Source organism: Enhydra lutris, unplaced genomic scaffold (assembly GCF_002288905.1).
Source record: "Enhydra lutris kenyoni isolate GAN:26980312 unplaced genomic scaffold, ASM228890v2 scaffoldscaffold1, whole genome shotgun sequence".
Lineage (NCBI taxonomy): Eukaryota > Metazoa > Chordata > Mammalia > Carnivora > Mustelidae > Enhydra > Enhydra lutris.
In genome coordinates, this window is record NW_019154085.1 from 72,336,145 (window position 1) to 72,480,323 (window position 144,179).

Here is a 144,179-nt window from a genome sequence, read left to right on the forward strand (position 1 = left end):
AGCCCAGGACCCTGAACTCGAGCCCAGGACTCTAAGATCATGGCCTGAGCCGAAGGCAGAGGCTTAACCCACTGAGCCATCCAGTCACCCTATATCACATCTTCTTTATCCATTCATGCACTGGTGGACACTTAGGTTGTTTCTATACCTTGGTTATTGCAAATAATGCTGCAGTGAACATATGGATGCATATATCTTTCTGAATTAGTGTTTTGTTTTCTTTGGATGAATACCCAAAAGTGGAATTGCTGGATAATATGGCAGTTCTGTTTTTACTTTTTCGAGGAAACTCCATACTCTTTTGCATGGTGGCTGCACCAATTTACATTCCCACTAGCAGTGCATGAGGGTTCCCTTTTCTCCACATCTTAACTGCTAACTCTCGTTATTTCTTCTCTTTAGCCATTCTGACTGGTGTGAGGTAATATCTCATTGTGGTTTTGATGTGTATTTCCCTGTTGATTGGTGATGCTGAGCATTTTACCATGTGTCTGTTGGCCATCTGTATGTCTTCCTTGAAAAAATGTCTATTCAGATCCTTTGCCCATTTTTTAATCAGATCACTTTTCTAATTGTTACAGAGTTGTGTAAGGTCTTTATATATTTATTTCAAATTTTAACCACTTATCAGATTTATGCTTTGCAACTATCTTCTTCCAGTTGGTAGGTTGCCTTTTTAATTTCTGTTGATTGTTTCCTTTGCTGGGCAGAAGGCTTTTAGTTTGATGTAGTTCCAATTTTTATTTTTGCTTTTGTTGCCTTTGCCTTTGGAGTCAATTTAAAAAAAAATCATCTCTAAGACCCATGTCAAGGAGTTTACTGCTTATGTTTTCTCCTAGGAGTTTTATAGTTTCAGGTCTTAAATTCAAGTGTTTAATTCATTTTGAATTAATTTTTGTGTATGATGTAAGATAGTGGTCCAGTTTTATTCCTTTGCATGTGACTGTCAAGTTTTCTGAACTGGACATTCATTTATGGAAGAGATAGTCTTTACCCCATTGTATATTTTTGGCTCTTTTGTCATAAATTAATTGACCATACATTTGTGGGTTTATTTCTGGGCTGTCTTTTCTGTTCCATTGATCCATGTGTCTGTTTTTATGTCAATACCATTCCAATACCACTCCGTTTTGATTACTATATTCAACTTTGTATATCGTTTGAAATCAGGGAGTGTGATGCCTCCAGCTTTGTTCTTGTTTTCCAGATTGCTTTGGCTAAGCAGTATCTTTTATGGTTTATATAAATTTTAGGATTCTTGGTTCTATTTCTGTGAGAAATATGTTTAGAATTTTGATAAGGATTGCATTGAATCTGTAGATTACTTTGGGTAACAATATTAATTCTTCCAATCCATGAGCATGGAATACCTTCCCATTTGTTTGTGTCTTCTTCAATTTCTTTAATCAATGTCTTACATTTTTCAGTGGGCAAATCTTTTACCTTCTTGGTTAAATTTATTTCTAGTTATTTTATTCTTTCTTTGTTTCTTTTTTTGCTATTTGTTCTTTCTGATGCAGTTATAAATGGGATTGTTTTCTTAATTTCTCTTTCTAATTGTGTGTTGTTATTGTCTAGAAACACAACAGATTTTTTTTTTTAAAGATTTTATTTATTTATTTGACAGACAGAGATTCACAAGTAGGCAGAGAGAGAGGGGGAAGCAGGTTCCCTGCTGAGCAGAGAAACTGATGTGGGGCTCAATCCCAGAACCCTGAGATCATGCCCTGAGCCGAAGGCAGAGGCTTACCTCACTGAGCCACCCAGGTGCCCCTAAACACAACAGATTTTCTGTCTTGATTTTGTACTCTACAACTTTACTGAATTTGTTGGTTCTAATAGTTCTTGGTAGAGCCTTTAAGGTCTTCGATATGTAAAATCATGTTGTCTGCAAACAGTGTGAGTTTTACTTCTTCCTTTCCAATTTGGATGGCTTTATTTCTTTTTTCCTGCCTAATTATTCTGTCTGGGACTTCCAACACGATGTTGAATAAAAGTGGCAAGACTGCACATCCTTACTTTGTTCCTGATCTTAGAGGAAAACCTGTTTTTTCACTTTTGAGTATGATATTAGCCATGGGCTTGTCCTACACAGCTTCTATTTTGTTGAAATACATTCTCTCTATTCCCACTTTGTGGAGTGCTTTTGTCATAAATGGATGTTGATGGATGTTGTGTTTTGTCAAATGTTTTTTCTTCATCTGTTGAGATGATCACATGATTTTTACTCTTCATGATCTTTTTGATGTACTGTTGAATTCAGTTTGCTAATACTTTGTTGAGGGTTTTTGCATATGTTCAATGGGGAGACCCCAAATTTTTTATAAGCATAGATATGAAATGAATAGGGTTTTTTTTTTTTTTTTTTAAATTTCAGCATTGATTACTCCCATTGCAGACTTTGGAGTGGATGCAATGGAAGCTAAATGTGCTTATTTACTTAGTAAATCTCTTTTTGAGGTATTGACCATGTTACAGCATACTCCCTTTTTAGAATTTCCTGTATTTTAAGGCTATTGGTTGAATTCTGTCGAGGATGTCCAAAACAAAATGAAGCATAGTAGGGGTGCCTGGGTGGCTCCGTTGGTTAAGCATCCAACTCTTGACCTCAGCTCAGGCTTCATCTCATGGTCAATAGTTCAGGCTCTGAGTTGGGCTTCATGCTGGGCATGGATCCTACCTTTAAAAAAAAAAAAAGATGAAACATGTAATTTCACAACACCAAAGAAGCCATATTTACATTATAGAAGTATTTTGGAAGATTTAGTAATTCACAGCGTCTTTGTCCTGTGTTAATAGCAAGGATAAAATAGTGGAAGCAGTTTCATTCTGGAAGCTTTCTCCTACTTTACTCCATTTGGAGTTGAGCTTTAGTGGTAATAACCATAGGGAACATTTTTAAGTCCAAAGTTATTTTGGTTAATTCAAAAGACTATTTTTATCCAATCACTGTCTAATTGAATTATTCAATAGATTTTGAACTCAAAATGTCATTACCAAAAGCAGAAAGGATAAGTTGTTAGGTATGTATGCCCCTTCTACAGGTACTATAGCTAAGGTACCAGTCTCCAAATACTTTGACGTTATGCAGAAACCTTGAAGGGCCAGTAAACTAGGTCTCTAGATTCTATCAATAGCCAGTTGTGCAACCTCAGAAAAATAATTCCAGCTTTTTGGAACTATGTTTTTTTCATTTCCAAAATAGGAATGTTGGGTTAGACTGTTGTTTTTGTTTCTGTTTTGTTTTTCACCATCAGAGGACTTCATTGATAGCAGTTGTCTGGGGAATCCTCGTTGGAAACCTCCAATTAGCTTATGGGGTTAATTTGAGGACAAGTACGTAACGTCTATTAGGTGTTAGGTGGGCATCACAGAATTCCCAAAGTTTCTTTCAGATTCTAATATTCTATGATCCTATGATTTATTGGGTGCCTATCTTCCCTCAATCGTCATCAACAGAAATGAGTTATGGGGTATCTATTATTTTGCCATATTGGACTAGGCAAGAGGACACCAAAAAGTTAAAAAGACTCCTCTTCAGTCTGGCTGGGAATATAGCTGGGATAAAATTAAGGAAACAGGGTGATGTGTACCGGGTGGTAATGAAGACCCAGGGCCAGAGAATTTAGGAAGGCCTTTATAGACAGGACTTGAGAAAGGTTAACAAGGTAGAAGAGGGTGGACCTGCGGGAAAAAGTGATAAGGTTTTTCCAGGTGGGATAACTGGAGTCATCAGAAACATGGGAGCAGGAATATTCAACGCTTGTCTTTGAAGAGTGAGCAGGCCAGTTTGGCTGGAAAGAATTATATTATTATTTAATGAGTCTTTAATCCCAAATTGTGTATAGCAGCTTAGCTGTTATTTTAGCAAATGTGGTAGCTATTATTGCTATATTTAGCCAGCCTGTGGTACATCAGACTATCCAACTGTTTACAATTACTTTTATTAACTCTAGGGAAATTATTGATGTGTCTCAGAATCTCACACTGACACAGTGGAACAATCGGCAAATATTTATTGAATCCATACAGTATGTGAGTCTTCATGAGGCATAAACCTAGACTGGAAAGGTTCTAACCCTAAGGGAGCAGACTGTTGTTGCTGTTATAAAACCCCCTCAAGGGAAAAACAAAATAAAATGCAAGATCATACAGCCAATTTAGCACTTTAAAAAGTAAACCTTCAAGCAACCTATACTTACAAAAATGATCTTACTCATAATTAGGATGAGAAAAATCACTGATGAATCTAAACCTCTAGCTTGGGTCCAAGTCTTTTCTTATCCCCATATGAAGACAAGTATTTGGGGTGCCTGGATGGCTCAGTGGGTTAAAGCCTCTGCCTTCGGCTCAGGTCATGATTCCAGGGTCCTGGGATGGGGCCCCACATCGGGCTCTCTGCTCAGCGGGGAGCCTGCTTCCTCCTCTCTCTCTCTGCCTGCCTCTCTGCCTACTTGTGATCTGTATTTGTCAAATAAATAAGTCAGATCTTAAAAAAAAAAGAAGACAAGTATTTCCTTTCTCTTTTTAACCTACAGATCTTTTTTAAATTTTTTATTTATTTGACAGAGAGAGAGATCATAGGTAGGCAGAGAGGCAGGCAGAGAGAGAGGAGGAAGCAGGCTCCCTGCTCAGCAGAGATCCCAACGCGGGGCTCCATCTTAGGACCCTGAGATCATGACCTGAGCCGAAGGCAGAGGCTTAACCCACTGAGCCACCCAGACCCCCCTCTACAGATCTCTTCATGGTGTCCCATAGCATACCAAACTCTAAGTTCTGCAAGAACACATCTTCTCCTCTCCCTAACACACCATTTCTCTTCAAACAAAACATAACAATAGTAGAAACCATTTTCATTGTCACTTTTATCATAGAAGGCCAGCCACCAAAAAAACTTCAAAGCAAGCACAGCCAAGCCTGTCCTTTCTCTAGTAATTTCCACACTGGTAAATGGCACTATTTCCAGATTGACCTTCTGACCCAGTCACCAGGTCAGAAACTTGGGGCCCTAGAAGAAGACCATGTTGAGATGGGGGAAAATGGCGTACGTGAAGGTGGTAGAGATGAGACTGTCATGAGGCCAAGGGGTGTGTCTGTCTTGATCACTATATTTCTACAGTACTTGGCACTTAATAATTGTCCTATAAATATTTGTTAAATTAAGTAGAAATTTGTCTAAGAGTGGACATTATTGCTTTATCAAAAGGGAGAAATAAATTAATATTCATCTTTTGCTTTTTCTAGATAGCATGAAGTTTGGCCTACAGATTCTTGAATTGTTACTATTGGTACTTTGGTTCAGTTTCCTCAGGGGCTGAATAGAATTCTGAGAGCTACCTTCAAAATCTAACCAGTATTTACAATCTGACTTCTAAGGGAAATTGAACTCAGTGTGTTGAGTAGCCAATTTACAAAAATACCTTTGGAACACACTTGTTTGAAAATCGAGGATTTGCTCTTCTATGTGATAAATGCTAAATGACTACTTCAGGTGCTAGACACTAACAGTGAATGAAGGAGGGCAAGATTGCTTACAGAGGGGTAAATGAGAGAACTTTTCAAGATGGAACTTTTAAACAGAACCTTTAAGAGTGGGCAGGAGTTGGGAAGACAGAGAAAAGGAAGAAGGGCCTTCTAGATGAGAGAAAAATCGTGAACAAAAGCAGGAATTAGAAGAGGTCAGGAGGGATAGTGAGTAACTGTCTTAAGTTGTGAAGAGAAGTATCAGAGATATGTAGAAAGAATGTTACTGCAAGAGTAGCATTTTTAGGAAGATTAATTGGTGGTTGTCTGTGGCATGATTTGGAGCTGAAAGAGACTGGAAATGTGAAAATTAATTAAGAGTCTATTTCATAAATCCTGGCATGAGATAATGGCCTAACCCAGAGTGGTAGTGGATATACCAAGAACATGGAAAAAGAAAACAGGAAATGAATGATATTTTGTTATTTCGCACAGCAGAAATTATTCTCTAGGCTTTCTGATTTATAACAAAAACATAAACTTCAGGGACTAGTCTCTCAAATACATCATTGCAAAACCTTGTATTATTTTTCTTGAAGTAGTTTTTGTTTATATAAAAATCACATTAATGTTATATAATTATACTGATACAGTAACCAGTAGAACTTTTCAATTTAGAAAAGGCACACTGATACTTGTATGTTCGGCGAAATTGTGGGTTAGACAATCTGCAAAAGTCTCTTATTATAAAACACTTGGAAATCAGGGTAAAATAAAGCATCCCCATACACCAAAAGTGAAGACTGAGTTGAGAATGAAAACAGTGTGGTGAAGGACGAAGTTATGACTGCCATGGAGCATTTACTGGTCTTGTTAACTCAGAATCTGAGGTTTATTATCCTATGCAAGAGCATGAGAGGCTTTGGGCCAGTATCAAGTTGGACACCCCCACAAATGCTAAAGTTCCCAAGTATTGTGTCCTCAGAGGAAGGGAAAGCAAGGAAAAATCTGTCTACCAACACAAGGAGGCAACCAGGAATTTTTCACCTGTATTCTAGGTGAACTGAAATCATATTCACGTTAAATTCGTAATCACAGGTCCGCACAAGGTTTTGTTGTTTGAACTTATACTATCTCTAGGGGTCCAGGAACTCTCCCACACTGAGAAATCAACACCCCCTCCCAAAAATGAGGTTTAGGCAAGGTTGGTATTACTCATGGAGTGCTTGGTAGAAGAAAATGAAAACCTTTCTGGAAGGGTATGCATTCAGTCATACTGGCACATAGTTTCCACAGAGGAAGCCTGGCAGACTAAAATTATAAAATACACAGGAAATAATTTACTATGAGTGAAGTTTTGCAAATACATCATATGGCATGATTAGGCCCCAAGAACTTCAATTCATGGAAGTATCGGTTAGATATTATAAAATATCTGGTTTATACAACTGTGGACTCCAAAGAGGACATTAAGAACATAATAAAAGAACAAACTATTTAAAATTTTAAAAAAGTATTTTGGGGTGTCATTCTGGGCAGATTGTTAGGAAAAGGGAGCTATTTGGGCATCAGCATGGTTAAGACTGATGGTTGGGAGTTGTCAGCATTCCAATCATGGTGTCCAGGGAACTGCTATGAACTTTCATCCTATTCAATTAGTGCCTGTGCTAAATAGTCAGATATCAGGGGTGAGGCCTTGTGGCAGGGATCTCCAATGAGGTGGTGATAATTTAAGTCAAATTAAGTAAAAGAACAGTGGTTGTGAGATTTCTCTCCGGTTGGAAATAAGACCCCAGCAGTCCAGTAGAGTGTAGGGCTGGTGATGGTGTTGGGGAGGTGTCAAGGTTAGCTACTGACAAGGACTAGGGTGATTGTCAAGACTCCAGTCAAAAGGGCTTATATATCAAAAGATATATATCTAGGAGATGGGTTACCAAATAAACTGGAGAAGAAGTCCCATAATGCAGATTAGGTATGCACAAAGAAGACGGGGGCAGGGAAGATGGAAGGCAGGTAGGTACGGGTACCTTTGATCCCAGAGTTAGAACAACAAGACTCATTCCAGACCCTACATACTGATGGAAATGGGGTTTCCGATATGCTACCAGGCTTGGTTCGGATTTGTTCACAGCTGGAGCAAATTGAGGACCTGACGTTGGTCCTGAAATTTCACGAGGCAGGCACCCATCCAGCTGACTGTATTTAGATATCTCCTTATCTCTAGACTGTGCAAGGCCTTGAGGCCTTAAAAAAATTAAGAATATTGCATTAGTATTGGATAATCAAGCAATTGTCATGCCTTCTAATTTACTACAAAATATCACGCAGAAGATGTCTTTTTCATGTGACCTCTATTTAAGTGAATGCTACATCTCAGTGAACAGATTTATGATAAATTCATCCAACTTTTTGTTGTCTTCCACTGTCCGTATTAATTTCTTTTAATGTGTTTTTTGAGAGAAGCACTTTCTCCTATTCTGACGAAGCATTTCTCGAGGAGTGACTTTTCCTTTAAAGTTCTTAATTTAAAATGTCATTTAGAATGTTGGAATATTTAGGATGGTTTTTATTTGAGAGATAGAATCCCAGTCAGCCCTGTCCCCACTCTGCTGCCATGTTGTTGCCCACTTAGTCGGGAAGGACCCTGGCAGGAGCTGCTCACTTCTGGAAAGAGCCTACAGCTTCTGGATTCCCAGGGTTGGGGATTTGCTTCTGAGAACCAGAAGAGGTCTCCTGGGTCAGACCTCTTGGGAACTGTGCTGCCGGATTGCTTGTGAGTTTCCAGAAACTCCTGGGCCTTTTGACTCAAATGGCTCCTTGCTGCCCTCTGCTCTCAAGAGAGCCCCCTCTCCCAACCCCACCCCTGGCCCCAACGCACCCTCCTTTTGTCTCCAATTCTGGGAGCCTGCCTTAGAGTGTCTTCCAGTGTGCTGTTCGGCTGTGCACTTAGAGTGTCTTCCAGTGTGCTGTTCTGTGTGCTGTTCGGGTGTGACAACACTGGCAGTACTTTGTGGCAATCTTCCAGAGTTAAAAAGTTGTTTCCTGTAAAACAGAAATAAAATTCCTAGATTCTGTTGTTTGACTTTGAGGGCAGAGAGGAGGCTAAAGAAAATTGGTTTAGAGTGTGCTCTAAAATGTCCAGAGTATGTTCCAAGATGCATCTCATTTTGAGAAATTCATTTGGAAGAAAAAAGATTGGTTAAGGAAACTCTAGGTTAGTTGGAAAACAGAAGTGTAGAAATCTGCATGCCACTCTCCATTATGGAAACTCAGAATTCCTAGGAGCATGTTAATAGTTCTTAGAAGTCCTCTGGTAGAGAAACCTCTTTAATTTAGATCAATCAGTGCTTTCCAAACTTTTTGATCTCCATAACATTTTTTGAAGAATACATATTATTATCTTGAAGGAACTAGGATGGCGGGGACCAAGCTTTGGAAAACACTAATTACCTGTATCTGATGGCATTTGCTCAGGCTTCATTTTCTTTGTAGCTTCTGCCACAGAGGCCCACTTTTACTCCCTGGATCTTTCTTTGTTGGCCTTTGTGACCTCCCTTATTCTGATGTTCCTTCTACCCCCTCTCTGTGTCCTAAACCTGGATGCTCTCCAACACTCAGGCCTCAGTTTGCAGTTCTATTTTAAATTTTTTAAATAACTCTCTTCCTTTGGGATCACATTCTATCTTCTGGTTTCAATCAATACCCATATAGATTAAAAAAAAAAAAATCAAACCCTAGTATCTCTCCTAGCTCTAGTCCTGCATTTCAAAATGCCTCCAGAATATTTTCACTTGTATATTCTGCTGTTACCTCAAATTCAACATGTCTAAGCTTGTCTTCCCACAATATGTATCCTTTTCAGTGCACATACACAAACAATAACCTGTTACAGTTCATAAAGGTAGAGAAAGCCCCATATTAGTAGCAATAAAAAGATTAAATACTCAGAAGTATACATAATAATAAGTGTGTAAAACTGGATGTGAAAAATTTAGAACACTTCTGAAAGTAAAAAATGTAGACTTGAACAGATGGAAAAGCATCATCTATTCTTGGATAGGATGAGTCAAGATTATAAAAATGTCTTTAAGTCAATTTATAGATTGAATGCAATTCCCCCCAAAATATCAACAAGGTGTTGTTTTTTTTTTAATGGAGCTGTATAAATTGATACTAAAGTTCTTATGGGAAAATAAGCAGGCAAGAATATTCAGAATAACAGGGCACCTGGGTGGCTCAGTTGGTTTAGCATCTGCCTTCCGCTCAGGTCATGATCCTAGGGTCCTGGGATCCAGCCCCACATTGGGCTCCCTGCTTGGTGGGAAACCGGCTTCTCCCTCTCCCTCTCCCACTCCCCTGCTTGTGTTCCCTCTCTTGCTGTGTCTCTCTCTGTCAAATAAATAAATAAAATCTTAAAAAAAAGAATATCCGGAAAAACATTAAAAAATTATGAGAAAAGAAAGATGCCAAAGAAGGTAAACTACTTCATGTGAAAAGGAAGGAAATTTTAAGAAAATCAACATTTATTTGTTTATTTGTGCAAACGAAATACAGAAAGGGTAAACCAGAAATGAGATCGGTTACCTCCAGGGAGTAAGTGGGAATGGGTAGAAATAATGTGTAGTAAGAATGAGGAAGAGTGACACTTATCTGTGTCTGTCTTTTTCTATTGCTTTGACTCAGAACCATGGCAATGTTTCACACGCTCCCTCCACCGTCCTCAGCAAAATAAATAAGTAAAGTCAGCCAGGACTTGGGAGGAACCTTAAGTGGAACATGAAAAGTAACAAATAAACTTAAGTGCATTAAATGAATAACATAATTGCACTGAAGCAGTTGGGGAAGGAAAGAACTAACCTAATCAACCTTGGAAAAACAGTTTTTGATCATAAACTGCAAGGTAAAACTCAAAATCCTGCACAGAAATACTGTACTCTTCTTAGTAAATTTTTTTTTCTTATGGGGATATGAGCTTACAATTCTGAAACTACTTTATGTGTATACTGTAATTGAACAAATAAGAAAATATATTGTGGATAATGAGAACCACGTTTCTCCCTGTCAGAGAAAGAAGTTACAAATAATAAAAGGGGGGAAACCTAGAATGAATTTAGTGGTATTGGATTAAAATTGAAGGTATTAGTATGAACTTATGATTTTATGTATATATGTGTGTGTGTGTGTGTAAAACATAAAACATATACATACACACAGAGAGATGAATAGTTTGGAAATAAATATAGATGCGTGTGTGCATGTGTTATTATACGCACATATATTTCCTATCTTTGTTCACTGAGTGGGCCTGGGAGCAATGAAAACCCAATAGGACTGGGCTTATCTAACAACCAGGTCTTTGTTTCTAAATATCACTCTCTACTAAAAGAAACCAGAGTTTTTTTGGAAAATGGCTGATTCCAGGGCTAGGGCGGGGAAAATACAAAATGCACCTGGACCATCTTCTAGTGTCAGAAAATAAGGAAATGCTCAAAAAATGATAGAGGTATTTTGAAAAGACAGAGCAATCAACTTGTACAATTTACCAATAACTGAGTCTGGGGAAATTTGAGCAAGAAAATAAAAAATGACACTTTGGGATTATAACCAATAGAATAAAATAAATATCCATGAATCCACACTGAAATAAATAAATATTTGAAAAAATAAATAAATACAAGGGGAGAAAGCACAGCCCTTTCTTGCAGTAATATTCTAATCCATAAGTGTAGAAGGAATGATAAAAATAGAAAATCACCATTAGTCAAATACCAAAGCAATAACAGTTGCAGGCAAGACCTATCAACACATAGTACAACTAGTGGACAAAATATCAGAAACAAGATTGTAGAGTCTCAAAGTATCTCTTACAATGTACTTCTTACTTACGAGAAAAATGTAACTGTACATTGAAGAAAAGTCACAGACACTAACTTAACTAAGGGGATCAAATTTAACATGACCAGTAATAGGATATATTGACTTGTATCCTGATGTGATAGACTGAAAAAGGCACAACATTGCTTTGGAGGTACTTTTACCAAAAATAATAACATCAATTTATCATGAACATATCAGAGAAACCCAGATTGAGAAACATTCTACAAAATAACTGAACAGAATTTTTCAAAAGTGTCAAAGTCATGGAAGACAGAGGAAAAATAAAAACAGAGAAATTCTCATGTCTTGGAGGAGACTAGAAATAAGACAACTAAATGCAATGCGGGATTCTGGATTAGAAAAAGGCAGTTAGAGGGAAAACTGGATAAATTAGTATATGGTATGTAGACTAGTTAATTGTGTCACATCAGTGTTAATTTCTTGGCTTCAGTAACTTTACTATGTTATAGTTTACCTTTACAAATACACATACAAATATAGCCTTATGCCTTGGGGCACCTGGGTGGCTCAGTCAGTTAAGAGGCTGCCCTTGGCTCAGGTCGTAATTTCAGGGTCCTGGGATCGAGCCCCACATCAGGCTGCCTGCTCAGCGGAGAGTCTGCTTCTCCCTCTCCCGGCTGCTCTGTCTACTTGTGCTCTCCATCTCTCTGTCAAATAAATTTTTTAAAAAATCTTAAAAAAAAAAAAAATAAAAAGACTTATGTCTTGCTGTAATCATACATTTCAACAAAATAATGAGCATTAAAGGAAAGTGGAAAGACACATTGATAGTTTATCATGAGAAAAACATATAGGCTATTTATATGACCTTTAAGTTGTTATTAGATATCAAAGTAAATTTTTTATTATCTTTAAAATTCTTTAAAATTTGTTCTTTTTTTTTTTTTTTTTTTAAAGTAAGCTCTATGCCCAGTGTGGAGCCCAACATGGGGCCCAAACCCACGACCCTGAGATCAAGACTCAAGCTGAGATCAAGAGTCAGTCAATCAACCAACTGAGCCCCCCACATCCCTTAAAATTTATTCTTTTAGGTATCATCTTCCCTCACTGTATTTTGATATCATTTTAACATACTGAGATTTTTTTGTTTTTCCTATTTGTGTGTAAGTATGTGTGTAACTACACTTCTATAGATATCTTATATAGGCAGGTTCTATTCACTCAGATAGGGATGTTCCCTTCTCTCTATCTAGCTATAAGTCCTCTGGAGAAAACTGGATGAGGATCCTGTGTGGAGACATTGAATTCCCCTAACCTTTCTTAAGCTAGTGAAAGGTCTTCTTTTTGGAGTTTCTGATACTTTAGTTGCAGTCAACATACAACTAATGTGCTTTGAGTAGCCCGCATGCGTATCTTTTTTCTGAAATTGGAAGAGTAGCCTGATGACACTACTAGTGGGGGGCACATGAGTGGTTCAGTTGGTTAAGCATCTGACTTCAGCTCAGGTCATGATCTTTGGGTCCTGGGATCAAACCCCAAGTGGGGCACCTGGGTGGCTCAGTGAGTTAAGCCTCTGCCTTCGGCTCAGGTCATGATCTCAGGGTCCTGGGACTGAGCCCCACATCGGGATCTCTGCTCAGCAGGGAGTCTGCTTCATCTCCCCCCACCACCCTGCCTACCTCTCTGCCTACTTGTGATCTCTTTCAAATGAATAAATAAAATCTTAAAAAAAAAAAAAAGACAAAAAACAAAAACCCAGGTGGAGCCCCAGGACCAGCTCCAAGCTCACAGTGAGTCTGCTCATTCCTCTGCCCCTCTCCTCTGCTTTTGCACTCACTCTCAATAAATGAATAAAATCTTAAAAAGAAAAATTAATACAATTTTGAACAAAGCAGAGGCGTCTGTTCCTTGTAATTTTTATACTTGGAATTAGGTTCTTTACTGACAGTAAAATACAGACAAAACTCAATAGAAGATCTCACCAAGATACTAGCCAATAGGATCCAGCAGTACATTGAAAGGATTATTCACCGCGACCAAGTGGGATTTATTCCCAGGCTGCAAGGTTGGTTCAACATCTTCAAATCAATCAATGTGATACACTAAATTAGTAAAAGAAAGGACAAGAACCATATGACCCTCTCAATAAATACAGAAAAAGTATTTGACAAAGTACAACATCCTTTCCTGATTAAAACTCCTCACAGTGTAGGGATAGAGGAAATATACCTCAACATCATAAAAGCCATCTACTAAAAGCCTACAGTGAATGTCATTCTCAATGGGAAAAAATGGAGAGCTTTCCCCCTAAGGTCAGGAACACAGCAGGGGATGTCAACTATCACCACCATTGTTCGACATAGTACTAGAAATCCTAACCTCAGCAATCAGACAACAAAAAGAAATAAAAGGCATCTGAATCAGCAAAGAATTCAAACTTTCACTCTTCATAGATGACATGATACTCTATGTGGAAAACCCAAAAGATTCTACCCCAAAATTGCTAGAACTCATACAGCAATTCAGCAACATGGCAGGATACAAAATCCGTGCACAGAAATCAGTTACATTTCTATACACTAACAATGAGACAGATGAAAGAGAAATCACGGGGTTGATCCCATTTACAATTGCCTCAAAAATCATAAGATACCTAGGATTAAAACTAATCAAAGAGACAAAGGATCTGTACTCAGAAAACTACAGAACATTAATGAAAGAAATTGAGGAAGACACAAAGAAATGGAAAAATGTTCCATGCTCATGGATTGGAAGAATAAATATTGTTAAAATGTCTATGCCACCCAAAGCAATCTACACATTCAATGCAATCCCTATCAAAATACCATCAACTTTTTTCACAAAGCTGGAACAAATAATCCTAAAATTTTTATGGAACCAGAAAAGACCCCGAATAGCCAAAGGAATGTTGAAAAGGAAAACCGAAGCTGGTTGCATCACAATTGTGGACTTCAAGCTCTATTATAAAGCTGTAATTCTCAAGACAGTATGATACTGGCACAAAAACAGACATATAGATCAATGGAACAGAACAGAGAAATGATCCTCAACTCCAGGTCAACTAATCTTCGACAAAGCGGGAAAGAATATCCAGTAGGAAAAAAGACAGTCCCTTCAACAAATGGTGTTGGGAAAATTGGACAGCCACATGCGGAAGAATGACACTGGACCATTTCCTTACACCGCACACAAAAATAGACTAAAAATAGATGAAAGACCTAAATGTGAGATAGGAATCCATCAAAATCCTAGAGAAAAACACAGGCAGCAACCTCTGTGACCTCGGCCACAGCAACTTCTTGCTTGACACATCTCAAAGGTAAGGGAAACAGAGGCAAAAACAAACTATTGGGAGTTCAAGTTAAAACACTTTTGCACAGCAAGTGAAATAGTCAACAAAAACAAAAGATAACCTACAGAATGGGAGAAGATATTTGCAAATGACATATCAAATAAAGGGCTAGAATCCAAAATCTATAGAGGACTTATCAAACTCAATACCCAAAGAACAAATAATCCAATCAAGAAATGGGCAGAAGACATGAACAGACACTTCTCCAAAGAAGACATACAAAGCCAATAGAACACAGGAAAAAATACTCAACATCACTTGGCATCAGGGAAATACATATCAAAACCATGATGAGATACCACATCACAACAGTCAGAATGGCTAAAATTAACAAGTCAGGAAAAAACAGGTGTTGGCGAGGATGTGGAGAAAGGGGAACCCTTTTACACTGGGTGGGAATGCAAGCTGGTGCAGCCACGCTGGAAAAGAGTTTGGAGGTTCCTCACAAAGTTGAAAATAGAGCTACCCCTTGACCTAGCAATTGCACTATTGGGTATTTACCCCAAAGATACAAATGTAGTGATCCAAAGGGTCACCTGCACCCCAATGTTTCTAGCAGCAATGTCCACAATAGCAAACTATGCAAGGAGCCCAGATGTCTACTGAGAGATGAATGGATAAAGAAGAAGAAGAAAAAAGAAATATTGCCTTTTACAATGACATGGATGGAACTAGAGGGTATTATGCTAAGCAAAATCATTCAATCAGAGAAAGAATTACCATATGATCTCACTAATATGTGGAATTTAAGAAACAAAACAGAGGATCATAGGGGAAGAGAGGAAAAAATAAGGCAAGATGAAATCAGAGAGGAAAACAAACCATAAGAGACTCTTAATCATAGGAAGTGAGGGTTGCTGGAGGGGAGGGGCAAGGGGATGGGGTAACTGGGGGACAGACATTAAGGAGGACATGCGATGTGATGAGCACTGGGTGTTATATAAGACTGATGAATCACTGACCTCTACTTCTGAAACTAATAATACCTTATATGTTAATTAATTGAATTTAAATAAAAAAATCTAATTGAAGATCTAGATAAAATTCATGTGGGTTCATATGGATGACTGGGTTCAAGAGTGAAGAGAGAAATATTCAGTCACTTATAAAAAATTTTCCAGAGACAAAATAGAAACCATTGCTGGGATTGTTAAGAGTTGCTGGTACCCATATTAATTGTTTCTATTTCATTTGAGTTCTGGGATACCGTTTAATAAAAAGAAGCTGGTAAATTACCAAATATTTCACACTGAAATTTGAACTGAGAAACTGCCATAAAAGATTCCTTTTAATTTTGAAGAATTATAGAGTAAGATGTTTTCATTTTATTTGGAAAGGAAAAAGTTAAGAATTGCCAAGAAAAAGGATGTTGTGCCCCTTAAAGACTGTAAGATTTAAACATGTGCCAAAATAAAGTTTTGTGTAAGATAGTTGGCAAGCTTTTGGATTACTGGAGGTGTACTACACACCAGCCCAAGAAGTTATTTTTCATGTATTTAAATTTGGTATACTGACAAGGGCATTTTGCTTATACTGAAGAGTTGTGGTAGCTATGGCAACACGACTTGAAACATTTCTTAGGTAACATTGCCTATGACTTTAAATGGGTACAGACACCCTCCCTCCTTCCCTCCCTCCTTCTCTTTGTTCCTTCCCTCCTTCATCCCTTTCTAAGACTTTATTTATTTGAGAGAGAGCGAGCACGCAAGCAGCAGGGGTGGAGCAAAGGGAGAGGGAGAAGCAGGCTCCTCACTGATCGTTGACAAAACATGGGGCTCAATCCCAGGACCCTGAGATCATGACCTGAGCTAAAGGCAGACAATTAACAGACTGAGCCACCCAGGCGCCCCTATACAGATCCTTTTTCATAGCACTTGTTACGCCATGTCTAAATGGCTTGTTCGCCTAACCATCCTTTCAACTGGATTGTAATTCAGAGCAGACACTGAATTTTGTTCACTATAGTGTCTCCAAGATTTGGGTGAGGGCCCAGCATTGCAAAATGGGGTCCAATAATTACCTGAGGAATGAATGAATGAGTGAAATGAATCTCATTCTCTAAGATAGATTCTAATTTGAAAAGAAGGCAAAGGAAAATATTGGTGATCATGTCATTGGGCATAATCTTCAAGATGCTGACGTTCTATCAGAGGTGACCTAGTTCTCCATCATGGGAACCTTTTTCTCAAAGTGACTTCAAGAGCTCAAGAGTGCTTTCAAATTTCTGTTGTCTTAGGCCCATCTCTTTACCTTGTTTTCGACACTCATGTTGTAGACGCTCTTTCTTCAGGCTTCTTAGTCACCATCACTGACTCTTAAGCTTTGTGTACCGGTTATAAGATTAAAATGACAACTCTGAAAAGTTTAAAACCAATGCCACACTATCAGCAAAAACAAGGGTATCTACAACCAATCTACAAAATTTGCCAGTTTCTGTCACATACCATTCAGTATTAAACAAGAGTAGTTACACAACGAGATGTGCTTGCCCAGCTGTACAAAGTCTTTCATAAGGACGTACAAACAATAAGGTATTAAGGATGTGGTTCTATCTGCACGTGTTCTTCTCTCAGTATTACTATGGAAGTGAATCTCTGCTATGGAACATGGAGCTAGTCCAAGATAAAATCTCGGCAGTATAATTAAGGTCTAATAAGGTCTATATTATGCAAGGCCTAGATGTAGACAGGTCAGTCACCTTTATCCAGAGTGATGAAAACACTTTTTTCCCCCAATGGTAAAACTAGCATAAAACTAGTACAGAGAATTTAAAAAACAGCAAAAAGAAAAAAAATCAAGATCCCACCCTACTGGATCAAGGCTTTATTACATTTGAGAATTTTTTTTTTCATATACACGTTTTTACGTAGATATATTCAGAATAAAGTACATTTCTAATTCTGCTTTTTTTAAATTAACATAACATCATTCATGTTTCCATGTTGTTTTATTCACACATATTATTTATAGCTTCAGAAAGTACATATCCTTGTTATCCAGCTGTGGAAGGGCGTTATATACACCATGGGATGAGACAATTGTGTGTGGGTTTTTTGTTTTGTTTTGAAAAACTGTAAGTTCATTGCTATAGTGATTTAAGGTTGAGTTAGCTCATTACATTTATGTGAAAGTATCTACTTTTGCATAAATATAGTAATATAATAAATAGCTATATAATAAATATAATAATTCTGTTGAAGGCCTCCTCAGCTTTTCCTCTTAGTTAACACGATCATCTGAGTTTCTCTCCTCCTCCCCAACCCCAGGGGCTGTAGTTAAGGCATCATTACACTTTATTAGCCCCTTTGTGGAAATAAAAAAATTTTTAAAGATTTTATTTATTTATTTGACAGAGAGAGAGAGATCACAAGGAGGCAGAGAGGCAGGCAGAGAGAGAGGAGAAAGCAGGCTCCCTGCTGAGCAGAGAGGCCGATGCGGGGTTCGACCCCAGGACCCTGAGACCATGACCTGAGCTGAAGGCAGAAGTTTAACCCCTGAGCCACCCAGGTTCCCCAGAAATAAAAAAAATAATAAAGAGATTAAGTGACTTTTGTAGTTTTAACACTAGCGGTAGCCCCATTATAGCACTCTCGATTCTTCTTGTGGACGGGGTACTATGATATTGGCTGCCTTGTGTCTTTTCTCTCATTTTCTTTCATAACAGATCCTGTACCTCCCTTGCCGGCTTGGTCGGTGAACGCATTCACTTGGACAAAGTGTTTCATTCAAAGGTGATAACATCCAAACAATTATAATTCTTCCCTGAGATTGGAAATTTCAATCTGGAAATTTCCATATGGAAATTGAGGCTTCCAAGCTAAGAAGATGTCAAGTTGGTGCTCTAGGCAACTATTTTTCCTGCCTACTGGGAGAAGACGTGTCTTTAGGGAGAAAGAATAAAGCTGAGCAGAAATGAGAGGTAGAAGGAGAACGAGAGAGCTGACACTCTGGTTCCTAGAGGTTTTCATTCAGTTTTGTGAACTACTCTGGTATATTTTCTACCACTACAAGGCAATAAACTTAAACTTGCTTAACTGGGTTTGTTCCTTTATAACTTGCAGCCAGGAAAGTCCTAACTAACTCAGTTCCTGGAACAGTAGATAAGACAATTTTCAACCACCCAAGAAAAGCACCCTCACTAGATAGAGTTAAAATACTCAGCTCCTAATAACAACATAAAACTATGAGAATACCTGACCTGGCAGAGTATTTTGGAAATTAAGCCTTTTAATTACTGTTGAAAATCAGTTAATATTCAAAGAATCCAGGCCCACTATAATCAATAGTGTAGATATTTCCTGAAGTGTAGTGTTGTAGTCCATATGCCTGTAGTTCATTCGAGGGTGTGCTAGCCTAAGATACAAGAGGGTGGGATCAGAAAGTGAGAAACCGGTAAGAACTTAGTTCTGGGTTGATCATAATTTCTCAGGAATTAAACAAAATGGATGAAAGAGGAGTTGAGAGGTATAAGGACAAATGGCTGCTACATTTCTGTACCCTTTAAAAAGTATCTTTGCCAACCCCATATATTAGACTGCCTGTAGTTGCCTACAGCTCCATTATTTTTAAAGAAGTAAAAACTGTTAGTAGATGAACAAAAAAGCTCTGGGGCATAATATGGTTACCTTAGTGTTTCTAATTGTATTAACACTTTATTGGGATGGATTGAATTATCCATAATTAATTCTGTTGATGGAGATAGGAAGGGGGGGACTAATTTCATAATAAGGCCTGAATTTATTTTATCATTGTCAAGTAAATAGTACAATTTTGAAGGAATCTCAGCCTAAATTTTATCTTGCAGGCATTTTTCAAAAAAGAAAGTATTTACATTTAAAATATGAACATTCTGTCAGAGAAAAATGAAATGCAGATAAAATGCCTTGATACTTTAATGTTAATAAAGTATATATTCATGATGACAGCTCTGTGTTTCCTACTTAATATCGTAATGTAAAATCTAGACTAGAGACATGAAGCTGTTTTCATGGTAGTACAGTTTTGCAAGAAAAGTGATTTTGTTAGGGCAAACAATATTCATATCATGCATTAATATTTTATTTTAAATAATTGTGTGATTATTCTTTTAGTAACATACGGATTCCCTAACACTTCTGTTTTATAACCTCATCCTTAAAACCTTCAGTGGCTTGTTTTCTTGTAATTTCCTTAATTGTGATCTTAAACAGATCTTCAGTTCTAAATCTGCCAGTTGTTCTAATACAGATGCATAAATACATTTACTCCAGTTGGTTATTTATTCAAAGACAGCTTGTTTGTGGATACTGTCAGGACATCTGCATTTTATTGGATCTAATTTTTAGTAATAAAGACCTCCCACATTATAGATTCTTTCCAGTCTAAATTAGCCTGTGTGGGAAGCAAAGGAACCATCAGTCAGGGAGAAAAAATGAATCCATATGGTGCTGATGAGTCTTGTTTCCCCAGCTACAATGATGAAAGGGTTGAGTATAGACAGTGCCCCCAGCAGATCCCAGTTTCTTTCTCAAAAGCTTTCTAGAACAGGGTTGGTGTCAATCACCAGCCCAGTACCTTTGGACCAGTCCAGATCATCAATGTGCTAGGCATCAAGGCATAGACACCTAACTGAAATTTTGAGGGCACACTCTCCTTTGCCTCTCATCTTGCTCTGTTTTTCTTGCATGTATGCCAAGTCCCTGGATCTTGCCATTCTCCTTCCACTTTGGGGCTCACCTTTGCCTTTTGGACTTGTTGGATTTTGGATTCCCTGGTCCAATTTTAAGGCCTTTGGTTCAGGTTCCCATATAATCTCTGTGGTATGGATGGAGAAATCTTAAAAAAAATTCTGCAAGTGTCAAAAAGTAGTCAAAAATTTTATTCCAGCTTTTAAAAAGTGACAAACCAAACTTGGTAACAGAACTTCAATAGGTGACAGATCTTCACTTTTACAAGTTATACTAGTTCACTGTGCAGAGAAACAGACAGGAATTGAAAGCTTTTCTTTCAATTGCCTCCCCATATCCTGGAACAGTTCATTTCTCTTGGTCAATATCATTCATGGGATAAGGAGGAGGAAACTGGGCATATTCTTTACTATCAGTGTTATCTCCCTTAGCACAAACAAGAAAAACCTATTATTTCAACCCATTGTCAACTCTGAATCTCAGCCAGTGAGAAGATATGGTTTCTTAATACATTGCTTTATTTATGTTCAGGTACTTTTTTGGGTAAATTTAAATTAGTTTAACAAATTTCCTAGTTGCAAAGGGTGATGCAAATATTGACGATTTATTCTTAAAAAATTTATTATTTAGTGTAGTGGGTGGAATTGTATTCCCCCACCCCCCAAAAAAGGTATGTTCAAGTTTCTAATCTCTGGTACCTGTGAATGTAAGCTTATTTGGAAATAGCCTTTGCAGATGAAATCAAGTTAAGATGAGGTCATACTGGATAAGGGTAGACTTTAATCCAGTGACTGGTGTCCTTATAAGAAGAGGGAAATTTGGATACAAACATACTCTATCACGTGATGATGAAGCGAGAGATTTGAGTTGATGTGTCTATAAGCAAAGGAAGGCCAAAGATTGCTGGCAACCTGCAGAAGCTACAAAGAATCAGGGGAAAGCTAGAGTCCTTAGGACTTCCAACCTCTAAAACTGGGAGAGAATAAATTTGTTGTTTTTAAGCCATTTAGTTTGTGGTAATCTGTTACAAATTTCTCAGCACTGAAAGGGGGCCTTGGCTCACCAGATGATCTCTGAAGTCAGTTTCACTTGTAATATTTTATGCCTCTAAATCTGTAACATATCCTTATGTTTCCTCAATTGTATGCTTGTATAAACTGTATAAAAAGTCACTTATGGATTTAATGTCTCCTCCTTTTCCTGCCCCTCTCACCTCCCCCACTCCAAAGGGAGAAGTGTGTGAAACTTACTCTGCAAGATGAGCTTCTTTTCGGGTGTCCAGAATTGAAGGGCAAATTATTTCTCAGCTTAGGAGCTTCTCATGCCTCCTCTCTGCCAAACACCTTTGAAAAAGGAATAAACACTAATGTCTGTCCATGGACTAATCAACCTAGCAGTATAGAGAAACAGAGGAAATTCAACGCACATTTGAATCTGGGCCTCATCATACTCCCTGAGGAGGCAGTTTAAACTTTCTAAGCCTGTTTCCTTACCCATAAAATGGCCATAACAATATCGACTTCTTGGTTGTTGAGAAGACACGAAATAGAATGCTGTATGCACTTTTTAAAGGGCTTGGTATGGTGCCGCTTAAAAATATTACTTGCTGGGGCCCAGGGGTGGCTCAGGCGGTTAAGCACCCCACTGAGGTCATGATCTCAGTATTGTGAGACCCAGCTGGGCGCCCTTCCATGGCTCTGCAGTAGGGAGTCTGCCCCTCCCCCAGCTCGGGTTCTCGTTCTCAAATAAATAAAGAATTCTTTAAAAAGAAAAAAAAAAAAACAACACTAACTTGCTTAGAAAATTCTCGCTTACAGAAAGAATACTGAAAACCTCCAGGATCCCTCTTTCCACCCCCAGGTTGGAGCCTAAAGCGATCGGGAACCAGGGACCCCACCCCAAGGCCGCTGAGATGCCGCGATGAGATTAGGACTCGGGAACCCCCGCGCCAGGGGAGGAGCGCGCGGGTGACGCGGGCGGAAGTGCTCTCTCTCCACTGTCAGCTGCACCGGAAGTTCCTGGCCCGGCCTGGCGGTAACCTTGGGGTCCTCACCGCTTCCACCCGCACCTAGGTGGGCTGTGCCAGTCGGATCTTCAGCCGGGATCACGCCTGGTAGCCGCAGGAGACGCACGGATTTCAGAAGAGGACGCCGAGGGACTGGGGGTGTAGGAACCGCGGGCGCAGAGCCGCCCAGCAGACATGTCTCTAGTGGCGGAAGCCTTCGTCTCGCAGATCGCAGGTAGCTCGCGTGGCCTCGGACTGCGAGCGGAGGCGGGGGCGGCGTGGGGCAGTCGCGGGGAACAGCGTGGAGCTTAGGGCTGCAGCTTTGCCTTTTGTGGCATTAGGTGCTGAACCCAGGCCTGGGGATAGAGGCGGGCGCGGAGTACCACCCTCATCTCACGGATGAGTAAACTGACGGGGAGACACTTAGCCAAGGTCACACCGTAGGGGCAGTAATACCGCCTTCCCTCTCGTGGGCGTACTTTGTGCTGTTGGGTCCGGAGGAGCTAGGGTGCATGGAGGAGGCCCTGAGTTCGTATGGGGGGCGTGGCCACAAGGGCCAGGTATTACAAGGCTGAGAGTGGCGGTGGCCTCGGTCGTGGGATCTGACGTTTAAGGTGATTGTCATTAATGAGTTGCCCTTGTTACCTGATGCCGTGTAAGGACCACCGAAGTTCTTGCTTCCTCTCCAAGCAACATAGTATTGCTATTTGCTAGATCTGTAGGAATCGCCGAGAAGTCTCTCGGTCTCGGTATACATTTTAGAAAAAACTTTGATTTGATGGACTGAACGTGGCTGATGTAACTAGATTTCTCTTTTTGAGTTATTTACCATAGTGAAAGAAATTAAATATTGTTGAGGAAGTGAGGAGAGTAGACATAGGTATTGTAGGTGTAGGTTGATGGGTAATAGCTAATCTTTAAATGGAGTTAATCTTAATTTCTTGCAGGATTTTCAACACGAGTAAAGAGACAGTTACCAGGATAAATAGGTACATTTGAAATAAAGTAGTATTTTGGAAATGAAAAGTACTGAATGTGTAATAAAATTTGCCAAAATGTTTTTCGTAGCACTGCATTTGTGTGAACATACATTTCTTTCTTTCTTTCTTTCTTTTTTTTTTTTTCTTTTTCACTTAAATACATTGTTTCTGGAAGAGAGAGAAGCTCTCACTAGATTATAAGCTTCATGAAAGTAGGGATCTACTTGTTTTGGCCCACATTAAATCCGGAACACCTGTTAGTTGGTGCTCAATAAATATTTGTGACCTGAATCAATGAATAATCTTGAGATTTCAAACAGTGATTATTTCTGTTTATGTTAAAAGTTAGATTGTTGACTTAGGGGTGCCTGGGTGACTCAGTGGGTTGAGCCTCTGCCTTTGGCTCAGGTCATGATCTCAGGGTTCTGGGATCAAGTCCCACATTGGGCTCCCTGCTGAGGGAGCTTCACCCCCCTCTTCACCCGCCTCTGCCTGCCTCTTCGCCTACTTGTGATCTCTCTCTCTCTGTTAAATAAATAAAATTTTAAAAAAAAGTTAGATCATTGATTTAATTTCCATTTCTGCTATGTTTAAAAAAAACAACTATTTCACCATTGTATGCTGATTTTGGTATACTGTATGCGTATGTCCCAATGTGTGATTTTTTTTTAAAGCAAAAATGATAAATGTCTTTTAAAAAACTTTTGATAAGTTTGGAATTTTATTTCAGTTAGTGAAATTTAAGAATTCCTAGGAATTTTATTTGTGTGCCATTTTGGCTATTTGTAATTTATTACTCTAGAAGGAAGCATTTAAAGATGAATAATTCAATAGGTGGTGTTGGGACATCTCCTAAGTTATAACACCATAAGAATAAATTCCAAATGAGTTGAAGATCTAGATGTAAAATAAGGACAAAACCAAATTGTAATAAAATAATTATGAGAAAATACAGGTGCTAGTTTAATCTTGTGTAGCAGAGGAGGCCTAAGCAAGACACAGAATCTAAAGTCCCTGGGAGAAAAAATTAGCAGATTTGATTGCAGAAAAATTTAAAAAGCTTTACATGATAAAACATAAGTTTCCACAAAAATTAATGAAAAAGACAACAGGATCAAGAGTAAAGGATAGGAACAAGCAATTCACAAATAGGGAAATGCAGATGGACAATGAACACATGAAAAGATGCTGTCACTAAAAGTAGACAAAGTTTTCCATTTAGTCAAATGGGCAAAAGTGAATATGAAATTTTCTAGAACTGACAAGGGTATGGGGGAAAACATCTATCCTCAAACTGCTGGTGAGTCTAAATTATTACTGCTTTTTGAGAACTTAATATTAATTAAAATACTGTCCTTTAACCAAGAAACTTTTCAGGGAATTTATCTGATAGAAATGCCATTAAAGTACCTTTATTTCTTATGCTCCACAAATAAGTGAAACCATATGATAATTGACTCTGTTTGACTTATTTCACTCAGCATAATCTCTTCCAGTCCCGTCCATGTTGATACAAAAGTTGGGTATTCATCCTTTCTGATGGAGGCGTAATACTCCATAGTATGTATGGACCACATCTTCCTTATCCATTCATCGGTTGAAGGGCATCTTGGTTCTTCCCACAGTTTGGCGACTGTGGAGCATAAGAAATAATATGGAGGACATGGGGAGATGGAGAAGAGAAGGGACTTGGGGGGAATTGGAGGGGGAGACGAACCATGAGAGACTGTGGACCCTGAAAAACAATCTGAGGGTTTTGGAGGGGCGGGGGGTGGGAGGTTGGGGGAGCCTGGTGGTGGGTATTGTGGAGGGCATGTATTTCATGGAGCAATGGTTGTGGTGCATAAACAATGAATTCTGGAACACTGAAAAGAAATTTAAAAAATAAATAAAAATTTTAAAAAATCCCAAATGGGGAAAAAAAAAAAAGAAATGTTAAAGGGAGTTCTTTAAATGAAATAGAAGGGTACTAATTAGTAACAATAAAACATTTGGAAGTATAACTTTACAGGTAAAAATAAACTTACAAGAAAGTTCAGAATAATCTAATGTAAAGGTGGTGAGTTAATCATTTGTAAGCTAGTATGAAGTCTAAAAGACAAAAATAGTAAAAAAATATAATTTGTTAAGGAATACAAAGATAAATAAGATGTATATTGTGACATCAAAAACAAAAGTTTGAGAGGATAAAAGTGTAGTTTTAGAATATGTTAAAACAGAAGTTTTAATGAATTAAAATAGACTGTTTTTATAAAAAAAACAAACAAAAAAAGAACCATTATTTAAAGCAATATATAGCAGTATTCATTATATCATTAATTTTAGTATTAAACACAGATGTTCTAAATATATGTCAAATTATAGAATGCCCACATTATTACAAATAATAGAAATGTTAAATATTTTGGCTTGAAATTTATGATTACCTTAAGTAAAAACAAGTTAAAGGATAATATATATACTGTATGAACCCATTGTTATTAAATAAACCCTATATAAACTTGTATATGTTTAAGCAAAGAAAAATAGAATATTCAACTCATTTTAACTAGTAATTTCAGAGTAATAAGGGTAGGGAGTTGGTGGAGGGTAGAGTAACTACATTTCTGAATTCAAATTGTTATAGTGAGAATATTTTACTTGTGTATTTTAAACGATTATAATTAAAAAAAAATTAAAAGATTGTATTTGGCCAAGCAGTGAAATAAGGGTTGACTAAAATAACAATTTATATGAAACATGTTTGACTTATAAGTGACTATGAGTGTGACTCAGATCAAGCAACTATGCAGAGTGTTTTATTTCTGACAGTAATTTGATTTTCTTGGAAGAGATCAACCTCAAGAGATTAGAGATTCATATTTATATAGTGCTATTATAAATACAACAAATAATTGTGAATTGGTTTTTGTAGTTGAGTGCTCTCATTTTTAGTGTATTGCTTATTATTTTTCCTTTGAGTGGTTGGAGCCAACACACTCACATTTCTTTAGAAATGTGATATTTCTTTAGAAACATTTAAAGGAGTCTTGCATCTCTCTGTGATATTCTTGAGAGCCCATCTTTTAGGAAGATTTCTCTGAACTCCCAGCTTAAGGGAACTATTTTTGTCTCGTTACTACCAGTGTATTCGCCTCCAAAATCCTGCAGTTTTTACTCCTTACTGTACCTTAGTGGCTTACTCTCTTTATCTCCACTGCTATTTCCTTAGTTCAGGACTTCATCATTTCTCACTTGGATTACTGTAGTAGTGTCTGAATTGGTTTCCACGTGTCTAGTCTGCCCTCTTTCTAATACAGTCTCCATACTGCAGGCCTCAGTGGGCTTTTGTTTATGTTATTTTATTATTATTTTTCTAAAATGCAAATGTGACTCCTCGTTTCAACGTCTTCATTAGTTCAGAACTGTCACATGGCGTATAAGATCTGTCATAAGTTAGTCCATCTCTTCAGCCTTATCTCTTGTCATTGTTAAATTCTCACTTTCCTAAACTGTAGAGTTCATCTTTGGCACATAGTGTCCTCTTTTTTTTTTTTTTTTTAATGATTTTTTTTAAAAAAAGATTTTATTTATTTATTTGACAGAGAGATCACAAGTAGGCAGAGAGGCAGGCAGAGAGAGAGGAGGAAGCAGGCTCCCTGCTGAGCAGAGAGCCCGATGTGGGGCTCAATCCCAGGACCCTGGGATCATGACCGGGCTCAATCCCAGGACCCTGGGATCATGACCTGAGCCGAAGGCAGAGGCTTTAACCCACTGAGCCACCCAGGTTCCCCACATAGTGTCCTCTTAAGGGACAAACAAGAGTTTGCACATTTTTTTTTTAAATGGTCTTTTTTTTTTTTTTTAAAGATTTTATTTATTTGTCAGAGAGAGTGAGCACAGGCAGACAGAGTGGCAGGCAGAGGCAGAGGGTGAAGCAGGCTCCCTGCTGAGCAGGGAGCCCGATGTGGGACTCGATCCCAGGACACCGGGACCATGACCTGAGCCGAAGGCAGCCGCTCAACCAACTGAGCCACCCAGGCGTCCCAAGAGTTTGCACATTTTATTTTATTTTTTATTTTTTTAAAAATATTTTATTTATTTATTTGACAGACAGAGAGCACAAGTAGGCAGAGAGGCGGGGGGAGGCAGGCTTCCTGCTGAGCAGAGAGCCCGATGCGGGGCTCGATCCCAGGACCCTGAGACCGTGACCTGAGCCGAAGGCAGAGGCTTTAACCCACTGAGCCACCCAGGCGCCCCATGTTTGCACATTTTAACCTGTAAGTCTCTCTTACATTTTTTCCTGTCAAATGAGAACTGGTTCTTTTTCTCTTTTTTTTTTCTGGTAGTAATTATGATACATGGCCATTGTAGACAATGAAGTAATCCAAAAGAATCTGAAGAATAAAACAGCAGTAACCTAAAATCTAACACCCAGATTAAGACTTTAAAGTTTCATCATCATCATTAAAACTTCGGTGAGCAGAGCCAACTTGTTCTCTGCCCCTAAATTAAAAAAAAAAAAAACACATGAATAATACAAGATGTACATACTTTTTTGTAACCTGTTTTGTGTATAACATTGAGATGTGTGTCCTTGTCTGATGGAGGTACACATCATCATTTGCAGTGGTTACATAGTATTTCATTGTAATGAAGAAAGCATAATTTATTTATCTAATCCCATTTTGGTGGGTATTTAGTGTGTTACATTAGTTCAACCAGAGGAGCAGAAATTGGAGGATCTTGAGCTCTAGCTCTAGCTTTGTATCTATGTCTCTGCACACACATGCACACACACACACACGGAATTGGCTTGTGCTGTTGCGGGGGTTGGCCAACCAAGGACCACGTCCACAGAGTAGGCAGCCAGGAAGGGGAGATCGAGGAGGAAAAGGAAGAGGAAGAGGCACATGTAGCAGGTGCTGCTTGCAGTGTATGAACTCATAGGCCCTCTGTTAAAAAAAACTTCCAACAGATTAAATCTGGCACAACCAGGATAATCTCCCTTTAGATGAATGTAAAGTCAACTCATTAGGGACTTCATTTATATCAGCAAAATCCTTCACAGCAGCATCTAAATTAGTGTTTGGATAACTGGGAGAAGGTATTTATGAGCTACAAAATGGCTGTTGCTTCTTTTGTCCTCCCAGAGCCTGCTAGAGAATGTCCCTGTAGCTCATTATAACCAGAAACAGGAGAAAGGGAATTCTGGCAGCTGTAGTTCAGTCTAGCCAAGTTGATGGATCCTAAAGCCATCCCTGGTATATATTATTTTTCTCTAATGTGAGCAGTGCTTTCATAGACATATTTGTGGATCTACTGCATAGGTTCTTTGATAAATTTCTTAAAGTGGAAGAGGATTTTGAGTTGTTTTTGTTATTTAATAATATGGAAAGGAAGGGTAAATTGTGATTTTGAATTTTCTTTTTAATTTTTGAATTAATAGCTTGGATCTTTAGATGATGATATGCTTGATTTAGAACTTTGAAGAGGGATAAAAATAATCCTGGGTATTGGATCATTAAAAAAAATTTTTTTTATGATTTTATTTATTTATTTGACAGAGAGGGACAGAGAGAGGGAACACAAGCAGGGGGAGTGGGAGAGGGAGAAGCAGGGTTCCTGCTGAGCAGGGAGCCCGATGCAGGCTCGATCCCAGAACCCTGGGATCACAACCCAAGCCGAAGGCAGACGCTTAATGACTGAGCCACCCAGGTGCTCCCAAAAAACTCATTTTATTTATTTTAATAGTAACCTATTTTTAATATTTTAATAATAACCCATTATTTATTGTCAGGGAGAGAGAGCACAAGCATGGGGAGTGGCAGAGGCAGAGAGAGAAGCAGACTCCCTGTTGAGCAAGGAGCCGGATGTGGGATCCCAAGATGCTGAGATCATGACCTGAGCCAAAGGCAGCTGCTTAACTGACTGAGCCACCCAGGCGCCCTCAAAATTTTTTATAACAGCCTGTGTATTTTAAATTTTCATTTGCTTGTGTATGTGTTTTTTTTTTAATGGCAAGGTTTTCCAGTACATTACATGAGATTTTTATTTATCTTTTTAATTTTTTACTGTCACTGGGGTATGTATCCTAGGGGAGGGTGGAATATTCCCATTTGGGTTGTGTGAGCACATGTGGAGCAGTCACTGTAGCCAAAAAGGATGGGGTACTGTGGTGGACAAGCCTGACCCCCTTGCTTATCCCTGTGCTAGGAGTGGCTCCAGGCTCTAGGGCTCCACAGGGCCTCCAGACACACACAAAAGGAGAGAGAGGTGTTGAGCATCAAACAGCAGAAATCTCCCACAGTGTCAATCACTTTTTTTTTTGTTTTGTTTTGCTTTTATTTTTAAGTATTCTCTATACCCATCATGGGGCCCAAACATCCAATCCCTGAGATCAAGAGTCACCTGGTCCTCTGACTGAGCCAGCCAGGTGCCCATCAGTCATTTCTTTCACCTTGCTTTTACACTTCTGGTGGACTGTGGAGTAAGTCAGACCTGGCTACTTACTACATATGTGATCTTTATTTTATTTGTAAAATGGCGAAGATAACTTTATATATTTTAAAGATGATGAGAAAAGATACTAGTGCTTAGCCTTGTGTCTGACACACTGTAAGCATTCCATAAGTGTTCATTAATGTCACTTTTAGCTGTTTACCTTGTTAGTTTTTCTCTTTTACCACTCCCTGATGGAGTGAGTGGTGGTCTGTTTATTAGACATTGCCAAAACGTTTTAGCCTTAAAAACTTAGCTGATAATTATCTAGTTACTGATAATAGGAGTAAGCACCCCTTTTCGAGCCACTATTCTAAATGATTTAGGTATATAATCACTAATATTAACAATTTGATCCTGTTTGATAGATATTATTCTTATTTTATGGGTGAGGAAATTGAAGCTTAGGTAATAGAACATAAAGGTTAGGAACCGGGCCATAGCAGTAAGACAAAACTGAGTTCTAAGTTCAACTCTGCCTCTTGTTCTGTGATTTTGGGCAGACTGTCTGGGCCACAGTTTCCTTATTTGTAAAAGGGGTAAGATGTTTTATAACATGTTTCATGCATCTAGTTTACTGGTACGTGGTAGTTTCTGTTACCACTTTCATTGGCTGAGAGCCTTTGAGGATGTTATATTTGTAATGTTATTCTTTTGCTATTTTGGACAACAAAAGTCCAAAAGTGTCTTTATTTCTAGTAACTCTGTACCATTTTTCTGAATGACCTTATAACTTCCCCAGTACCTTGCTATACTTGAAGCATATCAGTTAATTTCATCATACTGTAGTTGTTAATCTTTTGAAATCAGTACAATATCTGTTCTTTATTTAGAAGCTCAGTAAACTATATAAAGCATAAAAAAGAGACTTGGTATATTTCATTTATCTCATTGTGGGCATGTGGGCGCTTAATTATTTAAATTTATTAATAACATCATTCTAGGAGTAGCATTATTTTATATTATGATCTGGAAAAAATAGTTTAATGGGTTCCATGGAACCCGTTTGTAAGCATCTTGAAAGTATTATCAAAACAGGCATGTTTGGGGCACCTGGGTGGCTCAGTGGGTTAAAGCCTCTGCCTTCAGCTCAGGTCATGATCTCAGGGTCCTGGGATCGAGCCCCAAGTAGGGCTCTCTGCTCGGCAGGGGCCTGCTTCCCTTCCTCTCTCTCTGCCAGCCTCTCTACCTACTTGTGATCTCTGTCTGTCAAATGAATAAATAAAATCTTAAAAAAAAAAAAAGGCATGTTTATAACATTTTGTTTTTATATCCTCAATAAAGTATTTTTTATTTCATCTCTCTTCCATGTTAAGTACTAGGAAATGTAGACTTTATTTATTTATTAGAGAGAGAGAGAGAGAGAGATTTACTTATTTAAGAAAGAGAGAGAGCATGGGGTGGGCAAGGGTGGGGCAGAGAGAAAGGGAGAGAGAGAGAGAGAATCTTAATCATCCTTGCATTTAGCACAGAGCCCAGGTCAGGGCTCAGTCTCACAGTCCCGAGATCATGACCTGAGCCAAAATCAAGAGTCAGACATTTAACTGATGGAGCCAGCCGGGCGCTCCGGAAATGTGGACTTTAAAAGCAGTTCAGGAGGGTACCAGAAGCTCAAAGAAGTGGAAAACATAGTTTAAAAGTCCTTTGTAAAATAGAAGTGATGCTATTGCTCACATGTTTATTGAGAACGCAGAGAGTGATAGAGCTATTATATCTGATAGAGCTCTTATATCTGCATGCCTGACTATCTAATGATGATGATTGTAGCAGATAATTGAAAAAATACAATTCAGGGGGCGCCTGGGTGGCTCAGTGGGTTAAACCTCTACCTTCGGCTCAGGTCATGATCTCAGGTTGCTGGTATCGAGTCCCGCTTCTGGCTCTCTGCTCAGCGGGGAGCCTGCTTCCCTCTCTCTCTCTTGCCTGCCTCTCTGCCAACTTGTGAGCTGTCTCTGTCAAATAAATAAATAAAATCTTAAAAAAAAAAAAGAAAAAAGAAAAAATACAACGCATTCAATTCTTGTTCTTGAAAATAAAGACATATTGTTAGTTTTACTTAGTATTCTGAGGATTCTCCAGGATTGAGGAAGGCACTGAGGAATTATTGAGAAGTTACTGAACTGGCCATCACATTCAGAGAATCTTCTTTCATTTATATTTGTCATGTGGATGGTCTCATACTGTTGTGCTTAAGACTTGGCACATGTAAAGGGGATATTGAAGGGGCAGATGGAAAAGCAAAGCCAAAGATAAAATAGGTTCTACTTCAGAGTAAAGGCAAAGTACAATTTATTGAGAGCAGTGTGGCTTATTTTATTTTATCATACTTAAATTCGTGAATAGGTTGGAAACTGAATTCTCAGAGGCAGCGTTTTGTTGCCTTTTAAAAAACTGATATGGATGCCTTTTAAAAAACTTTCAAATCAGAAAAATTTGAAAGTTTCTGATCTTGAAGTAGTCCATAGTTAATCATAATGTGAGTTTTAATTTTCTTATATGCTTTATTAACACTCCATACTCTGAAATGACATGATTTTTAGCTTTTAATGTAAAAGATTTGGTGATGGGTATCCCATAAAGATTTGCTAGTCTTATTTCTGTGAAGACTTTTGAGTTACTAACATTAGCTCAAGCCTTCCATATTTGAGTGAAAATTGAAAGAAAATATCATCAAACTTATTTAACATTTTTCAAACGTTTTTGAAATTTCTTGATAAGCAGTTATCAGATGGACTGAAGATACCAAATGGAGATGAGCTATTAAATTCAGTCTTCTCATTTTTTGTTCAAAGACAGAAATTATAATATTCAGCAAATGCAGTTACAGACATTTATGTGTAGAAGTATTTGCCTTGCCAGTAAGAGAAATGCACGTTTTAATTTTTTATTGCTTTGTAAATGATCCCTCTATTCTTGAACACTCTTCTTATTTTTGTACGCTCTATAAATGAATCATGGTTTTGAACTTTTCTACATCAGTAATAAAAATGAAATTTGATTGGTTAGTGATAAAGAGGTTTCTTTTCATAAAAACAATCATTTTGTCATGGCAATTCCCATTAACTGTAACTGCGTTAGCAAAATAGAAACCGTAAAAAGCATTTCATTGTACTTATACACTTAGCTGTGTTTTTGTGCTGATTATATATTTTTGTCTTTAAGATTTAAAAGCCAAAGAAATTTCTTCATGACTTAATCCACATTTGGATTTTCAAAAAAGTTTGTTGGTTATATGTATTCCAGGGGATAAGTATCCTTAGATATTGTCTTGGACTTGGCCCCATGTCATATTCTATTACCTGGACAAACTAGAACACTGACTAGAACTTCATACAAATAAATTATATCACTTGTTAGACAGGAAGAGGGGCTTAATTATTCCAGCATTTATTTCTGTAAGCTAATATTGGCAGCTGATGCTTTAATGATTTGACCTCTTGTTGACCTCCTTTTCTTTTGATCATTAGTCTTTACATTATAGGGGAATGTTTTGGCATCATGAATGATAAGCTTCTGATTTTTTTATTTAATAAATTTGAAAAAGATATGTGTTAGTGAGAATGTAAAAATAAAAGCTACTTACTTTTTTTCATTAGACATTTTTATAATTGTAAATTTTTTTTTAAGATTTTATTTATTTACTTGACAGACAGAGATCACAAGTAGGCAGAGAGGCAGGCAGAGAGAGAAAGGGGGAAGCAGGCTCCCTGCTGAGCAGAGAGCTGAAAACGGGGCTCGGACCCAGGACCCTGAGACCATGACCTGAACTGAAGGCAGAGGCTTAACCCTCTGAGCCACTGAGGCACCCCATAATTGTAATTTTTACTGTCCATCAGTTTAACATCCTAGTTTGGCTAGTGGATGAGAACTGGTGATATAATGTTAACTATTTATGTGGTAATTTATATTTATTTCTTAGTTGAAACTGTAAATTCTTTTTTTTTTTTTTTTGAGATTGTGAATTATTCTTTTTTCTTGCTTGAGAGAGAGAGAGAAAGCAAGCACAAGCAGGTGGGGGGAAGGATAGAGGGAAAGGGAGAAGTAGACTCCCCACTGAGCAGGAAGCCCGACCTACCGGGGCTGGATGCCAGGACCCCAAGATCATGACCTGAGCTGAAAGCAGATGCTTAACTGACTGAGCCACTTGTGAATTAGTGTTGATGTATTTTCTTCTCAGACAGATTTCTTCTTGTCATATATACTTGTACTGATTTTCCATACTGTCATTTTGTGGCTATTTGGAGAAGGTAAAATAATTTTGATATTAAATATTTCAAAAGGGAGACAATGTTCTAGAAATGATAGAGTGCAATTTAAGGGCATGTGTAAATTATTTCATTATTTACTGTTTTGGATTATCTTTGTATCATAGGTAAATGGCTTTACTGGTCTGCTTTTTAGAAAAAGATTATAGAAAGCTTTGAGTTTAGCCAGCATAATTACATCATTTTTTTTCTTGGATTCTTTTTTCCCCTCATTTCCTGAATAATGTAGCAACTACCAACAGAACAGAGTTTCTGATGGAGGTAAGCCATTATAGTCACTGGGTTCCAAATTCTGGGGACTGGAGGTCAGGGAGCCATGATGTGGTCAGGAAGTTGGAGAGTGAGATTTCAGGAAGGTATATTTCCTTCTAGAGGGAGGGTGGAAATGTCAAAATCTATGCCTGAAGCAGTAAATGGAATTTATAAATATAACATGGTCAGGAGTCAGTTTGGTAGCTGATTTAGATGGAATTCTGAGGCTTTAGTCAAATGGTTTAATATTTAATTCTGTCTTTAATGAAAGATCTGTGACTAACAGTAACTGTCCAAACTCTAACTGTTCAGTTACTATTGTAGTATACAGATCACACCGTGACTTAGGGATGTATAACAGCCATTTTATTATGTTTATGGATCCTGTGGGTTAGTTCAGACAGATCACAGGAGAGATGGCTTGCTTCTACTTCACAATGTCTGGATCCTCACCTGAAAAGACTCTAAGGCTAGGGATCCAACAATTGAGGGCTGGAAACATCTGGAAGCATCTTCACTCGCACGTCTAAGAATTGCTGACAAAGAACTCAGCTATGGTTCTCTTCTAGAATATTTATATATGGCCTTTCCATGTGGCCTGGGCTTCTTGGAGCCTAGGAGCCTCAGCGTAGTCAGACATTTTACTTAGTGCTCCAAAGGCATGTGTTCAAGCTACCAAAGGAGAAGATACATCACCTTTTATGACCTTGCCTTGGAAGTCTTGAAGCATCACTTCTGCCGTATTCTGTTGGTCACAACAGAGTTACAAGTCTGCCCAGATTCAAGGGGAGGGGATTTAACTTCACCTCTTAATGGGCGGATGGGGTAGGTGGGGTGTTGGTGAGGTTCTAGAAGAACTTGTAGGACAGGTTATATTGTTGTGGCCATTTTTAAGAATGTAATATGCCACAGTGGACAAGGTAGTAATATACTGGTGCAGAGGGGTCACCTGAGTCTGTTTTAATTACATCTGGAAATGGAGTAGTCCCGTTTACATAGGTTCTAAACAAAATGGGGTGGATGAGAGGTGGGTGTAGGTAGAATGGTGTGTAAAGGTGGTAGGGTGTTACTGCACATTACAATATATTATCTGTGGAGCTCTCTAAAACAAACCATGCCTGGGGCTGCCTGGGTGGCTCAGTGGGTTAAGCCTCTGCCTTTAGCTCAGGTCATGATCTCAGGGTCATGGGATCGAGTCCCGCATCGGGCTCTCTGCTAGGCAGGGAGCCTGCTTCCTCCTCTCTCTCTACTTGTGATCTCTCTCTGTCAAATAAATAAAATCTTTAAAAAAAAAAAAAGCCTGTATTGTAAGGCATTTCTCAAACCTCATGCACGCACTTGCACACCTTTTTTCTCACCAAAAGCCTGTTACATGTGAAGGTTGAGGGCAGCTCTAGGACAAGCATATATATATATATATATATATATATATATATATATATATATATACTTGTATATATATATTATATACATATATTTTTGTATATATATATTTTAGATTTTAAAAAAAAATTTATTTGACAGAGAGAGAGATCACAAGTAGGCAGAGAGGAGGCAGGCAGATAGAGAGGGGGAAGCAGGCTCCCTCCTGAACAGAGAGCCTGATGTGGGGCTCGATCCCAGGACCCTGAGATCATGACCTGAACTGAAGGTAGAGGCTTAACCCACTGAGCCACCCAGGTGCCCTAGGACAAGTATATTTTTAAAACACTCCATAGATGATTGGGCTGTGCACCTCTTGTTAGGAACCATTAAACAATTTGGAGAGGAAGTGAGTTTATGAGTTTCCACTGTTGAATTTAGTACATATTATTGAGATATTATCATTCCTTAATTTGCTTTGATGGTTTTATTTCCAGAGTTACAGCAATTTTTTGTGGTCAGATATCTTTCAGGCTTTAGATAGCAAAAGACCTACTTGATTTCCTACAGAATATATTTATTTGTTGATTACCTAATATGTGCTAGGTCCTCTGCTAGGTGCTGTAGAAGAGTAAAACAATTCTTGCCTTTGATGAACTTACATTCTTTGGTAGGGCACATCCATTGAAATGGATAATTTCAATATAAAGTGGTGTATTTAATAGAAATGGTAATTTAGGAAGTCTTTACTGAGCATGTTTTGTCCCTTCTCAAACTGAATTGGTTGTTAGATTTTTAGTAAACATCTCAGCTCTTCTCCCTGCCCCTCACCTTCTCTCTGGCCCACTTCTGATTATATTTTGGACCAGTTCAGATTTTATCTCTTCTTGTGCATTCTTTCTTGTCTTCCTCAGGCAGGATGTGTACTTTTGGTTTGACACTAATGTTAATAGTAATTATTGATATATTCTGTAAGCTAGAAACTGTATAAGGCACTTACATGATTTATCAAATTTTATTCTTCCAACAGCCTTACAAGGTAGGTAATATTTCCCCTTTTCACAGGTGAAGTAATTGAGCAAGAGTAGGTTAAGCAACTTGGTTAAGATCACTCCAATAATAAGCTGTAGAGTTGGGAGGAGAACTCATATGTCTGACTTTAAGACCTGTGTTTTTCCCTACACTAACTATATTCGTTACTGCAATTTTTAAAAAAGATTTTATTTATTGTAGCAGTGGAGAGAGAGAGAGAGCATGTATCTGTGCACATGGGGAAGGGGAGTGGAGGGGTGAAGGGGGAGAGAGAGGGAGACAAGTGACTCTGAGCTGAGCGACTCTGAGCGTTGAGCCTGTCACGGGACTTGATCTCAGAACCCTGAGATCATGACCTGAGCTTAAACCAAGGGTTGAATGCTTAACGGACTGAGCCAATCAGGTGCCCTCACTTATCTATTCTAAGTGGTTATATGTATCTCAGTCACTTGTTCTTCTCTCCCCAACCCCTTCTCGATGCTCTGTTTCCCCTTACCCACTCAACAAAGTTAGATCCTAGACAGCAGTGATAGTTTTATGTTCATATTTGTCTTTTCATCATATTTTGGTAGTTTGGTAGTTTATAAAAACCTATGTTTGTTTAGTTAAATGCATTTAATATATATTTTCCCTGTCTGGGGATTTTCTATCTCTGCACTCTTATTCATGAAGAGATTCTGTGATGGTTGGGCTATGTTATCTTTTTTCTTGGGTTTTGTTTGTTTGTTTGTTTGCTTGTTTTTGTTTTGGGGGAATCTTGCAGTTTTGCCAAGATTTTAGAAGGTATAATGACACATTAAATCCTCTGTAAGATCATTTGTTTCATAGCTATCTGAAAGGAGTGAGGGAGGAGGAATGGAAAGGGGTTGGAAAGGAATGGTTACCTAGCTTGATGTGAGAGACTGAGTATATGGAGAGTACTGAGAGTAGTAAGCACATAGTAGATATTTAAAAACATAGGTGCTATTACTACAGTGATTGTGTTTGATTTAAAGTAGTGGGAGAATTGTTCTTTAGTTTGAGGGACATCTATTTTCCATTTTCTAGGATTAGATTTGGGGAACTATTATACCTTGAATATTAACATTGTTAACATTGTTGAGGTCTGATACCTGTGTGGGGTTGTTTGTCTTCTCTGATTTTTTTGGGGGGGGGCAGAAATTGCACTTTTCATCATAACCAGCTGTTTTTGTGTAGTTCTGCTATTGGTCTCATACTCATCTCCATTTCTGAGAAAAGTTCAGACATGGTGTCAGTGCTTCTTCTTTATGAATTTCAGATTACCATTTTTTAGAAGAGAATTCAAATTTTGAGTCCTGGCTACCAAGTTCATATCTATTCATAATCACACGTAGTTGGCCTGCTTTCTATTGGAAATTAATGAAAAATGGCTGATTATTTTTATAATGTGACAAAGTCTAAACATGACCATTTGAGAAGATGATGTGTACTTACTAAGAAAGGATGTAAGGTTTTAAATTTAACTTTAGCCTCAGTTATTGGCTTGTTGCTGTGAATTAGTTTTCTTGACCCTAGTTAACCTCCAGAAGTTTGTTAGTTTTATGAAATTGATCCTTGAATGCCATTTTGAAATTGATTTCCAGTTTCACATAGATAGGTTTAGGATGGCTCATGTCAAGCCTCATAATGACTAACTTAATTTTACTTTCCTTATTGATTACCTCTAATGGGAAAACTATCATTTAACCACTTTGATTCCAAAAAAAGTGAGGCCTTCATTCATTAATCTTAAAGGCTTACTCTGGAGCACTATAAAATTGCAACATGCCACTAAGTCATGCTTTAAAACATGGCTTTAAGCCATATGTGCAAATATTTAAGTAGAATAAGATGGACAAAAATCTTCTTGAATAAATTAAACCACACAGGCCCTCACTACCACATTCTCTGAGGCAAATGAATGAAAGCGGTGAAAAGAACTTAAATCTTCTATCAGGTATATTCTTTGTCCCAACGATAGTCTTTTTTTGCGGTACTTACAGACCATCTGCTTCAGATTTACGGGAGTGCTTGTGGTGTGTTTGGATTCTTGGTCCTCATCTCTACAGTATCAGAATCTCAGAGTTTAGAATTTGATGGAAATACATAACTTTATGAAGTTCCATAGATGATTCTTATTAAGGGTTGAGAACTACTGTTGTAGGATGATTATAATTAATTCTAATAATTAATTATTATTGATTTGTTTATTTCTGTAAGAGGTTTATTTTTTTAATTTTTAAAAAAAAATATTATTTGTTTATTTGACAGACAGAGATCACAAGTGGGGGGGCAGGCAGAGAGAGAGGAGGGAAGCAGGCTCCCCACTGAGCAGAGAGCCCCATGCAGGGCTCCATCCCAGGACCCTGGGATCATGACTTGAGCCGAAGGCAGAGGCTCAACCCATTGAGCCACCCAGGTGCCCCTGTGTAAGAGGTTTAAATGTGTAAGAGGTTAGCTGGTGACAGCTGTGTGTTCACTGACTGGAGCCAGCCTACCTTGGGTCAGATCCTGGCTCTTGTTACTTACTAATACTTACTAACACTGTGACTTATGCAAATTCCTTATGCTTGTGCCGCCGTTTTCTTACTGTAAAATAGGCATAATAATAATAGTGTCTACCTCATAAAGTTGTGAAATAGTTAACATGTCAAGCACTTAAGTGCACAATAAACACAGTAAGAGAGCTTAAATTTTCTATTTACCTCAACTTTATTGAGGTATAGTTAACATATGCTTTTAAAGTATATAATTCAGCGATTTTTTAGGATATTTACAGAGTTGTGATTATTACCACAAATTGTAGAACATTTCCATCACTCCAAAAAGAAGTTCCTTGCCCAGTCACTTACAGTCACTTCTATTCCCAGCCTGAAACAACTGTTACTCTACTTTCTATCTTTGTAGATTTGTGTATTCTGAATATGCCATATAAATGGAATAATTGTTTTCCTTAGTGACTGGCTTCTTTCACCGAGCCTAATGCTTTTGAAGTTCATCCCTGTTATAGCATGTATCAGTAGTTGGTTCTTTTTATTCTGTTGTATGGATATACCACATTTTGTTCATTCATTCATCAATAGTTGGTCATTTGGGTTGTTTCCACTTCTTGACTTTTGTTAAAAATGCTGGTATGAACATTCATGTACAAGTCTTCCCATGGATATATGTTTTTTTCATACTGTACTCCTGCGTGAATACCTAGTAGAATTGCTGAGTCATATGGTAATTCTGTGTTTAACATTTTGAGAAACTGCCAGACTTTTTATATTCCTCCCAGCAGTGTGTGAGTTCCAAATTCTCTACATCTTTTAAACACTTTTTATTTTCTGTCTTGTTGATGATAGCCATTCTGTGGGTATGAAGTAGTATCTCATTATTGTAATTTTGACTTACATTTGACTAATGATATTAGACTTACATTGACTAATGACTAGTGATATTGAGTATGTTTTCATGTGCTTGTTGGTTATTCATAGATCTCCTTTGGAGAAAAGTCTGTTCAAATCCTATGCTTATTAAAAATTGTGTTATTTGTCTTTAATTATTGAGTTGTAATAGTTTTTTCTGTATTCTGGGTATAAGATTTATGAGTCTTGGGGAATCTCAGCTGTTATCACTGTCGTCACCATTATCGTTGTCTACCTAGATAGAAGTTTAGGTAGTGTTTGACCAGAAGGAGATAGATTCTCATTATTTTCTAGTTTCATTCAGGGCCTAACGTTGTGAGGGGGAACGTCCTGCCCTCTGCTAGTTTTCTTGAATTTTCAATTTGTTAGCTTTCTATCTTCCGCTTTCTGAGTGGCAGGTTATTAGAACTCATTTGCCTTGCATAGTCATTCTACTCTATCATGCATTTATGTACTCTCACTTGGGGTCATTTTAATTGCCCCTATAAAAGGGATCCCAGAGTGTTCCTTAGCCCCTTCCACCAGGTGAGAACTGAAGTCAGAAGTCAGAGACTCACAAGAGGGCCTTCACCAGAGCCTGACCATGCTGGCATCCTGATCTCAGACTTCCAGCCTCCCAACTGTGAGAAAGAAATTTCTGTTGTTTGTAAGCCACCCAGTCTGTGTATTTTATTATTGCAGCCCAAACGAACTAAGACAGTAGTCTTATCACCACTTACAGAAAGCTTACCTGCCAGTGTTTTTAAGTTTATGGAAGTGGCACCATGACATTACACCTCAGTTCTCCAACGTGAGCCATTTTCTGACATGAACATTGATATCGGACTATTGAGGTGATGGGAGAATGGTTTTAAACTGTTTGTGGGAAGAGTCACTTCCTGCTTATACATTCTGTGTAATATCTTTAAACATCCCCTATGAAACAGTAGCTCAGGGGACATTGCTATTTAATACTTTCTTGGTCTGTATTTTCTTGGATACAGTGTTATCTTTGAATTGTACTATAGTCTGCAGATTGAATTGCTTTAAATCTAGCACATAGTTCTTAAAATTCTAGTTTTGATAAAGTCCCATGTCATCATACTGAAAGTCTAGACATCTTAGAAATCCATTTTATTTTTTTTTATTTTTTATTTTTTTAAAGATTTTTATATGTTTATTTGACAGAGAGAGATCACAAGTAGACAGAGAGGCAGGCAGAGAGAGAGAGAGAGAGGGAAGCAGGCTCCCTGCTCAGCAGAGAGCCCGATGCGGGACTCGATCCCAGGACCCTGAGATCATGACCTGAGCTGAAGGCAGTGGCTTAACCCACTGAGCCACCCAGGCGCCCTAGAAATCCATTTTAAACGAAAGCTTTATATCATAACTGCCTAAAACTTGATAGGTGTCTGTGTTGATGTCATGGAGATCATCAGCATAGTAATTATGTCAAACTAGTACACTTATTTCCTTCTTTTCTCTTTGTGTTTTGCAGTAACTTGCTCGTGTTTGTGAGCTGCCAAATGCTTTTGGAATATTTTGTTATCTCAGTAGTATTGCATTTATACCTTTGGCAGAAAGCCATCCAAATTTGGGGTTAGGTTATACATGTTTCTTACTCCATTTGTATAACACTGTCTAAATAGTCTTAGGAAACTGAAGAGATGACATCTATGAGCTTTTGGAATGTAGTTGCCTAAGGATACACTGGCTCTGACTTCATTAGTGCACAAATGATAGGGTTGTGTAGAGTTATTATAGCATTAATCAATTTGATGGATTGGAAATATGACAGTACTGAAGCAGCATGTAATATTAGTGCCTATTATTCTACAAATTATGTCTTCACCTACATTCATATGCCAGAAGAGTCATGTTGTGCATTAAGAATGCAGAACTTAAAAAACAACAACAGAGGGCACTTCTTTCCATGGCCCTTCTCTTGTCCTCTTAGATTAGATCATCAAGAAATAGACTTTGGAATTAGACTTGTTTATTAGGTCATAGCACTTTCATACTATAGAATACTCTGTATTGAATGGCATAGATAGGTTATCTGCCCCTCCAATGACCGAATTTGATACTTGAAAGAATATTGCAGGTAAAATGTAGCATGTTTAGCATGTGTAGAGACGTAGGCCTATATATATGTGAATTTATGGGCCACTAGTTATTTCTCTATAAGTTATAATGGACTAGTAGTTTTTTTGTTGTTGTTGTTATATTGTATTGGTTAGTAAAACTTAAAAATAGTGAGTACCTTAAAGATAATTAAATGAGAAGCAAATATGCATTTTGGGGGGCTGTGGGTAATATTTTACCCTGTGTGCATTTCCAACACTAATTTATTTATTTATGCTTTAATTTATTTTATCTTACAGCTTTCAAAAGTCAAATTTTTAATTTAAAAATTTTAATTTTAATATTTTTAATTTTATTTATTTTATTTTAAAAAAAGATTTACCCATTTATTTGAGAGAGAGAGAGAGAGTGTGTGTGTGTGTACACACTCAGTAGGGGGAAGGATGGGGGAGAGAACCTTCAGGCAGACTCCCTGTTGAATGCAGAGCCCCACATGGGGCTCCATCTCATGATCCATGAGATCATGATCTGAGCCCAAGCCAAGAGTCAGACACTTAACCGAATGAGCTACCCAGGCACCCCCCCCCCTTTTTTAGCTTTGTTCTTCTCCAGCTTAAAGATGAGTGGAGAAAAATGTCTTTGAAAATTTAAAAATACTCATTTGGATGAAAAAACTCCTGTTCCACTGAAGACTGAAAATTTAGGAGGCATCTCCTTTGCTTCTGGTAAAAAGACACTAAATGTAAAATAACCATGGCAATTTTGCCTTTGCAGAATTGGAAAATAGTTTTGTAAAAGGCTAAGTAGGTGGCTAAGTAGGTAAGACAACAGAGTTTGTCAGATAGAAACTTAGCTATGAGGTGCTCTGAGATTTATTTCTAGATGTTCTTTTATTTATATCTATAAAATAGGAATTTTTTTAAATAAAAATAATAAAAAGTTTCATGGGTCTTTTGCTAAGGAATGAGAAGCCATTCTAATTTGAGATAATGGATTAATGTGTGTCACTAAGTACCTTAGAGTAAGTTATGGTTGTGTTATGAATATGGTGTAGTAGTTTCTTATTATGAAAGAGTTTCTGAAAGGTGGGTTGTTTTACTTTGAAACTCTTGAAATAAAGATATTAGCTTTAAATGATACTTAAACAAAAAATTAAATCTAACTTAATTTGTATTTCATATTTTAGCATGTATTACTGTAAATGCCACATTCAGTTTGGAGCAGTTGGGAAGCCAAGTCTTTAATAAATAATCTCAGGACCATAGGATTTTTCACATTCTAAGGACTTATTGTTTAGAACGAGAGATAAGATATTGACATAATAATAGAATAGAGTAGAAAGTAATATATGATATAAGACAAGTACAAACTGCTATGGACAGTATAGATAAAAAAGAAATTAGATTTGTTCAGTTCAAAAGCCTTCTTGATGTAGGTGGCATTTAACCTTGGTGTTGAAAAAGGTATAGGATTTGGGTATGTGGTGGTGCCTGGAGTATTCTGGACAGACGGGAAGAAGTTCAGCAAAGTCACAAAGGTGAGAAAGCATGAAGTATGTAGGGGAAATTTTAGGTAGGATAGGAGGGTCTTGTTGTATCCTCCCCCTCCCTCCATTAATTTGTGTGTGTTCTTTCCAACCTTTTCTCATTGTCAAAAAAGATGATTTCACTAGAATAGAGGAGGACTCATCTTTGTTTAAGGGTGTGTGAACGGCTGGGTTCCCTGCTAAAATGTCAGATAAGTAGTTATTTAATTAGAGCAGTGTTTTTCAAAGTGGAGTGGGGTGTGTATCCCCTGTGTTATATAAGACAGTCCTTTGAAGTACAAGAAGAAAGTCCTAGACCTTGGACTTCAATTTATTTTTTAACTTTTTTAAAAAAAGATTTTATTTATTTATTTGACAGAGAGATATCACAGGTAGGCAGAGAGGCAGGCAGAGGGGGGGGGGGGGGGGAAAGCAGGCTCCCCGCCAAGCAGAGAGCCCAATGCAGGGCTCAATCCCAGGACCCTGAGATCATGACCTGAGCCGAAGGCAGAGGCTCAGCCTACTGAGCCACCCAGCCACCCCTAACCTGTTTTCTTTTTTAATGTATGCTTTATAATGTGCATGATTTGTTAGCTTAGAAGTACTGACCGTATGATATCTAAATCTATCTGGGCCTGAATGCCCAAATGTTTTACTGATGGGGATGTTAGATTTTAAAAAGTGATGGTGCCGGGGCACCTGGGTGGCTCAGTGGGTTAAAGCCTCTGCCTTCGGCTCAGGTCATGGTCCTAGTGTCCTCGGATTGAGCCCCGCATCGGGCTCTGTGCTCTGCAGGGAGCCTGCTTCCACCTCTCTCTATCTGTCTGCTTCTCTGCCTACTTGTGATCTCTGTCCGTCAAATAAATAAATAAAATCTTTAAAAAAAAAAAAGTGATGGTGCCTGGGTTAGAATTGTAGGCTGTGAAAAGGGGAGTACTGAGATGACATGTCAGATAAGTCAAGGCCTGGGGTTAGTCTTAGGAAGGCTGCAACAGTAATATCAAGTGGGAACTGTACATTTGGTAGGAAGCAAAGAAACACATTTCTAGGTTTAGGGTCAGTGAAGGTGTAAATTTATGGAATTAGATTCTGCCAACTATGTAGGCAGCTGTTTGATATTTTTATATTTGTGTTATTGGTTGTAGTGTTTAAGTTTTCCTGGTCAAGTTTCCCTTTTTTGGCCGTGCTGTATAATTTCCTTATCTTCTCTACTGCATTCTAAGCCTAAACAGTACAGAGTAATAACGGTACTAATAGTGGTAATAATAAAAACATTTATTCAGTCAACATTTACTGATTAGGTACTAATTCTGGGGAAGAAATGGTAAGCAAAGATCAGAACTGATCACTGGATTCATGGTGTTTATGTTCTTTAGGGGAGATAAACAATCAGCTAGTCCTCAAATTGGTGTAAAACTGTTGTCTGTGATAAGTGGTACAAAGGACAGTGCATGCTGTCAAGCTTGTGAAGAAAGTGAACTATTCAGGGAGGGTCAATAAGGCTTCCCTTAGGACAGGACCAGCTACAGAATGTGTAGGGTCCAGTGCAGAATGATGACACGAGGCCCCTTGTTCTAAAGAATTCCAAGACTAATGGCAGAACGTGAAACTGAGTGTGGAGCCCTTCTAAGCACTGGCCCTGTGCAGTTGCTCATGTAGCATGTCCAGGGATCTGGCCCAATATCTCAGCATGTTTGAGCTGAGACACTGCAGGGGTGGGAGATAGCTCTAGGTCAGAGGATACAGCACAAATGAATCTTTGGGGCAGGAAGGAACATGGTGCATCCAGAAACTGACTGAAGGCTAGTGTGACTGGAGTGTAGAAATAGGCGGAGTGGAGTTATGATGAGGCCAGAAGGCCAGAGAGGTAGAGAGGGAGAGGTATGAGGCCAAGTTGAGGAATCTGATCTTTTTTTTTTAAGATTTTATTTATTTATTTGACAGACAGAGATGACAAGTAGGCAGAGAGAGAAGGAAGCAGGCTCCCCGCTGAGCAGAGAACCTGACGTGGGTCTCGATCCCAGGACCGTGGGATCATGACCTGAGCCGAAGGCAGAGGATTTAACCCACTGAGCCACCCGGGCGCCCCAAGGAATCTGATCTTTACTACAAGAGCCACGCCAACTGTTGATGTGTGGGAAGCATAAAATTTACTTTTTCTTTTTTTTTTTTAAGATTTTTATTTATTTATTTGACAGACAGATCACAAGTAGGCAGAGAGGCAGGCAGAGAGAGAGAGGAGGAAGCAGGCTCCCCACTGAGCAGAGAGCCCGATGTGGGGCTCGATCCCAGGACCCTGGGATCATGACCTGAGCCAAAGGCAGAGGCTTTAACCCACTGAGCCACCCAGGTGCCCCTAAAATTTACTTTTGATGTGCTAATAATACCAGTATCTTGCACCTTGACAACATTGCACAGTGGTCTGTCTGGTCCCCAATCCTACCAAACTTTCTTTACAGAAAATTTGAGTTTCACCTTCTATATGTATTCCAAGGCCAGTCTTTCCCAAAGGCAAGTTTAAAAAGGCACTTCATACTGTGAGTGTTTTTGGTGGTAGAAATTGAGAATAGCATAGGTGAGTCCTGAAATTTTATTCACTATTGAATTAGTTTATGGTCTAAAACATTTTAGGTCAATGGAAGTAAAACTAGCAAGGGATAAAAAATGTTTTATTGTTGTTTAAGATGTTTCTTTTGAAATGCTACAGATTTTTAAGGTCTGTTGTTAACACTGTAAGTTCTTAGTCTCCCTCTCTTTTTCACATGGCAGGAGCAAGAGGTGGGTATTGACTAACCTTGGGAAAGAGGAATAGGGAAGCAGTTGCATTTTGGACTTTGTCTTTCCTGTAATAGTGTTCTCAGTAAAGAAAACTTCAGTTAATATTATCCAAACCAAGAAATAGAAATAGAAATGTTCTTTGTCATGTGTGGATAATAGTGTTCATGATTCATGGATTTACTTATGAAGGCAGTTAATAGAGTTCATTTCCTAGAAGGATACTTGCATGGTTGGTTTGTAGATCCACTGCCATGCCACACAACTTAGGATTTTCACTTTTGGCACTCTATTGAATAACACTCTAGCTATTTCTTCTCCCATGTCATATTTAAAATGTAATTATTTGAGCTGGTTCATGTAGGGGATGCACTCAAATCAGTGATGTTTGTATACTTTGAGTTGCTCATGGGTGAGATAGGTAGTTGATCATTCTTTGCATACTCTACCATTTCTTGCCTCCTGGTCCATGGATACACTGGCATGCCATGCTGCTAAACTGATATATATAGAGAGATATACATATCTCTCTATATATTTGTATATACATACATAGTTGTATCAACCCAGTTCCTTCTCTTTTTAAATGATAGGTTCTATTTGTGAAGATAACCTCAGATGTTTTGGCAGAGTTACTTCTCGAGAATTTATTTTTGACAGTAATTTCTGAGTTGAATATATTTTGTATTCTGGATCAAGGAAAACAGCCCCCTCCCACCTAGTTTCCATCTTTAGATTCTATTAATAACAGAAATTTTAGTATTTGTAGGCAACTTCTCTTTTTGTGATTAGATAGTAGGTCTCAAGGTTTCTTTGTTTTCACATATGTCGTTGTAAAGGGTCTGGAGAATCCATGGTGGTGATAATAAACTAACTTTTTCATGGAACACATAAATTGCTGCTCATATGAAACTGCGATATTGCTGAGTAGTAAAGTAGCTTCTGATTAATCAGAATACTTAAATTATATTGAGCAGATGCTTAATGCTAAGTGTATGTTATTCACTGTTTTGAAAACTTGTAATCCATGTCTATCACATACAAAACCTAGCTAACCGAAGTTAAAATTACTACAATATTTAATTAGAACATCTCATTGCTTTAACAAAGTTAATAATACTAGGTTCAGTAAAACTTAGATTAGCCAGAATATTTAAGGAACAGAATGGTAGGTTTAATCAATTACGCCCGTCTTTCTTTCTACACACAATTAACATATGCAAAACATGCTACAGGGTAGCATACATAGATGGGACACATCTGTGCCCTCAAGAAACTTAGTTTCAGTATCTTTGAAATTTTTGTTAATTTTATTCTTAAGCTTTATTGCTTTAATTAGATTTAGATGCATACAATTGAATCTTTTAAAAATTAATTGAATCTTCAATGATGTAGGATTTTACAACAAATGAAACTCATTGTATTGTTTCTCATATAGATGTAAACGTTATAGGTGTGCTGACCATACAGTTTAGCCCAAAAGGTTATTTTTTAGTAATTTGCTGATGGCAGCTTGTTTTTGTTTCCTTGACTTTTATCTTAAAAAACTATGTTACACAGGTTAACTGGGTTCTTAGTAAAATTCTGCTTTGTTAAAAGTTTACAGTATCATATAATAAATATTTAGTTTTATTGCCTTTTTGGTATATGAGTTGAAACTCGGTAGTTTTTGTTTATATGTATAATATTATGAGCAATAGCGTTCAAAACTATGTATGGTGCATTATTTGCTTGAGGTTTTCGTGGTATCCCTAAATACGAGTCTAATTTTGTGTAGCCCAAACCAAATGAAAAGTAGCATTTATAATTTACAATAATATGATTTTGTTCCTTTTCATTCTGAAGTACGAGTTAAAGCAAATTAAAGGGGTCCTCCCCCGCACTCCCTGGACTGTTCTGTGCATCTCAACGAGAGGTTAAGTGTTATGGTCAAGCCTGGCTTCAGGCCTAAAATTAATTTTACTAGCTTTATTTCACATTGTAGGTACTTACTGCTTCATCGTTCTCTTTGACTTTGTTTTTGTGGAGTGGTGGTGGTGGGTTCAAGGTAACGGAATGTTCTATAATACAACATGGTTCTCCTGTGTGTTTAAATACTACCAGCTTATAAAGAAAGATGCATAGCCTGAAAGAGATATATTTGATTCTTTCGTATAGTGTTACTTGTTTGAAAGTTTACTTTGTTAAAGTTTATAGTAAAATACTGTTTCACTTTTTTTTGATAGTGAATCAAATTCAGTATCTCATTTTTTTTAAAGATTGATTTATTTATTTAAGTAATCTCTGCACCAAAGTGGGGCTTGGACTCAAAACTCTGAGATCAGGAGTCACATGCTCTCCCGACTGAACCAGCCAGGCACCCCCAAATTAAGTATCTTATAAGTAACATTTTGGAGTGTCTTTGTTTGGACGATAAGGAATAGTAGCATATAGGCTGTTTTAGTTCTTAAATTTTCACTTTTGATTGGACAGGATGTCTTCCACCTCTTCTCTGTTGAAATTACAACAGGAGCACAACTCCCTACCAAATAATAAACCAAACATGCATTTAAAAGAAGTTATCTAACCTACTTATACCATATACTATACAACCTAAGGTAGTGTGATTGGTTGCTATATTTAAAGTAACCTTGGCAGTTGACTTTAATTAAATTCTCTAGGCAAATCTTTGTGCTTATTAATCGGGTTATTGATACGTTTTTGCTTTATGTACTAATTATCACTGCCTTGTTTCCACAGCTGCAGAGCCTTGGCCTGAAAATGCTACCTTGTATCAGCAACTGAAAGGTAGGTACTTGTTCACAATTAAAAACAGCTCATATTAAAAAAAAATGGCTCATATAAAAATATATCTAGGAGTGCTTGGGTGGCTCAGTCCATTAAGCATCTGCCTTCAGCTCAGGTCATGGATCTTAGGGTCCTGGGATGGAGCCCTGCATTAGGCTCCCTTGCTTAGTAGCGAGTTTGCTTGCTTCTCCCTCTCCCTCTGCACCCCCACCCCTGCCTTGTGCTCTCTGTTGCAAATATATAAATAAAATCTTTTTAAAAAACAAAAATATTGTTACCAGAAAATCCGCAACCCCTCAAAATCATTTACTTCTGAGAGAACATAAAGAAGGGATTCTCTTGTGCAATTTGTCTAGGAGATTTTGCCTAAACTTGAATCTGCCAGTGTAAACCAACTATTCATGGCCTATAAGGTCCTTAGTTTATTATTGACTCATTATACTGGCTGCTGTAGGCAGTGTAAAATGATGTGGCTGCAGTAGCAGTTGGCAGATTTACTGCACCAGTAGCTGACACAGCAGATTTTTGAAGTCCTGTGGTAAAGTGGGCTCTCAGTGAAAAGGAACTGTTAAAATGTATAGGCTAGGATGGTTCAGGCTCCCTCTAGCAGCTCTTCATATATCATCAGATCACATTATGGACCCCATTTGGGGCTCAGCAGCCTGCTGCAGTTGTCAGAAGACTGCAAAGTAATGAAGACTAATAGGCAGCAGCCCTAGTCTTCTAAGCATGGAATTTTTATTGCAGCAAACTTGTCATCTTTCTTTTGTGTGACAGACCTAGACACACTGTGCAATATTAACTGCAAGCTGGTTTTATATGATTTTGAATGCTTTTAACTAGAGGGGTTTGAGCACATACCATTTTACTTAATTTTAATGAAAAGAAGAGGAATAGTATTTCTTGAAAAGTTGAAAAATGAATTTGTTTTTAAGTGAGTGATTTTAATTAAATATTGTTGATAAAATACAAAAAAATGATCAAATAGTTTTAGAGGAAATAGTCTTTGTTATGTATGCATTGTGATAATTTAATCAAAAATTCTGATTACCCAATTGTATTGATATAGAACTTCATAGTTCCTGTGGTAAAAATCTGTACCTTTTATTTTTAAAAATAGGAATAGTGTTTTAAAATAAAAATATTTACAAGTATATTTTGCTTGTTTAGCAGTCTCACTTTTGACTCAGACTTTTCATTGTATTTCCACAGGGGAGCAAATTTTGCTTTCTGACAATGCAGGTTCTCTTGCTGTGCAGGTAAATATGCAAATAATGTAATAATTTTCACTTTGAGTTACAACTATTTTTTTCTCTCTGGGCAGTCTGCGATGTTATATATTTATGATCTTTCTGTGTGATTTACCATTATCAATATAACATCTTTTCTGTGAAGTGTGATTTTATTATGTAATATTTTCAGTTATTGTCAGTATATAAAATAAAAGTCTTCATTCTTTTTTAAAAATCACTTAATATGCTAGATTATTCTCTTAATAGTTTAGCTTTTGGCTAGATATGATGGTATTGATTATTTGTGGTGATACGTTCATTTATGGACACAGTTATTATTTGTAAAGATTTATTTACCACATATTTTTAAGCATCATTCTTTCACTGTGCTCATTCTAGTCTAATCCATTTGTTAATCTTAAAGCAGACATTCTCTTCTCTAGCTGTTTCTTATATATTTATTGATTACATTAGCGTCTCTTATTCCCAAACCACTTATTGAATGCAATAGCTCTTCATATTGTATATCACAGTTGTGTAATCCAAAGAACAGTTAGTGGTCCTGTAAACTTTAAACTGCACCACAGGAAGAATAGAATACTTGGGGATTATTTGCTTTAAAAACTAAAAAACACTGTATATTAACTAACTGGAATTGAATTAAAAACTTAAAAAAAAAAATAAACCAAGCCCTTACAGATACTGCTTACAGGGCTCTGTGTAACCTTCACTCATTCTATTTCCCTCTTTCTTCTCTTTCATTATCCTGAATTTGCTCATATGATGGGACTACAGATAACTTACACATACAAAAAAAAAAAGAACAAAAATAACTAGTATTATAGATTGCTTTTTTAATTCGTGTAAATTTAACAAATTGTATATGTTGTTTGAATGTTTTTTGGTACTTGACTTTGTTTTTTATATTTGTCCATATTGATAGATATACCTCTGATTTACTCATTTTTATTGATGAGTGTTATCCCACTATATGAATACACCACAATTTACTAAAGAAAAAGGTAGAGAAATGCCTATGGAGATTATAGAATTAAAGTTATTCAAACATTTGCATATGTAGCTGTTACTTATTTAGTTAGCTTACATAGTTTGAATCACAAAGAGGATTTTATTGTGCAGCACTAAAAGATAACTTAAAAGAGAAACTAAGACATGTGGCATTTTTGGAGATGGGATGATAAGCTTCTGGAGGACAGAAAGAAAGCCTGTGAGCTTTTGCTTTGTTCTAGGCATGATAGTAAGCACTTGGTCATCTCACATTTTTTATTCAACTTGATATTCTCTGCATTTGGTTACTATGTCTGATAGCATGTCACTTAGTATATTTTTGCTTTCATTAAGGCAGGGAAAGAAGGAAAAGATGGAAAGAAGAAATGTGTTTGGATAATAATTTATTCATATGAATATCTTTCTTTCTTTTGGATTTATTTTAAAGATTTTATTTACTTATTTATTTGTCAGAGAGAGAGCACAAGCAGGCAGAGGCAGAGAGAGAAGCAGGCTCCCCAGTGAGCAAAGAGCTGGATGTGGGACTTGATCCCAGGACCCTGGGATCATGACCTGAAAGCCAAAGATAGTGGCTTAACCGACTGAGCCACCCAGGCATCCCGTCTTTAGGATTTATTTTAAATCTTTTTACCAAAAATGTAAATTACATATATTTTATTTATTTACCCTTGTTTTATCTTCATTTTTAAAAAGATTTTATTTATTTATTTATAAGGGGGTGAGAGAGAGAGAGCACAGAGGGAGAGGGAGAAGCAGACTCTCACTGAGCAGAGAGCCTGACGGGATTTCATCTATCCTAGGACCCTAAGATCATGACCTGAGCTGAAGGCAGATGCTTAACCAGCTGAGCCACCCAGGCACCCCCCCCTTATTTTATCTTTAGATACTACTATTACAACTTGTATATTTTTTTTCTTAACATTAACTTTTGAGAAGCAGAAATTCTCAGTTGATTTTATGTAATAAATGTGGACTTTATACTGCTATTAATCTTTTTTCTTTTTTTGGTGAGGGTGAATTTAAATTTAGCTTTCAGATACTAATAACAAACTGCGTAGCATATCAGGTGTACTAGGTAAATGTTTGTTGAGTGAAAGATTCATAAGTGTGGTAAAAGCAATTTCGCCTGATAACTGAACGCACAAGCAAATTATTTGCTGTGTATAAAATAGTATTTTTCAATGTTTATCTTTGAAAAAAATAACTTCATAGCACAGTGAATATGTTCATTGAAGCACTAATTCTTAACCCTTTTTAAATTGCCATTTTTGGGATAACTTTTTCCTGAAAAAGTTATGAAAACTATAAACCATTTCTCCAGAAAACATTCCAGTGCGCACACATGAGATAGACACATACCTTAGCTTTTCTGCATATGGTTTCAGGGGGTTTATGGATCTCCTTGCTGAAGCTGTTTGGGGATTCCCTGTGAAAAATTATTGAAGTCATTTTCACCAATTAAAAGGTATTTTGAGAAGGAATAGAATGGTTCTTAACTGAAGGAGATTTCTACCCGACAGAAGACATTTGACAGTGTTTAGGCATTTCTGGTTGTTATAACTGTTGGGGAGGGTGCTGTTGGCATCTACGGGGTAAAGGCCAGGGATGCTGTTAAACAGCTTTCAGCACACAGGACGGTCCTTCCACAGCAAAGAATTACCCAGCCCCAAAGGTAAATAGTGTGAATGTTGAGAAGCCCTGGAATGAACTAGTTTTTAGTACAAACCAAGATATCAGTATGTTACCATTAAAATAATAATAATAATAATAATAATAATAACGTTTTAAGTAATCTGGGGAAGGGAAGAAAAAAGAAACCTTAGTATACACTTTATTTAGCAACTCTGTTTTTATGGTTTCTATTAATTTACTTTCTCTCCATGGCTTCTCAAAATATAGTTGTAATTAATAGTAAAACCAGAAAAAAAAGAGAACCTTTTAAAATGCAGAATTTGCTTAACCATTTCAATTTTTTGTTATCCTACATATGTCACTTAGATGATAAATTAACCAGCATATATTAAAAATTCTTAGTTTTCTTCAATATTCTTTGACTTGACAGCTGATAGTAGCCATGACTATAAATGTGACTTTTCTAGATATCTGATGTAAACTTTATGGAGTAATTTTCTTCTATATAGTGGACCAGTATCCGTTTAGAAGAATCAGTTAAATGTGTAAAATTGATCAAAACAATGTGACAGGTATCCATAAACTGGATATTTTCTAGAAGATACCAGATATCAGGCATCAGATATTTTAATAGTCTGCCAGTTAAGCCATCAGGAAATTTAAATTTTACCTAGAGCATAGACTTGGCATTTATTATAGTCCTGGAACTAAGTGGTTAGATCTTTTTTGATTAAAGGAACCCTTATGATTTCAGTTTAAAAGAAAATAAATTTTTTTCCCATGACTGTTATTTCCTCTTAGGTTTGCTTTTTCCTCCTCACCCACAAAGTACTGGTATTAACCAGCAGTGTTTGTCTGGTCATATAACAGTCCTGTATGTTGATTAGAGTGAAGTATTAGTGTAGCATGTTCCTCTGGTTCTCATGAGCAGTGTGTGTGTGCGCGTGTGTGTAGTGGTATATACATACATGTATAAGCAGCAGTCTTTGTGTATGTGTAATTGGGAAAAGAATTTTGATAATCTCTGTTACTGAACAGGCAAATCCACAGAGAGAGAAAGTGTGTTAGTGGTTGCCAGGAGCTGAGGAGAGGTAGAAATAGGAAGTGAGAGGTATTGGGAATAATGTAATGGGTACAGGGTTTCTTTTTGAGGTGATGAATATGAATATGTTCTAAAATTAGACAATGGTGATAGTTGCACAATTTTATAAATATACTAAAAATTGAATTGGACACTTAAATATAAGGATGAAATGTATGTTGTATAAGTTATATGTCTATAAATCAGTTATTCTTTTTTTTTTTTTAAAGATTTTATTTATTTATTTGACAGAGAGATCACAAGCAGGCAGAGAGGCAGGCAGAGAGAGAGAAGGAAGCAGGTTCCCTGCTGAGCAGAGAGCCCAATGTAGGGCTTGATCTTAGGACCCTGAGATCATGTCCTGAGCCGAAGGCAGAGATTTAACCCGCTGAGCCACCCAGGCGCCCCCAGTTATTCTTTTAAATTAAAAAAATAATCATTCTCTGTTACTACTCTCACCTCCTAAACCTGAACTATTGTCCAACAGATATATAATGTATATAATGTTGGCCACATACGTAGTTAAAATTTTGGGGGGTAGCTGGGTAGCTCAGTGGGTTAAGCTTCTGCCTTCAGCTCAGGTCATGATCTCAGGGTCCTGGGATCGAGCCCTGCATCAGGCTCTCTGCTCAGCCTGCTTCCCCCTCTCTACCTGCTGCTCTGTTTACTTGTGATCTCTCTCTCTGTCAAATAAATACATAAAATTTAAAAAATTTTTTATAGTAGTCCTATTAAAAAATGTAAGAAGAAACCGATGAAATGAATTTTAATCATGTTTTATTTAACCCATTGTATCCAAATGTTATTTTACCATGTGATCAGTACAAAATTGATTAATGGGATGTTTTACGTTTTTTATATTAAGTTCAAAATATGTGTATTTTACACTTAGAGCACATCTTCATTTGTACTAGCCACATTTCAGGCGCTCAGTAGCCACATGCAGCTACTTGTATTGAACAGCACATGTCTAGAAATATAGTATGAGCCAATACCTATGAACTCCTCTGCAATTTTTCTGAGTAAAATGTCTTATTTTCTTTAAGAAGTTTATGACTTTACTGATTTGGTATATGCTGTCTTTTATAGCAGCTTCCAGAAATGAAATGGGAGTTGGTCTCTTCCAAATATAGAATACCGTAAACATAACTCTTTGTTGTTCCTCTGTAAAATGGAGATATAAAGAAGCTATTTTATTGGATGTCATGAGGGTTGGATGTGTTAATATATATAAAGTACTTAGAAAAGTACTTGGCACAATGTAAATATGCAGTGAATGTTGGTTATTATTTCCTTCTCTCTTACTCATTGACAGAAGTGTGTATAATCAGTATCAGCAGGAGGAATGGAAGCTTGCAGGCTTTATAATGCTTAAACACCTGGGAGTAATTAAAATAAATGTTAGGTTTAAGAATTTTTTTGGAGGTGTGCCTGGGTGGCTCAGTCAGTTAAGCATCCAACTGTCGGTTTTGGCTCAGGTCATGATCTTGGGGTCCTGGCATGGAGCCCTGTGTCGGGCTCTGCACTCAGTGCCCGAGTCTGCTTGTCTCTCTCCCTTCCCCTCTCCCTTCCCCTCTGCTCCTCTGCTCCTCCCCCAACTCATGTCCTCTTTCAAATAAATAAATAAAATCTTAAAAAAAAATTTGGGGGGAGGGACATATTTGAATTTGTGTGAACATTATTAATTTTTGTAATCATTCACGCCATACCTAAAAAATGTCAATATTGAATGCTTTAATTCAAAGTATTTAAAAAAAATTCTGAATAGGATTTGTTTTAAAAGTGAGTTTCTATTGAAGACTATTATTTAAGGCATTCTACTGAGAGCTTTTATATGAAGTATCTCATTTAATCCTTACCATAACCCTGGTGTAAGGGACTATTATGAACCTCATTTTAGAGATGTGGGAACTGGGACTGAGCTTTGCCCAAGGTCATAGAGCCCACAGACTGTGGAGGTAAACAGACAATAATGATTGAGTACCTATCATGTGCTCATTACTATGCTAAGCACTTTATTCTTATTAACTCATTTAATCCTTAAAACAACTTGAAGTTTAGGTGCTATTATAATCCACATTCTGCAGGTAGTGTTAGTAAGAACAGCAATAATAACTGAAACTAAAATGTACACAGTACTTACTCCATGTGCCAGGTCTTGTTAAATGTACCTTACATATCATAGATAATTTTCACACACAGCAACTCTAGGAGGTGGGTAGTAGTAGTAGTCCCATTTTACAAAGTAGCAAGTTCAAGTGGAGAGGTTCTCAAACTTACATGGGTGTACTTGGCAGAGCTGGAATGCAAAACCAGGGAGTCTAGAGTCAAGAATCCATGCTTATAACACTTTGTTGCATATCAGTTCAGTCCAGGGACACAGATCTTTGAATTTTTATTCAAAAATAAGTGGACATTTAAATTCCAAAAATCATTTCTGACATTTCCTAGCAAGTTGTATCTTCAAATTTATAGATTACTTTAAGATGTGAAAGATAAATGTGTTTCAGCTTTTGGATCTCTGAAATGTGATAAAGGCAGTCTTACCTAAGTTTTCAGTTATTGTGAAGCTCAAGTTAGATAACAAATGAGAAATTCTTTTGAAAAAAGTGAAAGCAATAGAAATAGCATTAGAAATACAAGATGATGTTGAATGCTGAATTAGTGCCTATATTTTATGAATGCATATAATAAAATTGTTACTTACTAGTAAGTTTTAGAAAGGGTGTTGTTTATTATAGGAAGTCAACTTACAAAGAAACCTGTTTTCCTTTTTGGTATGGCTTAGTCTTTTGCAAAAGTTTGGATTTACTTTTAGAAAGTGTCTTGAACTGATGACAGTTATTAGAAGGCTGCATACAAGAGAATGCTACCTTTCATTTACTCAGTTTTTATACTCACTTCCAGTAAGAATAACATTTAAGCTCAGATTAAGGGAAATATCATTATTCTACTTAATATTCTCATTTCCCCCTTCTCGTGAATGAGTACTCTGTCTTTAAAAATGAAAGGGCAGACAACAAAAAAATTATTTTTTTCTGTTGAATATGTTGTATCATTTAAAAAAGTCAGCATTTTTATAGGCCCTATTAATTCTGGGCCATGAACACTTACATGTCACATCTGCTGATAAATTGTTAGCTGACCCTTGCTTTTTTCCTTTTAGCAAATGATGCTTTTTAGGTAGACGTATTAATTAGCAGTTAAATGATAATATCCTCCTGTAGTGATTGGGAAGAGCAGGAGAGAGGAGGAACTCTCTCCCCTTCGGATTGTGAGTCACTTGTGCCACTGGAGAAATAACAGTGCTTATGAAAATACATCCGCTGTAAACATGTCTTGTCATTGAGGTGGCTGCTGTGGACAGCTTACCTTGAGAATTGTGGAGGAAATTATTTTGAATTTTCAGTTTGGTTTGATACCTTTTTTTCTTTAAACAAGTTATTTATGGTTGTCTGCAGTTTTTTTTTTTTTTTAAGTGTTTGTTCAAACCTGATAAAAATCCAAGTAGGATGCCGCCAGTGTGTATGTCTTAATAGAGAATTAAGAGAATACTCTTTGATGAAAAATTTTTTTAAATTGACATAGCTTTAAGTTTCATAGACTGTAAAAGTTTTTTTGAGGTTTTTTTCATCCCTTCACTTTGATCATCCTCTGCAAAATGAGGCTTCTGTATTTACTTTCAGGAATAGAAGAAGGAAAGGAGCGTTTAGAGGTAGAGAAATTTAGGGAATATTTATTACATAGGAGACTTATAAAATCTTTTCAGTGTTTTAGTAAAATGAGAAAAATGGAAGCTGTAGGATGTTTTCTTTTATCACTGAATTTAAAGTCTTCAGATTGACTGTCTTCTATCACCTTTTATATGCCAGCAGTATTAAAGTATTTTGGTGATTTATGCTTATAAAACTTGGAAGGACTTAAATACTTAGAAGATGATCTTCAGAAAAGATAATTTAAATTGAGATAATTAAAATTGAACTTAAATTGCAAACAATTTAACAGATTAAAAACATTTTCAGTATCAATATTAATTCCTCAACATAAATGGTGTGGTATATACAAAACATTTAAATTTGTGTTACAGGATTTGTGAAAATGAAACATATTCAAAATAGAATTTGGTGGCTATTAGAGTTGTCATTTTTAGTGAATAGTGAAATAAAATGGTTTTGGAGGGTAATGGGTTGCTAATATAAGTAACTATTTAACATAGCAAAAATACACTTTGCTGCAGTCAGGAGAGATTTCAAGTTAGAATATCAACCATACACTTTTCTGCTTAAAAAGTAAATAGTGAGCAGGATTTTAAAATTTGTTGCTGTTAAACAGAACAATGAAGACATAGCAGGATGAAAAAATGACAGTCTATTTTTTATACAGAAAAGGGCTAGAATTCTTCATTATTAGATATACAGTATCAGCATAATCGATCTAGCAGCATTATATTTGAGCTGAAAATACACTTAAATTTGAGGCCCTACACTAGCCTGTGTGAACAAAACATCTTTCATATAGTTCTAAGATGAAATTACCCTTGAATGAATAGCATCTTCATTTATCTTCAAACCTCTTCTGTGCTCTTAGTGTATCTACTCTTTCAACATTCCACAACAAGAATTACATTACACCATTATACGAGAGTACTTCTGCAGTATGAAATAGATTGGTTTGGAAAATGAACCTGGCTTTGCTATAAATTACATTCTCAGGTACAAAGGAATTTGTTATTTTGTTTAAAATAGTCACAAATATAATTAAGGTCTTAATTTATGTTAAACTACAAATATAGCTATTACTTTAACTGGATTAGGAACTTAATCTGTCACTTCAGGAATGATACCTAACACTTTTCATTTGTAACCTTAGATACATTATTTCAATTACAGGGTCTGCAGCTGTTTGATATAAAAAAATGAATCATTTTATAGGTAGATTTGTTCGTGGTTTTTAATTTTAAAACATGCTTCTTCAGTAAGGTGAAAAATAATTCTTTGGTTGTCGTCACAGATTTTCTTTTGTGTCCTGGTAAAATGAGATATGAATTAAAATTCAGAACCATTTTCATTTTGTGCACTGAAAATGGTATTGCATGCTTTAGAATAGTCCTTAGTGAATTCTTACGTGAAATTTTCAAATTTAATTATGAGATGAATAGAAGCTTTGTTCTAAAGAAGAAAACCCAAGGTCTGCTGTCTAAGGATAGCTTTACATGGTTAGGCTGAAAATTGCTTGTTCCCTATTAGAATTTGGATAACTTTGTTAATGGGATCTGCATACTTTAGAGGCTATGTTTATAATCCCTTAAATTCCATAGTATTAATCTGTGTGAGGCACTTAACCTTTTAAACATTCAAGAACAATTCTTTAAAATTTTGTAGTATTTTTTTATATTTTCATTGGCAAGCAATGTTGATTTTATTGCTTAAATGCATAGGATTTCTTATGTATTTAACTTGTAAGACAAGTAAATGTTCATTTTGTTTTTGGAATAAAGAAGAGGAAAGAAGGTAGTTGGTGCTGTTTATTGGTAAATGATCCACTATTGAGTTACTATTAGTTTATCAAAATGAATATGTTTTATATCCCTGCCATCTGCTATTTAGCTTATCTTAAGAATTTAAAATTTGTTGGAGTTTTTTGTTGTTGTTGTTATTTTTCTCAGTTGGGAATATTTATCTGTAAATAATGAAACAATCATTTATAAGAGCTCAAAAAAAGTAGTTTCCTTTCTTTACTCCCAAACTCTTCATTATTGAGTGCCAAATATCTGACTGGTATTGCTTTAGGTTCTTGGGTTATATGAATTGGTCTCTGTGACTATTTCATAGTTCCTGATACTTAGTATCGACCTTACAGCTTACTTTTCTTTACATTTAATTCTAACAGGGAGAGCTTGTACCTTTTCCTATTCTGGTTATCTTCTTTTGTTGCTTTCCTTCTGAACTTGATTTTTTTTCTACAGCTGTCAGATGTTGATGTATCTAAAGTTGAGTCAGATATTCCAAAAGTAGTTATCAGGTGAGAGTTGTGTTAAGGGAGATCTGTTCTCTGATGTGATCTGTCTCATTTGTGCTTTTACTAGCATTTCATGTTTTTGATACCAAATTTGCTCTATTTGAAGCTATTTATGCTCATTGAATTGTGTTTCTGATAATTTTTTAAGTTAAATTCCTGTTACTATTTTTCTAAAACAATATCTGCTTATTGATGTATTTGTCATTTTATTGATTTTTAAAAATCTGAATTTAACAGGAATTACATCTAACTTTTTAATGCAGTGAGTTTTGGTTCTATAAAATAACAAAATACTAATCTTTCTTGTAGCTTACTAGTTTTCTACAAATTTAGGTATGTTTTCATATTATAGTGAATATCTGTGGCTTAGTCATTGAGCAAATGTTACATGAGAACCTATAGTATGCTGAGGATAAAGTAGTGAGCAAGATGGAGGTGGTTACTGTGTGCTAACAGAGCCTACAGTCTGGAGGCCTTTTATCAGTTCATTTATCAGTTTCATCAATATGTGTGACTTTGAAACATTATTCAGAAAGTAAAAATTTGTTAAAATCAAAACATCTTTATTCATTTGTTTTTGCCTTGTTTAAAATATTTTATATAAGGTACATACTGTGATCATAGAAATCATATTATTTATTCTTTACCTTATTATTCTTTAAAAAAGTACTTTTGGTTATGTTCCCTTATTTAATCCTTTTAATATCTATTTAGGGATTTTTTAAATCTTGTGCCCAATTTTACTGTTTTGATTATAAAGGAAAATTATTTACCTTTTTCTCTTAAGGAGGTGTTAAAGGGTAGTAAGTGAAGTCAGCTTTCTTTTGAAACCACCAAGGTTAGTCTTTCTTCTTTTGCAGATGGGTACATGAATATTTGTTTCTAATATTATTACTGTTAATCTTAATAATATATTTATTGAACTACTATGTGCCAGATAGTATATAAGATGTTTTACACATTAGTACTTCAGTTAATCTGCCTAATTAATTGTCTTCACTTTAGAAATGAGAAAGCTTATGAGGTAAAGGAACTTTCTCAAGCTAACAGTCAACAAGATTCTACCCAGAGATGTCTCACTGGGAGACTTAAGTCTTACTGTTCTATTCTGACTCTTAATATTGATAAAGAGGGGGGTGCCTGGGTGGCTCGGTCGGTTAAGCATCTGCCTTCGGCTCAGATCTTGATCCCAGGGCCTTGGGATGGAGCCCCACATCAGGCTCTCTGCTCAGCAGGGTGTCTCCTTCTCCTTCTCCCTCTCCGTTCATGTGCTTACTCTGTCTCTCTTTCTCTCTCTCAAACGAATAAATCTGTAAAAAAATAAAAAAAATTGATAAAGAGGATTTCTATTCTTGTTCTCCTCCTTCTCTTTCTTCTCCTCCTTCTCCTTCTCCTCCTTTCTTCTCCTTCTCCTCCTCCTCCTACTTCTCCTCCGAAGTTGTCGTCGTCGTCATCTTCTTCTTCTTGCCTTCTTCTTCTTCTTCTTTTTTTTTTTTTTACAGCATGGAGCCCAACACAGGGCTTGAACTCACAACCCTGAGATCAAGACCTGATTTAAAATCAAGTGTCGGATGCTTAGCCACCCAAGTGCCCCCAAGGATTTCCATTTTTCAAAAGACATTCTAGTGTTCTGCTTAAACAGCATGTTTCTTTCTTTCCTTCTTTCTTTTTTAAAGATTTTATTTATTTATTTGACAGACAGAGATCATAAATAAGTAGGCAGAGAGACAGGCGGGGGGGCGGTCGGTAAGCAGGCTCCCTTCTGAGCAGAAAGCCCGATGTGGGGCTTGATCCAGGACCCTGGGATCATGCCCTGAGCGAAGGCAGAGGCTTTAACCCACTAAGCCACCCAGGTGCCCCATCAGCATGTTTCTTAAGTCTGTATTCTGTTAGGATCTATTAGATTATGCTAGGGACTTAACCAGTGACATTTAAAGAGTGGGAATGTGCTGGGTCACCCAGTCTTAAGAGTAATGTATGGTGTGTTATGAGTCAGCAACAGAAACTTGCCCTACTTTAAATGATGGTAAAGACAGAGTCTCAGTGAGATGTGTAGCATTCTCCCTGTGCAAATGTAGTGACCAGGCCAGGCCTGTTGTTGGCTGGCTGTGTTTCTCTTCAACCAGGTTTGAGCCCTTCTCATCATTTTATGAACTGAATATTTTTATTTACTTCTTCATTTGTTCATTTTTGGTTAACATAATGCAATTCAAACAAGATGTGTGATATTTCAAGGTTTTTAATGTTATAGATTCTATTTTCTTTCTCCTGTTAACATGATATTTATTGTTTTTTATAAAAGAAATTGATGATTTTTGGCTTTAAATATTTTATTTATTTATTTGACATGAAGAGCACAGCAAGCAAGGGGAGTGTCAGGCAGAGGGAGAGGGAGAAGCAGGCTCCCAGCTGCAAGGAGCCCAATGTGAGACTCCATCCCAGAACTCTGGGAGCACAACCTGAGCCAAAGACAGATGCCTAATGAATGAGCCACCCAGGCGCCCCGAGTTTTTGGCTTTAAGTTTAATTTCAGGGGCACCTGGGTGGCTTATTCACTAGGCGTCTGCCTTTGGCTCAAGTCCATGATCCCAGGGTCCTGGGATTGAATCCTGTGTTGGGCTCCCTGCTCAGCAGGGAGCCTCCCTCTCCCACTCCCTCTGCTTGTGTTCCCTCTCTTTCTGTCAAAATAGATAAATAAAATCTTTAAAAAAATAAATTTAATTTCAGTTAAGTTTGCCCATCCAGAATCTTTCTGTAATATTTTTAGTATATTTCTTTGGAAATAAAGACTTGAAGAAACTAGATATGCATAATTTTTAAGATGTTTTGTTTTATTAGATTTCTTATTAATATTATTGTTTACCTTATCTTAATTATAAGATCTCCAAGCTTATTTAAAATATCCTGAATATTGGACCATATGCTCAGATTTTAAAGGACTCTTGGTGACAATGGCTTCTATTTGTGTTACTTCTCAGTATATTTTCAGAAGATAATACTACTGTTATTGGATAGCTTCTCATTGCTTCTTCTTTAAGTGTGTGTTAAATTGACATTTTAGTTTAGTTTTTTTGTTTATTTTTTTATTTTAAAAAAATGTAAATTTTTTTTTTTTTTTTTTAAAGAGCGAGAGGAGGGGCAGAGGGAAAGGGAGAGGGAGAATCTCAAGCAGGCTTCATACCCAGTGCAGAGCCTGATATGGGGCTTGATCTCAGAACCCTAAGATCATGACCAGACCTGATACCAAGAGTCAGATATTTAACTGATTGAGTGACCTAGATGCCCGTTTTATTGTTGTTGTTTAATTATTATTTGAGGGGGAGAGAGAGAAAGCATGAGAGAAGGGGATAGGGTCAGAGCGAGAGGCAGACTCACTGCTGAGCAGAGAGCCCTATGGACTCAATCTTGGCACTCCAGGATCATGACCTGAGCCGAAGGCAGATGTTTAATGGACTGAGCTACCGAGGCGCCTCCTTGTTTTTGTTTTTAATTGAAGTATCGCTGACAGATAATGCTACATTAATTTCAGGTATACATCGTAGTGATTCTACAACTCTATACATTATGTTATGCTCACCGTAAGTATAGGTATCATTTATCACCATACAACTCTATTACAATACCATTGACTATATATTCCCTGTGCTGTACCTTTTATCCCTGTGACTTATGCATTCCATAACTGGAAACCTGTATCTCCTGCTTTTCTTCACCCAACTCCCCCCACCTCTGGCAACCATCGGTTTGTTTTCTGTATATATGGGTCTTTTTGTTTGTTCATTTGTTTTGTTTTTTAGAGTCTGCATATAAGTGATCTCATTCTTTTTTATGGCTGAGTAATAGTCCATGGTATGTGTCTTTGTGTGTACACACTACATCTTCTTTATCCATTCATATATCGATGGATACTTGGGTTGCCTTCATATCATTGCTATTATAAATAATGTAGCAGTGAAATAGGTGTACAGATATCTTTCTGAATCATTGTTTTTGTTTTCTTCAGATAAAGGTCCAGTAATGGAATTACAGGATCATATGGTATTTTTATTTTTAGTTTTTTGAGGAACCTCCATGCTGTTGTCTGTAATGGTTGCACCAATTTTCATTCCTACCAGCAGTACATAAGGGTTCCCTTTTCTCCATATCCTCACCAACACTTTTTAATTTCTTGTCTTTTTGATACTAGCCATTCTGACAGGTGTAAGGTGATAAATCTCACTGTGGTTTTGATATACATTTCCCTGATGACTTCATGTGTCTGTTGGCCATTTTTATGATGTCTTTGGAAAAATATCTATTCCAAGTCTTGTGCTCACTTTTTTTTTAAGGTTTATTAATTTATTTATTTTAGAGAGAGCAGGTGTGTGCACGAGTGGGGGGAGAGGCAGAGGGAAAGGGAGATAGAGGGAATCCCAAGCAGACTCCCTGCAGCGTGCAGAGCCCAACATGGGTCTCCATCTCACATCCTTGAGATCATGACCTGAGCCAAAACTGAGTCAGACACTTCACTGAGTGAGCCACCCAAGTTCCCCTTCTGCTCACTTTTTAACCAGATTATTTGGGTGTTTTTTTGGTGTTAACTTATGTCAGTTCTTTTATGTTTTGGATATGGACTTTTCAGTTTTTAAACTTGGTGGGCTATAGATGGAGGGGACAGAAGAGATCAAAGATAACAATTCTTCTTGGTTGTGTTTTTATTCTGCACAATAATTATAGCTCTACCCCTTCTTCTTTTTTTTTTTTTTTAAGATTTTATTTATTTATTTGATAGAGATACAGTGAGACTGGGAACACAAGCAGGGGAAGTGGGAGAGGGAGAAGCAGGTTCCTCACCGAGCAGGGAGCCTGATAAAGGGCTGTATCCCAGGACTCCAGGATCATGACCTGAGCTGAAGGCAGACACGTAATGACAACCACTCAGGCTCCCCTACCTCTCTCCTTTTCTTAACATCTCAATATTGCCATACTTGCAGGAAAATATTGACAAAGATTATGCTAATTTGTAGGTACTTTTGTCACCTCTTCCACAAAAGAAATGGAGATGGCCTTTAAGGTTGGGCTTCTCAACATTTGAGTAGAGTTGCTTATATGGTTTCAAAACATACAACGGTGCCTTAGTGACCAGGTCTTCGAAAAGAGAGCAGAGTTGTCCGCTTAGTGATATTAGAGAAGTCCCTATTAAAGACTCCCAAGTCTTTTGGGAAGAGACCACCAAAACCTGCTCATCCCACAGTTTTTCCTATTTTGGTAAATGGCAGTTCCATCGTTCTAGTTGTTTATTTCAGAAACTTTGAGCCATCTTTGGAGTTCTCTCTTTTTTCTGTATTCACATCCAGTTGTCAGCAAAACCTTTTGGCCCTAGCTTAAAAATACAGCCAGAATTTGACTTCTTGTTCCCTTTAGCACTCTTGTCTTGATCCAGGCCACCATCATTTCTTGCCTGGATTGTTGTAGAATCCTTCTAACTAGTGCTCCTGCTTCTATTCGTCTACTCTCTACAGTCTAATCTCTGTATAGCTGCTTGTAATCCTTTAAAGTGTTAGATTCTTGCAGTCTTCAGCTCAGCACCTTCCTAAGATTGTTCGTCTCACTCAAAGTAAAGGTTGGAATCCTTAAAATTATCTGTAAGTCCTACATGATCTCCTGGTTATCTTTGATGTCATCACTTAACCACTCACTTCCTTAATCTGCATTGTCAGACTGGTCTCGTTCCTCAGACACACCAGTTGACGCATAAGACTGCCTCAGCTCTGTTGAACTTGGACTGCTCTTCTCTTAGATAAGATACGTGGCTTGCTCCCTAACTTTCTTCAGGTTTATGCTCAAATGTTTCCTTACTGGTAAGCCCTTATCTGACCACTCTTCATATAACAGCAAGACCTTTGTACAGCTTTGTACGAAGGGATCATAGCAGGGATCACTATACATATTTTCTAGTTTATTTGCTTGTCTTCTTTCTCCATTGGAATGTAAAATCCATGAAGGCCTAGACTTTATGTTCACTGCTCTGTTCTCAGTGCCTAGAACAGTTGTGATACATAGTAGCTGCTTACTCTATCAAGTATGCGGATGAATGCATAAATGCTTTCCATCCATTCTTCTACACAATCAGAATTGTGTCTTCCTGTCCAGTTAGTTCACAAGAAGCTATGCATTGGGCCAAATAAATTAGCCTTTTGCAGGACTTACTGAGTTTGTTTTAATGTTTTGCTCCAGGGCTTTGGAGGAAAAATAATACAAAAAGCAGTTCTGCATTTGGCCTGTGTTGTCTCATGTCATTCAGTAGCCCTTACAGAAGATTCCAGATGAGAAATGTCTTTTGGAGTTAGTATGAGAAGTTCAGTTGAGGAGTGACCGCGTTCTTTTTTGAAGACTACAAATATTCTGTTGATGGAGTCACCGCAGTTTATACAATCAGTCTCTCATTCATGGGTATTAGGCTACTGTTATTATTATAAGTATAAATATTATAACTATAATAGGGCTTAGGCATGAATATTGTTACATATATCTTATAAAATATTATGCGAAGATGTTCATCTGTTTCTAGCAGCACAATTGTAGGGTCAAAGGATATGTACATTTAGGATTTTTGTAGCTGCTGCCAAACTAACATTGGGTTAGAATGCATTGATTTATACTGCAAGCACTGGTTGAGTATCAGTTTTGTGTTTTGAAATTTGACTAAGCAGTTTTTAAAAAAAAGTTTTTATTATCAGAAGTTTTGTTGCTTCATTAAGAAAATTCACATAGGATTAGAACTAGAAAAATTATTGAGTTTTAGACATCTTTAATCTTCATTTTGTGATTTGATATATTTTCAGATTTTCATGTTTGTTCATTTATCGAGCTGATCATCATTATCTGGCACAAAATTGTGTATTAAAATAGTAAATGCTAGTTCTAGAAGACAGAGGTATCTGGAAGGAGAAGCAAGAAGCATCAGAAGCTTGCCACCATGTTACTGAAAGATTGTTATAATAGGATCCCTGTCTGTATTCCCGATATTCTATTAACTACAACATCTGAAAGGGTTTTCCCAACATTTAAACTGCTAGTTTTATAATCTAATCAAAGTAGTGGCATTATTTACAATAACTTTTGAATCTAGGATTTAAGGTATTTGTAAGGGTTGAATAGACTGGTAACAGATCGTTCTTGTTCTTTATACTTTTGGCTTTGGTTTTACTTATGTACAAATAAAATATATTTTATTTTTCAAAATCATTTTTTACAAAAAAATTCTGAGCCATGGTTCCCAGAAGATATGATTCAGAAGTAACTACTGAACAAATAGAATTTAGAATCTTCATGGAGTATCATAGGTGTCATCTTCTGGGATTGTTTCTAGAATTTCTCTGATTTAAAAGTTCTCAGTGAATGCTCTTTCTAAAGCATTCAGAGTCAAGAAAAATTTATAATCCTTTTGTAGTTACTTTTTTCCTTTCTCGTAATAACAGTTGGTGACATTATATATTCTTTTTATTTTTTATTTTTATTTTATTTTTTTAAAAGATTTTATTTATTTATTTGACAGAGATCACAAGTAGGCAGAGAGGCAGGCAGAGAGAGAGGGAAGCAGGCTCCTCGCTGAGGAGAGAGCCCAATGTGCGACTCAATCCCAGGACCCCAGGATCGTGACCTGAGCTGAAGGCAGAGGTTTTAACCCACTGAGCCACCCGGGTGCCCCTATATATCCTTTTTAGCTTGGGGTTAGGAATTTTAGAATCAAATTTGCTACCTTATTAATAGACATTTGAGTTGTTCCCAGTATTTGATTATTATGGATCAAACTCTATGAGCATTGTTGTACATGTATGTTAATGACTATATGCCTTTTTGGGGGGTATAGTTCTGGGCATGGAATTGTTGGCTGATAGGGTGGGCATATGCTTAGTAGTAATTACCAAACAGTGTCAAGATGGTTGGATTAATTTATACTCCCACCTGTAATGTAGGAGAGGCTTGTCATATATACACACACACACATGTCTACTGACCCACCCTTACCCCATTCCCAAATCTGGATACCCAGAGACAACCAATTTTTAATTCTTTTAGCTGTATTATTTTTCCAGGTACTTACCTCTGTATTTTTAAGATGCTTGTGTTACTATTACTTTTAAAAATTTTAAAGTATCTATTGAATTCCACTATGAAATTCTCCTCTTACAACTCACCTTTTTCTCCTTCCCCATCTTCCCTATTGTGTTCTCACTTTTTTTTGTCAGATTAATACTAATACTTAGTATTTCCATTAGAATGTAAATGTAAATATATTTCCATTAGAATGTAAATATTGATCTCAGTTGAGTAGCTCAGTGTACTATGCACATAATCTTTCTGTGTGCTTTTCTCCCCTCAGGTTAGTAATTGTTTTATTTAATTCATTTGGGTAGTTTCTTTCATAAACTTTGATTGAACTATAATGCTCTCCCTCACAATGGTCAAATGCATCAGATACTTTTTTTTCTTTTTTCTCAGAAATACTACCTTTGAAACGTCTGTTCCTTCTACTCTAATTGGAGCAGTTCCTTTCTCTGCTGGCTTCAGAGCTGCTTTCTTACGACTGCTATTCGCCATCATCCAGGGAATTCTTTTTGCTTTTTTTTTTTTACGTTGGATCCCTTATTCTCTGGATCCCTATTCTTTCCCACCCCCTTCCTCCCTTGGTTTGTTATTTTTATTTTGTGCACCATGTTCTTCATTAGCTTTCTGAGAAAGGGTACATGGGAAATAAAAATTTAAAGACCTTGCTTATATGATACTGTTTTTATTCTTTCTTCATATTTGATTAATAACCTTGGCCTCATGTAGAATTTTAGGTTGGCAAGATTTTTTTCTTAGCATTTTGAAGGCCTTATATTACCATTGAGCTTTCAGAGGTGCTTTTGAGACATGAATGTCATGTATTTGCTCAGTCCTGTGTATGCTTCACTTTTTATTTTTCTTTTTCATGTTTCTTTCCTTTCTCTCCCTTCTTTCCTCCCTCCGTTCATTTCTGCCTTCCTATATGCTGTGATCAGATTCCTTAAACTCTTCGTATATTAATGTGTTCCCGTATTAAAATAGGCATATCTGTTGTACCTAACTCTTGGGCAAAGCTCTTATGCAAGTACCTGGCACAGGGTCGTAAGTGCTCAGTAAATATTAACCATTATAATTTTTCTTCGAAGTTGTCTTTTCTCTGCAATTTTTCTTTCCTGTCAGTTCCTCTTTTTTGCCTTATTTTGGCTCTAAGTTTTATGTCCGAGGCTTTCCTCAACTATCTCTTGGTCTGTACTAACAATTTATATTTACGAGTGAGGTGCTAAAAAGCTGATGGGGAGATGAGGGTACTTTTTGACATGCAGGCTTTACTGTGGACTGATTGCACAGTGAGTTGCTCTTTTTGTTGGCTCCTACCCTACCCTCCCCCACCCCGACCTAAACTGTCAGCATTTGTAGGGCTTTTCCACAGTTACCTCTCGAATCTTGGAGGGACTTAATTTGGTTGCCAGTGTGTGGGAGCTAAGGGGGAGAAGGGTGCTGTGGGTCTCCTCAGTCAATGTGTGCACTCTCCCTTAACCTTTCTCTTTTTAGTGTGACAGCCCCACCGCACCCACCCAGTGCCCTCTGCTATGCTTGAGACTTGGTCGGGAGTCTCTCTGGTTCGGTTTCTTCAGAAAATGAACCTCTGTCTCCTGCCAGGTTGGGGGCAGGCTAGTTGTGTGATGCTTATACAGACTTTCAGTCACTCCTCTTATTTTTAGTCCTTTACCTCATCTCCACCTTCTGTGGTACTTGGTGCCTCCAGTTTTGGAATCTCCTATTTTCTGTGATGTGGACACATTGATTTTTTTTCTCTGCATACTCATAGGTTTCAGCTTCCTCTGCCCTGCTAAATCTGTTCTCCATCCGACAGAAATGGGCAGACATCTCTGGTCTGCTTTGGTCACCTCTCCCGCTTCTTTGTGTCATTCTGGATTTATTAGTTTTCTATTTCTTCACTGTTATTTTAGTAGAGTTTTGTTTTGTTTTTTTTTTTTTTTTAAGATTTATTTGTATATTTGAGAGAGAGGGAGCACGTGAGAGAAGTGTGTGTGTGGTGGGGGAAAGGGACAGAGGGAGAGAGAGAATCTCAAACAGACTCCCCAAGGAGTGCAGAGCCTGATGTGGGGCTGTATCTCATGACCCCAAGACCATGACTTAGGCCGAAATTAAGAGTCAGATGCTCAACTGACTGAGCCACCCAGGTGCCCTTATTTTAGTAGAATTTTTGAAAGATTGCAGAGGTAAATGTGTAACTTCAGTTCTTCGTGTTTACACGCTTATTAAATTTAAAGGTACTGGGTACTATGTTCTACGTGTGTGTATCTATGTTTAAAAATTCCTTACCTTTCAAAGAATGAATGTATTTATTGACTCTTGTTTTAATTTATTCATTCTTAAGTTCTTAGTTTTCACAGATTAATAAATTTACCTGACCATTTTAGCAGTTGGGAGTTGCCCAGCCAAGTAAACTCTATATTCGTTCTTTGTAAAATTGAAAATATTATGGTGCTTAATGTGTCACTGTCATCAAAAGTTGATGGAACTCTTATAGAGTTTGTGGACATTCTAATATTGTGCAGATTATTTTTATAAATATTTAGCCTGGTCACTTTCAGATGATGTCAGCCTGTCTTGCTAAGATGTCTTTTATGCACTGATTATAATGACTGTAGATCCATGTTGTCTAATAGAAATTCCTGCGATGATGTAAATGTTGTTACTTGTTTTGTCCAATAAACACAGTAGCCATTAGCCACATGTGGCTATAGAGCACTTGAAATATGGCTAGTGTGACTGGGAAACTGAATTAAAAATTTTATTCAATTTTAATTTATTTAAATTTAAGTTAAATAACCACAGGTGACTGGTAGCTACCATATTGGACAGCACAGTTCTAGATTCTGATAGTATGTGCTAAGTTTTTGGTGCAAATTATTTTATATTTTTAATCACTTGAATTAGTTTGGAGTAAAGTATCCAGCTGAAGAAAAGGAGTTAGCAGAATTATCCTAATTTGCTTATTATAATTAGAACTACATTTTTTCTTTGGATTTACATAAGAATAAAAATATGAAGACTGCAGTTTCAGAACTGAAAATAAAATGTGTTTTAGGTTGGTGTATCATGCTGTTTTATTTGGGGGCTGATAAGAGACGGAAAGTGAAAGTTGAAATTATTATTTTGGTACCTCTCAGGAATTTTCTTCCATCCTACAAAAGAAAGGAGAAGTACTGTTTGACTCAAAGCCTGGTTTGGATTTAACATTTTTTATATCCTCAAAGATAGTCATAGTAGTGTTCTGTTTTGCATTTTTAATGTTTGAATGAAAATATTGTGTTTGTGATATCAGACTTCTTTGTGAACTAACTGCAGGTTAATACATAAATTACTTTTAAATCTGGGATTGTGGTAAATGTAAAATCAATCTTTGGCTAACTAGAATTATGCCATTAGTTGAGGTCTGTGCTGAGTTTAGTGTTGCTAAATTGGTCAAATGCAATCAATTGTATTTTATTAAAGTGAAAAATTCACAGGACTGGAAACATGGCTTTGATTGCAGAACATTACCATTTTGCTTAATCTTTTTTAGTGAAATATAGCTTTTTGGAATAGTGGTTAGTACAGTTACCACTGTACATTTAGTTTAGCAAAATATACAATATTTACTATTCTTATAGTAGTATAATTGTTGACTAACAAGGGAATATTATTCAGACATTTTAGAAGATAATATTAAGTAGTTCTTTCAGATTCTTTTTGTTCTTCTCTGAAGGCCTCAGTCCACTTTTATTCCTTCATTCTCAGAAGGTGATTTCTTCTCCGATTTCATAGAATGTGAATATTCTCTCATTTTCTTGTCCTTCTTGCTTATCAACTTGCAGTCATTACTGGTCCAACCAACCCTTGCGTTAGAGTGGGAAAGGTGTCCTGTTTCCTGACAAAAGACCAGATACCTATAACTGTGCTCTCAAAATCCCTTTTTACCTTCTCATGGATCTTGTATGCCTGTTACCCTCCCTCTTTTTTGTCATTTCAGTGTTTCCGGTGTGTTTTTTTTCTTTTCTATTTATCTTTTAACAAGTTCAGCCTTTCTTCATCATCGGGTACAGATATATACATCGTAGAAGCAAGACCCTTCTAATCCCTTCTTCTTTTTTTTGAAAGAGCTGCTGATACTTCTTGTCTCTAATTCTTCCATTCCTAGCAATCTGTATTTTCATAAGCCTTCCACGTGATTTTGATCCTAGTCTATACTTGTGGATCAGTCAAGTAGTTCACTGTCATTGTTGTAATTTGGGAGCACAGGTTATAGTATTTAGAAGACAGCGTACACTTACACAGAGAAGAATCAACTCTTGGTTGAGGTGGTGTTTAAAGCTAGAAGCAGTAGTTTTTGGTGAATTAGTTAGAATTTGGTTTGGCTATGAGTTCTAGAAAACCCAAAATACCAGAGACTTAAAAAGATAGAAGTTTATTTCTTCTTATACGCACAGGTAATCAGGTTCAATGACTCCCATGATTCTCGAGGAACTAGGCTTCTTCACTCTTGTTGCTCTGCCATCTTCAACTCTCAGCTTCTATTTCATAGTTCAGTCTGACTGCTGTGGCTAAATTCATCCTTTTTCATATTCTGGTGAGCAGGAAGGGAAAAAGAGGAGAGGCCATATCTCTTCCTTTTAGAAACTTCTAGCAGTGGCCCAGAACTTTAAGTCCCTTTGGCCGGAATTTAGACATTGGTCACATCCAGTTGTAAGCTTATTTCAGATAGCCACGTGTGAAGATAGAATTCATGGTTTTTAAAAGGGATTGCATAACAATCCATGATTTGGATTCACCATAAATGACTTACTTCCTTATTGTTAGACATTTAAATTGCTTATGAGATTTTTTTACTATAACATAGTACAAATCAACAACTTAATGTCTTAAAAAAATGAATCAGTGGGCATAAAAACTACACGTTAGAATACTGAGTATTATAGGAGAGAACTTGGAAGTAGCAGAAATAACATTTTTTTTTAAAGATTTTATTTATTTATTTGACAGAAAGAGGTCACAAGTAGGCAGAGAGGCAGGCAGAGAGAAAGGAGGAAGCAGGCTCCCCGCTGAGCAGAGAGCCGATGCAGGGCTCCATCCCAGGACTCTGAGATCATGACCTGAGCCGAAGGCAGCGGCTTAACCCACTGAGCCACCCAGGCGCCCCCAGAAATAACATTTTGGGAGTTTTTCTCTAAGTCGAGGAAGTAAAGATCCCGTAAAGAATAGTGGAATTAGGGGCACCTGGGTGGCTCAGTCGTTAAGCGTCTGCCTTCGGCTCAGGTCATGATCCCAGGGTTCTGGGATCGAGCCCTGCATCAGGCTCCCGGCTTGGTGGGAAGCCTGCTTCTCCCTCTCTCACTCCCCCTGCTGTGTTCCCTCTCTCGCTGTGTCTCTCTGTCAAATAAATAAACACAATATAAAAAAAAAATTGTGGAATTAAGGAATACTTTATAAAATTTGGACTTTAGTCATCCTTAAAGAAAATTAAATCAATATTTAGTATTGCTGGCTTACACAAACTAATGTGGTAAAATAAGTGTAGATAATTTACTTTTTTTTTTCTTAAGAGTGTATAAATGCTTTAAGTGTCAAGAATTTACTGGTGTCTAGATTATATTGATTTTTTTTTTTTAGTACTGAGATGACATTTTGTTTTGTTTGGAATACAGATCTTTCACTTTAAATTTTTTCATTCTTTTCTAATAAAGTGTTACTATATGAGCTTTTATTTAAATTTAGGAACTAAATAAATAAAAAGTGTGTTCAATTTATATATACTTTCACTAGGCTAACTATACTTCTCTTGATTTGCAGGCCTTTTTGCAAATGTGTAATCTGCCTATCAAAGTGGTTTGTAGGGCAAATGCAGAATATATGTCTCCGTCTGGTAAGTTTTTAAAAATTCTGTTAATATTCTGCATTGATAAAATTGTAGTGCTGGTCCAGTTTGTACCTACTATTTTAGAAGTCCCATTTTTGTTGTTTACCCTTGGAATAATTTTCCCATGGTTTTGTAAAGTAACAGTTGTAAACTTGATAGTCTTTAGGTGGACATGGCTATTCGTTTCAACTCTGTGGTGTTAGTCGGTTACTAGAAAGTTAGAGAAACTGTTTTATGTAGTAAATAGTAAGAAAATACATAATCTCAGATATCCCCAGTCTTATTTACATAGGACCATTTCCACGTCAGAAAACCAATTTTGATAATAATGAATCCATTCATTATTATTATTATTATTATTATCCATTCATTATTATCCACACTTTTCTAAACTATGTTCTCCTATTATATAGAGGGAAGAAGAGAGATTATGGAATAATTAAATTTACTTGTCAAAGATCTTAAGTTCATCTCTGAATGCTTTTGGTTTGTAATGACTTCTTTTTGTTTAATTTTTATTTCAACAGGTTTTAAGATATCTGTTAAGCTTTTAGCCTTTTTCCTATTTTTTATAATCAGTATTGCCTTTTCTGTGTGTCATATATTGTAGATTAAGGTAAAGTTTTAAATAAATATGGTTCAGATAATTTTTAACATCAAAATACAGTGCCACAAAGCTGATAAATAAATGTTAACTAGAATTGGTATGGATTATAATTATGGTTCTGCTGGTCCAATAATAACAGAATCACACCCTTATGGGTAAATCCATTGAGTATAAATGATTGGGATAAATATGTTACATTGCTTTTTAGGGAGACATTTATCTCCTCACTCTGAAAATAACTTAGAAATGATTTGTATAAAACATTTTTTTTCTTTTCATCTTAGTTTCTTAAAGGTGGTAATAATTGTCAAAAGCTGTGAGGACAGCCTCCATACACACTGGAAAGTCTACATTCATACATCTACACTTACAGATTTATGAATATACTTTCTAAAACATCTCCATAAAAAAATTTCTAGACTTGTAAACATAGACATATTTTAGATTGTTGCAGGCCATTAATTGACTCATTTTCTGTTAATTTTGAATGTAGGTTTTATAAACTTTCTGAATTCTGGTGAGATGAATCATATTGGGTTCTGTCTATCTTTATCCTTTATGTAGTTATACAAAAAGAGTGTAGCTACATGTAAAAAAGTTGATAATCTAATACTAAAGTTGATATCTTTGGCAAATGAGGAGAAGCCCTAGAGTTCATCCACCTGTTTCCTAAAACGACTATACTAAGTACCACAGAGGTAGATATCTTTTTATAGACTCTATGAAAGACAAATAACTATTATAGAAGCTACAGAACATAAACACACACATACAGACATACATTCATAGGAGTCTCCTGTAGGTAGATGAAAGTGGCACTTTCTGTTAAGGCATTTATTTAAATTTCATCATAACTCTAGTATTATTCTCTTTCATCATATGATTGGTGGCTCAGGGGAATGTTTTATTTGTTTGCTTGATCTTATTGTAGGAGATTTTTAAAGCAGACAACATTGTGGAATAATCAGAAATCAAGTCACTCTTAGCTAAGAGTTAGGAAATTTTTACTCTAATCCTTTTGTGACCTTGTCACATATTGACAGTTTCCTTGGGAAATTTCACTTTTCTTTTTTGAGCTTCAGTGACTTCATCTGTAATATGTGGTGGTTGGATTAGATGGTATTTGGGCTCTTTTTATTTCAATATTTTCTGAATCACAGACTTCCTTGCTTTCTTCTTGCTTCCTTTGTTTAAGTCCTAACAAATGATTATTCTGCCTAAAATAAGAAATAGGGCCCTCGTTTGTTTTTTTAAATTATCTTCAATTGGTGCCAGAGAATAAATATCTCACAGTGCTTTTCTTGATACCTGCAATAATAAGGATATAACATGGGCTCCACTTTAAGTCAGGCGAGTGACAAAAACGTTATTCACTTCTAATTTGTTGCCTTGATGTATATATTTCTTTATATTTAGGGATACATGAGTACTCATGTATTTGTTGCCTTGATGTATATATCAAGGCATGTAATGATGTATATATCAAGGCATGTAATTTGTTGCCTTGATGTATATATTTCTTTTTATTTAAGGATACATGAGTACTCATTTGACTACCCACACTGCTTTCCTGCTTCAGAATCTACAGTACTGAAAGTATTTTTAAAAAGAGAAAATACAAACTCCCTCTTCCAAGAATGCCAGACTGGATATTGAAAATGAGAAATACAATTTCCTTTCAAAATATTATATATAACCTAGAAATAGCCTTCAATCTAGGCATTTATCCACGCATAGTTTTCATTCTCAGATCATTTTATCTCAGAGGACCTGTACTATTTCTAGCATTAGAGTACTTACAAAGATTTTATCTCAAGTTAAAAAACATTATGGCCTAATACCCAGATAAATTCTTTTCTTTTTTGCAAGATTTATAAAGCAGTAGAAGCAAGGAATGTGGAATTCAGTGTTTTTATATTGGTAACATGGAAATGTCTTCTAAATGTATTGTTGAGTTGTTGTTTCCCTGAAGGCCTGCTTGCCTTTGGTAATGCGTGGTATCCTAGGGATTTAGATGAAGCCTTGTTGGTACTCTAGGCCTCATCCATTACCCTTGGTCTGAGTGGGGCAGAGAGGAGTGAATCTGTTGAAAAGGACCACGAATCAGCCTACTGTTAGTGTGAACTGTATTTGACCTAGGTCTGATAGCAAGCTTCATCCTCTAGCTTTTGGGGTGAACTTTATTGCTATTTGGAGACTTATTTTGTTATCATCTCTGATAATTTCATCAACTATTGGTATTTCTAAAAATGAAATCCCACTTTTTTAATGTGATATTTATTTAGAGAAGCCAGTTTTTATAAGCATGCTTCTTATTTTTTTCCCCCCAAATGTGTCTGGGAACATACTTTGTGTTATAATTCATAAACTAGCATATCTTCAAAGATTGCTAATTCTTTTAAATTCCTAATTTTTTTTGAGTCAAAGACATTTATTATTGTACCATTGTGTGCTTAAAATATTGAACTTAGTGGTATCTGAGATTTAAAAGTGGATGTAAAAAGAAGTCATCCTCTTAAATGTAGTTTAAAATATAGATTGATTCATTGTACTCTGAAGAGAAAGTCCAATTACATTTCTTTCAAATCTGTCAATGGTCGTGAACCAGTGTTCTGCCTTGGTTCATCTAATTTCCATAATTAGTATTTACTGCTATATTATATAGCAGTTTGTTAGTGTTCTGAAAAGCTAATATTGTGATCAGTTCTTATATACAAATGAGAACTCTAGAAATGAATCTTTTTTCTTTTAAAATTAGTAATCATTTAAAAGTTTATAGAATTTAATGTACACATTTAATTATAATTTTCAAAAGTTATAGGGTTACAAAATCAGTATATTAATAAAACACAATCTGTTTTTGTATTAATTTACTGGAAGTGTCTTCATACATTTTTTTCCTCCTCAACAGGTAAAGTACCTTTTATTCATGTAGGAAATCAAGTAGTATCAGAACTTGGTCCAATAGTCCAATTCGTTAAAGCCAAGGTAATAAAAAAGATATTAAATATATTTGATCACAGTTAGTCTTTTTTTTTTTTAATTTTATTTTTTTATTTAATTTTTAGATCACAGTCTTAAATAAGTCATTCATCATTCTTTAATGTGTCTTAATATTTGTATTGATTTTAACCTAGTTTTTAAAAAATGCCAATATAAACTAGTAGAGAAATATTTCTAAAGTATAAGTTTTTTCCTCCATAATGTAAATCAATGACAAAAGATGTAATTTGGTCTTTACAAAATGGTAGATAATTTTCTAACTTGCAGTTAATGAGAGTTTTGGTCATAAATGAAAATTTAGGTTGTTATAAAATGTCAGGTTAACCTTTGAGAGAGAGATACAGAATATATTTAGAAGTTGAACATATTAATATATACATTTGAGTTCAGTATAAAGGACAACCCCCATTAACATTTTGGGGAACATCCTTCCAGACTTTTCTCTTTGCATATACAGAAAAATGTAGATCATGCTCTTATGTGCTATTTTGTAACCTGCCTTTTAAAATCATAAATATGTTTGGAAATTCTTCCCTGTTAATGACCATAGAAATATATTATCCTTTTAAGTTGTTGTATAGTATTTTATTGTGTGGATGTATTGTAATTTATTTACTTAAGCCTTTATCGATGGACACATAAATTGTCAGTGTTTGGCTCTTATTATGTGTTAAGATAAATATTCTTCTACAGACACCTTTGTTCACTTGTCAGATTATCTCCTTTGGATAAATTCCTAAGAGTGATGCTGAAATATTAAAAGATACTCATTTTTAACAGATGGCTGGATTGAACTAAAGGGTTATACCATTTTATGGATCTACTCATTATTATAGTATATTAGAATTTTAAAATTAGTGTCTGTTTCCCTATACATTTACTAACATTTTCTTTCCACCTTTGACCACTTTATAAGCAACACATGTCAATCTTTTGGCATTTGTTTTATTACTAATAAGGTTAGTCTCTTAAAAAAAATAAGATTTACTGACCATTCTGTTTTCTTCTTTTGTGAAATGATAATATAATTTTGTCCACTGAAAGATACATTTTTATAGTGGCATATAAATACTGCTTATTAATATTTTGTAGTGATAGATTAACTTTTTTCATGTATAATTTTAGAGATATTTCAGAAGTTTATTAGACATTTATAGTAAAAACATTGATGTAGTAAAAACATTTATATTCACTCAGTAGTAAGATAACTGAAAGTTTTTGTCTATTTAATATGATGCTCTTTTAAATTTTTTTAAATTCCCTTTAGGGCCATTCTCTTAGTGATGGACTGGATGAAGTCCAAAAAGCAGAAATGAAAGCCTACATGGAATTAGTCAACAATATGCTGTTGACTGCAGAGGTATACTAGAAGATAATAAGCCTTGAAAAGAAACTTTCCTCTTACAAACGATCATCTTTCTTATGGGTTATTGAGAAATAGGAATATAGTCAAGTAATTCTAGGGCTAGGATGGTTACTGAAATTATTTGGTTATTATGTTGAACAAGTTGTCTGACATTTACAGGTCTAGTTTTTCTATTGGTAAAAAGGAGTGATTCTTGTCCACTCATTATTTGACTTTGGCCTTGGGAGGTTTACTTAAATAATATCTCTAAAATAGTTTAATGGTATTTAGAGATGTACTACTTTATGAATAGGAAATGCTTTTATTAAGTATTATCATTAATTAAATTTAATAATTCTGTATAGCAATATTAGCCAGAGGAGGGAAAACTCTCATATATGTGACTTTTATAAAGTTGGTTTATAAAAAATCACTATGGCAAGAAATAATTTTCTTTATCCATTTTCTTTTTGGTATTCTAAAGTTTTAGTGACTGTTCTTTTGTTCCTAGTTGTATCTTCAGTGGTGTGATGAAGCTACAGTAGGGGAGGTGAGTGGTTCTGTAGCATTTATCTTAATTAAAATTTAATGAGAAAACACTTTTGCTCAGAATCGTAAGTCCCTGCTCATAAATGAAACATTGTGGTTTATACCATTAGTGATATAGTTTTTCACTTACTTTAATTTTGCTTGCACATACATTTTAGGGAAGCTATGTGTCATTGTTTGATGTAACTGGTTGCAAAGTACATAAAAGTTTATATATTTTTAAAGGGAATGGTTTGAAATTTTAATTTTTTAGATTGCAAGCTATGTATTTTTTTCAGATTGCTGTATTTGTGTTCTGAACATATATTTTCCTAAGAATTCTGTTTGTAAAAACAGGCTTTGTTTTTAGAATCATGTTTGTCACAAAATCTTTTTGCTCTAGATCACTCATGCCAGATACGGCTCTCCTTACCCTTGGCCTCTGAATCATATTTTGGCTTATCAGAAACAGTGGGAAGTCAAACGTAAGATGAAAGCTATTGGATGGGGTAACAAGACTCTGGACCAGGTGAATCCAGATAGTTCAGATTGAAGTAGGGGGTTGCCTCAACTTTAATGCATTAAGAAATTCATGTTTTATATTTATAGCTTATATATTTTTATATATAATTTTTAAAAATAATTTTATGTATAATTATATTTTATATATAATTTAATATACTTTATATTATATTATATAAAATTATATACTTTATATATAATTTTATATATATTTATAATTTATGTTATATTTCTATTAAATTCATGTTATATTTCGTCTTTAAAAATCTCAGCACAATAAAAAAAAATAGGAAAACATTTACTCTTATTTTTTTCTGACATGAAGTGGATTTTGTTTTATAAAAATCATACGTGCTTGGGGCGCCTGGGTGGCTCAGTGGGTTAAGCCGCTGCCTTCGGCTCAGGTCATGATCTCAGGGTCCTGGGATCGAGCCCCGCATCCGTCTCTCTGCTCAGCAGGGAGCCTACTTCCTCCTCTCTCTCTGCCTGCTTGTGATCTCTCTCTGTCAAATGAATGAATAAAATCTTTAAAAAAAAAAAATCATACGTGCTTATTATAAAACAAACTATCTAATACAGAAAAGTTCAAAAAGGAAATAGAAATTGCTTGAGATCCTATCATCTAGAAATTGCCACTGCTAACTTTTTGGAGAACATTCTTCTAGCTGTCTCTGAATAACGTTTTCCTTAAATGGGATCTTATACCTGCCACTCTGTAATCTTAATTTTTTTCTATTCACCAATATATTGTGGGCATCTATGTCAATAAATATAGATCTGCAGCATCAGGGCTTTAAAAAACCCTGTTATATACAGCTCTTAATATATCTTTTTGTTTGTTTTAAATTTATTGAAATAGCAAAATTAGAAAAATATATAGCTTTTCAAGGTCATGAGATTGAACTAATTCAATCATGAATAATGTTTCTTTTCCAAGGCTACTTGGAGTCCTAGCCAGCCAGTTTACTGCTCTGTGCCATTGACCACACTGGGGATTGGGGAAATGAATAGGGATCGAGTAAATAAAACCCATCTCCACTAGTGGGAAAACAACTCAAATGCTTTTACTCATGGTGGGTCAGCAGCAGTGTTATCATTATGAAGCATCTTTTTTAAAATATGTAAAGTCATTTGAAGCTATGGATTCAGGAAAACATTTTTTTGTAGGGGGTAGAGTTTTGAGGTAGAAACTTTCTTAATAGTAATCCTTATAAACAACTTAAATGTGCTTGTGTTTAAAGGAAGTTTTCTCTCAAATTTTCTTATTTCTTATATAGAAAGTATTACTTATGTTCTATATGTGTTCTATAGTCTGATTCTAAATATATGGTAAAAGGTTACCTAAATATACATTTTTGTTATAAGCTGTGATACAAATAAAATTTTAGACATTGTTTTGCTAATTTAAATATTTTCCTTTGGGTCTATTGCCTATGTTAGGTCTTAGAAGATGTAGACCAGTGCTGTCAGGCGCTTTCTCAAAGACTGGGAACACAACCATATTTCTTCAATAAGCAGTAAGAAACTTTTTCTTTTTTTATTTAGTTTCTTTTCTATATTGTTAGATTACAAACTTATTTTGCCATAGAGGAATTGTTTTATCAAGAAATATTTTTGATAAGATTTTGTTTTATTTTTCATTTTTGCCCTCATTAAACATTTACTTAGCACTTCTTGGTTATCAGGCACAGCTCTAGGTTCTGGGATACTAAAATTTCTGAAATGCAGTCCTTGCCATTAAAAATTCTTAAGGGCAGACATGTAAGCCAGTCATTATTTTATGATATGATAGAGGTACTGCTATCTATGTGTATGGTGCTGTGTATGGAACTACTTCATCTTAACAAAATTCCACACTTGAAAATGCTGTTAAAACATGAAGTCTAACCATACTTGTTTTTACAGGGTGATACCCTGGGGACCAGAAAAGTGAATAAAACTAAACAGTTATCAATTTTGTTGGATGGACAAGCACTGTTATGAACTTATCTTTTAAAAGTTAATGAAAACTTTTATAAAGCACAGAAATTAGTATAAAGGATATGGATTAAGTGTATATGTACATATATCTAAGTTGAATAATTCATTAAGACAATTATGTTGTAATCTGGAAAAGAATATCTAATATAGGCAAAGAATGAATTTCCTCTTTTTAAAAAAAAAGTTACAGTTTTAATATATTAGAATCATCCTGTGATTCAGTTTAAGATGGGTTTAAATTAACATTTTTTTTTAAAGATTTTTATTTATTTATTTGGCAGACAGAGATCACAAGTAGGCAGAGAGGCAGGCAGAGAGAGAGGGGGGGAAACAGGCTTCCTGCTGAGTAGAGAACCTAATATAGGACTTGATACCAGGACCCTGGGATCATGACCTGAGCTGAAGGCAGAGGCTTTTTAACCCACTGAGCCACCCAGGCACCCTAAATTAACATTTTAATCTTAATGTTTTACTTAGAAATTCTAGCCTTTTCTTGGCTATGTAGTAAAAATTTTCCTTTTTAGATTAATTTTTTAATAAACATATAATGTATTTTTATCCCCAGGGGTACAAGTCTGTGAATCGCCAGGTTTACACATTTCACAGCACTCACCATAGCACATACCCTCCCCAATGTCCATATCCCCACCCCCCTCTCCCGACCCCACTCCCCCCAGCAACCCTCAGTCTGTTTTTTGAGATTGAGTCTTTTATGGTTTGTCTCCCTCCCAATCCCATCTTCTTTCATTTTTTCTTTTCCTACCCCACCAAACCCCCCATGTTGCATCTCCACTTCCTCATATCAGGGAGATCATATGATAGTTGTCTTTCTCCGATTGACTTATTTCGCTAAGCATGATACCCTCTAGTTCCATCCACGTCGTCGCAAATGGCAGGATTTCATTTCTTTTGATGATTGCATAGTATTCCATTGTATATATATACCACATCTTCTTTATCCATTCATCTGTTGATGGACATCTAGGTTCTTTCCATAGTTTGGCTATTGTGGACATTGCTGCTGTAAACATTTGGGTGCCTGTGCCCCTTCGGAGCACCACGTTTGTATCTTTAGGGTATATACCCAGTAGTGCAATCGTTGGTCATAGGGTAGCTCTATTTTCAGTTTTTTGAGGAACCTTCACACTGTTTTCCAGAGTGGTTGCACCAGCTTGCAATAATTTTTTAAAAGGTTTATTTGCTATTATTTTATCTTTATAGGCATTCATCTTCTGTAACCATATCATACATCTTTTGATAGAGATATTAATATTAGTAGCAAAAATGACAATGATGATAGCTTGGAAACATTTGTTATATTAATGTATACTGTATATAACTGAAATTTGGGGTCCTGATTACTGAAGCACAAAGGTCATAGGATTCAAACCGTGAAATCCTGGTAGGTAAAGCTTCTCCAACTATGTTCCTAGTTCTAGTGATGTCTGCTATGCAGAGTCAATTTGTTTAGTCTCTAACACAAAAGAAATGTATCTACATATTAGTGCCAAGTCGTTCCTTTTTCTTGGTGGTACAGGAATTCTTAGGGCTTGAAAAGCCCAGAAGAGGTGTGTTTTATCCTATGAAGTGCATCATTGTGTGTTAGGAGTTAGTTTTGTTATGCATGCTGTCTTCATGGGAGGCCAGGAGAGTATATCTGACTTATTTTTCTCATTTCAACTCAGTGTCAAAGACTTCATTAATAACCAGGTATCATTCAGCATGTGATTTAGTGGAAATATCAAAACAGATTTTTTTCGTATAAGATTACAGTTATATTTAAGCTCATAATGAGAAACTGAACATTTAGAACAAGCATAAAACCAAAGATTTGCTATGGAAGAACCATATTAAGATGTAGGTTTTTTAAATAATTTTACCTTGTATGAGACTTACATAAATATTTTCCTCTAATGATTGAAAAATAGATTTCATTTTTTAATTTTAGTTTTATCCCATTGTCTAATTAGTAGTAAACTGTAATTAGGAAAAAGTCATTTGTATTTTTACTTTAATGTGACAGAATTTTTCTCATTTTTTTATCTGTCAGGAATCATTACTTTGTGAGATACTGTACTTTAGTGACTAGAGCGCTGGCTTAAGTCTAGATAATGTAGTATCGGATTCCAGGTCAGTGGCCCTGAATTGTATTCTTGGCTCTGATATATACCAGACTTTCGCAAGTTACTTTATTTCCCTATGTATCTTTCCCTTACCCTCTAAAAGTAGAATAAATTTTTCTCCTAGCTAGCCTTGTGGGGATGTTGAGAGGAGTCATAAAAGAAACCCAGTAGTTTTACTTGATGATTCAAGGGGAATGGGTAGATGAGGCAGATCCTGCAGCAAGAATAGGAATTGGGCAAAGAGGACAAAGAAGATAAATGGTGGAAAGAAAAAATTAGAAAAGTGAAAGAAATCCAAATAAGATAGATACTAACACTGGTGGCCTTTTTTTTTTTTTAATCTTTATAATATATAATGTGGTTGGTAGCTTTTAAATATTTCAATCATATTTCTGAAATGAAACTAAAACAAAATCTCTATTTTCTGTTGTATACAAGGTATCTTACTGATGTGATATCTGTTGAGATACCTATCCAAAAGCTACTAGATCCTTTGTTCTTTTTCATGTAGTGAGCATGAACTTGGAATGAAAAAGTAAAACTTTTCTTACAGTGTTATTTTTATGTTACCTTTTTTCCCCTATGTTTAATCAGGATAGAATGAATTATACCATTGTAAAGCATTTATGAGCTCCTTGCAGGTCTGTATAAACAAAACCTTGTTAGCAGAGGATCAGTGAGTGTTGGTTAAAAGTCGCTCAAATTGAGAAATTGGAAGAGGGTTTATTTTTGAAAAACAAAGTTCTGCATAAACTATTAAATGGTAAAACTTGAAAATATACCTTCATATACTGATGAGAAAGGGTATTGAGGAAATGCTGCAAAAATTGAACATGGGAATCTTAAGATGAAAAATTTCAGGGAAGAATTGGATTTTACTGAGGTTTGTTCAATAAAGAAATTACCAGTTGAAAAATTGAATCAGTAATCAACCAACAAAAGTCCCCAGACCAGATGGTTTCACAGGTGAATTCTACCAGACATTTAAAGAAGAGTTAATGCCTGTTCTTTTTTTTTTTTTTTTAAGGTTTTATTTATTTATCTGACAGAGAGAGATCACAAGCCAGCAGAGAGGCAGGCAGGGAGAGAGGGGGAAGCAGGCTCTCCCCGCTGAACGGAGAGCCTGATGTGGGGCTCGATCCCAGGACCCCGGGATCACGACCCAAGCCGAAGGCAGAGTCTTTAACCCACTGAGCCACCCAGGTGCCCCAATACCTGTTCTTTTTAACTTATTCCAAAATATAGAAGAGGAAGGAAAACTTCCAAATTCATTTGGTATTCTGATACCAAAACCAGGCAAAGATACTACAAAAAAAAAAAAAAAAAGAAAACTAGGTAGTATCTGTGATGAGCATCGATGCAGAAATCCTCAACAAAATATTAGCAAACTGAATTCAGTAGTATATTAAAAGGATCATTCACCATGATTAAGTGGGATTACTTTATTTATTTTTTTAAAAGATTTTATTTCTTTGACAGAGAGAGACGGCGAGAGAGGGAACATAATCAGGAGGAGTGGGAGAGGGAGAAGCAGGCTTCCCACTGAGCAGGGAGCCCAACGCATGAAGCTCGATCCCAGGACCCTGGGATCATGACCTGAGCCAAAGGCAGATGCTTAACAACTGAGCCACCCAGGCACCCCTATTTTATTTTTTTTTAAAGATTTGTTTGAGAGAGAGAGAGAGTGTGTGTGTGTGTGCACATGTGAGCAGGGTGAGGGGCAAAAGGAGAGGGAGAGAGAAATTCTGAAGCAGACTCCCTGCTGGGTGTGGAGCCCGACTCAACTCGGGCCTTGATCTCTCGACCCCAAGATCATGACCTGAGCTGAAATCAAGAGTGGACACTTGACTGACTGAACCACCACCCAGGTGCCCCAAGATTAAGTGGGATTTATTCCATGGATGCGAGGGTAGTTCACTATTCTCAAATCAGTCAGTATAATGTATCACGGTAATAAGAGGAAGGATAAAAACTGTATGATTATCTCAATAGATTCAGAAAAGGCATTTAACAAAAATACAGCATCTCTTTATGATAAAAACTCAACAAAGTGGGCACAGAGGGAACATACCTCGATATAATAAATTCCATATATGAAAAATCTAGCTAACATATTCAGTGGTGAAAAACACAGTTTTTCCTTTAAGATCAGGAACGAGGCAAGAATATCCATTCCCACCACTTATATTCAACATAGTACTGGAAGTCCTAGCTATGGCAGTCAGATAAGAAAAGGATTTAAAAGGCATCAGATTGTTAAGAAAGAAGTAAAACTGGCACTATTTGCAGATGACATGATAATATATATAGAAAATCGTAAAGACCCCATCAGAAAACTATTAGAACTCATAAATGAATTCAGTAAAGTTGTAGGATACAAAATTAATATATAGAAATCTGTTGCATTTCTGTACACTAACAGACTAACAGAGAAATTAAGAATTTACAGTTACAACAAAAAGAATGAAACTACCAAGGAATAAATTTAACCAGAGAGGTGAAAAACCTGTACTATGAAAATTAAAGGACATTGATGAAAGAAATTTAATATGATGCAAATGGAAAGATATAGCATGCTCATGGATTTGAAGAATTAATATTGTTAAAAATGTCCATACTTCCCAAAGTAATTTACGGATTGAACGCAGTCCCTATCAAAACACCAATAATACTTTTCACAGAACTAGAATAAATATATCCAAAGTATATGTGGAACCACAAAAAACCTCAAATAGCCGAAGCAATCTTGAGAAAGAAGAACACAGCTGAAAGTATCATAACCCCAGATTTCAAGATATACTACTAATCTATAGTAATCAAAACGCTATGGTACATGTCATGGAAAAAAGTAAAGCATAGGGAATATAGTCTATAATATTGTAGTAATGTTGTGTGGTGACTCTGGTTATTGTGGTGAGCATTGAGTAATGTATAGAGTGGTTGAATCAGTTTGTTGTACATCTGAAGCTAATCAAGCATTGTGTATCAATTATACTTTTTAAAAAAGATTTTATTTATTTATTTGACAGATCACAAATAGGGAGAGAGGCAGGGAGAGAGGCAGGCAGAGAGCGGGAAGCAGACTCCCCACTGAGCAGAGAGCCTGATGCCCGTTTCAGTCCCAGGACCCTGAGATCACGACCTGAGCCGAAGGCAGAGGCTTAACCCATTGAGCCAGGTTAACCCAGGTTCCCCTCAATTATACTTTAATAATTTTAAAATTTAAATTTTAAGATATTTTAATAATTTAAAAAATCACCACTTGAGGGGCACCTGGGTGGCTCAGTGGTTAAAGCCTCTGCCTTCGGCTCAGGTCATGATCCCAGAGTCCTGGGATCGAGCCCCTCATCGCATCGGGCTCTCTGCTCAGCGGGGAGCCTGCTTGCCTTTCTCTCTGCCTGCCTCTCTGCCTACTTGTGATCTCTGTCTGTCAAATGAATGAATAAATAAATCTTTTTTTTTAAAAAATCACCACTTGAGAAAATTGAGTAATTTGTTGCTCAAATTGAAATTGCTCAAAATTTCAAAGGCAAAAATATAAAAAAGACTGATGGCAAAGGACTTGATTTACAAACTTGAATGACAGTCCTAAGATCAATGATTGGTATATAAAGAGGGAATATGTAAATTACTCCTAGTAGTGTGAAAACATGGCAAGTTAATAGTGTAAGGGAAGGAAAAATTACTGAACAGAGACAATATTAATGTTTTTGAATCTAGACTGACTATAAAAGGTATCAGAAAGAAATAGGCAATCATGATAAAGAAAGCAAAAAAGTTGAGTATAGCAAAATTTTAAATGGGAAAGATTAGGAAAACATTTACATTTTACAGTATTTTTATTTTGATATTCAAATGAAAGAACACTAGATAACTGATGGATATTAGCTGGACCTTTTGGTATAATAATTTCATAATACATGTAAATCACACCCAACTGTGCTGTATACCTTAAACTTACATAGTGATACTTGTCAATTATTTCTCAATAAAACTAGGGAAAAAAGAACACCGATAGCCATTGAAAATGTGGAAAGAATGATAATGCAAGATAAGACAACACATTTCTTAGGTTCTTAAAAATGTATTTATGATCCTGGAGTATTTTTCTAATAAAAGGTCTATAAAGATAGATGTAATATATATATGAAAGATCTTAAAAGTCTTAGGAAGAGAGTCGCTATCAGTATTAAAATTTCAACCCACTACTTAGTAAGCATAAGAATGGAAATGTTAGTTCTCTCTTTATGTGGTATAGGAAAGGTAATTAAAAACTGGATGTTAATCAAGATCTTGGCTTGATTAAACAATTCAGTACAAATATTGGACAAAGTTTTTTTTTTGTTCTTGTCTCACATGAATTGCAAGTATTTTTCAGAGTTTATTGCTTTTTTTAAAAAAAATCAGGTTTATTATATTTACACATGCTAATATTGACACCATTTTATGTTTATAGCTCTGAGTTTTAGTAGTGGTATGCCGTTGTGGAACCACTACCATAAGTGTACTTTTAAAAAGAAAAAAAAAAAAAGTGTACTTTTTAAAAAAGAAAGAATTATGGGAATGGGTTATTTATATATTTCATATATATATAAATTAATATAAGTAATTGCTGAAATTTGTAAGGATTACAAAAAATATGCATTAGAAGTTATATATGTGTGTTTCATTTGATTTAGTATGTTGTGTTATACTTCCTGTTAGGTGTTCTAAAGTAACTTGCCACCCAGTTGTTGTCTTTATGTAACATGAGAACAACCATTGCTGTGTGCTCATTACCCATATAATTCAGCACCTTTGGAGTTACATGGATGTACATTTGCAGCAAGTAACATTTTGACCGCTTCAGGGTTACTTCTAGACCACTGTAGTTTGAATATACACTTATACTTGAACTCCTTCAGATCCTTCATTTAATGATAAAGGATGCCCAACTCTATTACTGGAAGTTGCATCAGGAAATAAATTCACTTTTTTTTTTTTTAAGATTTTTATTTATTTATTTGACAGAGATCACAAGTAGGCAGAGAGGTGGGTGGGAGGGGAAGCGGGGCTTGATCCCACGACCCTGGGATCATGACCTGAGCCAAAGGCAGCCACTCAACTGACTGAGCCACCCAGGCGCCCCTCAAGTAGAGATGTTATGTAGACATTCAAATGTTTGATTCTGGACTTTAGGAGAGGGATTGGGATTGGAGATAAATTATTGGGCAATTAGTGGCATAAAGACATATTTAAAGCCATGCAACAGGATGAGGTCATTCATTATTAGTGATTAAGACCACATAGGTAGTAAGTGGCAGTTAGGATTCAAACTTAGATTTGAGGGACCACCAATTCTGTCCGTCCAAACCAGATTACTGAAACATACTTTCACATTTAGGTAGGCTAACACATATTTTCTTAAAAATTTTATCATTATGGGACTGATAGCAATAATAGTTCATAATTACGGTGATATTTTAAAATACAGTAGTATTTTAATACGGTGTATTATAAAATACAGTAGTATTTTAATATTATTGGCAATTATTTTAATATAATGTAGTTTAGTGATGCCTCATCTATAGACCACTAGTAGTGAGGTAGATAAATTTCAATTTTTTGTTACTAGCACATAATTAAAGAAAAAAAAAACCCTAGAAATTTTTTTGTTGAAGATATCTTTACTTCTCCTTCAGAAAGCTAGATTATTGGGGCGCCTGGGTGGCTCTTGGTTAGGTGACTGCTTTCGACTCAGTCATGATTTCATGGGTCCTGAGATTGAACTCCTCATTGGACTCTGAGCTCAGAGGGGAGTCTGCTTGAGATTCCCTTTCTCCATTTCCCACCCCCTTCCCCATCTCAAAATAAATAAATAAATAAATTTTAAAAAGCTAAATTATTTTAAAAGTAGTAAAGTTAAAATTAAATCATGTTGTTAATACATTATTTGGGTAGTCAAGTGTCATTTGTCCTAGCACCACAGTGAAATCCTTTGCTTTGATACCATTTTGGTTTTGCTTCTATTAAAACACTTAATAAATTGTGTTGTAATTTATGTTTTGTGTCCATGTCTTAGGATATCTTTCACGTTCTTACATCTCTATCATCTAAGCACAGTTCCTGGCACGTTGAAGACCTATTGTATTTATGTAGTGAATAAATTAACGAATAAAATGAATATGATCAGTTACACGAATATTACACTTTAATGCATTACCACTTTAAAAAGCAAGTCACACAAGTAGCAAATTATCATTTAAAAGGTTTTTTTCCCCATATCTTACAACAGAAACTCCAAGTTAAAAACAAAATAAATTCTATCAAGTTGAGGTAGGATTTATTTATGTGACTTTTTCTTTTAAATAGAGGAATAAAATGTTTTACAAAGTAGTGTATATTCTGCCATACAAGTTAAATGCTATTCACGTTACTTTCCTTTCTACTTTTGTTTTAGGCCTACTGAACTAGATGCACTGGTATTTGGCCATTTGTTTACCATTCTTACCACACAGTTGACCAATGATGAACTTTGTGAGAAGGTGAAAAACTATAGCAACCTCCTTGCTTTCTGTAGAAGAATTGAACAGCGCTATTTTGAAGATCGTGGTAAAGGCAGCTCATCTATCAGATCATCTTAGAGATAATGTCTTAATTTAGCCATTATTTTTTAAAAAAACTTAACATGAGCTATGTTACTTGAAAGTTACAGTAAATAATGGTATTGGAATTTTAAAACCAAAAACACTGCTTTTTGAAACCTCAGAATAAATTATATAATGCATCCTATTCATGTACTTTATACTGTTAAAATAATTCTGAATGATTTCATTTGATATGTTGTACTCGATATCTTGAAATTTTTGTTTTCTTGAAACATGTATGCATATAAAAATAAAGCTCAAAGAACTATATGGCTGGTGTATTTACTTCTGTTTGATCTTTCTGAAGCCACTCAGAGCTTTTATACATGGAATAAACTGTCTTTTCTAAGGCAGAGAATTTGTGTTCCATACTTTTAAGATGACTTTAAGAGATACATGGTGAACCTGGGCATGGGAAAATTGTTCAAGTATGCACTTAGTGTAAATAATTACAAAGCAGTTAAATCCTGGAACAGATTACCATTTAAGAGCATTCTTCATATTTAAACCTAATTGAATTTGTAAACATTTCATCAGAGCAGCTATATTTTTATATTTGGTAAAGGAATAGTTTCAGAGACCTTATTTTTTTGAGTCAAGAACATTTTAATAATATTTTATTTCTCTTGTGGGGAAGGTGGGAGTATAGTTTTCACAGAGGTATCAACAAGAATTTCTGTATAAGCATTAAGGATCATACGTTTTGTCCCTTTCAATTATTTTAATATTTTGTAAAAAACCAAGGATGCTTTAAAGAGATGTGAAAATCATATCATTTAAAAAAAAAATCTAGAATAATAGTACTTTTATATTTTCTTTTTGTGTAACATCAGGCATTTTTACCTCATTTAATCCCTACTAAGACACTATAATGGATAATATTCCCAGTTTACAGAGGAAGGAATGGTAGACAAAGCATAGTGTCTTGCCCAAGGTCATAGAGCTAGCAAGTAGTAGAGTCAGAATTCAAACATTGGCAGTCTGGCATCTGGTTTGGCTTTTAGTGAATACATTTTTTGTTAAGATTATAGATTTATACCATATAAGGGATATATTAGGTTCACCTTAGTCTAAATCCCATATAAACTTTGGGTAATCTCTTTGGACTATAGTGCTACTTATATAGCTTTCCTAAACTAATTAGTTTTGTAATGTGTATTATTAAAAAATGCCAAGTTACCCATGTTTTTGCAGAACTCTTATGATGGTTTTTTTGGGGGGGTATATATTTTTGTATATTTGTTTTGTACTTAATGATGCCTTTTTCTTTTTACAGAAACATTCATTTAATTGAACCCAAACCATTTGTACTTCATTATATGAAATCTAGACTTTTTTCTTGGAGTTTTTTGGATATTAAGATATTCCATAAAAATAAGTTGTATTTTTATCTTTACTATTTGGCTGTATTCTTATTTTGAAATGAGGAACATTGGGAGATAATGGTTATTATTCCAAGTTGAGTTATTTACTCTTCCTTAAGACTTACTGTATGTATGGGTCACTCTGGGAGGTCTTGTTTTTCTCTAGCGTGGAGTAAATCACCATCAAAACAATGCATTAGAAAGTAGAAACCTTGATTATCCTATTATGGTGATTCAGTTACTTCCTTTTATCTTTTAAATTTGGGTCCACAAAGCCAATTCATAGTAGCTAAAAATGATCACTGAAAAGCTAGTTTGCTGTCTAAAAAGTTAAATGTTTTACTGCCAAAATACTTAACGTGTGTACTGAATTTGAGAATAACTAGCATGATCCTTTATTTGAATTAAAATTTATTTATTTATCTATCTATTTATTTATTTGACAGAGAGAGAGAGAGACAGCAAGAGAGGGAACACAAGCAAGGGGAGTGGGAGAGGGAGAAGCAGACTTCCTGCAAAGCAGGGAGCCAGATGCCAGGCTGGTCCCAGGACCTCAGAATCACCACCTAAGAGATGCTTAACGACTGAGCCACCCAGGCGCCCCTATTTAAACTAAAATTTAAATCATGAGTAGTGAGAAAGTTTTAAATCAAGGTAGAGACAGTCCACAGTGTCATTTGATGACTTCTGAATGATGTGCATTATTGGGTTTAGCATATCTTCTATGAAAACCTTTAGAACAACTTGTTACTTTTCAGTTGACTATTGGATAGGTAGACATTGTATTAATTCATTAGGAACCCAAATCCAGGAAAAGTAGTATAAAATGTCAATCTGAGAGATTTGCTTAATGCATCTTGACACTTTTTTTTTTTTTTTTAAGATTTTATTTATTTACTTGAGAGAGAGCAAAGTAGGGACAGAGGGAGAGGGGGAAACAGACTCCACTGAGCAGGGTGCTTGACATGGGATCCCATCCCAGGGTCCTGGGATCATGACCTGAGTCCAGGAAGGCAGCCACTTAATAGACCGAGCCACCCAGTTGCCCCCATCTTGATACTTCTTTAGTGAACAAGTAGTATTTTTCTTACTGTTGTGTATGATTGTCATTTAATCATGGGGATTTAATGGGGATGGGTAGAATGTAGCTGTACATTGAGATATTTCAAGATACTGTATTCTAAAGTAAAACTTAATAACTTTTTTGAACTTATTTTAACTTACTGTTTTAAAGTATTATATAACCAGTTGTTATGAGCTAATTTATATATTTTATAGAGTCTTAAAAGGAAATGTTAAAAAGGTAGATGATATCTAGACTGATAATAAATATTTTCCTAATCTGTTCTTAAGTTCCTAAGAATTGCGATTGGATTTCTAGCTGTAGGTTTTGTTTTGGTTTTGTTTTTTCCTTATGTTTTTGTCAAATTACAGTAATTGAATTTGTGATAAAACTGTAGTAGATTCTTTGGGATTTTCTATCTTGACAATCCTGTGTTCTGTGACTAGGAATAGTTTTATTTAATTCTTTCTAATCCATATGACTTTTGCTTGTATTGTTTTATTTTATTGTTGGTTTTGCCTACAGCCCTGACTAGGACTTCTAGTATAGTTCTGACAGGAGTAGTGAGAATGGACATCTTTGCCTTATTCATGATCTTAGGGGGAAAGTATTCAGTCCACTATTAAGTGTGGTTGTAGGCTTTTTTTAGATGCCCTTTATTAGATTGAGAAGGTTCTTTTCTGTTTCTAGTTTGTAGAGAGTTTGTGTATGTGTGTTTAAATCATGAATGAATGGTATATTTTATCAAAGTCTTTTTCTGTACCGATTGAAATGATCATTTTTTTTTTTCTTTAGTGTGTGGAAATGAAGAGTTACATTAACTGATTTTCAAATGTTGAATCAGCTTTATTTTCCTGGGGTAAATCCTGTAGGATGTGATTTCCTAGATGTTGTTAACGATTTTTGTGTCTATATTCATGAGAAATGTTGGTCTCCAGTTATCTTGTAATGCCTTGGTTTTGGTATCCTGTTAATGCTGGCCTCATTAAATGAGTCGGGATGTATTCCTTCCTCTTAGAAGAGTTTATGTTTGTATTATTTCTTCCTTAAGTGTTTGGTAGAATTTACCAATGCAGGTGTCTAGCCTTAGAGATTTCTTTGTTGGAAGATTTTAAACTTAAAATTTTAACTTATTTAGTAGATTTAGGACTATTTAGGTTATATGTTTCCTCTTGAGTGTGCTTCAGTGTGTTGTGTGCCTTTCCAAGGAACTTACTTTTTTCTCCACATTGTTGAATTTATGGCCATAGAGTTCTTGGTTTTCCATTATCTTTTTAATGTCTATAGCATCTGTAGTAATGTCCTTTCTTCCTTCTTCATATTTGTAATTTTTTTCTTCTCTTTTTCTTAGTCTGGTTAGAGATTTATCAGTCTAATGATTGTTTTTCCAGAAATCCAGCTTTGTTTCATTGATTTTTAGCCTTTTTATATCCTTTTATTCAAAATGTTTTTCTTATAAACAACTTAGAATTGGATCTTGGATTACTGACAGTTTCTTTTAACTGATGATGTGTTTAACGTGTTAACATTTAAAGTAATTATTAATGTAGGTGGATTCAAATATGTTGTCTTGCCAGGGACTTTTTATTTGTTCTACTTGCTCCATGTTTCTTTTAACTCTTCTTTTGGATTGTTTTTTTTGTTTGTTTGTTTGTTTGTTTGTTTTTAAATGCCATTTTATCTCTACTGTTGGCATATTACTTATACATTAAAGTTTTTTTATGCTGGTTACCCAGAGTTTACAATATATTTTTTAAATCAGAGCCTATGTTCAAGTGATATATACTAGCTTTACTCCCAGTCTATGGCTTATCTTTTCATATTCTCAGTGATGGTTTTAGAAAAGCAGAAATTTTTAATTTTGATGAAGTCCAGTTTCTCAAATTTTTCTTTTATGGATTATGCTTTTGTTGTCATATCTAAGAAATCTTTACCTAATGCAAAGTCCTAAAGACTTTCTTCTGTTTTCTTTTACAAGTTTTATTGTTTTAGCTCTTATATCATTAAATTCTGTGTTCTGTATTGAGTTAATTTTAGTGGAATGAAGTAAGAGTCTAAATTGGGGTTTTTTGCCTATGGAGATACCATTGCTTTTGTTTGGCACCTTTTGTTCCATGTGAGAAACAGGGAAGAAGGATCCAGGTGGGGCTTTTGTGCCTTTACTGCAAGGGACCACAAGGGACACTTTCTTGATTCCCACCATGTCTCCAGTTTTTTGTTTTTTGTTTTTTTTGGTAAACTTCCTGTGAGGTCCTTAGACAAGAGCCTATGCGTGAATGTGAATTCTTCTTTTGTTTTTGGCCCCAAGGGTTTTAATGGTCTTTTGTGAGGCCACACTCAGCTTTTAGCAATTAATTAGAAATTTTAGCTCAGTTCTTACCGTTGACCAGTATTTTTAAAGTCAACAAATGCTTTTGTATCTTCCCTTCTTAGGCTGGGTTAGTTGGCCCTGTAGTCTCAGCTCTCTACTGGTCAAGAACCGAGATGAATTTGTTAGGTGGTTCATCATTATTCTAAGGATGGGAGCAATGCTCTTTTCATCTTTCTGCATTCTAAAAATGGAAATCTGGAAATCTAGGCTGCTTTTTAATCTTGAGATAAATGCTCATTTAGAATTAAAAGTACTAAATTCTTAAAGAGGTTTTATTGTGTAAAATTTTAAACATGGAAAAAGGAGAGAAAAAAAAACACAAAACTCCTGTGTACCTATGAGCCACTCCCTTGCCTCAGTTGCTACCAACTGAGGGCCGTCTATAATCCCATTCTTTTTTATTTGCTTTACTTAAAATATGTTGTACATAAGTTCATAGATGTTTGCTTTTTAAGATATAATATACACGTGTTCCTTTTTGTTACTACTGTTGCTATGTAGATTATCGCCACACCTTGATTTAAAAATAGAACACTTACTAGTATCTGGATGATCTCTATATGACACTATTTTCACCTGATCCCAGCTCTTTACCCTCTTTACCCTAATCACACCTCTTTACCCTACCCTAATTGGAGGTTGCCACTCTCCTGAGTTTTGTGTTAATCACTCCCTTGATTTAATTTTGTTGCTTTTGGTCTTTCTATAAATGAAACCATACTATATGCATTGTTCTGTTTTGCTTCTTTCACACAATATTTTCTATGTCTTCTATTTAGCAGTGGTTAATTATACAGTTATTTTATTCACGAGTGTAACATTTGATTTCTGTGTTCTCCTGTCAGTTGACGTTTGGTTGTGTCCAAAGTTTTGCTGCTATAAAAATGTTGCTTGTGAACAATCCTGTACATATGTCTTGGTATAAATGTGCAACAATTTTTCCAGAGCATATACATAGGAGTCCAGTTTCTGGGTTGTCAAGTAATGTATATATTTAACTTTACAAGGTAATTCCAAATTGTTTTCATAAATATTGTGCCAGTTTGCAGTTTATACTTCTCTTTTTGCCAACATTTGGAACTATTAGACACTTTTTTTTTAAACATGGTTATCATTTGTACTTTTTTTTTTTTAAGATTTTATTTATTTATTTGACAGCACAAGCAGGGGGAGCTGCAGGCAGATGGAGAGGGAGAAGCAGGCTCCCCCCTGAGCAGGGAGCCCAATGTGGGGCTGGGAGCCCAATCTGGAGCTTGAACCCAGGAGCCTGGGGTCATGACCTGAGCCTAAGGCAGACGCTTAACCAAGAGAGCCACCCAGGTGCCCCTATAATTTGTATTTTCATGATTACCAATGGGCTTAGTATAAATTTATATGTTTATTGGCCACTGCCTTTTCTGAGTGTGTGATATGACTACTTAAGTTGGCTTTGCCTGTTTTTCTGTTGGGTCGTTTGCCTGTTCTTAGTAATTTATGGGAGTCTTATTTGTATTACAGATATTAATGCCTACTTGGTTGTAAGTGCTACAAATATTTACTCCTAGTTTGTGGTTTGTCTTTTCAGTCCATTTGTGGTGTGTTCTAATTTACAGAAGTTCTTAAGTTTTATATACTTGAAGTGTTGGTCAGTCTTTTTCTTTATGATTTGAGTTTTTTTGTCCCTTGTTTATAAAAAAGGAAACTCTTCCAAATCCTTATGTATAATTCAGGGTTTTAGTGTCCCATCGTTTGTGAAAATAACAACTTATTATTTTCCGTGGGAGGTGCACCTTAAGCCCTTGAGGCTGACTTATTTTCTGTATTTTAACTTATCAGGTGGACACAGTCTTGAGGAACAATATGGTTATGGTGGATCTGAATGTCATAGAGCCCATAACTGGAAACTAAATGCGTTGTGTGATATTGAGTAAGATATTTCTGTGTATTTTAGTGTTTCCCTTGTAAGTGTTGCCTACTTTATTCACTTAGGGAAGACCTAAAAAAAAAAAAAAGTATGTTAAAGTAACACAGGCAAAGAACACTGTGTGTAATGCCTAACTAAGCACATTCACTTTACTTTTCATTGAAATTTGTAGAGGAAGACAATGGGAAATCAGATATGTTGAGAAAGATATAATTTTCACCTGCATAGCCCACCTCTATAAAAGTTCAGGGAAAAAGTCAAGTTCTTCAGGTACTGGTTGGCATGAAGAATTGTCCTACAAAGGACTAAACTCTGCTTACTTGATTCCTGTGTTCCTTGCAAGGCATTTTGATGACAATTTATGATGACTACATTAATGAATAATTCCTCCAAAATAGTAAGAAGCAAAACTAAACAAAATCCCACTAGAATTTACTCTGGGTAGTTTAAGCAAGAAAAAATTTATTACAAGATATTAATGGCTTACAGAATTTTTTAGCATACTGAAGAAATGCTCTAGGTTGTACTTTTCAGCAATGATTCCACAGAACTCAGTCACCAGTGATGCTCCTGCCTCGTATAATCAGGAAACCCTGGGCTCTCCAACCATTCCATCCCTGCCATGATCAAGAAGCTGCCACGATTGGGATGCCATTGCCATGCTGCAGCATGGAGCAAGAGTCAGACAATGCCTGCTGGACTATGCATGGGCCAGATGGACGCCCACACCCTGCTTCTGAACCTGACAGAGTTAGTGACTAGATTATCGGGACCTCTGCTGATGCTGCTACGGATAAAAACAGAAACTTTATGAAAACACTTGCTAGAGAAACAGAATTGTACCTTGCACCTTACTTTCACTTTTCAAATCTTTCACAAATGCATCTATCTGAATGACTGAACCTGAATAACATCCAGAGCCCTGTTTGTAAAGGAGTCTAGAAAATGTTAAGTTTTAACTTTCTGGCTTCTGCAAGAGAGAAAGGCACCCTAAAAGGATGGTGTAATGGATGTTGAACATCAATCCACCATATTCATCAACTTTGAGGTTATAAAGCCACTCCTCAACATTTTCTTATGCAAGTTTTGCCTCTGATACTAAAGTTCTTAATGTACCTGGGATTTTTTTTTTTTTTTAATGGTATAAGGTAGCTATTTAATTCCATTCTTTTCTCAAAATGGGTAACTAATTTTCCCAGCACTCTTTATTGACCTTCTTGACTGGTCTTGAGGTTTTTTTGGCTGATACATAGTCCCAATTCTATTTCCTATCCCGTTGCACATAGGATTGTTTCTTGGCTATCCTGTTACATTGGTCTATTAAGTTGACTGTCCTATTTTGCATCAAAATCAAATGCTCATAATTACTGTAGTGTATACCAAGTTTTGACATCTGATAAGGCAAATATCCTGTCTTGTTCTTTGTCTTTAAGAATTGAAGTTGGATCTTTGCACTTCATGAAAATATTAGAATCAACTTTTAAAATTCCACCAAAAGCAAAAAATAGGATTTGGATTGGATTTACATTGAATGGGTTATTTCGGGAAGAAATACTACCTTTACAAAATTATGTCTTAATATTCATAACTGTGTCATGCTTCCATATGTTTCTTTAATGTCCTTCAATAAAGTTTTTCCCCAAAGAAGTCCATCTTGTTTGTTGGTGGTGTTGCCATTTGCTTGCTTTTTCTATTTTTAGCTATTATAAAAATTTTAAGTTGTTAGTACAAAGAAATGTTTTTGACTTTTGTGTGAAATCTATCCAGTAATCCTGTTGAACCTACTTATTCTTTTTTTTTTTTTAAGATTTTATTTATTTATTTCAGAAAGAGAGTGCGTGGCAGGAAGGAGGGGTAGAGTGAAGGGGCAAGGGAGAAGCAGGTTCCCTGCTTAGCACAGGGCTTACCACAGGGCTCTATACCAGGATCTGGAGATTATGACCTGAGCTGAAGATAGACATTTTTAAAGATTTTATTTATTTATCTGACAGAGAGACAGAGAGAGGGAACACAGGGGGAGTGGGAGAGGGAGAAGCAGGCTTCCCGCCCAGCGGGGAGCCCGACATGGCCTCCATCCCAGGAATCTGGGATCATGATCTGAGCCAATGTGAGCTGAAGGCAGCTGCCTAACAAGGGAGCCACCCAGGCACCACCGAAGGTAGACGTTTAATAGACACTGAGCCACTCAGGCGCCCCTAAACCTTATTCTCACAATCTAAGGATCCATTTTTATTTTCTATGGATAAAAGAATACAATTCCCAGGAAATGGCAGTTTTGTTTCTTCTAAATTTTTGTTTCTTTTTCTTGTCATATTATGGTAAAAAAGACCTTTTTTAGATTAATTAGATGGGAATTGACATTTTAAAAATACCGAGTTTCCTCTCTTAAAACATGGTAAATCTCTTCATTTATTTAGATTTTCTTTTGTGTACTTCATGAAAGTTTTATGTTTTGCTATATATAGACTGATTTTTTTCCTTAATACAGGTTTTATCTTTCTGCTCCTTTGCATGCCCACTAACTTTTCATTTGATGCAAGATATTGTGAATTTTATCTTTTTTTTTTAAGATTTTATTTATTTATTTTACAGAGAGAGATCACAAGTAGGCAGAGAGGCAGGCAGAGAGAGAGGGGGAAGCAGGCTCCTCGCCGAGCAAAGAGCCCGATGCGGGGCTTGATCCTAGGACCCTGAGATCATGACCTGAGCCAAAGGCAGAGACTTAACCCACTGAGCCACCCAGGTGCCCCATATTGTGAATTTTATCTTTTGGGGACCTGGAAATTTTTGTATTTCTTTGACTATTCTCCAGCTTCGTTCTAGGAAGCATTTAAAGTACTTGGAAATGGTTGATCCTCTTAGATCTTCTTTTTAATATTTGTCAGACGTGAGAGGAACAGAATAGGAACAGCCCTATTTAGTCTAGGGCTAATTATTTTCTCTTCTGAGACAAGACCCTTCTTAAATGCACTAACATTTTATGAATTATGACATTTAAAATCTCAATGGTGGGAATAGGCACTATTCTTAGCCTTGTATGATCTCTGAGTACTGCTCCCTCTATCCTTTCCTTGTGTTTTCCTCAACCCCAGATAATTGTTCCATGCATGTGCACTGATTAGTATCCTGCTGAATATTCAGAGGGGATCCTCTGCAGATCTCTGGAGTTCTCTTTCCTCTCTACTATTCTACCCTGCAAACTCTGCCTTTGTCTCCCTGGACTCACCTGTCTTCCTCCCCAATTTAGGGAACCTGCCAGGCTCTGCTTGGGTTCCTCTTTCCTGTGCCCTATCCTGGAAACCCAAGACAATCAGGGGCATAGGAATCACTTTGTTTTTTAATCCCTCAGGGATCACTGTCCTTTGTTGCCTGATATTCAGTTGTCTTGAAACCATTGCTTCATGTTTTTGTCTGGTTTTTAGGTATTTCAGATTGGACGATAAATCTGGTTTCTATTACTCTTATCTTAGCAGAAGCTGCTATCCAAATAAGAGTATTTTTAATTTCCAGGATTTCTGTTTATTTTTGTTTCACAGATAACTAGTCTCTTGAGTCTCTGAAGATCTTATTTTAAATTTATCTTTGGTTGCATAAGTCACTCTTTTTGGATGATAGTTTCTGTTTTGAATTTGGAGTCTTTCTCATGGGCTTAGTTTTCTTCATGTGTTTGACAATTCTTGGTTCTCTGCTTATCTTTCTTTGCATTTGAGAGTTGTTACACATTTCTTTGGATGCTAGTAATACAACCTTATCTGGTTCTTCTCATTTTTCATGATATACTTCTAACTTGAGTTTGGTGGCAGTTTGTCTTGTGTGTTGTTTCTCATTCTTGGGATTAGTTGTTCCTTGTGCACTTCGCTGTCTCTCTGGTCCCAGATCTGTACTCACTACGTCATCCTGGGAGCAAATACTACTATTGAACATTTGCTTCTTATTCTTAGCAAAAGCTGGAGATGGAGAAGAGCTTCATCAGCCTGGCTTCTCAGAATTCATTTTTCTAATTAATCATTTGAATACATCCCTTCCTGCACTTTATATAAGGTGCCACTGATGTATGGAATTTTCATAAACTCATTTTTTGTGATAACTTTCTGCTATCATTTGGGCCTTTGGTTTTTTCCAAACATTTCTATGTAGATCTAATGCCACCTACATTATTTTTTAAATCAAGAGTTCTTCAGCATTTCTGGCCCTCTGGGAACATTTTTTCTTGCTTTCCACTGTTTTGTTATGTATATATTTTTTAAACATATATATCTTTTTTGACAGTTTATGGGCTATGGGGTAGAAGGAGATGTGTACACATGTTCAGTGGTTCCATAGCATTTCATTATATAAAGATGTGCCATTAAGAGTTTTTGGTGGTTTACAGTGTGTATAAGTTACATTGTAATGAACATTCTTGAACATATATCTTGACATGTTTAGGTAATATTTCTGAAGGGTAAATTCCTAATAGTGGAAATTTTCTGTCAAAGAGCATGTGCTTCTTGCTTTCGATAAATCTTAAAAGTATAATTGTCAAATTATCCTCCTAAAAACTGTATTTACATTTGTCCAGACCCATAAAATGTACAAATAACAAGAGGGAACTGTAATGCTTGGTGACCTATGGACTTTGAGTGATTATGATGTGTCACAATGATAATGCGGGTTTGTCAGTTGTAACAACGTACCACTCTGTGGGGGATGTTGACAATGACTATGCTATGTGAGGGTAGGGAGTATGTGAAAAATCTTTGTACTTTATCCTCAACTTTGCTGTGAACCTAAAACTGCTCTAAAAAATAAAGTCTGAATTTTTAAAATGTATTTATTTAATGAAGACATATAGTGCTTACAGTGTATGAGGAGGCACTGTTCTAAGCTCTTTACAGATATTAATTTATTCTTTACAACCCTATGATTTAATATCATCACCTTTCTTCAAAATGAGAAAACTAAGGAGGTACAGAGAGATTAGGAAATTCAAGGTCACATAACTAAGTTACATCAATTTATATTCCTATAAAACTTACTGTGAAACATTTATATCTGCCAATCTAAGTGAAAATAATATCTCATTACTCTTTGATTTTGTATCTCCGATTATATAAGTGAGGCTTAACATTGTCATATCTTTATTGGTTATTTGTAATCCCTGGTTTTGTCTGTTACCAATTGGATTTTTTCTTATAGATTTACATGACATGTGATCTTTGTATCATAGAGAAATTAACCCATTGTTTTCATAGGTATTGCGGATGTTTGTCCTCAATTAGCCATTAGTTTTTTACTTTATTTTTTCCAGAAGTAAATTTAAAAATGTTAAATGTGTTGAGTTATATCATTCTTTTTCATTAGGGCTTTCTGATCCATGTGCTTCTTGTGGTCTATCCAGAAATCGTGAGGCAAGAGATGAGAGAGTTGAGGACTTGGCTTTATTGTTTGTTTATATATCTATTTATTTACTTGTCTATGCAAATGGCTAGGCTGTTGTCCCAATACCATTTTATGAATTCACTGATTAGAAATTCCATTTTATCATACTAAATTGCAATGTGAAATTTTATCCAGAAATGTTACAGTAACCTTAGTTATTATAGTAAGCTATAGCTTTTCCTGTTACATTGGACTATCAGTTTTCAAATAATTAAAATGCAATAGAATATGCTTAATAGTGACATTGCATCTGGCATAATTTGAATTCCTTGGAATGAATCGAAGTATTCTAAGATATTATAATGCTTTAGGGTTATTTTTATTAAAAGCGGTTATAATTAGAATGAAGAATTTTAGTGCTAATTAATATATGTAATTGCCAGGATGCTAGATATACATTTATATTATAATTATTAATTTTTATAAAATTCCAAAACTTTGATTCACCCACATCATTACTATTTATTTACTTCCAGTTTCTTTGAGAAATAATTGACATACATCTTTGTATCAGCTTAAGGCATATAGCTTGATGGCTTGATTTACATATATTGTGGAATGATTACCACAATAAGTTCAGCTAATATCCATCTTTTCATATATATTAAAGAAGGAAAAAGAAAGAAAAAAAGGAATAAAAGATTTCTTCCTGTGATGAGAACTATTTGGATCTACTCTCTCAATAGCTTTCCTGTATATCATACAGCCATATTGGCTATGGTTATCATGTTGTACATTATATCCCCAATACTTACTTATTTTATAACTGGAAGTTTGTATCTTTTGGCAACCTTTTTCATATTCCCTCTCCCCTTAACTTCTGCCTCAGGTAACCACAAGTCTTACCTCTTTGCCTATGAGTTTTATTTTTTGTTTTTTTGTTTTTGTTTTGTTTTAGTTTCCATATGTAAGTGAAATCACACAGATTTGTCTTTCTCTGACTTATTTCACTTAGCATAAAGCCCTCAAGGTCCAATCATGTGGTCACATATGGTAGGATTTCCTCAGTTTTTATGGCTGAACAATATATCTCCTGGCTTGAAAAGTTTCTATTGAGAAATCCACCAGTAGTCTTATGGGAGCTCCCTTATATATAACTTCTCTTTCTTGCTGCTCTTAAAATTCTTTCTATGTGACTCGACAATTTAATTATAATGTGTCTCTGTGTAATTCAATTGAGGTTCAATTTATTTGGTGTCCTTTGAGCCTCATGGATCTAGATGTTCATCTCCCCAGTTTTCAGCCTTTTTCTCTTTAAATAAACTTTCTATCCCTTTCTCTTCTCTTTTTTTGAATTTTCATAATGCAAATATTTTTTCTTTTCCTTGAGTCCCATAATCATTCTTTTATTGTTCTTTCTAATTTGTGCTTCCCTGACTGGGTATTTTCCAATGTCCTATCCTTCAGGTCACTGATTCTTTCTTCTGAATGGTTGACTACTTTTGTAACTCTATTTAATTCTTCAGTTACCGTATTTTTCAGCTCTAAGATGTCTGTTTTTGGTTTGGTTTGGTTTTAATGGTTGCTATTTCCTTAACTTCCATTTTTGTTCATGTATTGTTTTCCTAATTCCATTTGGTTGTCTGTTTTCTTGTAATTTACTAAACTTCCTTAAGAAGATTAGTCTGAATTATTTGACAATTCATATACCTCTGTTTCTTTAGGGTCAGTTATTGGAGCTTTATTACTTTGCTTTGATGGTGTCCTGTTTACCTGATTTTTCATATCCTTGATTTGTTACATTGCTATATGCACAATTGAGTAATCAGTCTTCTCTTTAAGACTTCATAGGTTTACTTTGGTAGCCTAGCCATTCAGCTCATTTGGAGTTTCTAGGTTTGTCTTCTGGCAATGTCCTTGAGCAGGTGGGGTCTACCATTATTTATTTTTGGGTGAGGCAGCTATTTGAGTTCTGAGGACAGGGATGGAGCGGGGTATGCCTCTGACTAAGAACAGTTGGATTGGACTGCTGGCTTGGTTCTCTACCCAGTGAGGCTATAGGATGGGCTCCATGGTTGCCTGGATTCTCTGGTTAGACTTAGAGATGGTCAGGGCTGGGTACCATAATCAATAATAGATAGGGCTATGTAGGACAGGACCAACGATGAATACAACTTGTTGTTTCGGGACCCAGTTGAGTCTAGAGTGTGCACTGAATTCTGTGGTCATCTCTAAAGATAGGGGAAGCCATGGGCTGCATTCTCTGTACCTAGTGTTGTTGGATGGGCTTCACAGCTTCCTGTGTGCTCTGATTAGGTTTCCTGAGCAAAGAAGCTGGAGGCTATTTCAGCAGTGAGCAGGGCTATGATTAGAAAGAGTGGCACAGTGACAGAAATATCTCTAAAGCTGGTAAAACTCTTTGATGTTGTCTTAACTCAAGCCGACCCACACCTCAAGTTCCCTGACCAAGCAGGACCACTGGATTTGTTCTGCAAACTCTTGGCTCTGCCTGCTTCTGAGCTTGGGTGCTGCAGGACCAGCACAGCTTTCAGAAGTTGTCACCTGCCCTTCTGGTTGGATGGAGCTGGAAGACACTCCATAGCGAGTGGGGGCTATGACTAAGCACCTTTCCTGGGCATGGACACCTGGGTTCTAGGGCCAGCAAAACTCCTTGTTTAAGGATCTGGATAAGGAGATCTGTACTTCACTGAGTCTCCATGGTTCCAGTGCAGCCCTGACTTTGTTGTACAGATGAGGAAACCACTTTGGTTGCCACAGTGATTGGGACCACTACTTGGGCACTGCAGATAGACACTTGGTCTGCCAAGATCTGTGCGCTGGTTGTTGCAAATCCCTCTCCTCTTCTCTGTCACAGTCAGATTCCCGGTGGTGCTGGGCCCTGCAGATCCCTCTGCAATCTAGTGATACAAGATCAGAGTAGAGGTGCCTACAAAGTGACCCACAGTGCAGTAGTGGGAGAAGTGCTGGTTCCCCCTGGGTTCTCTTTTCCCAATGGGGGAATCATAGGCTCAGGGGAGACCTCTCTGAGTGGTGCTGTGCTGGCCTGGGGAGGGGCGAAGTGGTTAGTGTGTAGCTGCTTTTCTTACTCTTCTAATGCAGTCTGTCTTGGTCTCTGAGGTACTGGGGGTGCTTTGGTCTCACCCCATGTTCTAAGATTCTCAGTGGTGTCATTTTCTTCTTTTTTTTTTTTTTTAAGTAAACTCTATTCCAATGTGGGGTTTGAACTCACAACCCCAAGAACAAGGGTCACGTGTTCTACCCACTGAGCCAGCCAGGCACCCCAAATGATGTCTTGCTCTTGAATAATTGTTAGTAGTTCTTGTGAGGGGGAGTGAAGTCAGGAACAACATATGTCACCATCTTGGTGATGACACTCTAGCATTCACATCCTATAAAAACACTAAAGATATATAGTATCCATTTTATCCTTGCCTCCATACCAATGAGGTTGTGTTGGAGGAGAAAGTATTATTCTACTTTGAAAAAGGATGGTTTTTGCTCATGACTCATACCTTCTTCCATTAGGGTGAGATAGTCAAAGACTATACCTTAAAAAACACTCTGTTATTTACTAAGTATTTTGAAAACATTACCAAATATGTCAAATTATTGAAATATGAACTTAGGTAATTCTACTGACTGTTATATCAATGTCCTAAGTTTGGCTTATTAGATATTATTCAGTATATCTGTGGTTTTTACACCTGAGTATTTAATATGTGTACTTTCAATGATAATTAAGTTGAAATTGTGTTCCTGAGGTGAGAGCATACTCTGCTCCCATATTACATGTATATTTTGTTAATGTTCAACATGCAATTATTTCATTTTGGTTTAATAATATATTTGAAAAAAATACCATTCACAGGCACAAAGTTGTTTCTAGGGGATTAGCTCCTTACTGTTTTTCCTTGCCTAGGTTTTCAAATTAAACTTGACAAAATTGTTTTAAAAATAATAATGTGTAAAAGAACTATAAACTAAAACTATTAATTCTATGCTTTTTTTTCTTTAAATCAGATATGTTGCCGTATGGAACTTAATGCAGTATACTTTCATCAGTGTAAAGTGTCATTCCTATAAAACCAGGGAGAATTTAAAACAAAACATTAAGGATATTGCTATGTTTAGGTTTTTGTTGTTTTCAGTTTGAATTCCTGGTCCTATTTATTTTTTTCTGTTGGAATAAGCAAAGTATGATCACAGGAATTTTATTCAGAACTAGTACAACAGAGAAAATGAAAGCCAAGAAGAAAATACTCTGAGGAAAAACATAGAAGCAAGTCTTATTATTGACAGTTTGTGGAGTCTCAAAGTAAAAAGACAAAGCTAGTAATGAAATTAAGGCAATTAATGATTAAAAAAAAAATATCCAGCCTTCTCACCTGGAAAGATCACTCCTCCTCTAGTTGTTTATCATGATAAATACTTGATGTTTTAAATAGACTGAAAGATTAATCTATGATATATTCCTGAATATAAGGCCATAATTATGTGAACAAGAATTTAACACATTCATATTGTAGATTCACAGTAATCATTTATTGCCAGTCATTTGACTATATGATGTTAAAAGTTTTTTCTCACTAAAAGCAATAACAGATTAGGCATTCCTTATCTGTCTGCTCCCTTGGAGAATTTATAAGTGCTGCATTTCTTATTGGACAGCACAGGAAGCATTTCATCAAGTTCTTGAATAACCACATAGTCTTTCTCTTGGTGCTGTAGTCTTTTTTTTTTTTTTTTTTAAGATTTTATTTATTTATTTATTTGACAGAAAGAGACAGAGAGAGTGTCGACACAAGCAGGGGGAATGGGAGAGGGAGAAGCAGGCTCCCGCCGAGCAGGGAGCCCGATGTGAGCTCCATCCCAGGACCCTGGGACCACAACCCCACCCAAAGGCAGACACTCAATGACTGAGCCACCCACGCACCATCTTGGTACCGTATTCTTATTTCATCGCTAGACTAATACTCTTGAGAGTTAAGTTCTAATCAGTTTTGATGTTTCCATTTCCCAAAGTGCTTATTTTTACTTATTTAATAAAGATCTTTAGTTTTCAGGATCTGTGTAATATAAGTAGTCTGGATAAAGATCTGCCTAATTTACTGCTCCTTATCTCTAGAAGTGTACATATTTATTGAACTTGTAGGTATTTAACAAATAGTTATTGAGTGAATTTAGGTCAGGGATAATCCCCCAATGTTTGCAAATGAAACAACACACTTCAAAATAACCCAGGATCAGGGCACCTGGGTGGCTCAGTGGGTTAAAGCCTCTGCCTTCAGCTCGGGTCATGATCCCAGGGTCCTAGGATTGAGCCCCACATCGGGCTCTCTGCTCTGCAGGGAGCCTGCTTCCTCCTCTCTCTCTCTCCCTCTCTGCCTGCCTCTCTGCCTACTTGTGACCTCTGTGGAATAAATAAATAAAATCTTTAAAAACAAAAAACCAAAAAAACAAAATAACCCAGGATCAGATCAAAATCACAAAGAAAATTAGAAAATATTTTAAATTTAAGAATAACAAAAAATATATCCATATTTGTGGGATTTAACTTAAGCTGTTGCCAAGAGGGAAAATTATAGCTTTAAATGTTAATATTAGGAAAGGAAAAATAGTTTATGATCAATGATCTCAACTTCCACCTTTAGAATCTAGAAAAAGAGCAATTAACCCCTAATAGGTACTATGAAGGAAATAATAAATAAAGGAAATCAGTAAAATAGGAAAATGACATACAATAGAGAAACTCCAAATGACATAGAAAACAGAAACACAATAGAAAATAATAAATAAAACTAAATAATTCCAAAAAAAACGGACAGCCTTTAAGACAGATGGTTCTGGAACAATTCAATATCATATTTTAAAAAGTCTTACTTCAAGTACCTACAAATATGAACTCAAGATATACTATAGATCTAAATGTAAAAGTTAAAATACTAAAACTTCTAAAAGAAAATACTGGGAAAAATCTTTATGACCTTGAGGTAGGCAAAGATTTTGTAGGTGGGACATAAACACTTTAAAAAAAATGTAACTATTAAAAATCTGGACTTCATCAAAATTAAAAACCTCTGTTCTCCCAGAGACACTATGAAATGATGAGGATTGCCACTCTGGGACTGGGAGTGATTGGGAGAAAATATTTGCAATAATTTATCTGATAAACATCTTATATCTAGAACATATAAAGAACTCTTAGAAGTTAATAAAAAGACAACCCAGGTTAGAACAAAAGATACACACAGAAATTATACAAAAAATATTGTCAATGACCAATAAATGCATGAAAACAAATTTAATGTCATTAGTTATCAGTTAAAAGTAAATTAAACCACAATGAGATACCACTACATGCTTATAAAAATGGCTAAAATTGAAGTTTGACACTAACAGGTATTGGCAAAGATGTGTAGTGTCAGTTGGAATTCTCATACACTGCCAGTGGGAATATACATTGGAGTGAGCACTTTGGAAAACTAGCAGTTTCTTAAACATGCATTTACTGTATGACTGAACAAATCCACTTCTAAGTATTTGCCCCAGAGGAATGAAACCATATCCATATGAAGAATTGTACCTGCATGTTCATTCCAACTCAATTTGTAATAGCCTGGATTTTGAGAGAAATCCAAAAGTCCATCTATAGATGTATTGATAAGTTCTGGTATATTCAAAGAGTGGAATACAAGCCAATAATAAAAAGGGACAAATTACTGTTACTTGCAACAACCTGGATGAATCTCAAAACTTTAGTGAGGGTAGGATGCCAGAAGTGGAAGTGTCTACTCTATGTACATATATATGAAATTCTAGAGTAGGCAAATTTAATTTATAGTGACAAGAGATCAATGGTTGCCTGGGGTGAGGCGTTTTTTTAAATTTTTATTTCATTTATTTTTTTAATTGAATACAGAGGGGCACAAGGGAACTTTTTGGGGTAATGGAAAAAATTTATATTTTGATTATGGTGTTGTTTATAGGATGTATAACAAATTTTTGCAAAACTCATCAAACTATATTTTATTCTATGGAAATTATACTATACTTAAATAAGGTCGATTTAAAGAGATGAATCGAGTGACACTTTTCTCTTTGTTCTTTGAAACCTAGGGATTACCATTCTTTAAAAGTTACTGGATTTGGGAGAGGAGTAGATTTTTGACTACTAATTCAACTTATATTTTTGGTTATTTTTTAGGTTTTCTACTTCCTCTTAAAGAGCAAATCAGTGATAAATAAATCAGTACTCTAGATTCCAATTTAAGTTACTTCTCTTTACTTTTTATTAAGAATTATGAGATATTAGTGAGGGAAGAGGGTTCTGTTTCATTCTCTTTCTCCACTTCCTTCAAATCCTCGTTAAAACTATTCCTAAGAGTCATCCTGAGACCTAGGTTTGGTTACCTTCCCCTCCTCTGTGTTTCCACATCACTTCCAACATAGCGCAATTTTCTAGTGATTTTGATACCATGCCAGGCATTGTTTGTTTAGATGAGGGCAGAAGTAAAATATTTCTTAGCTGAAGAAATTGATGCTTATGTAATTTCGTGAATCTTGAAAATCTCTTGATATATTTAGCCATGTTTTCTGGATCCAAGTTAGTTTTTAGATTTTTTCCCATTGTTATTGTTTAATACTTCTCCATTTAGCCAGGAATGACAAATTCAGTTCAGAAGCCAGGCTTGTAATGAGTAGAATGAGACAGACTGGATAGTAAGACAATAGGGAATAGTGAGGGCTGTGCCAAACTGGAGAATTCATCCCTCTACCTAAAGCATAAGAAAAGAAAAAAAAGGAAAGGAAAGGAAAAGAAAAGAAAAGAAAAGAAAAGAAAAGAAAAGAAAAGAAAAGAAAAGAAAAGAAACAATTTGTCTGCCAAATAAAAATGTCTATAGGCCATACTAAACTGGTTGACCACAATTATGAAGCTATTGGCTTGTGACTTGAAATATACAGTCTCAATCAAAGGAGTTTCTCAATTAGGAGAGAAGGAATATTGTGGGAAGCTTTTCAAACAATACGTATTCCCCTTACCATCTGCCTAATTGAGAACCACTGGTATACTACTACCTTGGTATCTAGTATTAAATTATAATAATAAAGTTGATAGCTCCATGTGGCTTTAGTTACCGGCCATTGCTAACAGTTTTCTTTTTGCCAGCAGAGAATGGTAATTTTGCTATGGGTTTGAACAAAACTACATTTGCGCACAATTGCATTATTAGAGAAATGACAAGAGATAATCACATGTAGCTCTCAAATGACCCATATTACAATGTCGAGTCCTTGGGCAAAAATTCTATTTTCTCATTTATTATTCATTCGTCCATTCATTCAACCATTCGATAAATATTTAAATGCATGCAAAAATGAGTTAGTGATTTCTTTTCTCTGAAGATACTTAAAACTTAGCGTTGGGAGGGAGAAAGCCTAGTACTGGTATTCAAATGGCGAATGTCGCTGAGTTGGGCTTAATGAAGCCTCTTAGGATCAGCTGGCCTGCTAGCAAACGCTTCATTTCCTGTGGATTTCTTCCCTCACAGGCTGAGCGGAGCTCCAACAGTCCTCACAACAATTATCACCCACTTGTTCTGTAGGTCTCAAGTTTTTTTGCATTAGTCAGGTTGAAGGATTCATGGTATTAATCACGACTGAAGTTGTTATTTATCACCTGCTGGGTGAGAAATAATAATTTTGGCACTAGTGGGGCAGCAGGCCAGAGGTACCAAATTAAGTAAAACATCTAAACACTAGCAAGGATCATTTCTCTGATTAATGAATTGTTACAAAGAAAAAGTGCTACTCATTATCTGGTCTTACCAATACAAAGTGGGGCATGTAAAGAAAGAAAAAGTACTAGCTTGCTCAGTTCAATTTTTCTGTTTATTTTATTCTTTCTTTTTTGCTCTCTTTTTTTTTCTTTTGGCCATGAGTAGATTTGTACAGCCAGTCACACTATTTTTTATTTTTTTGATACCAAATAACATAAAGGGAAAAATATCTTAAATTTTAATAGTGTATCAGCCATTTCAATACAATGCTTTTTGTGACCTTTAAGAAATTAAAGTGATTTCAAAAGAGGTTGGGTAAATCACCTTTAAAATGTTGGATTACCTCTTCATACCTGTATAAATCGAAGATTTTACTCTAAAGAGTTGACGTATTCTACTTTTTCTACTCTGAACTGAATACTGTTGCTGAAGGGTTTCTTTTAGAAAGGGTAAATTTTCATTTCTGGGCTTGCTTGTTTTTTTGTTTTTGACAGTTTCAAAAAAGAAAAGCTCATTTTTACTCTATACCCTAGAGTAATCTTTACCTTTCAAATGAGATTTAAGAAGTTCCACTTGTAGTCATGATAGGAGTATAGGAGTAACAGGGACTAGATTTGTTCTCCCGTCTTAAACAACTGAAAAAAAAAAAGCCAACAAACTATAAGGAACGATGGTTGTCTGACATTAAACAGTAGTTAGTTCAGGATAGTGATCTTTGCCCGAAGGGGAAAAAGAGAACCCCTCAATTGTCCCAGCTTCTGCTTAGTGAGCATTTCTAGGTTGCAACACAAGAGAGGGGAGCACAAACAGAGCCCACCAGGTTCCCTGTTGAGGGACAAAAGTTGAGAAGACAAGAGTTCAGAGTTCAAACAGGCCATGGTGGCCAGAAAACACAAAGTAGAGTACCAGAGAGGAGACAACAGCATACAGAACTCTATGAGATCTATAAAAGGTTTTGCTTCTGGTCTTGAGTGTTGCTCATCACATGCATAAGAAGAAACTACCAAGACTCAAGGAACTATTAAAAAAAAGCAAGCAGAATGATCTTTAGAGCTCATGGTGGGCTGGAAATAGTTTGTGTTCCAACCAATCAAGAGCAGAAAGAACACTTGATACATGTGCCATTAAATGGGATCCTCAGGAGGGTGTTGCCTCAGAAGGGGATTAGGGCCAAATTAGGCCTAGGCTGAAGGCTGTGTGGAGCTTCCTATGAAAGCTTGACAGCAAGCTTCAAAAGAATTGAATTAATTAATTCTGGAACTTCATTCCAGAACAAAACCTTAAAATATTTAAGGAATATAAAAGTCTCCAGCACCCAGTAATATAAAATTCACAATGTCTGGAATCCAAAAAAAATTACCAGGCATGCAAAGAAACACAAGAAGAAAAATCAATCAGTAGAAACAGACCCAGAAATGACACAGATGACAGAATTAGTACACAGTGATCTTACAACTGCTATTATAAATATACTCTAAATGTCCAAGAAGGTAGACAAGAGAGCCCTGTGTAAAATAAATATTATTCTATGTATATAATTGATGTTAGAACTCTGAAAGTGTGCTAAGGACCCATTAAATGCTAAAAAGCCAAGATTAATATGATTGACTTTTCAGAAGAATCATTTCAGTAAGTATAGAAAACCTTAAGAAAATTGCTATTTGTATTTTCAAACAACAGGAAAAGAAAATTATCCTGAATGGCAAATTGAAATGCTGAACTTCATTATATTTATGCTTGTGTTAGAAACTATCTTAAGATGATTAATAAATATATGAAGGGTTAAAGTGAAGGCAGATGCCCAGTTCATTTGGTATGTTGTCAAAGCTTTACAATTTATTCAATAATTACTATTGATTAATGACACATTTCTGTCATAGAAGTTGATCAAATGGTTTTCTAATAGGAGTCAGTGAACACCATCTCTGTGTAAACCTAATCAGAAAATAATGTGTCACATGGAAACTTGACTTCCAAAAGAGTCCAAGAAAGAAGTTAGTGTATTTTAAACTCCTAATTTGATGATGATTAATAATATGTATAGTATTTAAATTAACTAAAATTAAAAAAATCAAATTAAATTGAAAGCATCTAGGAGAGGGTAGTCAAGATAACTATATATGGAATACTATGATAATAGTTTGTTTGGTTTTTTTAGATTATTTTATTTGACAGACATCACAAGTAGGCAGAGAGGCAGGCAGAGAGAGAGAGAGGAGGAAGCAGGCTTCCTGCTGAGCAGAAAGCCTGATTCGGGGCTCAATCCCAGGACCCTGAGATCATGACCTGAGCTGAAGGCAGAGGCTTTAACCCACTGAGCCACCCAGGCGCCCCGATACATTTTTTAAGTGTTGTTATAATATGTATAATAATAAGGCCAGATCTAAATGCCATCTACTAACAAAACTCAATCCAAATGAATTTAATTCAATTAAACTAATATTTACTGAGCATCTTTAATGCTGTATTTGTTAGATTCTGAAGGAGAGACAAAAACAGACACGGTCTGTGGTCTCTAGCAGATTATAATCTATAGGGGCAGATAAGGCAAAGATGTGTGCAATGTTAAATGAGAAGGCAAAAAAGCAACCATTTAAGAAGAGACAGAAGGCCATAGACAATTAAGTATTCCAAAAAATGACAGAGTTTAAATAAGTGAAAAATTATTTACATTTAATGGAATGGTTGTGGAAAGCTTCATGGAGAAGATAAACCTGATTTGTATTTTAAAAGGAAGGAAGGAAGATAGGTAGACTTTGAATAGCAGAAGACTTTTGAAGAAGAAGGTTACAGCATGAGTAGCAAGTGCCCAGCAAATTTTTTTTTTTTTTTATGGACCCAACCGTGTTCAGTAACAAAATTGGTGACCAAGAAGGGACCCTAAGTCCTCTCTGGACACTTGTCTATGGTTCACTGCCCCTTGCTTGCCCAGGATTCTGTGAAGGGTCCAGCAGCTTCCAGGACCAGTGATCCAGGAAGATGTAGGGGTCCCCGCATGGATGGTAGGTAAATCAGTGTGATTGGATCAAAGGTTTCTGTAGGATAATCATGAAAGATGAAGTTATAAGTGTAAATTTGGATGAGATAACAAATGGCCTTGAGCACACTTTAGCAATTTTGACACTTAGGCAACGTGCAGTCGTCCTACACAGTGTGGTGTAATGGAAATTATTCTGGGCTTGGAGTCAAAAACCTTGGGTTGGACTCCTGGCTTCAACTGGTAACTGTTTAAATGGTCTCGGGCAAGTTAGCCTTCTCCAAGTTTTATCTTCCTCATCTACAAAATGGGAGTGTCAATACCTGTTCTGTCCACCTCACAGGTTTGGTGTGAAGATCAAACAAATTAAGTTTTATAAAGTTTTTTGTGGATTACGAAGCAATCTACAAATCCAAGGTGTTATTTTTATTGAAGAGAAGAATAAACTATGATTAAATTGGCTCTTAAGCCAGATTGATAAGGAAATGATGTGCTCTATGCCTCCTGTAGGTAGGAGACAAAAATGAAAGCCCCTTTCATTAAGTTGAGGTAATGAGTACTTGGATTACAAAGATTGCCAAGAAAAAGGAAATAGAGGGGCAGATCTGAGAAAAACTTGGAAGAAAAAGGGTACAGGGCTGATAGCTAATGAGATGTGGTGGAAGAAAAAGTAGTGGAAAAATTTGGAACATCAATGGCAGAAAAACCCCCAGTTGATAGAAAAGCATATTCAGGAGATATTGACAGTTTGGAAGCCAGTTTTGGACAAGTTGAGCTGGGCATCCAAATGGCAATGTCCAGCAGGCAGGTTAAAAGATTAATTTTTTATGATTCTAATTGAACAAATCACCTGAAGAATCTTTTATACATAAGAGAGATCTTTACTATCCATGTCCTTGGTATTTGTAGGGTATAGGAGAACAAAAAGCCTGGGGATTGGAGGAGGGATAAACTGGGAGTAACAGCTTTGCCAACCTTGACAATGCTCATTTTAAAACATGTAAATTAAACTTGTCAGAATAAGTTCCTAGGGGGCTGCTGGCCACATCTTAAAACTCCCCCACATGTAAGTTCACTAAATCCATCTTGCTTGTTTTTCTATCATTTTATTATTAACATATGTATGTTTCCATTTTCTTCCCTCTTGTCATTAATTGAAAGAATTACAGGTAATCCGAAGTGGCAAATATTGATTGAAATTCTGTTAACTGGCTGTTCTTTTCAATTGAGAGTATTCATTTTCTGGAAATCATCCTACTGAGTCTCTACTCAGATGGCCTTGATGGGTTTTATTTCACTTACTCCCATAAGCGTAACTAGATCTAAATGGGATTTTTTTCATTTTGGTAAGTACATGGATTTTTGTTTTGTAAGTTAGATCTTGAGAAATGACTTCTTTTTATTAAAATTAGGTATTTTGCTCAAGTTTTCCAAGTCCATGTTTGAAAATTTTTTTGTTTATGTCCAAATATGGTAAATGATAGAGGACAAGAACTAAATATCACATGTCTTCATTTAGTTCCCCCCACCCCCGCACAACCCACCATTGAAAGAGGGGGGCAGGGGGAGATATTTTATGTCCATGTGAATTTTATAGGAAAATAAATCCATATGTTTCTGATGCATTTACACTTAACTCATCAAAATGTGTGGTTTTGTAAAAACTATTTGATGTCTAAACACATCCCTTTGGGACAGTCTTTAAACTTTTTATTCTTCATTGCTCCCTCTCCCTCCCTGATAAAAACAGAGGATCATAGTGAGAAAAGAATCAAATGTCTGGATTGTGGGGAGCATTTACAAGTTAAAAAAATAAGTAAGTAAGCAAGTGAGTAATCCTGTCTCCATAGTTTAGAAATTATGTTTTAGGATCTCACTTGCACTCTGTGTGTGTGGGGATGTGTATCCAGATAAAAGAAAATCTTATTTCTGTGTTCCTAAACCTTTTTTTTTTTTTTAAGATTTTATTTATTTATTTGACAGGGAGAGAGACATCACAAGTAGGCAGAGAGGCAGCCAGATGCAAGGCTTGATTCCAGGACCCTGAGATCATGACCTGAGCTGAGGGCAGAGGCTTTAACCCACTGAGCCACCCAGGCGCCCCCTCTCTGCCTCTCAACCTTTAGACCTGCAGAAGAGCTGCCTCATCCTGTTGTGGTAGGGATGACCGTTCCCTCTCCTCCTGGTCTACAGTCATGGCAAATCCCTACAACTAATGACACCTTCTAGCTGTAGGTGTGACCCTTTCTGTTTACAACGGATGACACCAAGCAGACCTTCCACCACGTTCTCTTCCAAGCAGCCAGAACCCAGGCCGTGTGGAAGGCAGCCGGCACAGCAGTTAACCAGGGGGTGGCAAGAGCGCCCTCAGCTTTCCCCTTTATCAAAATATATTCATTCCCGTTTTCAAATCGCTGTTTTTGAGTCCTAAATCTCTCCCCCGCACTAATTTCTGCAGGTCAGACTTTGACCCCTATTGCAACAAAACCCGGAGGCCGCCCTTCAGCCGCCGAGCAGCCCGCCTCCCCGCGTGTCAGAAGCCATACCGCCGCAAATGCCTCACACACCTTGGAGCGCAGCTTGTGGAACTGATGAGGTGAGAGCGCGGCACAGCGGCGCGGGCCCGGTAATCACAGGGCTGGGGAAACACATACATCATCTGCCACCCAGGTTGGCATTTCAAGTAAAAAACCTTCACACTGTGTAAGATGTTGGACAAATGACGGCCATATGCATGTTTGTCTGGGTGCAGATGGCTGTGCGTTCTCGGAGAGGAGAAAGCTGAGCTCGGCTCTTTTTGCAGACAGTTTAATATTGGTGACACAGTTTATGTCCTCTGCAAAAACAATAATGGAGGAGAAGGTGACATAAATTATTTGCAAATCGTTTGACATATGCAGGGCATTGTCCTTGCAATAATCACCATCAGTCTGTCAGTTTAAGATATGAACCGTGCCACTGCCATTTTATATCACTGTGTTAAGCTTTCACATGCTGTAATTTTACAGATTTGTTCTTTGGAGAGCTTCTACAACACAAATCAAATCGGATTATGTTTAGTCATGTACTGTATCGTGTCCGCCGCTTAGATAAAAATAAAACCGCGCCTGCCGCGGGACGGGGATCTCGAGGTGCTCTTCCGTCCCAGATCCCCGGGAGGCTCCGGTTAAATAAACGTATCCGTCCGCGCCATTATTCAACTTCCGTTCATTTGTCAAGTTGGGGAGGTTCTTTTTTTTTTTTTTTTTTTTTTTTGAGAATATTGACTTGCGTCTCTCACTATAAAGATATCTCGGATGTGTACAGGATGAAAGCGGCCATTGGGGGGATTTCTGTTACGGTTTCTAGCAAATTTAACAAGTGAATATGTAAGTGTTCAGTGATAGCTCATGGTGACCTTTCATTCTGTCTGGGGTGTTACTGGGCGTCTCTCTCAACCCGAGAAAACGACTCTAAATGGTGCGTCAGAAGTCGGCGCGCGGTCCCAGGTGCTGCGGTCTGAGCTTAATGCCACACGACACACTGGGCTTATTGAGTTCCTCATGCCAAGTGATGCTGAAGACAGTGTCTTACCGTTGAGCCACGCAGAGCCAGGGCTCGCCCTCCTGGGTCACTATTCTATTGCCTATACTTGCCTATACTTGGACCGAGTGATCCATGCAATTTGGAGAGAGTTTCTCAGTTTCCCAGCGTTTCCTAGAAAACTACCAATTCTGAAACAGGGCTTTCTGAAGTCGAGCACAAAGATTTCTAAAGGGAAATAGGATTTGTTTTCATTTGGAAAAGTTAGCTCTCTTTAGTTACCTTAGCCGAGCTGCGTCGACCTGCCCTCTCTCAGTACACATCCCTTGAAACAAAGATTTATTGCATTTCCCTCTTTGAGGTAACATTTTTTTCTCACCGAAAGCAGCCATTATCACTATACCATTTGATATCTATACAGTTAAGTGCAGTGAGCCAAGCATTCGTAAATAAATTGCTTTAATCTGTCTTAAATGATGCACTTAAACCCTCAGTTTGTTCTGCGAGATTTAGAGGCTCTTATGGTTTGTCTCCCTCCCGATCCCATCTTGTTTCATTGTTCTTTTCCTACCCCTCAAACCCCCCACGTTGCATCTCCACTTCCTCATATCTTATTTTTTTAAAGACTTTATTTATTTATTTATTTGACAGAGAGAGATCACAAGAAGGCAGAGAGGAAGGCAGAGAGGGAGGGGGAAGCAGGCTGAGCAGAGAGCCAGATGCGGGGTTCAATCCCAGGACCCAGAGATCATGACTTGAGCCGAAGGCAGAGGCTTAACCCACTGAGCCACCCAGGCACCCGAACATATCTTATTCTTTTCATACTTATCTAATTTTATGTGTCTCATTGCAGTTTTTAGTGAGAGCTCTAATTTGTCCAAACTTTGACATTTCTCATCCTGTAAAAGAGCAGAATTGTCTGCTGCCCATTCAGATAGGAAAAGACATCTCCAACCCAGTCTTAATCACGTATGTGTACCAAATTGACTAGCCACTAGCAGAAATGGTCTGCTGTAAGCTGTCTGCTCGTGGTGTAGTGCGGGGCACCATGATGCCTTAGTAAAAGTGCAGCCTTTGGAATCAATTAGACCTGGGTTCAAATCTTACCAGTTCTGCTTCCTAGTCATATGACCTTTGGAAGGTAATTTCTCCAATTGTAAAATGAGCATCTAATACTTACACTGTAGGTGCTGAGCTGATTAAATGTCAAATGCATAGTAGTCTCATTTTTCTCCTGCCATTTATTAAGGCATCATTAATGCAGGTGTGAGTAGGAAGGGCTATGATTTATTTTCATGCCCTGGTTTTTCTCTGTAGTATGCCAATTGATATATCCAGGGGTTAAAACAGGGATCGTGGCTTTATTATCACTCTGTTGGCGAAGAATCTCTAAATTTATATTTCATTTTCTTTGGAGTTAGAATGTTAGAAAAAATTAAAAATGTGTTTTTCTTTTTGCTAGAATGGTATTTGAAACCAAAGCTGGCAAGGTAGAGAGTAGTAGGTCAACCTCCTGGGCAGGCTCCTTGAAGATGTGCATAGATCCAGGAATATCCATCACTCTCCTTCCACAGACACAAATGGAATCTTTCCTGGATGCAGAGAAAACCGGCACACAGTTTTGGAGATCTTAGAACTAGAGCTGAAAGCCAAGCCAGGGCCTGATATCTGTTTTCTTAGACTCCCAACTATATAGATTTTTTTAAAAAATTCATTTCTAATCTTACTCAATGAAACCTACGCTAAAGCTCATTCAACACTTTTGAATATTGTATGTGCCATCCGAACTATTTTCCAAACAAATCTTGCTGGAAGCATGGCTTCATTGTTTGTTTGGTTTTTTTAAAGATTTTATTTATTTATTTGACAGACAGAGATTACAAGTAGGCAGAGAGGCAGGCCGAGAGAGAAGGGGAAGCCAGCTCCCTGCTGAGCAGAGAGCCCCGACGCGGGGCTCGATTCCAGGACCCTGAGATCATGCCCTGAGCTGAAGGCAGAGGCTTTAACCCACTGAGCCACCCAGGCACCCCATGGCTTCATTCTTTTAACACAACTTCCTGAGCACCTATCGTGAGTCAGTTATCACCAGGTGACTTCTTGTGCTGAAGTGATTTCTAGATAAATAGAGGGAAACTAATATGTGTAATAAAGAAGTTCAATTTCAATATTTTGGAATCTGTTTCTGATTTCCTGTTGTGTAATGGGAAGTAATAGGATTCTATGTATACTAAAATACATCAGAATACTCAAGAGTATAGGAGATGGCTGAATAATTTCCTTAGTCTCTAAAATATCTCATGTATTTGAAGATGGATTATGCATGTTATTTTTTTTATCTTCAGTCGCCTTGGTATTTTCACTTAATTTCTTAATTTAAACAAATGCTTAATCAGAGGTTTCTGTACTTTTACAGGTACATATTTATAAAAAGAGATATATGTATTTTACAATGCCCAAAATACCTGTAATTTTGGTTTTTTTTTATTGCCGACTCTAAAAATTAATCTCTTTGTATCAGGGCAGTCAGTGCTTTTCTGATTGTAAGGGCAAAACCCTCAAACACACACATATCCACAGACCACCAGATCTTAAACCCCCAACAGTAAATAAACCCACTCCAAGTTTGCCCATCTCAAAGCGTAAGCGCCACATTGATACTCCCTTTTTCTTTAATTTAAATATAACTGAGGTGTATACTTAGCCCCTTGTCACCGTGGTCTTGTTAGAAATGCACATACTCAAAGAGATGGTGGTCTTCCATTTTAGAAGGCTACTACAAAATGCCAAGCATTAAGGTTTTGTATTGTATTAACTCAAGGAAATTTAACAAGAACAAAAGCACTGTGATAGCATGCAATGTCCTTCTACTTTAAGCAAGAACAAGATTACCCCTGAGGTTTTTCCTTTGTACCAAATCTACTGCTTTCTGCCTAAGTACTCATGGTATTCTGGTAATATTGAACGAAGTAAATTAGTTCAAATTTAGTTTCTTACCTGTAGACTTAAGTGTGGTCTCCTTTTGTAACAGCTGGTAGAATTAACTGATAAAATATGGGATGTCCAGTGAAATTTGAATCTCAGCTAAAGAATGAATATATTTTTAGTATAATTATGCCCTAGGCAGTACATAGGACATACTTATACTAAAAAAATTATTAATCATTCATAAGAAATTTGAATTTAATGAGTGTTCAGGATTTTGATTTGCTAAATCTGGCAACCCTAGTTTTTGGGTTTTTTGGAAAAAGATCATTCTTACAATATCCATATTTACAGATCTATAAATTTAGCACAGAAATACATCTCAAATAAGCCCAAAATACATGTTTATTTTGTTTTCACAGGCAGACATCTCTGTCCAGAGACCCTGGTGCAGCTTACCTGTTCCACAGTGAGAACTTTGAGAATGATTAAATAATAATTTAAAATATTCTGGGAACGAAAACATTCCCAGGATGTTTGCCTTTCTCTTACCACTAGTCCGTAGGGAGTTACTTTGGGAGCTGGATTACACAGCCATTTTCTGTTTTCTGGCTCAGTATGAGACTGGGTGTTTCCATTTCACCTTCAACAGGTCACAATAGGAACAAAAGTCTTCTTCCCCACATCCAAGTTCAATATTTGGCTTTTGTTAAATATTTCACAACTACTGATTTTGTATGCCAGTATTCCTTTTATTGGATTTTGATGTCTGATTCTGTTTCCTTCAGAGGAGTTGAATCCACTCAACAGAAAGATTCAATTCGAAACTTGTTATAAGGAATCTCCCCCATCCCTTACATCTGGGTATCAAGGGCCACCAGCAATGGTATTGTTCTCCTGTGTTACTCCCATTGTAATGAGCTTACAATCCTGGATCTTTAGATTTACTGCAAGTTTAATTGAAAGAAGCATTTCAGCAAAAGATCTATTACCCAGCAAATTGAAGAGGAAATAAGAAAATAACATTAATGTATGTCTAGGATCCACAAACATACCAGATGAACAAATATATTGGCTCATAATTTGTTTTGAAAAGGGTCTTATAATACAAAATGTTGAATAATCAAAAGTGGTTGATAGGTGCCTATGACTAAGGCTGACATCTTTAGAAAACTACCCCTTTTTCCAAAAGATCCATATCGTAAGTAGTCAGTCCTTAATTATATAGAGAAACAAAAGTGATAGAGTGAGCACATCCCATTCATGGGCAGGCATCTGAACAGGAGAATTACCATTATCAAAGGCCTATATACTGTCACATGAGGGCAACATGTGTTTTAAAAATAATAGGTTATGCATGGGAGTGCCTTGCCTGGTGATGGCTTCTAGTCCCTCTGACATTCATGTAATTCTTTTAAGAAGTCTCCTTGTTGTCGTAAGCTGATTCTGATCTTGGCTGGCAACATTTATTAAGTTGTAAACATGATTTTTACAATGGTTGTACTTGTTTAGGATGTGAGAAATTTTTGTCTGGAAGAAACTTCTCTTGGTCCTCTATATTAGCCAAGAAGAGGTCCTCCCAGACTTTTCAGACTGGGAGTCCCCATATGGTGAATCAACATCTGTCACTGATTGATTTGTGATCTTTCTTCTGCCTTTTGTTGAAGGTTTTAGCAATCAGGGAAATGACTAAATACAAGGGCTCAAATTTGACTCAGACTTATGAAAATATTAACCTTGTCCTTAACCTTTGGTGTTTTGGATTTGGTGCATCGAACAATTGTATTTGTGATTCTAGTTAATTGAGCTCTTACTTAGAACATATTCACTTATCACAAACTATTGAAATACGTGTATGTTTTAGAAGCACCAGGTACCATATTTATTAAGCTTCATATGTCCTGCACCTGCTGGCAACTTACACAAATCCAAGATAAGACGTTATCTTTTTTTAGGGGTTCCTAGGATGCAGAAACCCCATAATTTTATTGCTTTGGACACTGTTTTAAATGTTCTCAAGCTAAAATTTGGCAAAACCATTTCTAGTCTACATATTTTTTAAAATCTTTTATTTACTTGGGATGCTATTTAAAATGATAGCCATGAATGTTAAAATCCATTTTTTGACAAGCAGGTGAAAATCTTGTCTTTTTAGGGGGATTGCCTTGCAGCAGCATAGTGCTAGGTAAGTTAAAGCCCGGAGTGGGGTGCAGTGCAAGTCCCAATCCCTTCCTCTGCCATTTATGGCCAGGAAGACTGTAGGAATGAATGGGGCTGAAGAGAAGGAAATCTGGAGGGAGAGTGGAGAGGGACACGGGAGGACCAGGAGTTGCAGCTGCCAGGTGGTGGCTCCTGTGAATGGCCTGTGACTTGTCAGCTTCCATGATGATTCCTGAAAGGAAGACTTTGAATGGACTTGCTCCGTGGGGCAGAACTTGAGGAAACCACAAAGGACATTTTGAAGGAGGTTGAAATTTTACATAAACCCTTGGGATACTGAGCTAGTCACAATCAAATATTGTTACTTGGACCATCATGGCTCTAGAGGCTCGGTGAGGCTGGTGAGATCTGGGGGCAGTCAAGATATCCACAAATAGCCCGAGTCACCATACAACACCCTGTATCATTGAGAACCTTCTGTACTTTTCCTTGGTACCATGGTTCAAGGAGATTCAAGCTATTTAATATAGTGTTAATTTGTATATTTGAGATGAACCACTGGCCAGTTGAGAGAATTTTTGCAATTAATTCCATAGATCCTAGGAGTTTCCTGTCTGTACCTTTAGAATAGTGTTTCCCAAATTTGCTACAGCATAAGAACCATCAGCCATTTGTTGAAATACAAATCCCAAGACACATCTTTTGTAGATTCTAATTCAGGAGGCTGGGAGGAGGGTGAGGTAGGATGGTGATCCGTGCAATGTGGTCTGGGCTCTGTATTTCTAACAAGCTCCTCAGATAATCCTTATGATCAACAAGTTTAGGAGACATTGACTTAGACAGGGTTTATGTATGAAATGCCCTGGTTGTCTGGATTTTGTGTAGAATTTGATCTCTGGGATTTGATGGGCAAGTACATTTTCCTACTCATTATTTATCTTATTTTCATAGATTTTGGTACATTTTTCCTTTTTACTTTTATTGGCTAGGGAGTCAATTTTTAAAAGTATTTCTTTCTATGAGAAATGCATCACCCACACGATCATTTTAGTTGCCTTTTATCTAAGCTTCTGGTCATGTGTGGATATTGAGTATGAGGCCAGAATTGTATACACTTTCCCAGACGTGGATGTACCACTGTTCCCAAGAGGGTAAGAGGGAGTGTTTACCTCTCACCCCTGATCACTTCTAGGCCCCATCTCTCCATCTCTGCCTTCCAACAACTCCAAACAGCTTCATCAACACCCCCAAAGCCTCCTCATGAGCCTCATCTCTTATAGTATTTTTCTTCCTGGGCCACAAAACCCTTTCCAGCTATCTACATTCAACTAACTCCCCCCACTTCTTTTGCCTTACTTGACCCCGACCGTCTAGGCTATGTGTTCTTCATATAACACCATGTGGTGCAGCTAGGAGAGAATTCATCACATTCCATCCAACTGTCACCCTGTAAGACCAGAAGCTTTGCCTTTCCAATAGCAAGCATAGAGCTTTGCACATAGTCCAAGTTCACAACATGTTTATTGAAAGAAATAGTATTTATTTGTTATATTTTCTGATACCATCCACATTTATTCACTTGCAGGAAGATGGCAGGGGGCAATGCATGTAAGACAAAGCCCTTAAACTCTTTGGCAAGACTTAAAGCCCAGACTGTGGAGTTTCATTGAAGAATTTTTTTGCATGACTTCTCTAAATGCTGATACTCCTCTTTCAATTTTATATCAAACCACAGAGTTTTTTTGAGAGATCCTTTTAATATTTTGCTCCTATTAGCACTTCACATTTTAGCTCTCTTAGTGTTGTCCATACTCTGGGAGCTTTCTCTTGTGCTCTCTTGCAGAACACTTATAAAGCATCAGATAGTCTCAATTCTCATCTCTACAGAAGCCAATTTTGTATTCAGGAAAATGTTTACTTTTACTTGTTTTTTTCTTTTTTGCTTCTATTCGGTAATCCTTCCTTCTCCTGCACAGAGGATACTCCAAGACCTTCTCAGTGGATGTCTGAAACCATGGATAGTACTGAATTCTCTCTATATATACTATTTTTAAAAATACATACATACCTATGATAAAATTTAATTTATAAATTAGGCACAGTAAGATATTAACTACAATAATAAAATAGAACAATTATAACAACATACCATAATAAAAGTTATGCAAATATGGTATCTCTTTCAAAATATCTTATTGTACCATACTCATCCTTCTTCATGTGATGATATGAGAAGATAAAATGCTGGCTTGATGAGATGAAGTGAGGTGAATGACATAGGCCTTGTGATGTGGTGTTAGGCTACTTTTGACCTTCTGACCCTCTGGCAAAAGGTCAGAAGGAGGATCATCTGCTTCTGGACTGTGGTTGACTATGAGTATCTTCCACTGAGGAAAGCGAGGCTACAGGTAAGGGAGGGATGGGGGGACTACTGTACTTCTCTCTTCTTGACAAAACAATAAAACTTTCAAGAATAAAGATCTTGAGCTCATGGATAGTCATTTGGATAAGAATGAGTCCAGTGGGACATATATTGATGGTTTAGAATGGAAAGAAGGCCTATGAAAATACGTCAACTGGAACTCATAGCAAATAATGTTATTTTGGGGAGCCATTCCTTGGGAAGAAGTGGATACCTTCAGAATGTGTATGAAAGCATCTTTTAGGAACTCATGTCTACCAACTCAACTCAAAGTCTGTACAAAGGCCTATCAGGGGGTGCCTGGGTGGCTCAGTGGGTTAAAGCCTCTGCCTTCAGCTCAGGTGATGATCCCAGGGTCCTGGGATCGAGCCCAGCATCGGGCTCTCTGCTCAGTAGAGAGCCTGCTTCCTCCTCTCTCTCTCTGTCTACCTCTCTGCCTACTTGTGATATCTCTGTCAAATAAATAAATAAAATCTTAAAAAAACAAAACAAAAAAAAAAACACAAAGGCCTATCAGGCCAGACATGAGGTAGCCTCTGCTACCTCTCAGACACATCTCCTGTCCTATTCCCTTTACCCCCTCGGCTCCAGCCTGTAGACCTTCGTGCTCTTTCTTGTTTACTCAGCCTGGACCACTTTCCCACCTCTTTTCCTTCAATCTCTGCTCAGATATCATCTTCTTAGTGAGTTATTTCTTGGCTACTCTATAAAAAAAAATAGTACCTCCCCCAACCTGTAGGTCCTACCTGTCTCACTCTCAAACTCTTCCTCTATAGCACTTACCAGCTTCTGATGTACTTTATGTTTACTTGTGCATTTGTTTTTCTGTCTTCCCTGCTAGGCAGTAAACTCCATAAAGACTAAAGTTGGATGTTCTGTCTTTTTTTTTTCTTTTTTAACCAAAGAGAAGTTGACACACAATGTGCTATTAGTTTCTGGTGTACAATGTAGTGATTCAGCAAGCTTGTATGTTATGGTACCCTCACCACAAATGTAGTTACCATCTGAGATTGGTTTCTCTTGTTCACTGCTCTATCCTCAATGCCTACATCAATGCCTGAAAATACAGTAGGAGGTCAAATCAACATTCATTGTTTAATATTGAATTGGATTCTCTTGCACAGTCTTCATAAAATCAGCATCATGGAATAGAACATGACCCAACTAAGGAAGAATAAAATAGTCATGGCATAATTACCTCCTAAATGATTGGGTTTTAGATAGTTTTACTGAGGTTAAAATATTTCATGGACTACTTCAATCCAGTACTCTTAAGCTCTTTTGGAAGGTAGGGAAAAAAATTTACCAAGATTTATTAGAGTGAAAAATGGAAACAATATAGGTAAATTATATTTACCTATATAGGTGTCCAGCAAGTTAATGCATATTTGTATATTGCATTCTTATACAGTAGTGAGAAATAATATTGACATGGAAAATGCTTTTGTTATACTCTTAAGTGTATAAAATAAGATATAAATATGCAAAAATTAAGATTTTAACTCTGTTGTGTGTAAGATTACACACACACACACACACACACACACACACACCACAGAGGACTGGAAAGAAATGCACTGAACAGTAATGGAACTGAGATGCAGATGGGCTAAGTAAACCACCCAAAATCACACTCCACAGTACAGGAAGGAGCTGTGTCAAATCTAGCCCACGCAGCTCTAGCCTTAGCCTCTTAGCATCTTCTGCAGCACACTGCTGGTTCTGCACCCGTCATGCTGTTCCCCTCAGCCTCACCAGCACCACTCCCTCTAGCTGTGAGTTTCCCCAGTGCAGGACTGGGTGTCTAACTCAGCACCCAGAGCATGCACCAGCTCACCCCACGGTTGTAGAGTTGAATTACAGCCTAATATAACTTTGGGTCTTATAGGTCTTCTCTCTGGGATAACAGGGTTAGACTTCAGCAGACATTAGTCAGTCTTCTGGTTTTACCTGGAAACTACTGTTGAACAGTAGTGCTCTGTGGGCTTAAGTAAGTAGAGATTTCTGCAATGGAAGTGAAAGAGCCTACCAGCATTGAGTTGATTTTTATTTCCTTCTTTTCCAGAAGGGGTACCTTTGCTATTGAGCAACATGGCTAGGGTTTAGCTAAAAAGCAGATTGATTGAAAATAAGTACAGTTGCTCAGTTGGAAGCATGTATGTTAACACCTTGGGCAACTCTTGGGTTATGACATCAGTGTGTTTGAGGGCAAGCTTAGACAAAGCATCTTCCAAGACTCATCATTGGTAAAGTTTGTTTGGATGTTTAATCAAAACACAGAGTCAGTAAATACAGCCCTGGACTAGAGTTATCTCAGGGAAGTAGCTTACAAGATGGTCACCATTTGTTCTTCTGCTTCCTTAAGCAGCTATCTTGATACCCAAGATGTCCTGTTTATAAACTGTCATTTATGAGGCCAGGGAGCAGAGAGCCATGTGATGGATCACCCTCAGCAGGCTGACTCCGCCTGTCGCTCTCGCTGGCTCTAATTAAAAGACGACTAAGTCAGGGGTCTAAGGCAGGGATGACAATAGGGCAGCAGTCCCCAAAATAGCAGTAAAGGAAAATGGATGCCTTTGAGTGATTGCATGATGTCTGAATTAATGGCCAGGAAATGAACGATTATTGCATACTTAAAGCTAGGCTGTTTTATAAAGCTTGTGATGCGCTCAAAGCCATATACTTGAACTTGGGGGAAATTGAAGAGTGGAATTTGTTTAATTATTGCTTGACTGGACATAATGCATATCCAAGCAGTGTTTAAACTAAGGAGAAAAACACTTTCTGTTACCGCTGTTTTAGTATTGATGTTTCTAAAATAAGCATGATCTTATGAAACTCATTTCATAGACACATGTAGTCTCCAGCCAGTTGTTGACTTAGAGAAACAGCTTTTATTGCCATTGCCTGCTTCTGACTTATAATAATATTAGTTGGTATTTACATAGCTGTTTTTCTATAGAAACAAAGCTTCTAATATCTCTCTCCCCCCTCCTCCTATCCTTCCTCTTCCTCCTCTTCCTTCTTTAAAATATATTCTCATAGCACTTCTATTTGGCAATCAGTGATAAGCATCCTTATTTTTCTGTGGCTGATTAGTTCAGTAGGTTAAAGCACCACACAAAAGAGGCCAAGGTCCAGCATTTGATTCCCCCATGGGGATGAGCTCCTCTAGGCTGCACTCCTAACCCCAGTCGCCATCTTGTAATGGTGCCCATTCATCATGGGCGGAAACGGGAGAAAGGATGAGGGTGGATCAGAGCAAATCCATCACCACTACTGGAAACCCAACTCATCATGCTGGCCTCACAGATTGGGGGCGGGGAGGGGTCAGGGAAGTCATTTTATGCAAACACCAGTGCAGTATGCAAATGGGGAAATTGAGGTACAGATACATTCTATTGCTGAATTTTAAGAAACTGAGCCTTTAGATCAACTTCAAATCTACCTTATTTTTTTCTACTTTTCAGTCTGAATTTTTTAGACATAATCCTAAAAACATTTGCTGCTATCTAGCCTGCATCACATATGGGCAGCTAATTATTTCTTAAACTATCTTTTGTTCTAAAAATAACCACCACAAATTTAATAGTTGGAAAACAGATGTCAAAGGAAACCTTGCTCCCATATATCTTCTCACAGAGAATGGCCTACCTTAGAAGAGCCTATAGGGAATAAAGGAGAAAAAAAACACCAGAACATCACACTGACTTCCAAAGGCAGATGATTTTGGCTGAGGTAGGAGACGTTATATTTGGCCTGGTTTTTGTTTTTGCAGGACAGTTATTCTTAGAGTGGCTAACCTTCCTACTGCGAATTTCTTTTATCTTGACTGACTTTGGTTCCTCAGTTTCTCCCCCCTTTTATTTATTTCTTTCCCCTCCAGCTGGTGATGCTTCTGAGAAGCCCGGCTGCTCTCAGTTTGCAGACAGTGCCGCAGGCTGCTCTCAGGGACCCTTGGTGGCTGATGTCCCCACTGAACGTCTCATGCATACCAAGCCCGCAATCAAGTTAACTGCAAACATCTCGCTAAGGTGAGAAAAATCTGGGCCCTGCTCCTTAATTCATTCTGTCGAATGTTATGCTTTCCTCATAGAAGGCCTTTATGAATGTTCACTGAGTTGCAAAGAAGCCAAGGTCTGTATATGCTATTTATATGCTTCTCTGGTGAGAGTGATTTGGCTTCATTTTCCAAAGTGCTACATCCACAGACAGCCAGTGTCCTCTTATCAGTTCAGGCAGGCTTTAACCTCCACCTCTGGTTTATTTCCTATTTATGAGTGGCTTCCGGGACTGGAGTCCCCTCCCCTACCGTAGCCACTAGCATTGTCCGACCCCACGTATGTTCTGGCCACAGAGTACCCGATTCTCACTGTCTAAAGATCCTGTCCCCCAGGACTCTCCTTCCCTGATTCCTGTTCTAAGCCTCTGTCCCTCTGCCTGGCTGGCAAGTCTCTCGGCTTATCTCAAGCCTTTGCCCCACCCACACTCTCTCTGCCTTCTGATAGAAAAAGAGTGTCTTGATTATCCTGGGCATTAGGAGGGTAGACACTAGGCTTTCTATTTCAGACTCACAGAGTCATAATTAAGAGTCACGCCTCATGGATCAAACCCATCACTTTACAGCTGTGTGACCTTAGGCAAATTCCTTAACCTCTCTGGCCTCCCTCTTTTCATCTTTCAGCATAAATAATATGTCTCGCAGGTTAGCCTTTATAAAGCACTCAGAATGCGCCTGGCAAAGAGTACATGCTGTGTGTTACGCAGTGGATGTGAATGTTTTCCTCCCCAGTCTTCCCTCTGACGATCTCGCCTTTTCCTTTCACATTGTTTTTCTAGGTGGCAGGGGGCTTGAGGTTGTATGTGTCAGCATCGGGAACCGGGCCTCGCCTGCCTGCAGTCCGTGGCCGAGACATAACTGCATGGTTAGTACGTTTTCTTGGAACGAGCTCATGTGAAGCCTTAGCCCTGATGTAGGATCATGACTGCGGGTTCGGACCTGCCAAGCACAGGGTCCTGCTGGCTGTGGGAGCTGTCAGGTGCATGCGGTGTGTGTGTGTGTGTGTGCGTGTGTGTGTGTGTGTGTGTGCGTGCGCGCGCGCGCGCGTGCGCACACGTGTGTGCATTCTTGCAGTGTGTAAATCACGACGTATCTGTGTGGTCTGGGAGGTGTGTGGAGTATGGTATAAACCAGGACCTCTGGATGAAAACCCGTTTGGTACTGAGACACTCAGACGCATTTTTTAGGATGAGAGGAAACAATTCAAGAGAATTAGAAACTCTAGAAAAGAAGGCGTATTAGAGAGAGAAAAAAAATCAAGAAATCATGGGGAAAGTTGCTTTTTGGGGAAAATTTAGCAGCTTTGATTACTTTCTCAGTATTAACATGTACTCTCTGTATCTGTGACCCTGGGGGCGCCTGATCACAAGGAGGCAGAGAGGCAGGCAGAGAGAGAGAGAGGGAAGCAGGCTCCCCACCGAGCAGAGAACCCGATGCGGGGCTCGATCCCAGGACCCTGAGATCAGGGCCCAAGTGGAAGGCAGAGGCTTAACCCACTGAGCCACCCAGGTGCCCTTCGTGTCTCTCTTGATTACTGTAACCAGAGGATTGCGCAGTGTCTTACCCCTTAGGAGATGTTTAATAAGTATTTATTGACTCAAAAAGACAAAACAAATGAATAAACAAATGCAAAGCAGAATCAGACCTGTAAATACAGAGAATGAACTGATGGTTGCCAGAAGAAGAAGGATGTGGGGTTGGGTATAGTGGGTAAAGGGCAGTGAGAGCTACAGGATTCCAGTTATGGAATGAATAAGTCACAGAAATAAAAGGTGTAGCTTAGGGAATACAGTCAATGGTAGTGTTATAGCATTGTACAGTCGGCGACACATAGTAGCGACACTTGTGGTGAGCATAGTGTAGTGTAGGAAGGTCAGATCACTATGTTGTTCACCTGAAATTAATGTAATGTAATGTATATCAACTATACTCCAATAAAAAATTTTTTTAAATAAATCAGTCAACCCTCAAAAAATATACTGAGCAATATTATTAAAAATAAATATGTATTGGGGCGCCTGGGTGGCTCAGTGGGTTAAGCCTCTGCCTTCGGCTCAGGTCATGATCTCAGGGTCCTGGGATCGAGCCCCGCATCGGGCTCTCTGCTCGACAGGAAGCCTGCTTCCTCCTCTCTCTCTGCCTACCTCTCTGCCTACTTGTGATCTCTGTTGAATAAATAAAATCTTAAAAAATAAAATAAATAAATAAATAAATAAATAAATATGTATTGTGTGTAATTGCTGAATATATGGGCAAATGTGCCATCTGTTATATCATCAGTTAAACAGGATTTGGGGTTCATATATCTTTTGTCTCTGCTGGATTTTAGGTACATAGATATGGGTTGATAATTTTTGGTTCATGACATACTCTTATCACTGGACCTAGTTTTATTGCTTCCTTATTATAACTTTATGATTTATTCTATATGATTTATACTATATGATTTATACTATATTTATACTCTGTGATTTATACTGTAATTTTACACCAAATGTCCACAAACCCTCCATCCAACACAGAAGCTCAGTCTTAACAACAATCTACATCTGACTTCTGGTTGCCCCCATCCCTTTGACCCTAGAAAGCTACCATCCAGAATTCTAAGAGGAATAATCCTCTAAAACATGTCTTATGGGGTAGAGGTGGAGAAGAAAAACACTCCCAAGTTCCAGACAACTAACTGGCCCAGGAATTTGTGCAACAAATCCATATGCAAGTTGGAGACTGCCGCACATCTGTATCTTATTCAGGCCAGTAGAGTGTCTGGTCTGAGCCAATTCATCTTGGTGGAGAAGACTTTGCAGGCCTGTGATGAAGGGGCAGGATGGGAGGAATTTCTTTGCCTTTGGATATGAAATGCTGAACAAAGATATGATAGTCTACTTTTTAAAGTATAAAATTAAGGCTGAATTTTTGTAGACTATCAGGACTGGGGTTCATCTTTAGGTAAAAGCTTATAAAGGTCTTCCATGAAGAGGAATGTTCTCACTTACCATGTAATGAAGCTCTGGTCTCCATCCTTCAACTACTTTCAGCTCTTTGGCTTGTTTCTCCTGGTAGAACTTCCATATTCCTAAATAAGTGTATGCTTCTCTCTGCTGAGTCATCACTCTTACTCATCACTGTTCAAGACCTAGCTCGCTTATGCCACCCTCCAGTCTTTCCCCATTACTTTTGGTTAGCTCAGCGTTTCTGAATTTATAAAATTATGATGGTCAGCATTGTTGTCTGAGCCAAGTAGTATACCATGATTACATTTCTCCTATCATGTAACTTTTCCCTGGAGTTACTAATTCCCTTGACTGTCACTGGATTTATTTTCTTTGTACCGATTTATAGGTCTTTCCGTTCTTACAGTTGCTCAGTTCCATTTCCCTCAGAGTTAATTCATCTGATACTCTGTAAGTTTCTCCCTACACCCTCCCTTCTGACTATTTCTCCTTGAAAACATCTTTCCTGGATCCTGGGTCTTCTTGCTCTAATCTGAACCAGTTGCTCTAAGGCGCGTGTGTCCTGGGTTTTTCTTTTGCCTCTTGCCTACATTGGATTCCCTATTTTCTTGAATCACATGTTTTCCTCATCCTTATTTTGCTCACTTGTTTTGTGAGAAAAAAAGTCCCTGAGAAGGAGGGGCAGGAGAGGCAATCGTTTTAATATTTTGCATCTCTTACATGATCTTTCTTCTGCCCTCACATTGGAATGATGATTTGGTTATGGAATTCTAAACTGAACATGCTCTTCATTGTTCCTTGTCCTCTGGGTTCTAATGCAGTCTTCCGGCATCTGATGCCATTCTTACTCCTGAATCTTTGTATGTCTGAGTCTAGCACTCTCCCATTTGGAAGCTACTGGGATCTTTACTTTATCCTTAGTCTTCTAAAATTTCCCAGTGCGCACATTTTTCATTCACGATACTAGGCTCTCAAGGCCTTTCACTTTTCAGATTTATAAACTTCAGTTCTGGAAGTGTTTTTTATCTTACTTACTTGAGAATTTTCTGTTTTCTTTCTTTTTGTCAGTTCTAATTATCAGCTGTTCAGTGTTCTACGCTGATACTCTAATTTTCTCGTGTTTTTCTTTCATTGTCTATTTCCTTAGATTTTCTTGACTTTGTCTTCCAGTCCTTCTACTGGAGTTTTTCTTTTGGCAACCCTGTTTTTCTTTTCTAAAGCTTCTCCTTATTATTTGTAACCTTTGAGAGCTTCACTTTGTTTCATGAAGCAGTATTTTTTCTTTTCCACCCTGTGGACATTAATTGTAGTTTTTTGGATGTTTTCTTCTGCTCCCTGTATGGTTTCCCTCACCTTAAATGTCCTCTCTTTCCTCCACCATGTTTATTGGTTTACATTTCTGTCCAACATCTTTGAGGATTTCCCCAAATGTCTGGTATTTCTTAGCTGTAAGTTTATAATTAAGATCAAAGGCCATATTTAAAACTATCTTTAACATTTTATTCTTTAAATAGGAATCATCTTTGATTTTCTGATATAAGTTTATAAAATATTCAAGTAATGCAGAGAAATGAAAATTCTCTCATAATTCTGCCTTCTAGAGAGAACCACTATTTTTAAAAATCCTTCATGTTTTTATGCATATATAAACTTATTTATATAAATGGAGTTATAACATAGAGTTTTTGAAACCTGTCTTTTATTACTATCACTAGGCCCTTAGTATCTTTCTATGTCAGAACACATACTGTACACTTTTTAATGGTTATAACATTTATTTAACCAGTCATCTATTGTTGGAAACATTTAGGTTTCCAATTTGTTTCTATTATAAGTAATGTTGTGCTATGTTTTGCTGTATACATGTTTTTGTCCACACGTCTGACTGCTCCCTTAGGAAGAAATTCCTACAGGAAAATTGCTGAGAACATAGGGAGGTACATATTTAAGATCGGAGATACTGTTTGTACATGAGAAACTTAGCTGGTGAGAGTCACTGCAGAATAATCAGACTATGAATTGCCTTTTCTTCAACAAGTCCCCAGATGTAGCTCCATATTGGTCTGTTCTCTGGGCCTTTCCATTAAGGGGCTGTAATCTTTTGTTAAGGGAGTATAAATCAGACTGCTGCATTTAGAAGGGAGGTGGGACAAGAGCCAGGCATCTCGTTGTTTCATATGAAGATGGGCAGCCACAGCCATCTCTCTGCTGCTTGCTGCTGTGCTTGTGTCCCTGAGTCTGTTTCTATTTCTCCAGGGAATACACTTCCCATCTGCTGGCCTTGCAGGGTGGAGGTGAGGATTCAAGTTAGAGGAGGGAGTGAGTAACTGCTCTGTTGAAGATATCAGCCCAACGCTCTGGTTTCATGGGGCATTTAATTCCCAGTTCTGAGCCCCTGGTGCTTCCCATTCCTGAGGCATTCCCAGTTTGGGGATTCTGTTGGCTGGGCTGACTTCTTCTCAATGTCCTTCTGCGGTCACTTAGCTTTTACCCTTTTTGCTTGGTCAAGTCAATTACCACCCTTCACCTGCTTCCCACATGTGTATATTGTGGCCGGGGTTTCAGATGACTCCGGGTCTCATCAGAGGTGGAGTTTGTGTTTTTGTTTCTTGTTTCTCCTATTGTTCTGTGGGTGGTTTTCAGATGGGATATGGGGGATCAGAGAAATCAATCTACAAAACCTTAAAATTGGAAGTATACAATTGTTTAAATACAGTTATGATAAGGGTCCCCAAGATATATGTAATGAGAAATTATAATAGTGGGACCTGCCAGGGTTTGGCCATCTGAGTAGGGAGGAAAAAACGGTCTTGAGGAAAGAATATACTTGTTACCCATGAAGCAAATTGGTCAGTTGGTCATATCGGTCATTTTCTTTGAGACTTGGAGGACTTTGCCGGTATTTTATCTTTAGAATTAGGTATTTTAAACTTTATGAGGATATAAATTTTTCAAGATTTACTTATTTTTAGAGAAAGCACATGAGCAGCGGGGATGGGGGGGCAGTAGGGAAGGACAGAGGGAGAGAAAATCTCAAGCAGATTCCCCGCTGAGCACAGAGCCTGACTAGGTCCTCAATCCCATGGCCCTGAGATCATGACCTGAGCCAAAATCAAGAGTCAGACACTTAACTGACTGAGCCACTCAGGCACCCCATGGATGTAAACTTTTTAAAAGCAACAAGTGTTTAAACTGCTTAAATACAATGTCCATTGCAATCTCTTAAAGTGAAGGTATATTTTATTGGAGGGTGGAGATTCTTACTTTGGAATGTGAAGTCATTTTGGTATTTAAAAATACTTTCTTCAAATCCTTAACTAGTAGTTTGTGTTACTCTTTCTTCCTTTGAACATCGTGAAGCTCAGAAAACTGAATCTGTATGTCTCAGGGACCACCCCATTCTTCTTTTCACTAAACAGCCATTCAGGCAACTTATTCTCCAAAAGGAAACACTGACACTTAATCAACAAAAGAAAGTTGTACTCTGTATCCTGTTGGTATGCAGACAAAAATAGCTCTTCAAAAATAGCAGATTGAAGTTGATAATAAAAATGTCCACTTTAATAGCGAGCCTCTCTCTATTCCTGAGGTAAGCTCCACCATCCCAAGAAATACAGCATGATTGGGTCAGAGTTGCTCTGTTTTGCACTCATGCAAATATAGACATTTTACACTGACTGTTGCTAATAAAGACTTGCGTGGGACCCACCTATTTGTACTTTTGTTATAGTCCCATTGTTAATATGCACAGTAGCACTTTTTTTTTTTTTTTTTTTTTTTTTTTTTTTAATGAAGTGTAAAAGAGCAGGAAGCAGTAACAAAAACCCATCAGTAGAGCTGTCCTCAGTCAGGTTCTTTGAGTTGCAGCGACCAGGCCTGTAGCATTCAAGGGTTTCCTTCACGGATGGAGGTTTAGAACAACCAATGTCAGCCTTCCCTCAGCTCATGGGGTAGCCGAGGCTGTGCCTCAGGTATAGTGTCTAGAGGAATTGTCTCTAAATTCCGATCACACGTACGTTGACCTATTTTTAGGAGGTTCCATGTTCTCTGCGTACGTCAAACAGAAAATTGAAGATGATCAAAGTAGTATACGGAAATAAAAAAATTTAAAATTTCTGCCCAGATCCCAGTGTCCCATTCTTACTTTAGAGCCTACCAGTTTGAAAACAAGGCCCCGTTTTATCCCTAAAATGCAAGTTCCTAGAATTTGTCTCTACCATAAGTGAATCACCTGGTGAGAAGGAGCAGTGTCTGGCCGGGCTTAGGTAGGTGGTTTTTGTCTTCCCAATGTTCATCTAACCCTGTCATTTAGGTCACTCTGCACTCATGAAAAATTCCCTTAGCAAGGCATTGGTACAGAAACCCAGCTCCCAGAAATCATGTTCCCTTCTGTATGATTTGAAAATCTTCTGCTGGCTATTTTTAAGTCCTCAAAGTCCAGGACAAGAAATGGAACTTCTAGATTAGTTGCAGATGCCACCCCCTCCCCCTTTTGTAACTGGATGTGCTTTAATTCAAAAGGAAACTTTTCAGGCCATTAAGCTTCAATACAGTTTAATGCCTTTGGGCTGTGGGGCTTGCAATCATAGAGAAGCCTGAATAAATGTTTTAAAAGAAAACCTGGAACACAAAGTACTTTTTTTTTTTCTTACAGCAAATTTGTTTTTAGTTTTGTGATTTTCTACCTTGTTGAAATAAAAAAAATCTTGGTCATGTCCAGACTGCAAAAACCCCAGTGGACGGCCCAGCCCCACGCAGGAGTGGATGGGCCAAGTGTGAGGAGGTCTGGCTTGTCTTAGAGGGAGGAGGGCAGTGACCTCGGCCTCCTCCTGCTTGTAGTTTTAAAATAGTCCCAAGTGACCAGTTTGCCTTCTAGGCCGTAGTAACTCTTTTGCAGAATGAATAATATTTTCTTAAGCACTCTTAAGTTCTCATTCACGGCCTATTTTACAAATGATTTAATGAATAAAAATATGCTGTTTATAAGTCCCCAAGTGCATATTTTTTAGAATGGCTAAGAGAGTCACTTTGTTTATACACATTTAATACAATAGCCAAGTGGGATGTTATTGTGGTCAGGACTCCCTCAAAATGATTTATGGGGAAAAGTGCTATCAGCCCGGTCATCTTTTTTCAGGATCAAATTCTATTTTAACACTTGATTCGCCTGAACTTGCACGGACTCTCACTCTCCCCTCCCCTTTCAAGTGGGGAGCCTAAGGTTTGTGGATACACAAATAGCTTGCTCCAGCGTGAGCCAAAGGCGGTCAGGCATTCCAGAGCAAAGTTGGGTTATCTGAAAATCTAGCCAATGTGCGGCTTATAAACTTAGAGTGAAACCTCTTTAGTCAGAAGAGCTCTGATAACCGAGATAAGAGCTGGGCTCTTCCCTCCAGAGTGCAGAAAGGATCTGTCAAGCAAATTAATAATCGACCAAGGCTTTAGTGTACATGCTGTTTGAAACCTGGGGAAGCAACCGATCATGTACAATCAGAATGCTAATAATGAATTGTTTTTCTATGAGTTAATCAGGTCCCTAAGTTACCTCTTTTTTCAGCAGTGTCCTGCAAGCTGTATTAGTTCTTGTGTGGGATTTAAACAAATAAAACGGCATTGATTTAATATATTCTCTAATTCAGAGGACACTGAGTTCAAAAGTCTTACGGTACCATATGCCATCTTTTATGTAGCAAAGTGCTAGCTTTAAGTGTCCTAATTTTTAAAATTAGCTTTATTCATAAATTTGCTGTCATCTAACCTATGGGGAGTGGGGTTCTGAATACTTTTATTGTTTAAATTTAACAATCATTCTCATTTTAAATACGAAATTGCTTTTGAAAAATCATCCCCCATCAAGAAAGAAAATTAAGTTTATTGTTTTTTAAGCAGTATCTTCATGAGCCACTCCATTAAGAGTAGCATAGCTTGAGACAAAATTTAACTGAAAAGAGTATGTCCTTTCAAATTGTTAAGCGGCCATATTAACATTTTATTTCCTTTTTAAGTGGACTTCCTAGGAATAATCCATAACCCTTGAATAAATTTCTAAAAATGTACCCTTTATTGTTTTTGTGGTGTTTTAGGAATATCAGGAAGCTTATAATTCTGGTAAAATGGAAGAAAGGACTTAAGTATTTATTTCTCAGTAGCGAAGAGGACCCAATGATATTATACTTTATTATGAAGCCCCCAAATTAAAAAAAAAAAAAAGGAAAAAATAACTATGGGTCACATATTTATACACGCCTGTAAAGGCAAAGTCAGTATTTGACTTGAGTTGTTTAACAAATCTAGCTCAAATCAATCCAACTTCATCAACCACAGGCCACTGAAAACCACGCAGAGGGATTTAGGAAGTGCGCTGCCCAGGTCAGGGATGAGTGAATCAGAATTCTTTTGAAGAGCTAAGCTTTAAGTTGTTAAGTGTTTAAAGTGGGAAAAGTCATCTTTTTTTTTTTTTTGAAATTGGAAAACTGAGGTCAAGCTAGAGTGGTACAGTGCCCCTTTTCAGCTGAGAATAATATTGAATTGATTGGAGGGTGGGAGATCTTGATGATCAGTTTTCAAATAAGGATGCCATTCTCTGGAATTCTGCATTAAACACAGTTTCATCTTCACTTTGAGAGGTAGTTATTCTCATCCTGCAAAAAGCATTTCCTGTGTGGTGGTAATAACACAATGAAATTTTATCAGGAGCCTCTGTAATGTATAGTCATCAATGAATCTAACAAGGATACATTTTATAAGAAAAATCAATAAGAGAAAATGATTATATTGTTGACTGGAGCCAGCATCCAGAAATGAAAAATAGGAGGGAAAATACCACTTTGCATTGGACGGGGTTTCATTGTATATAATGTGCGGGGACCTTCTCTTTGAAGTTATTAGGTCTCTCATGAAACAACAGGCAGCGAAGGGATGAAAATACTTCAGCCCTTTTTAAATGTCAAAAACAACCTTAAAACCACTCTTTCATCTCTAATCTATTGTTTGAATAAAGTGCAGTTTTCTGTCCCACTGAAATGTTTATATGTTTCAGTTGAAATATGTTGTGAGCCACTGTTTGGAGATGCTCATATTTACAAATGGGAGAAACTATTCAAATAGTGAACTGAAAAAAAAAAATCAATGATGGATTCCACCAGATAGACCTCTGGAAAACATGGGAAATGAATTTTTTAAACCTCCGAGGACAGGAGATTTTGTATTTATGTGTCATCTACCCAGCGTTGTTTCTAAATACTCAGAAGAATGAACACATGCTTGGGAAAGAGCAATTGAAACACATTATAAAGCAGAGTACAAAATAGTTAAGATTCTGAAGTGTACTCAGTGTAATTGAGACTATCTTTAATAATCACTTTTTAATATGATGGCTATATAATTCCATTATAATCCTCTCATTTTTCTTCCTTAAAAAAGTATCTTAACTTCAAATTGTAAAAGTTTGACAGGTGTTGTCATTAAATTTGAAATATGCATTTATTACCATAAATGCATCAGATTCTAGATTATGGTTTTATTCTGATACCTTAATTCTACCCATCTTTTGTTTTTAATTTTTTTAGAGAGAGAGTATGTGCATCCGTGCAGGGGTGGGAGGGGCAGAGGGAGAGGGAGAGAGAGAATCTCAAGTAGCCTCCATGCCTGTGGCCCTATACCGGGCTCCATCTCATGCCCTGGGACCATGACCTGAGCCGAAGTCAAGAGATGGTCGCTTAACTGACTGAGACACCCAGGCGCCCCTTCTTCTTCTTCTTCTTTTTTTTTTTTTAAAGATTTTATTTATTTATTTGTCAGAGAGAGAGAGAGAGAGAGCGAGCACAGGCAGACAGAGTGGCAGGCAGAGGCAGAGGGAGAAGCAGGCTCCCCACAGAACAAGGAGCCCGATGTGGGACTCGATCCCAGGACGCTGGGATCATGACCTGAGCCAAAGGCAGCTGCTTAACCAACTGAGCCACCCAGGTGTCCCTCTTCTTATTTTTATCCTTTTATTTTTAAAGCTTTTATAAAGGTGTATGTAGATACAATTTTTTAAAAAAGACATTATTTTAAAGGCTTAAAATTAAGAACAGCAGCCCCAGGCAGCCTTTCTCTCCTGACTCCTCTTCAGTGGCAACAAGTTTTAAATCTAACTTGTTCTAGTATTTGTGATCGTGTTTCTGAATAACATCCTTACTCTGGTATTTAAAATTTTCTTTTTGGCCTTTAGGTATTACATTTGAGTTTCCTACCTTTAATGGCGAGGTTTAGCTTTCACACCGTTCCTCCCTGCAAACACCCTCACTCATTTTGGTTAGATCAGTATTCAAAGTCTTTGACTATGTATGTCTTTTCATAGCTGTCTATGATGATACCAGTTCCTTTACTGTCTGTTCTGGTTATTCTCCCTGGAATCAACAAGTCTCTTTCTCGTTTTCAATTGCTTTTATTTTCTGTTTTAGTTCTAGTTTATTCCCAAATCTTGGACATAGGGGTAAGTTTTCTCAGATGACAATCAAATCAGGGAGTCCTTTCTCTAACATACATCCTTCCAGAATCCCTTTTCACCTTGCCCTTGTTTAGACCAGCTCCTGGCTGATGTCCAGCAAACTCCCTTTACCATTACTGCATAGACTCCCTGTGCTTTTTTCTCTCTGTTAGATCCCTTGTTTCCTGGATCCCAAATCTTCCTCCTGTTTTATCTCCCCCTTGGGTAGTAAGCCTCTAGTCTAGCAGCTTCCTAATAAAAAATGCAGAGAAAGTGACTTTTTTTAAAATTTTTGCTTTTCCAAAAATGTTTTTATACTGTCTTCACATTTGATCAATAGTTTGGCTGCAAATGGAATTCTTTTATGCAAGTGATTTCCCCTCGGTATTTTTGAGGCATTATTCCATTGTCTTCTTGTTTCCAATGTTGCCATTATGATTTCTTATGCCATCCTTTGTATATATGAAATCACCAGAGCTCCTGGATTTCTTCTTTGAGTTTCTGGAGTTCTGAAATTTCATGATTATGAGTTTTGATATCAGCCTTTTATCATTTATTTATATTGGTTACTTGAAAAGCCCTCTTCATATAGAAACTTACATACTTCTCTGAGGGTTCATTCCTGGTGTTATTTCTTTGATGATTTCCTCCTCACCTCATTCCCTGTTCTTTCTTTGTTAAATTGCTATAATCAGAAGCTGGACTTCCTGAACAAATTACCTAAAATTTTTCATTTTATTTCCTCCACAGTCATATATTTATTTTCTTTATTTGATTTGTGGGAATTTTCCTCAACTGTGTCTTCCAATCATTGCTTCCAATCACTGCTTTTTGTTTCCATTTCAGGGATCATAATTCGGAAGAATTCTTTACTGTTATTTGAATGTGTCTTTTAAAATAACCTATTTTTGATGATCTCATTTATTTTTTGATGTCTTCTTCTGTCCCTACATTATTTTTCATTTTCTCCATGTCGGATCCACCCTTTCTTCCTTCCTTCTTCCTTTTCTGTCTCTCATGTTAGAAGCGTTTCCTAAATGTCTAATGATTTCTGACTGTTTAAGTTGTCAGAGTGTCTCTGCCATGGGATCTGGAGGCTGTGTTCATGTGTGTGCATGTGTCCAAGTCAGTACCAGATGACCAGTAAGCCTCACTGTTAGGAAACTTCCATTCTTCCACAGGGGAGTGCCCGAAGCTTCTCACATTCACAGATTTTTCTCTTGAGCATGGTTGGTTTTTCTCAGAGAGGAATCCTGCCTGGGCTCCCAGCATTCTTGGAATTCAGTTAGGGAAGGGTGTTATTCTGTATGCAGACTTTCTGTTAGTCCCATTTCCAGTTAGGAAATCCTGTGCTTTGCTGTGATTTGTAATCCTGTATTCAAAATCACTCTGATTCAACTTTTCTAGAGAATAGACCTCTAGAATTCTGCCAAGTTAGGACTAGGGCACTGTCTAAGCATGCTGGCTGGGGAAGGGAGTCTGTTGTATATGACTGCTGTGGAATATATAGATTTGTATCAATCCTTCTGTTTTCAGTTCACCTACAGGCCTACCTCCAGAGGTATCACGTGCCTCCAATTCCTGTGCCTCTCAGGGTTCTGTGGTGCAAATATATTTGCTCCACTGCTGGCTTTAGTTTCTGGTTATCATTGTTTGTTTGTTTGTTTGTTTGTTTGTTTTTGAGTTTGCTGAGACAGTTCCGACCTCTTTATGGCTTTCCAAGCTTCCACAATTTTATTACTGTTACCTCCTCACCTGTTCTTTTAATCCTCGTGAGTGAACACTTTTTCAAAAATTATTTAATTAGCACTTCAGTGGCAATTTGGAAGGGAGTAATGGCAAGAGCATCTGCTGAATCTAACCATGTTTAAATAGAAACTTCTGTTTTCTGAATGTTTTGATTGTCCTTCCTCTGTTAGACTTGCTTGCTCTTTCTTCTCTGGTTTCCAAAAAAGAGTTCTCTGAGGCTCGGGCTTATGTCCTTCCTTCTCTTTGCTATTTACTCTGAAGACATCATAAATACAATGGCTCTTAGGCTGCATACTTCAAGCCTGTATCTCCGATCTTGTTTGTCATCTAAACTTGCATTTCCATCAACACTCATAGTTCCATATTTCCATCAGCCCAGAATGGCAGAGATGAGGATAAAGCAGTTAGGTCCCAGGTGCAGAATTTAGGGAGACTCTCCCTCTCAGAGTCATGCGACCTGAGACGTGAGAGTGAGCACCTTCTTAAATTTTGCATCCTCGGCTCCTGGTTATTCCTATCCTAATCCCAGCCCTGCCACCTTGTACTTGTGGCCATGTTGGTTATCTCATCGTCACCCAACCTACTGATGTCCAGTGCCAAGTTCATCAACATTCTATTCACAATCCTTCTCTCTTCCCTCATTTGTATTTCCTGTCTTTGACAATAGCACCACCAATCTACTTGTCAGATCCAGTCGCTCCTTTGCCAATTCCTTTATAGTCTGACTCAATGTTTTATTTATTTTTCCTTCAAAATATATTTTTCATCTATCCCTCCCAACAGGGATTTTAGCTCTTGAAGCCTTGAACAAAAACTTTGCCTACACCAAAATTCCTTACTATTTTCATCACTTCTCTCCTAAAATCTATAGTTCTTTTCCCCACCCATTTACATACAAAGCACCTACTGTACTTCCACAGTCATCTATTATCTGACTTCATGCTGATGAATTCATCTCTCTTTTAAGGTTCAATACAAGTCATAGCTCTGTGGAGTTTTCAGCCACTACTCATGGCTGACCAGTCTGTTTAGTTTCTTCCTTTCTGTTCCTTTAGTCCTCATTGTCAATTTCACACTGAAACATAGACTGACTTGCAGCAGTCCGTGCCTCATGGCCGTTTCCTACTCG

General features: G+C 36.9%; 1 protein-coding gene and 1 long non-coding RNA gene across 4 annotated transcripts; one reads left to right on the forward strand and one right to left on the reverse strand.

Annotated features, from left to right (window-relative positions):
* Positions 1–2,350: 2,350 nt before the first annotated feature.
* LOC111143338 lies at positions 2,351–22,082 on the reverse strand. Of its 2 annotated transcripts, XR_002640323.1 has the most exons (5): positions 21,834–22,082; positions 21,591–21,683; positions 16,925–17,029; positions 8,342–8,505; positions 2,351–2,680 (listed from the first exon to the last, which is right to left on the reverse strand). It is a non-coding gene; the product is annotated as an uncharacterized LOC111143338 (long non-coding RNA). The 2 variants fall into 2 exon arrangements; XR_002640322.1 differs by lacking the exon at positions 16,925–17,029.
* Positions 22,083–22,362: 280 nt separating this feature from the next.
* LOC111144877 (metaxin 2) lies at positions 22,363–91,224 on the forward strand. 2 transcript variants are annotated; one of them, XM_022499460.1, is made up of 11 exons: positions 22,527–22,580; positions 23,293–23,334; positions 49,227–49,274; positions 50,487–50,533; positions 74,154–74,226; positions 77,739–77,815; positions 79,098–79,190; positions 79,687–79,725; positions 80,107–80,232; positions 81,666–81,742; positions 90,768–91,224. In XM_022499460.1, the coding sequence occupies exons 5-11, from the start codon at positions 74,166–74,168 to the stop codon at positions 90,949–90,951; spliced, it is 657 nt and encodes a 218-aa protein (XP_022355168.1). In that variant the 5' UTR covers positions 22,527–22,580; positions 23,293–23,334; positions 49,227–49,274; positions 50,487–50,533; positions 74,154–74,165; the 3' UTR covers positions 90,952–91,224. The 2 variants fall into 2 exon arrangements, with proteins under 2 accessions (XP_022355159.1, XP_022355168.1); XM_022499451.1 differs by lacking the exon at positions 23,293–23,334 and having other exon boundaries at positions 22,363–22,580.
* Positions 91,225–144,179: the final 52,955 nt, after the last annotated feature.

What these genes read in the sequence shown, in the direction of transcription:
- LOC111144877 (XM_022499451.1), top strand. Translation starts at nt 22,541, where the DNA reads ATGTCTCTAGTGGCGGAAGCCTTCGTCTCGCAGATCGCAG. An exon ending in CTTCGTCTCGCAGATCGCAG is followed by an intron (nt 22,581 to 49,226) that starts GTAGCTCGCGTG and finishes TTGTTTCCACAG; the next exon opens with CTGCAGAGCCTTGGCCTGAA. An exon ending in CCATATTTCTTCAATAAGCA is followed by an intron (nt 81,743 to 90,767) that starts GTAAGAAACTTT and finishes CTTTTGTTTTAG; the next exon opens with GCCTACTGAACTAGATGCAC.